The sequence below is a fragment of the Porites lutea genome, chromosome 4 (genome assembly GCF_958299795.1).
Source record: "Porites lutea chromosome 4, jaPorLute2.1, whole genome shotgun sequence".
NCBI lineage: Eukaryota > Metazoa > Cnidaria > Anthozoa > Scleractinia > Poritidae > Porites > Porites lutea.
In genome coordinates this window covers 49,686,161-49,818,171 of record NC_133204.1, presented here as the reverse complement: position 1 = coordinate 49,818,171, position 132,011 = coordinate 49,686,161, and the positions used below count along the sequence as shown (strand labels likewise).

The 132,011-nt window shown below is 38.0% G+C and overlaps 10 protein-coding genes across 13 annotated transcripts in view; 3 read left to right on the top strand and 7 right to left on the bottom strand.

Annotated features, from left to right (window-relative positions):
- The window catches only part of LOC140933966 (major vault protein-like), a 26,247-nt gene extending 10,272 nt beyond the window's left edge, over window positions 1-15,975 (top strand). Inside the window, exons 11-29 of the mRNA XM_073383647.1 lie at window positions 73-163; window positions 2,758-2,818; window positions 2,955-3,049; window positions 4,027-4,111; window positions 4,206-4,262; window positions 4,555-4,605; window positions 5,607-5,652; window positions 6,615-6,694; window positions 7,459-7,518; window positions 8,304-8,382; window positions 9,214-9,356; window positions 9,935-10,035; window positions 11,123-11,213; window positions 11,989-12,078; window positions 12,541-12,586; window positions 12,821-12,885; window positions 13,027-13,107; window positions 13,875-13,955; window positions 14,882-15,975. Of these exons, the coding sequence (XP_073239748.1) occupies window positions 73-163; window positions 2,758-2,818; window positions 2,955-3,049; window positions 4,027-4,111; window positions 4,206-4,262; window positions 4,555-4,605; window positions 5,607-5,652; window positions 6,615-6,694; window positions 7,459-7,518; window positions 8,304-8,382; window positions 9,214-9,356; window positions 9,935-10,035; window positions 11,123-11,213; window positions 11,989-12,078; window positions 12,541-12,586; window positions 12,821-12,885; window positions 13,027-13,107; window positions 13,875-13,955; window positions 14,882-14,995 (1,517 nt within the window). The 3' untranslated portion in view covers window positions 14,996-15,975. The remainder of the gene's footprint in view (window positions 1-72; window positions 164-2,757; window positions 2,819-2,954; window positions 3,050-4,026; window positions 4,112-4,205; window positions 4,263-4,554; window positions 4,606-5,606; window positions 5,653-6,614; window positions 6,695-7,458; window positions 7,519-8,303; window positions 8,383-9,213; window positions 9,357-9,934; window positions 10,036-11,122; window positions 11,214-11,988; window positions 12,079-12,540; window positions 12,587-12,820; window positions 12,886-13,026; window positions 13,108-13,874; window positions 13,956-14,881) is intronic.
- Window positions 15,976-18,396: 2,421 nt separating this feature from the next.
- Window positions 18,397-24,141, top strand: LOC140933965 (uncharacterized). Its single transcript, XM_073383646.1, has one exon. It carries the CDS (start codon window positions 18,710-18,712, stop codon window positions 20,051-20,053), a length of 1,344 nt encoding a protein of 447 aa, XP_073239747.1. The 5' UTR covers window positions 18,397-18,709; the 3' UTR covers window positions 20,054-24,141.
- Window positions 24,142-27,885: 3,744 nt separating this feature from the next.
- Window positions 27,886-46,899, bottom strand: LOC140933964 (uncharacterized). Of its 2 annotated transcripts, XM_073383644.1 has the most exons (7): window positions 45,091-46,899; window positions 37,104-37,190; window positions 35,052-35,530; window positions 34,453-34,567; window positions 33,996-34,173; window positions 32,473-32,857; window positions 27,886-28,024 (listed from the first exon to the last, which is right to left on the bottom strand). In XM_073383644.1, the coding sequence occupies exons 1-7, from the start codon at window positions 46,676-46,678 to the stop codon at window positions 27,980-27,982; spliced, it is 2,877 nt and encodes a 958-aa protein (XP_073239745.1). In that variant the 5' UTR covers window positions 46,679-46,899; the 3' UTR covers window positions 27,886-27,979. The 2 variants fall into 2 exon arrangements, with proteins under 2 accessions (XP_073239745.1, XP_073239746.1); XM_073383645.1 differs by lacking the exon at window positions 27,886-28,024 and having other exon boundaries at window positions 30,085-32,857; window positions 45,091-46,896.
- A 6,695-nt stretch (window positions 46,900-53,594) lies between these two features.
- Window positions 53,595-56,792, bottom strand: LOC140936043 (reactive oxygen species modulator 1-like). Its single transcript, XM_073385619.1, has 2 exons — window positions 56,555-56,792; window positions 53,595-54,143 (listed from the first exon to the last, which is right to left on the bottom strand). Exons 1-2 carry the CDS (start codon window positions 56,668-56,670, stop codon window positions 54,035-54,037), a joined length of 225 nt encoding a protein of 74 aa, XP_073241720.1. The 5' UTR covers window positions 56,671-56,792; the 3' UTR covers window positions 53,595-54,034.
- A 95-nt stretch (window positions 56,793-56,887) lies between these two features.
- On the top strand, window positions 56,888-65,122 carry LOC140933962 (uncharacterized). The gene is made up of 10 exons (XM_073383643.1): window positions 56,888-57,016; window positions 59,033-59,108; window positions 59,436-59,485; window positions 60,184-60,283; window positions 60,696-60,775; window positions 61,346-61,389; window positions 61,773-61,833; window positions 62,457-62,503; window positions 63,412-63,487; window positions 64,482-65,122. The coding sequence occupies exons 1-10, from the start codon at window positions 56,892-56,894 to the stop codon at window positions 64,984-64,986; spliced, it is 1,164 nt and encodes a 387-aa protein (XP_073239744.1). The 5' UTR covers window positions 56,888-56,891; the 3' UTR covers window positions 64,987-65,122.
- Window positions 65,123-67,853: 2,731 nt separating this feature from the next.
- Window positions 67,854-70,777, bottom strand: LOC140934827 (ATP-binding cassette sub-family C member 4-like). Its single transcript, XM_073384386.1, has 3 exons — window positions 70,431-70,777; window positions 69,703-69,836; window positions 67,854-68,761 (listed from the first exon to the last, which is right to left on the bottom strand). The coding sequence occupies exons 1-3, from the start codon at window positions 70,775-70,777 to the stop codon at window positions 67,854-67,856; spliced, it is 1,389 nt and encodes a 462-aa protein (XP_073240487.1).
- A 1,584-nt stretch (window positions 70,778-72,361) lies between these two features.
- On the bottom strand, window positions 72,362-74,902 carry LOC140934825 (ATP-binding cassette sub-family C member 4-like). The gene is made up of 4 exons (XM_073384385.1): window positions 74,363-74,902; window positions 73,704-74,083; window positions 72,448-73,462; window positions 72,362-72,382 (listed from the first exon to the last, which is right to left on the bottom strand). The coding sequence occupies exons 1-4, from the start codon at window positions 74,900-74,902 to the stop codon at window positions 72,362-72,364; spliced, it is 1,956 nt and encodes a 651-aa protein (XP_073240486.1).
- A 7,578-nt stretch (window positions 74,903-82,480) lies between these two features.
- LOC140933961 (TBC1 domain family member 24-like) lies at window positions 82,481-95,320 on the bottom strand. Its single transcript, XM_073383642.1, has 10 exons — window positions 94,610-95,320; window positions 93,500-93,813; window positions 92,995-93,114; window positions 92,609-92,708; window positions 91,756-91,841; window positions 90,685-90,855; window positions 89,625-89,710; window positions 88,862-88,934; window positions 84,257-84,462; window positions 82,481-82,716 (listed from the first exon to the last, which is right to left on the bottom strand). The coding sequence occupies exons 1-10, from the start codon at window positions 94,977-94,979 to the stop codon at window positions 82,569-82,571; spliced, it is 1,674 nt and encodes a 557-aa protein (XP_073239743.1). The 5' UTR covers window positions 94,980-95,320; the 3' UTR covers window positions 82,481-82,568.
- Window positions 95,321-97,943: 2,623 nt separating this feature from the next.
- On the bottom strand, window positions 97,944-117,467 carry LOC140933960 (ciliary-associated calcium-binding coiled-coil protein 1-like). 3 transcript variants are annotated; one of them, XM_073383640.1, is made up of 11 exons: window positions 117,328-117,467; window positions 107,390-107,576; window positions 103,175-103,266; window positions 102,493-102,579; window positions 102,021-102,103; window positions 101,152-101,296; window positions 100,844-100,916; window positions 100,200-100,331; window positions 99,550-99,574; window positions 99,284-99,408; window positions 97,944-98,487 (listed from the first exon to the last, which is right to left on the bottom strand). In XM_073383640.1, the coding sequence occupies exons 2-11, from the start codon at window positions 107,504-107,506 to the stop codon at window positions 98,413-98,415; spliced, it is 954 nt and encodes a 317-aa protein (XP_073239741.1). In that variant the 5' UTR covers window positions 107,507-107,576; window positions 117,328-117,467; the 3' UTR covers window positions 97,944-98,412. The 3 variants fall into 3 exon arrangements, 2 of the variants coding, with proteins under 2 accessions (XP_073239741.1, XP_073239742.1); XM_073383641.1 differs by lacking the exons at window positions 107,390-107,576; window positions 117,328-117,467 and adding an exon at window positions 103,726-103,879 and having other exon boundaries at window positions 97,951-98,487; XR_012165094.1 differs by lacking the exon at window positions 99,550-99,574 and having other exon boundaries at window positions 98,329-98,487.
- On the bottom strand, window positions 113,054-125,083 carry LOC140933959 (E3 ubiquitin-protein ligase Mdm2-like). The gene is made up of 7 exons (XM_073383639.1): window positions 124,778-125,083; window positions 121,685-121,731; window positions 120,427-120,486; window positions 120,061-120,252; window positions 119,219-119,293; window positions 118,542-118,740; window positions 113,054-118,123 (listed from the first exon to the last, which is right to left on the bottom strand). The coding sequence occupies exons 1-7, from the start codon at window positions 124,810-124,812 to the stop codon at window positions 117,664-117,666; spliced, it is 1,068 nt and encodes a 355-aa protein (XP_073239740.1). The 5' UTR covers window positions 124,813-125,083; the 3' UTR covers window positions 113,054-117,663.
- Window positions 125,084-132,011: the final 6,928 nt, after the last annotated feature.

Sequence of the window (132,011 nt, the reverse complement as noted above, 5' to 3'; positions counted from 1 at the left end):
CTATTTTTCCCTTCCTCCTTATCCCCCACGCAGGCTAATATTAATTATTGTTTGTACCGTTATCTTGTTCAGAGAAGTGTCATCGATCTCCTGGTGATCGGTGGATGATCTTTGGTCCAACTGAGTACATTCCTCCAATAGAGGTCACTGTTAAATCAAGAAGGTTTGCAAACTCATGCGTTTTATGACCTTAAAAGAACCTCAAGCAACTACAACAGCAGCACCTTAAAAACGTCACTTCAAGCTTTGCATAGCTTCCTGGCTGTAACCTGTCAGTTACTAAGGACATTGAAACAACTTGAACCTCGACAGAAGATTAATTTGATCAACCGACGAGTAAAGCATCTTGTACTTGATATAAGATCGGTTTTATACGGAGATCACAAAATGGTTAAGATCCTGATCACCAAAAAAGTAAACGATGAAAGGGTTTTAAATGTTACTGCCTTGGCAAATGTTTCACTGTAGTAAACCAGTGAACGTTGACGCGTGCTAGTAGTATAGGGTTCACCGAATTAACCATTTTTTTGCACGTAAGGTGGCTCGATACAGTTTTCCAGGGCCAATACCTCCCAAGTTTGAGCATAAACTACGTCGCCACAAACAAAGTTTTGAAATAATTGTCACCACAGTTGTATTAGATAAAGATGAAAATTTGTTATGATCAGGGTTGCAACGTCATCGGAGTTGTCATAGCAACGAAATGACGCTATTACCTATTTTACTTGCAGCAGTATATCTCGGCACTAGGAACTGTTTTTCCAAAATCGTTCACGGGAGCTTTTTCCTCCAATAGCAGCCTCGATGTTCGTGAAGTTTAAGCGAAATCTGTAAGAGCGTTATCGAGATATTTTGGGATGAAGTTTTTATGGTTAGAAACACAGTAAAAAATGGACAATATTTCACCTCATAGTAGTTTCAATCGTTTTAAAAACGTGTGTGAAAGATCATTTAGATAGCTCCAACCGATTGCTAGAAAGAAGGGTTTGATTAGTATGTATCGAAGCGCTCTTGCTAGCGGTTTTGTAAACATTTTGGTCTTCTTTATCAAATTAGCGAATAATTTTTAAACCGCTCGATAGATTTTTAAAAAAATTTAAGGTTCTTGAGATTAACCTTCCTTTTATATGACCTTTTAGTTTCAAGATTATTGATATATTGTAAGGCAGTAAAATAAGGGCTACAATTCGCTAATATTTTGGCTGAAATTTTGTGTTGACAAGTGTGAGCCTCTCATTATTCAGGGTATTGTCTCCAAGTTTCATATTTTCGTGCACAACAATAGCTAGCAATTTTGCATATGTCAAATGCATTGTTAGTTACTGCTGTTCACGTGAAGATGAAACTTGGAGACAATGCCTTGAATAGTGAGAGGCTTTCTCTTGTAATGACGAGACTTCCAATAAAAAAGCAGCGAATTGTAGCCGTTATTTTACTGCCTTACAATGTATCAATAATCTTGAAACTAATAGGTCATATAAAAGGAAGGTTAATCTCAAGAATCTCAAATTTTTTAAAAAATCTATCGAGCGGTTTAAAAGTTATTCGCTAATTTGATAAAGAAGACCAAAATGTTTACAAAACCGCTAACAAGAGCGCTTCGATACATACTAAGCAAACCCTTCTTTCTAGCAATCGGTTGGAGCTATCTAAATGATCTTTCACACACGTTTTTAAAAAGATTGAAACTACTATGAGGTGAAATTGCATGTCAAAAGCTCTTCATTTTTTACAGATAACGGCCAAACAACAATATTGTCCATTTTTTACTGTGTTTCTAACCATAAAAACTTCATCCCAAAATATCTCGATAACGCTCTTACAGATTTCGCTTAAACTTCACGAACATCGAGGCTGCTATTGGAGGAAAAAGCTCCCGTGAACGATTTTGGAAAAACAGTTCCTAGTGCCGAGATATACTGCTGCAAGTAAAATAGGTAATAGCGTCATTTCGTTGCTATGACAACTCCGATGACGTTGCAACCCTGATCATAACAAATTTTCATCTTTATCTAATACAACTGTGGTGGCAATTTTTTCAAAACTTTGTTTGTGGCGACGTAGTTTATGCTCAAACTTGGGAGGTATTAACCCTGAAAAACTGTATCGAGCCACCTTAAATTTCATGAACGTGCGTAGGAAGACATACCTTGTTTGCTCTGTAATAGCGTTCTTTCTTTTGCTCATGAATCTTTTCTAGCCGGGAATCCTACTAACGGGTCATGAACGCGGGTGGATAACACACTGTAAAATCAGTAAAATGCGGACTAATTCTGTTAGTAAAAAAGGCCTCCTATATTCTTTTGTCGCACGGTGGCCAGCTCTAGTCAGGTCGTTTCGCTGTTTCATGAAGCCGATTCACTTCAAAGCAGTTTTTGTATTGACGTAGATTTCGACATATGGGAAGGGTGTAGAAATGGGAATTGCAGCGCAAGTAGATCGGTTGCATACACCATTGCACTCCTGAGAAAACCTGTGGTCTCGGACCTGAGAAGTTCGATGTCGCGTACATAACGTAGAAAACAATAAGAGCCTCCAAATGTGTGTTTATTTTCTTCTTTTGTGTAGGTGAAACATTCCTCGTAAGGAAGATTCCTGTGCAAAAATAATTCAGTGCACCCCTTACTGCTCTCTCTCTTCAAAGATTTCTCTTGTAAGGATTTCGGCAAACACCACAGTGATCGTCAACTATTATACACTACTTAAACTCATATTTGTTTGTGAGCCGTTTTATGGATTATCTTAATTATTTTACAGGAAAGCGATGCCTCTTTGTGAAAACGAAGGAATTTATGTCAGGGATACACAAAGTGGAGCTGTACGTACTTGGCTACTTTGTCTGTGAAGAACCTTATAGAAGATTGTTTGCAGTGGTTCCCTTTAAAAACGTCTTTTAAATCAATTGTACTCATCAATTCACGATATTTGCTTCGTCTCTGCTTATTATTTTCAAGGTGCGGGCCGTGATGGGACCTCAGTCTTATCTGCTAAAGGCATATGAAGAACTTTGGGTAAAAGAACTTAGTGAAGATGTGGAAAATATTCTCAAGTGAGCATTGGGCATTTGTTCATTGACATTGCATTAGTTAAAATGTTGCAAGCTTGTTTTAAAATCTAATGATTTATATATAAAATATCTAATAATTAATACAGATATGCGGTCCTCCAAAAAATTCAAAGGTACTAAGCAAGCACAGCCCCTAATGGATTTGGGAAACTCGTTCCATAGTTTCGGCGCCGCAACGCTAAACACCCGTCTCCTGATGTTAATAGCGATTTACCTTTGAGAGGTACTGACATAAACTGTGGTTTGAACGTAAACTATGGACATCTTATGGCTTTTTGTATCCGAGATTATCAGATCACTATTGTGTTACGGGCTATAGATAGCTTAAAAAATAGTTAATAATATATCTTAACATAAACGCGTTGTGTAACTAGCAGCCAGTGTAGAAAATGTAATGATGGAGTTATGTGGGAGCATTTACTCTCTTGAAATTTTAGGCGTGCGAGATTAAAAGCGATGATTCTGGTGAACAAGCAAGTGCGCCCATTGCATTTTCTTGCGTGAGGAGATTAACCCAGTTTTTCCTTTATGCCATTTTACCACGTAGACTAAAGAAAATGCAAGAAAGACCACTCTCACTGACTTTGTCCTATTTTGAGTGCCTCAGGGCTCTTTCAAAAAGCCACAACTTGCTGGCCGAAATGGGCTTTGTCCGAGAAATTTCCACTATAAAGAAGATAGTTTGAGAATAGATTGATCCTGCTTGAGGTTTCTGATTGTTAGTGAAATTATCTTTACGACTGGACTGGTCCCGCGGCCGGTCAGTTCTGACTAGTGGTAAGCGCATCCAGTCTTGGTATCAGATTTAGCTGATGCGGGGGGTAAATTTGCCCCTACTCCCTCGAAATCAGCTTTTTTTCTAATGTCGAGGCAAGGAAGGGCCTTAGTCGAGTTCATTTTATCTCAGGTTTGCTTAAGAAACTGGTGAGTCTTTAATTCTTCTTTACTTGGTAACTTAGGAGTGGAGGAGGTATCGGTAGTGGGGACATCCGCAAAATGGCGTACTTTGAGTCATCCATGGATCCAACAGTCGCAAGGAAAGGGGTGAGTAGTGCTGTGTAAAGGACTGAGCGAGTCTCCAAAGCTTCTTTCTAATTCTCAAGCTGAATTCCTCTTTGTTTTTTTCGTTTCTGGAAAGGGTCGCGACAAGACGCGTGTAATTGTGTACCGCTGTCCAGGAAACACTGCCGTACAGGTAACTTGTAATCAGTTATTGATCAAACGCGTTTTCCTTCACCAAAATGTGAGAATTAATTTCGATGTGGTATGTGAAAAGTTCATTCTAATGCTTGCTAAAATATCGCGGACAAAGTTAGTCATACGTACTGCGCGTTAGAAGGGTTCGCTTGCATCCTTGCATACAACATTGATAGAAGGGAGTTGAGGAGAGTAAGATAATATAAGGTGAAAAGTGCTATCCTTCATCCTTCATAGTACGTGACGTACCGCTGACCCACCTGATCGCATGTTTTCTTGTTTCCTCTTAGGTCTATGATTACCTCAGGAAAACAGCGAGGGTTATTTTTGGTCCAGACCTTGTAAGTAAACAATTAAACAATTGTTTATTTAAGTAGTGACTTTCAAATGCTTTCAGAGTCTTCGTCTTAACGATAAGGTTCCTTTTCCGTCGACTATAAAAAGTAGTATAGTCAAGGATGTTTTAGGCCGTTTTTTGTTGTCCATGTAGGGTCGATGTGAGGTCGTCTGCTGTGTGGATCGATGCTTATTTGCGGAAGAGGAGCCTTAGTAATCGCGCTGCCTTTTCTTTGGCTAAAATTCGAGAGTTAATTTTGAAAAACAGCGCAACCTAATCTGTTGCTAATCTGTTGGTTGCGCACAATGCATGATTTCTAAGAGCAGTGTCAAACTGAGTTCCGTGCGACGGTGGTTTATCGTTATTTTCTTTAAAGCAAGTATAATAAGACAATGATTGGATTCGGTTTTTGTAATATCCGGAATAATCAGGGTCGCGTTAAGTGTTAGATAACTAAAGATTACCTCGACCTTGGTTTTTCCGGATATCACAAAAACCACGTCTAAAACTTGTTCAAAATTCTACCTGCCGTCGGACGTGATGACCGGACAGATCAAAATACCATATACTATCATTTTAAGGCAATATTATGCGTTTCCGAAAAAGTTTCTGGTTTGTGCGACGAATTGTGCGTCTGACTGTGTAACTGTGCTGTGGTTTTGCCAAAGGGCAAGTGCGACGGCTAATCTTGTCAGTCAAGATGTAATGTGTTGTTTTTAGAAAGATCCAATTCACGCAGAAAATACTTTTAAACTTACTTTACTGTCTTTTTCGGCAAATTATTACCAGTTAACATCTTAACTTTCCTAACACAGACTTTTCTCGCTCATTAAACTTTATAAAAGTGTTATACTTTGCACTGATTGCTCCTGCCGCGCGATGTACGGTCGGAGGAAGATTTTGGATGAGACGACAAAAACTCCTGCCTCTTCCTCTTGACAACAACAATAACCAGGCTAGAATGTACTTCTTTAAAATAATTTTATGTCTGTCATACTTTTTTAGGTTGTCCTTGGGCCACATGAGAATTTCAATGTGCTGAGCTTGAGTGGTAAGTCTGTTTGGTTATTGCTTCGTGTTTTTAATAATAATGAACTTACCAACTGCAAACTTAAGTTGATGTCACTTTGATAATAAAATGTTCTCTACGGTCATCGAATTGTCTCGTTTTCAAACAAGGCCAGTAAGCCATTTTCGAGATCCTAAAGCTCTCACTTTCAAAACGAGGCTAAGTGCAAAACCTTTCTTGTGAAAACGAGTTATATTTGCATGAGAATAAAAAATTATTTGTAATCCATGGGTTTGTACCTAGCCTCACTTTGAAACAGAGGCTTGGGACAACTCGGATATGGAAAGTTTGTGATCATAATCTATAATTACTTACACCACAGGACCACAGGATTCTATCCTGGTTATTTTTGTTCCTTTTCATGAATTCTACATTATAATTCTACTGTGTCGTCAGTTTGACATGCATTACGGGCGCAAACCTTTGGTTTTCATTTCTCCTGAGTATTACGCTCGAGTCGTCCCAAGAAATTTTAAGACAATCCTTATAATGCAAAAAAATTTTTTTTTTTTGGGGGGGGGGGGGGGGGGAGGAGGTGCAAACAAGATATTTTGTGGTAGATGCGTAAAAAATAAAAATGGCTAGTCCCAAAATAATGCGCCAAAGGCATAGCAAATGAAACCGAAACAGCCTGCAAGGGCAGCGCAGAACCCAAGCACAAGAGCCTGATCGAAGGCTAAACTGACGTTTGTTTGGTTTTTTTTTCTGTGAGTACTTTTGAGTATTTTTTCACATTAAAAAGTTACGCGTCGTCGTCTTTCGTTAACACATGAAGGATGATGAAGAGATATTTTTGTAGACAGTCTCAGTCACCCCATTGGACCAGTTTGTAAATGGGGAAGTATTGTATCGTCTACAAAAGTTTGTCTGCGTTTACAAACCTTAACGATATTGTGTGGACGGAAGATGAATTTGGCGTGGTAAACTTGTCTTATCTCTTATAGCTGGGAAGCCTAAAAAGCCAAATGCTTTAAAGACAATATGCCTGATGCTTGGACCGGACTTTATCACGGATATTATAGAGGTGAGGAGAGAAATGAAGATTATGAAGCTGAAGGAAAGAAAGGACGCTAGAGTTTAAAATAGACGCCTCAAGAGGTCATTTTTACGATGATAATCCTTTTAATTAATTTTCCTCTTTTCCTGTTTTAAAGTTCTGTCGGTGAGGTCGGTTAAGGCCTAATTGCAGCAAAGAAGAAAAAAAGCAAATTCTGCCAGCAAATTCAAATCTTCAATTTAAAAAAAAAGTTGGAATTAATGAATCGTTCCTGGATTACTGAATGATCTCGGCATTGCCAAAAAAGAAAAGAACTTGGAACGAAATTGGAACGTCTGGTTGAAATTTGCTTTTGGCTAAATTGGCAGTGAAAGGGTTAATCATAACTATAACAAAATTCTCAAATCTGATTGGCTATCAACTGTCCTGATTTCAGCACCGATAGAACAGCGTAATAGGACAGTAAGCGTCATGCCTGTAATTTTTGGACACTACGCGCCATCGTGCGCTCACTTAAATCGCTTTTTTCACTGCTTGCAAAAAAGCCCTCGGAATTTTTTGTGTTTTAATTAGAAAAAAGCCTAAAATATCACAAATTCTGTTATAGTTATAATTGATTGGTAACAGAACTTCGTGTTTTCTAATTCGTTCTGTAATCTTACTCGTGATTAAACAATTTTGTTAATCACTCGTTTGATTAAAGACCGAATTGGACTCCACTCAGTCTTATTAGCATTATTAATCACATAATAATATAGTATTTTATCTTTTTTTTTCTCTTTGCATTTCAGGTAGAAACGAGTGACCACGCTCGACTGAAGATAAAGATCGCAATGAACAACTTCTTTGAGGTATACCATCAACATCATCAAGCAATGGCTCAGTAATGAATCTATCAGGTTTCTTGTCATTTGTAGACAATATTATCTCATCATCTCCTTCATAGTTAACTATTACCGATTTGCTGTTTTTCTGTTTACCAGACTAACATTTCAAGGTGTCTTTTGATTTCAAGGTACCTTATTCTTGCTAATTTTCGCGCTTACTTAATTTCGCGAACATTCGTTAGCCGGATTCCGCGAGTCCTAATTTTCGCGTTTGCGAACAAAACTAGAGAAAAAGCGTTCTAAATTTCGCGATTTTCTCTTTGTTTTTATTTTCGTAAATCCTGAACAGAGGGCACTTGTCACAAATCAATAAAACTACATATTTCAAACACGTCAAAGCAAGATAATTATTATTGTAAACTTACAACTGCCCTACATATAACCTTATGGACAAGACAAAATATGACTTTGCTGCGTATGTTGTCTATTCAATGTACGCTTCAGAACTTAAAACGCAACTTTAGATGTTAAGTAAGTGTGCACAGTTCAAAAAACACCGAGACTCAGAACATTTTAAGAATTGTTATTGTTTTGTTTTCGAAAATGGTCATTAAATTTCGCGCAATCTTTTGTTTGCGCGTATTGAATTTCTCGAATTTTTTAAAATCGCGAAAATCGCGAAATTTAATACTCGTGAAAATTAGAAAGAATAAGGTAATTTTGCACGTTGCAAAATAATGATCCAGAATATCTTGACAGAGCCCCTTTAGGACTGGAAGAATAATAGCCATTTCTTGTCCTTTTTGTAGGTTGAAAGGGGAAATGAAGATTCTGAACAAGCCATTTTTTCTGTACCAGATTACATTGGACACGCCTGCAAAAGTGTTGGTACAAAATTATCCCTTTTTTTCTTGTACTCAGTCGCCTTGTACTTCGCCCCAGGCTCCCAGGACAGGAGGCCTCCGGTCCCGGCCTTTATTAAGGGATTAAGGGAAGGCTAGAACAGTAAAATTCAAATATGTTGTAAAGTTAAAAAGGTACTTTGTAAACATTTATTTTATCATACAAATATAACTCTTGGCGAGAGACAACACGCCGTCGATTCATAGCAAGTTATTGAAACCAGCCAGCATCTGCTTGAGCCTCGTTATGTAACTGTATTGTGGAACACAGTCGCGAACAAATGAAAAACAACAACCGTTTTGTATCATCGTAGGTTACCGGGGGAACATTGTTCACCCGACACTGAGGGTCTCCGTCACTAATCATCAATACATAGTTCGGCTCAAATGAAGATTAGTTTTTCTGTGGAGTGCTGGCCCCAGTTATTCAAAAGGTAGATAGCACTATTCAGTGGATAAATCACTATCCAGTGAATAACGCAATTAGTTTTCGTAATACTCATCCTTTGGAAAGCGCTATCCAACTTTTGAACAACCGGGGCCTGGAATACATTGGAATATAAAAAGTAAATAGAAAATATTAAAATTCATACTTGGCTCCGAGGCCTTAGGGGAATGAAACAAAAGAAAAGTGTTATTCATTGCTGTAGCCTCTACACAGATGTTGTTTTATTTTTAATTTCTTTTCGTCCTTCGTTCTTTTCGAAAACATTGGTGAGCACGCGATTGAAGCGAGCGCGCGAGAACTCGCAGCCAGGAATGAATTTTAATATATCGAAATTGGTCTAAATTGATGTAAGTTCTGGTCTCTCTGTAGCGAGCAGGATCCGTGGTATGGTCGCACAAGTGCCTTTTGATGAATTTCACCGCTATTCTACATCTGTGATCAAGAAAGCTGTTTTTGGTGTGGATAAAGATGGAAAAATCAAACAAAGACTGCGATTTGATGCTAACCAACTTGTGAGTTAATAAAAATCTCTGTTATTTCGGTCTCCAAATCTTTGGACCTGATCCTCAGAAGACGAGGAAAAGTTGAACCCGGAATTAAAAAAATTAGAGGATTTTGTTTTTCCCATTTTTTGTCCATTTTCTATCCACGCCTTCACTGTTCTCATTCTTCATTCTCTCTCTTAGTGGAAGGGTACTTTCTGGTCATTATTAACTGCTAAAGACGTTCTCGTTTCTATCTGAAAGACCGAGTTGTTTTTGCGATTATAACTTAAGTTCTTGTTATAAAAAGAGCACGTAGTGATGAGAGATACAGTGTGATATGTTTTCCAAAGGATGTAAATTTGAAGCGGGAGTTTTCAAACGTCAGGAGGGATCCTTAACTCGCTCACAGTTGAGAAACACGCGCTACACAGGCCCTAGCTTCCAGGAAACCAGTTGAAGGTCACAAGAGAATTTAAGTTGCTTTTAGAAAGACTATTCTCCAATTATTCTGTAAACGTTTTGAAATTACTTTTTCTAGTATTGACAGTATTACTTCGCAAGCTATGGGAGTCGACTTAATGTAAAGTGCATGTGTTTTTTTTAAGGTGGTGACTAATATTGACATCCAGAGCATAGAGCCTGTGGATCTGCACATGAGTGAAAGCCTCAGTAAATCTGTGCAAATGGCCATCGAAATTTCCACCAAGTAAGTATAGGTAATGTCCTTACAGAGAGGCCTTGGAAGCCATCTCTTGTATACTAAATATCGCGTGTAAGAAACTGGTATAAATTCAATGAGCTCTGCAACTTTGAATACGCTGATTGGTCCTGACTGTTCATAGCTTCTGCTGCCCTTTCGTAAAAGGATCCTTCTTCCCATAATGCCTTTTGCATTGCTCGTTCCTAGTCCCTCGCGGTGTCAATTGCGATCTCGCAAAAAACTTGTAGAGGAGGTTGCATTCTCATCGAAATCTTGCACTTATGACCTCAGAATTGAAGAATTCTTTCGTCATCTGAGAACTAGATCACCCTACAGAAAGATAGACGAAGGGTAGTCTCCTTGCGATAATATTGCAATTACTTGCTAACCCTTTAAATATACACATACAAATTCACCAAACTGATCTCTATACATTTGATAAAAGATCAAGGCATTTTCTCTTAGGTGATCATTTTATTAATTTTCACAACCTAATCTCGTAACAATGTATGGATATTACTAGGAGAAAATTGATGTTGGTCACCATTGGGACTTAAAGGGTTAAACTAGTTTATTTTTTCGTCCACATTTTTCCAACTCATTCTCATGATAATGTCTGTTTGTAACCGAGTGGGTTGCCTTTGCCCGTGCTCGATCGTCTTCCTATTAGCTCTTTCTTAAATGCACAGTTCACATGCGCACCTTGAGAGGTGTCTGTTCTGAACTTAAACCAGTTTTCATGTGGGCAAAAAAGTGAACTTCGGTACCATGCAGCCAGGCATGCTGGCACTGACGCCATACATTACACTGGTTAATTGGCTATATCTGTTGGATTCACTAAACTCCAGTCTAGCAATTTTAGTTCTGGTACGCGATTTTCTAAACTGGGCGTGAACCACATTTTTTAGTATGAATCACTTGAATTGAGCATTAGTGCATACTAGAAAGAGGACAAAAGTCAGAGAAAGTGGTCCTTTGTCCTGTTTATAAAGTTCCTCCCTTTTCCAAACCAACTGATTGAAGCTAAACCAGTTATTGTAAATGCATGCAATGGAAGGCGTTTTATCTCCTTTGCGTGCTTTTTTCATCCGAGGTCCATTGAGCGAGCAGCAGAACACGAAGCGAAGAGAACAGAACAGATGGCCAAAGGAATGTTAGAAAGACAGAAACTCACCAACGAGAAGGTCAGTTGCGTCTCCTGATAATCAAAAACATTCTGAAGCCGATCGGAAACGTGTTTATCACCAGCTCTTAATTCAGTGAACACCCCATGATTTTCTTCTATGGATCTGCTTGATTCAAGCCAGTTCATAATTTATGAAGTGACGCAATAAAGCTCCTCTTCCTGTCTTTTAGAGGCAGTGGCATGCAGCACCACAGATCCCAGAATTCCGATGTACATCACACTCCCTTCACGTGCCAGGGCCAGAGAGCGCCTGCCTTATAATTGTGTTCACTAAGAAGCCCGCGGTTTATCTACGTAATATGAGGGTTTTAAAAATTCGTCGTATTTGTAGGACGCTGTTATCTCAGCCGTGCCCTATATTTATTATCATTTATAATTTGATATTGGTTGGACGAGTTTTACACCTCTCAGGTACTCTCTTGTTGAAAAAGAACAAGAGAATAGGCGCTGAACTGTTGGCTCGCAATCATATGTACAATAGCCGACTGCGAGCAGTCTCCCTTTTTCTTCAGATTTAGTAACCGGAGTGCATTTGCGCGAAAGCCTCTCCCGTCTCGCGCCTTTCATCACGCACGTGGTCGTTTTCATGTCTCGCGCGTTTCGCTCGACGCACTAAGAAAAAACAGGGAATGCTCGTGGTCTCTATGTACAATGTCTTTCCCTTGTTTCATTTTACTTGCGTGTTCTCTTGGTTCAGGTAGTTTGCTGCTCTTTATTTAAGTTAGTGTTAATCTAGATTTTAAGTATATATAATTTTTGTTTTAATTTGCAAGGAAGCTGAAAATGCGCGGGTGAGTTTATTTGAACTAAGAGCTATCACCGCTGCTGTCGAATCTTCCGGACAGAAGAAAGCTGAAGCGCAGGTCAGCAGAGTGATTTTTTCTTCCATTGTTAGCAGTCAATATATTTGTGAGTACACTGAGCGTCTGTGGCTCAGAAGGGGATATACCTCTGAAAAACAAATGCCCGACAATCTCATAAAAGTGTTTGCCTCGAACTCTTGATGTCGCCAGTTGAGAAATAATTGATACTCTTATGCACTACGTATCTTAGACAGTCAGTGCTCGCGTTTAAACTTAGTTTCAAGGTTTCATTTAAAGCTATGTTCTTCACGTTTAGCAGTTTGTTTACAGGTTGTTATTTTAACTTATTTAGATAGATAGATAGATAGATAGATAGACAGACAGACAGACAGACAGACAGACAGACAGACAGACAGACAGATAGACAGATAGATAGACAGAACCAGAACTACGTATTATTAGGGAGTAACTTGTACTCTGTTACTTTGTTTTCTTAAAAACAAAACCTGTATACTTCGATAGGCTCAAGCCGAGCGGTTACTGATCGAAGGAGAAAGTGCGATCGAAGGTATGAAATTGTGTTTCCAACAACTTTAAACCTTGTTACCGCTTTTTATTGCAAAAATACAGGTTAGATTTTTTCGATACAGATAGGGCGATTTCTCTTATTTTTGCTTTTAATATGATTAGGATGCTTTCAGATTGGGTCAAAAAGTTAGAGCAATCGCGGTTCTCTTGGGCGAGACTACTAAACCAGGTCAATATAGCTGGTAGTTATTTCTAAAACTTTTGCGCTTCTTAGTTGCCAAACTGAACGCGGAAGCTGCCGAGATAGAGTTGAACGCCGAATTACAGTCTCAAGAAATGGTGAGTTAATCTGTACAACAACCTAAATACATATCCATTCCCACGTCAGTTTGATGTCATAGATGAACTTTAACTTAAAGTGTGTGTACTAATTTAATTTTAGCTCGTTTAGTAATGATACTTCTGTTTGCCGATTTATAGGAGAAACACGGTGAACTTGAACATCAAAAACAACTCAATGAACTGGAATTACAGAAGGCCAAGGAATTAGCGGAGATTGAGGTTTGAAGCATTCTGCTTAGTGTAGTGTAGAGAATTTATTGCCTCTTCTAACATGAAACATGAAGTGTCTAACCACTGTGAACAGAGTTTTTAAGAAATCGAGATGGATTGTTCCATGGTACCCGGCCTGAAAATGCTTTCAGGAAAGCTCAGGGACCTTGAATTCACGATCCTGACTTCTTTAGTTACTCAGTACATGATACCTTTGAATGCAAAGACCCGCCTCCCTTTAAGACTGTTGAAAATGTACCCATACCCGTCCGTGTCTTCTATTGTGTGATTTTTGTATTTATTTATTTTTCTGGTTAATTAAGGTATTCTTACATCTTGTTACTCTATTATTCATACTTGGCCCTGCTGTAACAAACTGGCTGCTCCGTTGTTTCAGTTTCCTTATTACTCTAGTTACGTCTTTTGTCTACTTGTTTTATTCCCTTCTGGCCCAGCTAATAAATAAAATAAAATAAACTGAAAAGCTCAACTGAGGTAGCCTGTTTCAGACTTTCTGATTCTCGAGGCATCGGAGTAGCGCGCGAGAGAGACAAGCAGCCTCGCTGCTGTTTTTTTCGCCCTCGCATTTTATTCCTCAAAAATAGGCTAGCGTAAGGTCGCTAGTGATTTTGCTTTGTAAAAAAACGTGGGGTACTGATTTATATTGCACATAACTCGATATAATGATACCAGACACTTCGTCAATAAACTTTTACCTTTGTCTCTTGGTAAAATAGATCCAAAGCGGCGGTTTAAATGTTGTTTTCTTATCATAGGCTAATAAATTTGCGGCAATGGTCAAAGCTGTTGGCCCAAAGACTATCAGCAAAATTGCTCGTTCTGGTCCCGAGTCGCAGGTAAGACCCTTCTTGATCTCTGCTCTCAGAGTTTTAAGAGAATAGACGCGAACCCGCAATCTCCTTCGGTACGGGAGCAGAGAGAGCATACACTCGCCACTCGCCTCTCACCAATGTGGCCCGGGTTCGAATCCCGTGGTGGACGCCTTATGTGAGTTGAGTTTGTTGTTGGTCCTCTCCTTTGCTTCGAGAGGTTTTTCTCCGGGTACTCCGGTTTTCCCCTCTCCTACACTTTTAAATTCCAGTTCGGTCTGGAACGCACGGACACGTTGAAACGAGTTGTAAAGAACTCCTAAGTACTTAGTGGGCAAACAAATTACAACAAATTACAAATACGTTGAGAGGTGTATCTCGCTTTAAATGGCTCTAAGTACAGTCAGCTTCAGAGTTTTGTTGAACAGATAGTTATGATGGAGGTCTCCGAGGTATACTGCTTACTTAAACTTCATATCTCAGGATAAACTTGTAGCTGTTCAAAAAGCCTCTTGACCACGACTGTGGACTTCGTCACTTTGCGCGAGTTGAGAATGTACGTTGACAGACTAACGGTGAAATTTGTCTGACCCAGACTTCTTTTGATTCGGGTCTCGAGCAAGTTCGTTCATACGCGTGGTAACTTTTGCCTCGGTTCGGTCACTTGAGTGACCCGATTTATATGGCTCTTTTCACTACCTTTCCCAATTTAACGGGGTTAAATCTAGGTTCGATTACCCGCCGCTGTTCGGGAAAATGAGCCCGCACTCATCCCCCTTCGGGGAGGATAAAAGAGCGGACCCGGGAGACGGCGGAAATCGAGCCTAGGTTAAATCCAGCTGAGAATCTTGGTCTGACAACTGATCTTCCCCGATGAGCAGGAAGAAATTAAGCTTCAACAGTAATTTATTTCTATGTTACTCATATGACTGATACCATTCCTTCCCCGACAGGCTGGCCTTCTCAAGGGACTGGGAATACAGAATGTGTTGATCACTGATGGAACTACTCCACTGAATTTGTACCAGTCTCCTGGCGGATTCATGCAGTCCGGAATGACAAACTAGAAAATTATAACCATTTAAATGATATATTATATGCATTTTTTTCGCACAGGAAGGGTCCTTGTTCGGCGGCGGATTTACGGTTCCATAAGAGATATACCCATTCGTTTAAACTACAATCTGTTTAGCCTGGAAGGTGAAATCGTAACTGGATTGTGGAGAATTTAGGAGATCATAAACTCCGTTAGATTCTTCCCATTCCGTTTCACGTTAAAAACCCCCAAGAATTATTTGTTAGCAATTAGAACATTTTTCTATGATTGAACCCACTCTTAGACTCTGTTGAATCGTACTGCACTCAAAAGAGTTGAAGTAAAGAAAATGTAAGGAAACTCGGGTGCATATGAATTTAATAACTTCCGAGTAAATCTCTAGACTCTATTTTTGTGCTTGTTAGTTTAATATAAGGTCTGTTTAGTAATGCTATATGTGAAAGTATACCTTACTCACTTGTCTTATTATTCATTCAAAATATTTGTCCGTTTCTCTATTAAACGATCACTTTGACAAGATGTACCATCCTAATGTAGCAGATAAACAACTGTGTATATAGCCAGGTGTTTCGGGGTTTTTTACTTCCTCTCCTTTGACACAAGAAAAGGTAGAGACAATGTTGAGGTCGATCTGTCCGATCTCTTGTCGTAGGACAGATATTTCGCTGTTTCATGATCCTGAGCAATTGTTAAGTTTGTCAATCCTGTATTAAACGATCAACCTTGACTGTAACTACCGGGTATTTTGAAGATTTTGTCAAATGCATTTTAATGATTTTGTTAATATCGTGAAAAAATAATTTTCCTCGCGTTAGTAAACATCGGCATGCTAACTTTCGTCGCTTTTGTAGTGCTTGTTGGTACAGCTGCATCATTTAACGCCTTAACTTTGTCTTCAGTCACCAGACGCCATTTTGACTTCAAATCCAAAACAGTGAATACCCTAGTTATGGGAGCCAATTAATAATTGAACTGACCAAATTTTTAGAGAGGTAATAATAACCTTTACCTGGCTCGAAATACATGATCCAGTAAGTCCATATCAGCCTAGTCCCCAGGCTTTTTCGGCTCGGTCGTTCCTGGACTCTACCATGAGCTGTGACGTCACCGACAGATACTCGCCCGCTCTCTCCCAGACTTGGCGCGGACAACGGATTAAGAGAGAACGCTTAGGGACTAGGCTGAGTCCATACAATGCGATGCGACAGGGGCCGCAGAGCAGTATTTAACTGAGCCGTCCCTCGATTAATCGCTTCACAACCCCTCTCGCAATCTTCTCTTTTCTTTATCCCCTCCCTGTCAAGTTAAAAATTGACAACTTGGATAACAAACATAGCTGAAGTGGAGTCTGATGCAGCAAAACTGATCAGTGATGATTCAAGCTCTGATGTTGAGTACTGAAATTTATCAAGGAACCAAATTTGGAACACTTAAAAAGCCCATGTTCAGTTTATTTAATGTGATTGTTTTTTAACATTTAATGGAATAATAAAACAGAATATATAGGGCATGACTTCCAGTGAGCAATATTTGAAATAAACGCCGTCCCTCAAATAATCGCCCCTTTTTGGTGCGAAAAAAAGGAATAATCGCGCCCGTCTATTGTCGAGGAAATACTGTATGGAAATACGAAAAAGAACCTCGATATAAGTTAACGAACCTCGTTATAACGAAAATATATCGAGGTTCCATGGTACTTAATTTTATTTATTTATTTTTCAAAAAGTGGGGGGAGCTCCTCCCCCCAAACTCCCCAGCCCCTCCCCCTGCGCGGGCCCTTTGCGACTGTTACACTGTTACGTAACCGGCAAGCCGTTTTGAGATTGGGATGGCTGTGATCTTGACTCGAACTCTTCCCGGTATATTTGTCAATGAAAGTAACATTTTTAATCGTAAAATCAGTGCTGTTTGTACGTCTTTGATCGCCTCATAAATGCTCATGTTTTTGGTCGGAATGAAAACATCTGTAGTAAATATGTCTCGCATCCGCTTTCCGCATTATTATTTTTTTTCACATTTTCCTGATAAAAAAACAGGGACACCCAACGAGAATATAGTTCAAAACCACTTAAACATAGTAGTGTTAAACGTATTTTAGTATTTAAACATATTTTTATCCCCTAAAAAATTTTCCTTCTGTTCGGATTTCCTAGCTGAAAGTCTATTGATCCGAAAATTTTAGGGATCAAAACTTACCTTTTTGAAAATTTCAGCCAGAAAAAAGCTCCCGCGATTCTAGGTGACCTTTTAAGGGTAAAAATTCGTTAAAAATGGTCACTTATATCATTTTTTAGATGGTAGAAAGTCCTAGCAGAGGCAGGGAAGCAAGAAATGTTACAACAAATGTTCCGAAAATTCTAGATCTCAAATCGTCTTCGGAACAGTTATTTTCGGAAAAATTGACCGCGTTGTGCCAGTTGTATCGTTGTCTCTCCCTGCTATTTACTTCAGTGAAGATGATACTTTAGACATCAAGTGTACTTACAACGTCCTTTTTTATACGTCGAATTTAAAGCAGCTTACTAGTCCAGTCTTGAGCAAACAAAACCCTTTTTGTTAATGAGAATTTGGTTAACACTGAATACCTGCAACTCTAACGCGAAACGGAAGAGGAAAGACAGTATTAAAAGCTGGAACACGATATTGCCGGACGTGAAAAACAGTAAAGCAAGTTCAATTACAACAAAACCGCAATATGAAAAAATATTTTTAACCACTGAAATTCAATTTCACCTGCGTTTCTAACGGAGCAGCAACCAAATGCAAATTTCGGTCATTGTTGCCTTGTGTTTTTGTGGTAGATATCCCATTGTGTAGATAAAAGTATGGAAATCACCCACAAAATATATAGTTCCTACAATTTAGAAATATTCATATGTAGCGTTACGTTCTTCATATAAAAAATACATATTATTCGCATCTCATTCAGTGTCACATTAGCAGAATTTACAAGCCATTACCAAACTTTCGTGCTTGAAGTTGGAAAAAATTATGCTCATTAGCAAGCTGTTTTTCATCTGTCCTTATTTGATCTTGGGTGGTAGAACATCTGCCTGCACGGGAAATTTGCCATGCCACTGAACCAATTACCATAGAAAATCTTTTGCAAAACAAACTTGTGTTCTCCTTTTTTCGGGCATTTTTCAGTCGACAGCAACAGGAAAAAAAAAGTCAAAATGTATTCTTAAGCGATTTCTTTCGATTTTCACACAAGCAATATTTATCGCGTTCTTTGTTCAATGTCCGCCAATCATGGAATATTGAATTACAATAGGGCTTTGTTCAATTATTTGCCTTGACAACTGTCCCCGCATAATTGAGATCAAATGTGTGGCGCTTGTCTGCGATAACAATGGTCGACGCAGGCAACCTTTGTTTGACACTTCCGCCATTCGGCGTGCTTTCAATTCCTCGCATTCTATTGGCTTACTAGAGAACAATGCGGCCCACACAGTGAATAACCTAAAGGAAAACAGATATTGTTCCTTTCGGCATTGTTCAAAGACAGTTTGGATTTTCGCCATTTGTTTTCGCTTTGGCGTTGAAAATCCGTCTCTAAACCACCAACGATTGTTAAGATTTGAAGATTTTCGTCCGAAATTGGAGCTCACATTTCGTAAAACTCGCGCGTTTTCCGCCTTATCACGTGTTTCCTACTCGTCACGTGATAAGAAGAGATGTCATTTCTCTACCAGTGATATTGAAGTTGTGATCAAACTCGACAATGGCTGCGGTAGCGACAGGAGTGAATAACGCGATCTCCAACGGGCCTGAACTCGGTGAAGTGAAAATTGAAAAAGTAGAACAGATCAACACGAGTGATCAGAACTTTAACTGGAAAATTGCGACGACGGCGCCGACCTTTGTCGACGCCAACACGTTAAATGCGACGACAAACGTAACAGAAAATAACACAGCATCGGAGAACAGTGTGGTAGTCTCTAATACTCAAATCGATGGTTCAACTTTGAAGCTCGTTGGTTTGCCATTGAAGACGCAAATTATGCCTGGACCCTACTCCGAAGTGCAACTGCCGAAAAAGGAGAATCATGTTAAACGGCCGATGAATTCATTCATGGTTTGGGCACAGTCTGCGAGGAGAAAACTAGCCGAGCAGTATCCTCATGTACACAACGCTGAGCTGAGTAAAATGCTGGGAAAACTATGGCGAATGCTTCCTGCGGCTGAAAAACAACCCTACGTTGACGAAGCGGCGAGATTAGATAAAAGGCACAAAGAGGAATTCCCCGACTATAAATATCGACCGAGAAGAAGGCAAAAATCGATGAAACGACCGTACGTTCAGGCACGAGTGGCAGTGACTCCGGGCTGGGCTACAAGCGGTCAAGCGCAAACTCCGATTGCAATGAATGGGACGGCAACAATCGCTACCCAGAACGGCACGTTTCCACAAGCAGTTTTACCGCAAAATTCCCAAGTAGCTCAAGTTTTTCAGCAAGGAATACAGCCAGTTCAAGCGGTGAATACCGCTGGCACTGTAACTTACGCCCCAATCGGGAGCGTGGGCTATGTACCAACGACTCCTATCCCGGGAGGTAGTATGATTTTACGACCGACTTTTGTTACTACGGCTGTAACGAACCCTACATCCATCCAGTCAGCAGCTACTGTAGCAGTACAGGCGGTGAGAAGTACTGTGGCAACAACATTTCCTACCCCAAGTTATGCCATCCCTCTCACCCAGTACGCGGGTGCTCCAATCATTGTTTCGAGCGGTGTCAATAATTTGGTTAACGCCGCTGAAAACACAAACAATACATCAGAGAAAAGTTCTGAAACTGCAGCTCTAACTACTATCACTATCCCTGCCTCCATAGCTGGCTCTGTGGGTACTAATTTGGCGACTATCGCTGCTGCTGGACTTGTGGCCGCTAACCCGGATGGCTCATCACAACAACCCAAGAACAATGAAAGCCAACCCGATGTGCAAAACAGTTCCGCTTTAACCGTAGCTGTCTCAGAAACCGCAGAGACACAAACTGAACGTTCAACTGCAGATCGTACGCAGAGTATTGAAGTGAAAACCGCTGAAGGCTGCCGTATTTAATTGGGGAATACAATAATATCTATCGTGGAAGTCTTGGTAGGCTATATACAGCATTTCTAAACTAGCGCATCCAAATTTTTGTTTATTTATTTACTTTTTAAAATTTGTAACATGGTATTCGAGTTGGCCACTGCTAGCTCTGCTCGCAATTCGTATTTTCCAATTGTCTCGGTTTTGTCCTCGAAGTTTAGATTTTGTACACGTGCGATTATACTTCCATTGTGTACTCACATGTTGCACAATTACATAAATGGACTGCAATTTTCAGACATGAGCAATTGTCTGTACAGAATACCTTGATTATGTTTTGCCCAATGTTCCTCACGTCATCGAGTTGTCTTTTGTTCAAGGCCATTCTTAATAATGTACTCGTGTTTTTTATTGTTTGCCGTTTCTAAGCGGTATTTCACAATTCAAAGCATTTTTAATTGCTTAGAAGATTAACAATTTTTGCCGTGCTTTTTTCGCTCGGTCACTCAACGGTTATTCGTTCGCTTGGTTTTTCTTCGACTATTCAAATTATGCCTGCGATTTCACACGCCTTTTCAAAACAAGGTGTGTCTTACGTTTCGAGTAAATTCGACTCTCCAAATTTCTGTGCAAACGTTGAGTAACAGTCCAGATCACACAATCGTTCAGTAGGTTTTGTTTATGTACACAACCACCGTTCTAGCGCGATCAGTTTTGAGGTATTTATTGCCAGACGAGCATTCATTATTTATTTTACTTTACAAGCGGGACTGATTTTCTCTGTCAAGGACGTAAATGAACCAGCCCCAATTGAAAGTGGTGTTGACGGCCGTCAGCGAATGAATATTGTATATTAAATTGTTTCCCGGCCATTGTCCCTGGAGCACCGAAAAGATTTGATTGTTTTAGTTGACACAATGCCTTGTACATTTCAATGGTTTGAACTCGTGCAAATATCTATTTCAGAAATGTAGTCTATTTCAGGCTTGTATCAAGGCGAAGTTTCTTGATTTAGACTTTCACCTCATTTGTACCGTATATAACCTCTCTTTCTCAGTCTTTTTTTTCTCAAAGTTAACCAAAGTTAAGGCTCAAGATTATGTTTTGTGAGGGTATTTCTCCCAGCTTGAACAAATTTTTAAAAGCACTTGTGACTGCTGAAGTTTCATGTCAGATACTGATTACATGGGGTGCATTGGGCAAAAATGATCTGTTCTTTGTAACATTGTATTTGAAACATTTTGTAGTGACAACAAAGTGTGCTGGGTAGCCTAATTTTGAACCTAAAATATGTCTGAATATAAATTTCCTGTGAACGATACATCCTACATGAACCTCTAGTACATCTGCCACAAGAAACAAAATGGATTCACCTTGCAGAATTAGAGTGCAGTTTTATCATCAATTTCTTCTGCTGCTTTAACGTGAGGTAACGGCTGTGTTCAGTTTTCAATATCTGAAATGTCTAACCTTCTCATTAAACAGCTAATGTTGCCAAGTATATGCTCCAAACATTCAAAGCAGATAAATGCAACTACATCAGAAACAAAGTTAAAATAATATTATAATCAAAACGTCTCATACTCAGAGCTGTATGTAGGCAGGTTACAAGTGGAGTTTTTTTAACCCATGCATGACAAAGCTTTAAGGTAGAATAATTATTACTTCTCAATCAAGCCAAGTTTTTTCTTATTTTGTCTTTATTAATTTTAAAATTGGTACTTGTGGTATTTAAGTCTAGAGTTGGTGGTTTCATTTGGCTCTTAAGTTGACAATTATCCTGCATGTGGATATTCTACTTTTATTCAAGTAGTTATAGTATCTAATTTTTGTGGTTATGAAAGGTGGGACAAGTGAATTATTGTTAACTTTTATCTTTGTGATCCTATACCAAAGTAAACTATAACAATGTTCTTTGACACTTAAAAAAATTTGATGAAAGTTTCAGGTGTAAGTCCTTCAAGGTCACATTCATGTGTAGGTTAAGCAAGAAATTTTCATTCATATCTTCTAAGGGGTTCCTAGAGAAGCCATTTTAATAATAATTATTCTATTAATTGACTTAAATGGTGGTAGTTGGTTTTAAGCTTATTTAACAACTAAAGATACATTAATTATCATATAGTTTAGAATATAAAGTTTATAATAGTTAATTTCAGCATACAGTATATATATACAATTTGACATTCTGAGGTTGAAATTCACCTTCGTTTTACAGTAATTGATTTTAAACAGACATACAAGACCATAAACATTCTCAGAGTAACTGTTCATATAGTAAATAATATAAATATGGTGTCTGATTCAAGGTCGTAGGAAAATTTTTACTATTTGTAACATATATTATGCATATAGTTACCATGTAACTAACAGAGTAATCATGAACTTTGTGTTATTGTAAAGCATCATATATTTGATTGCATGCATGAGATAAAAAGACCAATTTTATCAATGAAATTTAAAGGACATTAATGTTATTATTTTCTTAGTCAACTTCCACACCTCTCCTCCCGGCTCCACCCCTGACAAAGACACTTGTGACTGTAGCACCTTGAAGAGCTGGGTGTCTAAGCTACAAAAGTGTCTACTAAATAGGCGGGAGTCTGTCTGGTTATCCATTATTAGAGACCTTATGAAACTACGATGGCGACAGCAATGGGAACATCTAAAACACAATTAGTTTTATGAGCAAAACAACAACTCTGCACATGCATCACACTTTTTTGCACATTTCTTTGCCATCCCCGCACAGCTACAACGTAAAATGAACAAATTTTGAGTTTACTTGAGAACAGAAACAGCAACGCAATAAACTTTGCTGTTGCTCTCTCTAAACTCAGATGTAGTCCCCTCTCTTCAGTTCGAACATAACTTCTGTACTTACAGGTAACTGGGTGACTTAGTATAAGGTCAAAAAAGTTTCAAAGGACCCGAAGTCTGTTTGCAGCAACATTTTCATTGGTGTCGCCATTGTGGGATTGTAATGCCCCTATTGTTGGTCTTGGAGACACAAGTCAGTAAAGTAGTAATGACACTCCTGCACTTGAAAAAACAATTCAACAAATATTTCAAGACTAAGTCCACCAGGAGAAATTTGGTGAAAACAGTTTACTGCATTGCAGTTATACATATGGAAAACCTAACAGTTGGAAGCACTTGTTGTGTGTGAGTAAGATTTTAGTATTTGTTTGGTTACCATTAGTAAGATGTTAATGTCTGTCGTGAGGGTGTTAATTAAGTACATGGACCCATGCACATGACATGTGCATTAGCTTATTTAAAACTGCAACCCAAGTATTGCCACACTGTTACGTAAATAATTCACTATAATTGTCGTCTATGGCAGCTTAGTTTTAAGGCTTGTCTGTATTCTTAAACAAGTGACAAAAGGCATTTTGAAACAGTGATTTTCCTAGATGCAAGCAATTGAATCAAACTTTTAGTAGCCAGATTAATGAGCCCCTTAAGTCTGTTTACTGATCAGTACCTAACTTCTCCTTGTAATATGAGTATGAGTGAAGTCAGGTTGTGGAAAGTTGCGATGTACCTAACCTCCCACGCAGACATTCTTAGGGGTTTGTCACGCGTTACTGCCCCACAAACCAGGACCGCCTGATGAACCCCTTAAGAATGTCTGCATGGGAGGCTACGATGTACCTGGTGCCTTGATGTTTAAAGGGGTTACCTAATCAGATTTTTTTTGTATTTATCCCAAAGTTTAATCAAAAGCGATAAAATATTCTTCATTCATTGCTTCTCTTGATGTTATCCAGGGTTTTTTTGTGATCAGAAAACTAGGTACAACAGTTTCGTGAATTTTGGGATTGTTGTAGCCTCTTTAAATATCTACCCACCAGTTACAAAATATCCTTGGAGACTGGTGAAAAACTGTCTTTTATGCTGACATAACATTTGGGTAAAACCATTAAGCAATAATGTGGTATTTCACCTAAAGATGTTCATAAAATGAAAAAAAGGTGCTAAATACATTCTTTTCTTTCTTAGCCATGTTGTGTGGTATATATTGTAAAGGAAGCTGGTTCTGCATCCATGTTAGTCAATGATAATTATTTAATGTCAGTGTTTTTACCAAGAATAAACTTGAAGAACGCCATAAACGTGTGTTGGGTTGTCTTTGAGTTAAATGAAAAAATTTGCTGTTGTACAGTTTGTTTGAATAATGTAAGGAGAGGAAATGCTTCTATCCTGAAGATGCTTAATAAATAATTTTTAAATTCTGGTTTTGAAAATTCCCTTTTTCTTTATTTCTAACTTTTGGGGTTATTGATAATTTTCACAAAGTTTAAAGGTTTCTGGTGAAACAAAGCAATCATTGCGGGCGTCAAGAGGAGCTCGCAATCCATTCTCGTCCCCAGAGCCCGTCGTTTCTTGGTCACGTGGTTGGGAAACGAGGGGCCGAGTGGCTCTGGGGACGAGAATGCTCGCAATCGTAATCTCCAGGTTGTTATTACGCATGCGTCGCATGTATGTACCCAGCATTCGTTCATTCTCGTCCACAGAGCCACTCGGCTTAATTTGTAACGAACCAGTGATCAAGAAATGACGGGCTCTGGGGACAAGGATGGCGTTCGTTTGGACTTCCACTAAGAATGATGGCATGCATAGAACGCAATTTGATCACGTGCGTTTGGACCTTCTATCACTCGAAATCTGATCACGTACGGTTTTGACCATCTGTCACGTGAAACTTACGCAAAGCACAGCGTTGGAGCAAAAGCGTTTTGACCTTCGATCGTTGTCGCCCGCACTCTGTAACCTTTGCTTTTTACTAGTTTATTAATACTAGAAGTAACCAGGGATTAATAAATGCGTTCGAACATTGGTCATGGGAATTGAGGTTGGTGCAGGGTGTCTCTTTGAAGATACTTGGCGCAGAGACTAAAGGGAATAATACAAAAGAAATGAATTATTCTTTCCTTGGATCCAAGGATGAGTTTTATTAAAATTCGAAACTGTGTGTGGTATTTATACGTACGAAATTTTCAAAAAACATAACATTTACTTCCAAAAAGGATTGAGTTTAAACTTACCGAGTACAACAGACCTGACGAGCAGTTGACTTATGAAGAAGATGAACAGCACAGACGAAGAATATACTTAGAATTTGTGATGTAAATGCTAATTTTTAATTACTTGTTTTAATTTAATTACTTTTAGTGGGTAAGAAATTAGTTACTATACAATGATAATACTAGTAGTTTTGTATTTCTTCTTTTTTTTTTGGCACGGCCTTATAAGCTTTTCAGCTTTAATTACTACCGTGGATAAGTTAAGTTTGTTGATAGATTGATCGATAGAAAACGAGCAAAGCGGCACGTGGAAGAAAAACATTCGGGCGCATTCTGATGCTTTTAGATGCGCGCCGTGGAGTCTATGACATACTTCCGGTAGTTGAACCAACCTAAAAATCGAGATTCTTTCTGCTAAATGCTTGTGCCTAGGCTTCTCGCGTTCAGTTTAGGTTGCGTCCTCCTGACTTCGAACGCAATAAACAGACTACCGTATAGAGGAGTTCACGATCATAGTTGCATCATGGATAATCAGGGCAAGAACGCAGCTAATTCTTCTTAAATTCGTATATTTGATGCTTTCTCCTTGAAAAGAGTAACTTAGGAGGTCAAAGAAACTATACCTTAAATCTGCAGTGCAACGAAGTCCGTGATCAGTTTCTAGAAAACCTTTACAAAAATTGAGGTTTTCTAAAAACTGATCACGGACTTCTCCTAAGTTACTCTTTTCAAAGAGAAAGCATCAAATATGTGAATTCAGGAAGAATTAGCTGCATGGCTTTGAATTCCAATACAAATCTTTGAATTTCCCGCCATCTTTGCCCTGATTACCCATGATGCAATAATGAGCGTGAACTCCTCTATTCACTCGAATAAGCGCCACACTTGGGACAAAAAAACCTACAGCGGTTACCACTAACACGCTCCCTCGAATGGTTTTTTCGTCTGTTGAAACCATTCTCGTCCCTAGAGCCACTCGGCTAAATTTTTAACGAACCAGTGGAACCTGAGTTTTCGTGGACGTCAATCAACGATTTCCATGGTTTTCTCACGTGCTCTGACAAAGAAGGTTCCCTCGTCGCTGAATGAAGGGCGAAGGCTTATCAGACCACAACGGCGAGCTGAGTGAAATAGCCGAAATACACTCTATAGTTAACGTAAAGGTTTTCAGGTTGTTTATTTATTTGATTGTATTAAAACACGGGAGCCGTGGTCGAATTGCCAAGGAGCATAAATTCAAAGAAGCGAAAGATATCACCGACAAGGGACAAAGGTTTCCCCTGAAATTTGAATTTGAATTTTGTAACCTGTAGATCTACTTATCATTCTTCACGTTATCGAATAGAATCCTGAACTGGCAAGAACTCAGACGCTTATAGTTGCATTATGGGTAATCAGGGCAAGATGGCGGGAAATTAGAAGACTTGTATTTTTAATAGAATTCAAAGCCAGCTAATTCTTCTGAATTCATATATTTGATGCTTTCTGTTTGAAAAGAGTAACTTACGACTTCAAAACAACAATACACTAAATATGGAGTGCAAAGAAATCCGCGATCAGTTTTTAGAAAAGCTCAATTTTTCCATACATTTTCTGTAATTTTGATATTGTCCATTTACCGTGAAAATGTATGGAAAACCAAGGTTTAACTGATCACGGACTTCTTTGCACTCCAAATTGAGTGTATTGTTTCTTTGAACTCGTAAGTTACTCTTTTCAACGAAAATACATCAAATATATGAATTCAGGAAGAAATAGCTGGTTTGAATTCTAATACAAATCTTCTGATTTCCCTCCATCTTGCCCTGATTACCCATGACGCAACTATGAGCGTGAACTCCTCTATTGAGAGAGCTTATGTGTTTGTAACTTACAAAGAAGTTACAATGTTTAAATAAGTCGACAATTTGAGCTTTCTCCAACAACACTCAACAAATTCGTACTCCACATAATCTTGACATGAAGCGGTGTCATATCCTGTTGAAAAATATTGCAAAAACGGCTTAAACGCCGACATTTTCGGAAAAGGGGAAAGAATCTTCTCTTGGCCAACGCGTGAAAACCATGGTAACGGTTGATTGACGTCCACCAAACCGCTGGTTTGATCTTTGAGGGCGAGTGTTAGTGGTAATCGCCGTAATATTAAAGCACCGGCCCCCAAATAAGTGCTGCAGCCTCGATATTATAATCAAAATCCAAAGACGTTAATTCTGTTGGTTATAATGATTTCGTAGTTGAAACAATAATTATTCTTTCTTACATGATCCAATTTTCAAAATAAAAAGATAATCGCCACCCTCGAATAACCACCACATTTAAGGCATGAAAAAACTAAGAAGCGCTATGGTGCTTATTCGAGTAAATACGGTTAACTTGAACAAGGATCATTTTCCAGAAGCCGGGTCATATTATGGTTCTGGCTTATCCTATCCACCAGTTTGTGTTAGTTTGACTCAAACTTTGACCAACTGAAATACGAGATTTTCCATCTATACCCGCTAGCCGTTAGCCACCCACACCAAGAAGAAAAACTATTATTCAAATGGTAAGAAAATGTAGAAACATTCAGCCAGAAACCATGAAAAATCCGAAAACCTAATTTTAAGAACCTTGGGATCAAAATGTCGGGAGATTAATCAATCTATTAAGGAAAAAGAATAGCAATCTATGCCCTGGAAACTCAAGGATACAATCGAGGTCCTGGATGAGGAGAAGAAGGGTATTTGGCATAATAAAAATTAATAATAAAAATCAGTAAACTTTTGATGTTTTACTGCAAGTCATCACTGTCATTTGCTGTTACCACCAAGGGTCTTCTTATTTCTACATCATTCTGTCATCGGTTAACAAAATCCATTAGGGATCAATTGAAGGGATTTTCACACATTAGTATACTGTTTTTCGTTCTTGGCTTGAGTTGAAGACTTCATTGGGCTCGTTGTCGCCAATAATTTCCTCCACAGCAACCATCCTGAGGAATGACCACACAAGCAAAAGTAAGGGCTGCGCAGTCATACGGGAAAATAACGTAAACATTTACTGCAGCACGGGTAAATAGGTAAGCAAGCGGGATACAAAAATATTATTTATTAGTACGGATTTTTGAACTCTTCATTTAGAAATGAATATTGGTTTAGCTCTTTCACTTGTATTTTATGAGTTATGTTACGTCATTCTAATTTTCAATTTTCACTTAAAATTTCTCTCCAGAGTTAATTCTCTGTGTATGATAGTTCTATATTGCTACCCGCCACAACATTATGTATGATAGTGTCACCATATAAATCTACAAAACTATAACAACACTTTATTCTGTTTTTAAAACAACAATATTACAAACATTGAGAAACCGCGTTCTTGAATATGAACACAGCAAGTGCTTTTTGGGCGTTGCAATTATTGGGTACGTACCATGCACAATGAAAACTGCTTCCAGGTATGAACGCCTTTTTGTCAAATATGCCCAAAAGGGTATTGAGACCTTTTCAGTATAATTTTGCCCTACTGATTGCAGTGTACCAGAAAACATTAGATGGTGAAGGACACATTTAGTACCAACTCCTCCTTACTCAAACTCTTCTTTGGCCCATTCTCTACTAGTATCTGCTACATGAACTTTGCATTCCAAATCTGATCCAACATGATTATTTGATGCAGTAAATCCACTTTCAATTAATATTTATCAAATGACCATTATTGAAGCAAAGAAGGTTAGTTTGTTTGCTGTCAATGTATGCTTCAGGCATGCAATCACAGTACTCGTACCATTCAATGAGGGGGGGGGGGGGGGGTAGGGGTTTCACCACTTGAAATATATGAAAGGGTAGGAAAATCTGTCGTTGCATTCTCGGAAGGGTTTCATGATTTACTCATATTTAAAAGACAGTGCATTTAATACAGTTAATAGGGATACAGCGTTCTACACAAGAAGGTGAAAGGGGTACCATTTGTCAATAAAAGGTGTACGAAAGGGGTCCCTTTTCTGTCCAAAATGGTTTATAAAAGGGTAAGGGGTTGGACCTCGGGTGGAGCCTCCCTGTATAAAACTTTGTTGAGTATCCTCCTTCCCCGGGATCCAACAAACCCACCCTAACGAAACATGTTGGGAATTACACACTTGCATGTTCACTGGAATCCCATGTGCGGCTGGGAAAAACCAAACAAATGGGTCCAATTGTTTAAACATTAGGTGGCGCCATGAGAAAAATCACTATCCAGTGGATAAAAGTTAGCGAAACCGATTGCCTTATCTGGTGGGTAGTGATTTATCCAGTGTATAGCTTTATCCAACTTATGAACAACTGGCGCCAGGCATTTATCTAGTAGCAAACCCAGGAAGAACAACACAACACACACTGTCAGTAGCACAAGTCAGTCTGGAACTCTCTCTCTTAAGGACAGATACTGTTGGCCAGCAGGTACTTAGTGTCCACCCTAGAGTGCAGACTGTCTGCCTTACCAAAGGCTACCTTATTAGTACTTAATTTCGCGGTTTTGACGAGATAGTTTTTCGCGGGATTTTATTTTCGCAATTTTAGCAGGCAAATATGAAAAAAGGGCATAAAAATTCGCGATTAAAGCGTTTTCAACTTCATTTTAGTTTTTTGGTCTTTTTTTAGACTGAAGATACATATCGGAGCATACCAGTGCCAGTTAGCAATTGGTGTTTGTTCATACATATCCTGTTTATGTTGTTGCAAGCTAATTCTGTTTTGAATTTTCTATACGGGGATTAAATTTCGCGAGGATTTATTTTCGCGGGTCTTTAATTTGGCGATTTTTCCACAACTACGAAAAACGCGAAATTAAGCACCAACAAGGTATGAATCAAACATGGCAAAGACCAACTCTAGAAAGAGACTGAAAGACAGCGGCAGCAGCAGCTGACTGTAGGTGTCTGTTTCCCTCAGCTGGGCCAAAAGAATGTTATAATAGTAAGGTGGTTAGGGTTAGAAAAAGAAAATTAACAAGCCAAGCAAAGAAACACCACACAGTCATACAATACGGTAATCAATCAGAACTACATGCACATTGAAATTACAATACTTGAATTTAATAACTATTTTATCTTAGTTACAATTTTATTACTAATATTTTAAAATAACAAGCACTTTACCTTTCTCCATATATTGAAAGCTTACAGTAATTTTAGTCCTAGAATATTGAGACGTATATCAAATACTTGTACTATTCATTTTATTTTCAATAAATATTTAATTTTATCATGAACAAGAAAAGTGAAACCACCATTAGAGAAAAATCTTATAGTAAAGGACAAAGTTGTTACAGTTTGTTGAAAGTCTTCAAGTCTATAACCATTAAGCTAGACTTTAAGATCCTCATACCCATTACACTAATAATATTATTTTAATGTGGCAAACAATTTTACCACATGCTATTAGGATATGAACAGGGAACAAATGTACCCTCTCAACATTAATAGTCTAACCTATCAACCAGTTAATATCTAAGTGTTTTTAAACGACGAAATGTTCTATTTTCATGCTCAAAAATTATCATGAAAAAAAAATAACAGGTTTAATGAAGAATGTAAGAATTTCCCCTTGGATATTTTTAGTAATTCCTTTAATTTATCACCACTGTTGATCTTGAATGGTTTTCTAATATATTTTAATTTATTTTAATACAGACTGCCAGACGGAATTTAAACACTAGGCTTCTAAAACCCCATTATCAAGACAGAAGCCAGTGTCCTTAGACTCAAAATGCTAGCTCTAATTAGGTCCATTAAGGCATCTAATTTACAGATGCCAGTGTCTGGATATTATCAAAAATTATCCACGTCAATAAATTTTATGAAATTTTTTGGTATTAATCAAATTCCTGAAGACTTCCAAAGATGAGTCAACCTTTTCAAGAAAGATATGGCAAGGTTTCGATTACAGAACAAAATACCTTTTAGTTTGCTCAATTGTTGACTTGAAAGTTTTAAGAGTAATAATTATCTTGAACTGTGTCACAGTATACATACAGATGGGTACTCTTATGCATTAGTAAGCAAGAAAACTAAGCAAAGCTTTAAATAACTAAAATCATACTTTGTACAATTTAGAACTTTCCTTTATTTAGTATGTTCATTAACTAATAATATTTGGCTGAGCCTGAAAAGTTGTATCAGAATTTTTTTATCACTGATAGTTAAATACTCCATAAATTACTTTCTTGTTACGCTGCTTGATGTCTTGGTAAAAGAATACCTTTGAAGCTGTCTAATGTTATACAAGGAACCAAGCAACATTGCTTACACTCAGCTAGGAAACTAATAAATACAACAAAATAATAATTTAAGATGACTGAAAAATATATTACATCCCTACATGTCGAAATGCAGCAAAATAAACTACTTGAATGTTTGCTGTTTTTCTTTCAAAAAAGGTAGATCATAAATTACTATGGGGGTAAATAAGATTTTTAGCACTCTTTTAAATAAATTTGCTTTGCCAAAAACTTTTAAAATTAGAAAGCTCTGTACATGCAATAATTGTAGAATAATTGGTAGAATACAAATTGTCACAGTTTACCAAATCCGAAAGGACTTAAATATGACAAAAGTCTAGAAGATTTAAGAAGTTTGTTGCACTGTAACTACAGATATCCATTTAATTAATATCAGGCAAAGTAATAGACTGTTTTGCGAAATTTGCCATGTAACAGGCAGGCAGGCAAATATACAACAGTCACATTCTGAAAATTTGGAAGGAAAAGTGTGATTTTTATTTTTTAAGATGACGTCACTATTGCCAATTTTTCTATTGCAGTTTTGTTTCTTGAAAGGTATGTGTTCATTTGTAACCTATCCTTATGATGTACAGCCAGGACAAAGAATCGATGAAGTACCTATCTAAAATGGTCTGGGTAAACTATGGACCAGGACACAACAATAACTTACCATGACCATAGAACCACTTAATTCAAGTACTGTTTATAAACAATTTGTTATTGATTGGCTGTGTCTAAGAATGGCTACAGAGCATGAAAAAAAAAACCTACATGGACATCAAAGTTGATTTGGTTGGTCTACAAACACAATAATTTATTAGTTTTATGAACTTTATAGACTGTTATAAAATTGAATGAAAATGGCTGACAAAATAAATTCCAGATTGCCATATACAATGAAGGTTATTAATTTAACAAGCCCAGATGCAGTCTGGATGCACATTAACAAGAAATTACTTAGAGGAACTTAATTTTTGACCAAAATTATTAGTATGATGAGCTGTCAAATACAACAATTATGAATCATTAGTCATCAGTCAAGCCATGCTCAATGCAGGTTAACAGGATCATATTTTCCTCCTCACATTGCCATGCTAAGATTAAGCCAAACAATAATCATGGTTCAGAATAATTCTGACTAACTACATCAATGACTAAATATCACTTCATTTCTTGCACCTTAAGGCAGAATGGAAGCAAGCCCTTCTTTGATTTGCCTCCACGTAGACGCAGATCCAGCCACTTTTGACTGTTGGGAATTGTCTTGTCATTCAGGACATCAATGTCATATGCATCAATATCCACACCAGATAATGATGACAACACAGAACTGCTACTCATAGTGCTGACGTTTGACTCAAGTTCTGGATCATCAGAGCTGTTTGGAGATTGTTTCTTTTTCCTTGGCTGCAGCATCAATAACCTGATAGCACCATCCAAATGCCGAAAAACATCCAAGTTCAAGAGGTGTGACTGGATCTCAGATGAGAGGTTACTTGAGTCTGAGGCTATCCAAACTTTGACATAACCAAAATCTAGGCTTAGCTGCTGGGCACCATAAAAGCTGTTGAGATTTTAAAAAAATACCAAACTAAGATGTGTAATATTGATAGAGCTAGGAAAGTGAGTTAGAGCTAAGAACATCAAGTGTTTACTTTAAAAATGAATGCATTAAGGTCATTCCTCTGAAATAGAACCTGCACTGAGATTTTTGTCAAACATTGTGTACTGCTTTTTTGGGTTGTACAAACTTAAATTATTTTGGAATAAAATCTTGGGTACCCATACTCGTTTAGGAGCAGGAACAACTTGTATTTACACCAGTGATTCATTAAAACACCCAGTCAAGTCAAGGTACAAAAAAAAACATAAACTGCAAAGTAAAAGACTTAGTTTTCCTCATTCTTGCATCTGGCCCTGGTTGTTCAAACGTTGGATATCGCTATCCACCGGATAAATCACTATCCAGTGGATAAGTATTTGGGAAACCAATTACGTTATCCACTGAACAGATTTTTATCCGGTGGATAGCGCTATCCAACGTTTGAACAACTGGGGCCTGGCCATTAGATTAGAAGAGCAAAAGTATCAACCATCAAATGCTTCAAACTTTTTAAAGCTTCTGGACAATAAGGACTTCATAAATTCTGAGCTTTAATACTGTACTATATATTATAATTATTTTATTTTTTTATTTGGTGTCAACTAGGGGGTTAAAAATCGAACATTTTTTTTCGACCCATGAGGGTATTGCTTTGATTACACTCAAAGAAATAAAAGAAAAAGAAAGAGAGAAAGCCTTCACTTACTGTACTTCACCATAATTAAAATCACTATACACCACCATGTAGGGGTGATCACAACGCCAGAGCCAGCTCAGATTGGAATCCTTTCAATTTTATGAACAGCATCAACTACCCTTTTATATGGGATAACTACTGCTTGAGAGTTTTTTATTTCACTGCCTCTTCTCCTATTTAGCTTTTCAGTCATAACACAAAATGGGTCCCAGATTAGTGTTTACAACACTTCTGTAATTGGCAGCAAACAAAATCTAATGTACAAATGTACACATGTTGTAGTTTTTAAAGGAATGTTCATGAATTAAAACAGAATGCATATTGCTGTCTATGTTAAAAGCAGGCAAAATAAAATTAATAATTCAAATAGATGAAACCAAAGGCAACCCATCTCTAAGTCACCTGAAAACAATCTCCTGCTTGAGTATCCAATCACTCCATGACTCCATCATGCTATTCACAGTAAGTGTCAGCACATTCAGTCTACCATCCAGTGGAAATCCTTCTGTGCTTTCCACAACTGGTTCCAAAATCTGACGAATGGCATACTCTACATATGTGCTACGCTGATATGGAACACCTATAATGTTTAACAAAATAAGGTTGAGTATAATGGTTTCAATAGGCGAATGTTCTTTCACAGTTCTCGCTCCATATTACACACTTATTAGCTTATTCTCTGATCAAGCTATTAAAATAACAACTTTGGATTATTTAAAGATTATAACCATACTAGTCAGAGTCTATGCAAAGTCCAGATATATTCTGAATGTACATTATTGATAAACCAATTAATTGTACACTGAGGCAAACTGAAGAGCACTTTAAAGAGAAATTCACATTAAAGAATTTAGTGTACCTGAATGTCGGCTCTTTTTCCAGCTCTTTCCAACTGGCATGGCCTCTTGAAAGAACCCACTTGACATCTTTGTCAAATTGTTTGAAAACAGCATCCAAAACTTTTTTACCAGTCCCTAAAAGATGATAACACCATCTTAAGTTTCGGCAGATGATGTAGGAAAAAGGGGGGCTTCCAGCTCGTGTTCCTCTTGTAACAAACATAGCTGGTCATGCAGGGTACTACCTCAGAGCCATTATACACCTTACACGGTAAGCAAAATGGTAGCCTGCAAATACAGCAGTCTCTCCGTGCTCCTCACAGCTACAGGGAAAGACTCTCACTCTCACAGGACAGACGTCTGCGATTTAGCCCCAACAATTCCATATTGATCCTGCAGATTTGTCTGGAATCTGGCCAATGAGCACCAATTAGTTAACGTAGTAATAAACATATTTTGCTATTGTTTTCAATTGAAAGACAAAAGGACCCAAAGATCTAATATAAATGTAGTCTGTTAAAAAACAATCATTAATTGTGGATTATATAACACTAGCTGTTGACACTGGTACATAATAAGTATTTAATTTTATTTTAGTCATTAAAACCAACACACAAACCTCCAACTTGCTTTTCTGCTCTTGTAAACGATGATAGTGCAAGGAGAGGGAATTCCAGTTATTGTTGTGATCATGAACAACACACAATAATTGAATGAAGCTAAAAGTCTTCTTGAATGACTCTAAAATAATTGGCAGGTCCCATTGCACAAGCAACAGAAACTGTTCCAAAGACCAAGAGGTTAAAAACTGGTGCATCTTTGTGTCAAGCCAGTTCAAAGTGAAAGATAGCAGGGCATGCAGGCGACAAAGGCTTGGTGTAAGTGATAGTGCTAATACTCTTGGAACTCTGCTGGACAAAGGATCTGGCTGGTTGGAAGAACGTTTCCAATAACTTGTCATTTCTAAAATACTGTCCAGGGGATCAAAAAGCCTGATCATGGCACACACTGTCCGTGTGGCTGGAACTCCATCTGTAAGCTGGTCACCATCCATACGGCATCTGTCAGTCCCTGCTGTCACAAGAAGACTGCAAAAAGCTGAAGACAAAATTGTGGAGTTCATTAAGTTTACACAATTTAGTTCCCACTTAAGGGCAGGCTAAACTAGGAAAATGACCTGACTTTGCATCCAAAAATAAAAATCTGTGTCCGCACTCTTTTTTCCTCACAAAGTTAAGCTGGGAACATTGTATGTCCCCAACAATGTTTTATACTTCAGCCAGGTACTACTGATGGCAAATCATCAGAATGCACCAATGACTCTTCAGCAAAAAGTGACTAGTGTCACTTAGAAAACAATAATTATTTAGTTCGAGTTTGCTCGAAATAAGCAAGCATTAATTATTGTGATGGTTCATATCACCTTATGGTTATGGGATAACTTAAGGGGGTCAGGGTACATACAAAAAATTGCAACCATTTTCAAGGACTTTTCAAGGACCACCTATTAGGAATATAATATCACAGATTGTACAAAAATGCACATCCCCAGACTATTATAATAAAGCCTTTAGGCTTTAACTGTTTGCTTCACCAACCTCTCTATATTTTTCAGTTCACTTGTCTTAAATTGTTAATTACTGCATAAAACATTGAGTACTTTGGGTAAACTTAATAACCGTTAAATTCTCTGAGTTATGATTCATATTCTGTCTTGGACAACCAAAAAGCAAAGAACACTTTCCAAGCTACTACATTCAAAGTTGAAGAAAATTCAACGACTTTTCAAGATTGTGTGAACCCTGTGTCTCATGTGCAAGTGATGTAGTGTGTTCTGATTAAACAACAGATTCCCTAACACCACATATCAAGCCTCAATTTGAATTTCCAATTCTTCAACTGAAGAACGTGATATTGAAACCAATAAATAAATGAACTCAATATTAAAAATAATCAATTTGAACTTTTATTACTAATATAAATACTTGACAGGGTTTTACTGTAAAGCGCTGAACAAAAAAACTGTTAGGCAGGGTTAGGATTATCATCCAGAATAATTTCAAATAATCTAATGGAGAGCCACATATTCTACAATAACCAGTTGGGCTTATTTGCTTTGGCTTCAGACCTCTTTTAGCTGGCTTTTTTTTAACACTCTGTGTTGACATTCTTCAACAAACACGCAACTTTGGCTGCCATTCTTTTGCATTTTTTATATTTAACCAAGTGTTGTAAAGTAACTCTTTAATGCTTAAAAGCCAATTACATGAGAATATTAATATCTTCAAATGTTACCAAACATTATACCAACTATGTGTATTCTCACTGGCTACAGCAGTAAGAGCAGTTAATTTTGGAAATCGGCGCAACCTATAAAGATGATTAATTAGTTGTGTGCTGGCGCCAAGTGCATGATCTCCAAGAGCAATGACAAAGTTTGTTCCATGAGACAGTGTGTTTGTCATTATTTTCTCCATGACCGTGTATAATAAAACAACAATTACATGACGCATTTCTGTTATCCAGAATAATCAAAGTCTGGGTAAGTGCTATCAGCCTTAGTCTTCACCTATGGCTCGTAACACTTACCCTGACCTTGGACCAATATAATCAGTGAGGCAGAAAACATTGCAGTTACTATTAGTAGTATTTTCACATAACTCTTTGTTACCTGAATCCCAGTTTGATGCTGAGGCCAGACAGTGAATGTAACAGCTGACAGCTTGTAGAGAACTTGCGCCAGCAGGTGGTAAACAGCCTGTAAAAAAAATTTACTTTTTAATACACTTTGCAACAATAATGTTTTTAAATAGATTTCTTTAGCTTGTTAATATTCTGCTGTGCCAATGTAGGTTATGTGATGCTTTCAAGTGAATTGGCTCTTGTCTTAATTAATATTTTTATAAATTATGCATAGATAAGCACATAAATATGATGAAAATTGGAAGAAACAGTTCCCAAACTAATACAGCATCACATCACGAACTGTATTTGGAAATAAAACATATATCAAGCTAAATTACAGAGCTCTAATATCACCAGTAGTTGTAGAGGCCTAGAGTACCAGTCATAAGGCGTTTTGAGTCCAACCATTAAGGCAGTTACTTCAATGAGTAATAAATTTATGTCTTGGTAAAAAGCTGTGGTGTAATTTGTCTTGTTACAAGAAATTTTCCCACCTAGGATTGTTTGGTTATGACACAAAAGCATAATTTTTCACCATTACTGTATAAAAGCAATTTTACTATCACACCAGTAAAATGTAGTTAATGGAACGGGACGCTAGTTATCAGTAACCCATTCATGGCGGTTCTTTTTCAACAAAGCAATTGTGTAGTCAGGTTGTCAAGGTCAGCAAGCTCTAAGATGCACTGTATTCTAGCGTAGAACTTTATGGCCTTATTGTCTTAAGCAGACTAGTACAAGCCCCAGCGTTGGCCAATATTCTCAAAGCACTATTCATGGCTAAGAGTTTGCACATGCAATGCTGAGCTGTCTTGTAGTACAGCCTTTTCTACTGGCTATGCCAGCAGACATTGGTCTACCTATAAAAGCCTAGAACAACTGTTCAGAGTTCACTTGGGTTCCAGTGTTCAGCAAGGTTTAAGCGCTCAGTATACTATTCTTGTAAAACTTTTTCCCTCCCTCCCTCCCTTTGGAGACGAGGTTTGGGCTTTGTTTTGTGCTATGCCATCAAATAAACTAGGGACACTCCTCGCAGTGCGGTTAAGTCTGCCCAGAGACTTCCCCCAAGCTTGTTGGCCGCATTGCCATTTAATATCACCCGCAAAGCGATACTCTTGTCCGATCCAGCACGTGCTGTATTGCATTCAGCTTGTAATGCTGGGGAGATAAGTGAGGTTCTTTGGCCATGCCATTGTCGGAAGTCACACAGGCTAACCTAGTGCAAGGCAGTGCTCCCCCATTATCGCCAACTTATATTATTTGTTTTATAATTAAGTCACTTCACTTTTAACATGCATCATAAAGGAGCAGAGACATTAACTGTCTTGTTTTATGTGGTTAATTGTAATTAAAGCTAACTTAAATGCAAAACAATGCTGGTCAGCAACCTTCCCCTGTTGTGGTTATGCAGAGTGGTTGGTGGAGGTGGGGGGGGGGGGGGGGGGGGTTGCAGGGGCTTGTGTGGTTTTACAGCTTGGCTGTTGAGATCAACTCATGCTCTTTGCCTGTTTCATTGTGTGCCCAGCGACTTCACTTCCTGCCCTCCCTCCCTCTCTGTGGTAAGCATGAGGTAAGTATCATTGTTTCACTGTTTTTTCAGTGTGACAGTGCCTGGTGGTTGCTGCTCACAGGGTTGTCATGGTTACCCCACACGCTCGGCTCTTGTGCTTGTCGTTCCAACATCTTCCCAGTCACCTTCCCTAAGCTCATCTATTGTTGATGAATTTAATAAAAGGATAAACAAACATTTAAAAAAGGAGACTCTTTTATATTGGATGTTACTGGACAAGGCCGTGTACATACAAAGACTTTTACCTCAGCATCTCAAAAGGAGTTAGACAGGGTAAGCATTCTCACTACGTTTATTTTTTTCTAACTTTAAATGTTATGGATATACAAGTACTTTGTGAATATGTACATATTCTTAACTATTTACTATTAATTATTTGAGTAATCATGAATCTTTGTAAAATTCCACATCAGCCTAGTGCTGCCTTTTATTTCTGACCTTTCCAAATATTAATGAACAGATGTTTGTATGTGCATATGAGATCATAAACTGAAAATGGCAGCCAGTGGTGCCCTTCTATGCTAATGTTGAGCTTACAGTGCTGAAAAAATTTTCAGTTGTCCTCTAATCTGCAACATTACATAACATTACCATTACCATGTATATTTAAGTTAACATGACGTTGTTATATAATAATATTATAACATGCCTTGGTCACTCGCTACCAACACTTAACTGCTAAACTTACATGAGTTGGATATACTAGATAAATTCATTACATTTGCTCTGCTATAACTGAGATCGTGAGCCAAATGAGGCAAGTGGAAGGTCTTTCAAGAGCCAATTAGCTAAGCAAGTCAAATACACCATTTCTGTTTTTAGTCAAAACCTGCATGCACTTTCACAAAATTAAGGATCAACTCCGACCAAAGATTAAAACAACCTGTTTTTAAAAGGATCAGCAAGGTCAAACTTTTAGCCATTACATTGTTAAAATACTGCCCGTTAAAAAAACCTTCAGATTCTATTATTTAAAAGAAAAACCTTATAACTGGATAACTTTCTTCACAGTGTCCTAGTTTGAGTGTTTCCACTCTGTCAATGATAATTTTTTACTTCCATGATAAACTTATTTAAATTATGTACCTGAAATATCTGGCTTCCTGGCCTTTTTTAAATTTTTAGTTATTCAGGAAGTCAGTACCCTCTTATTTAATTAATTATTTTCATCTAATATCTTGTGAAATAATTGTAATATCTTGCTTTGGGTACAATGAGTTGTTGTTGTTGTTGTGTACTAGAGACCTTTAGATTTTAAGACGAGTACAACTACCAAATCGAGTACAAGACGAGTACAACTACGAAATCGAGTACAAGATTTTCTCAATACTAGGTAGTGCATTTGCATGAACCAGTGTCATTTTGGTGATTGTGATTCTACTATGAGTTTCAACTTCAACTTCAACTTTATTTAAATTTGGAAATATATTACAAAAATACATTGGGACTGGCCTGCAGTTAGCAAGGCTATTTGAGGCAGGCCAGGCTACATAATTTACTACAAACTCGATAAATACAAAGAAATTAAACGTTACACAAGTAAATATATTTTACAGTAGATACATACTATTTTACTCAAATACAAGAAAAATATTGGAGTGAATTTTAAAAATAGAATAAAATGAAAATAAAGGACAAGAGAATTGCTTTTTCATTTTCACTTTAATTGTATCTACATCAATATAGGAGTCTTCAGTTTGAAGGATACCGAGAAGTGTTGCTTTTAGTGCTCTTTTAAAAGCTTTTTTCGGTCTTTCTTTAAGAATTTGAGGTATCCCATTCCAAATTCTCACCCCAACATGCGAGAAAGCATGTGTTTGACATTGAGTCAAGATTCTTTAGTATAAAAATGTTCAGAGGTTGAGGCACGTGTACTGTAAGTATGAACACTAGAAATTCGAGAGAAGAGTTTCAAAATATTATCCAGAGCAATGTTTTTATTTACATCATACACAAGACTACAAACGGATTCATAATATAGAGACTGTAAAGGAAGAATTTTTGCATTGACAAAAAAAGGTATTACGTGGTCGTTTGTTTCAACTAAATATATTAAATGCAGTGCGCGATTTTGAAGGACAAGAATTTGGTCAAGGAAAGTTTTACACGTTGCCCCAAGAGATAAGACAGTAAGTTAGATAAGGTGTAATTAGTGACTGACAAATATTTAGGACGAACTTCCTTCAATAAAGGTAACTGTGCTAATTTCTTTCATGAAAAAGAGTACAATGGAGCTTTCTGGGGTGCTTTTTTTTATGAGAATATATGTGAAAAAAACTTTATGTCAAAATTCATACTTGTAGTCATTCTCATCCTTGAATCTAAAGGTCTCTATTTACTAAAGAGAACACAACATCAGGCAAAGAAAAACTATATGTACTTCTGCCAAGTGGGGTAAACATAACCTATTATACCTTAAATATAACTACTCTTCCACTGGGTCAAGTCTTAACTAAGATCCCTTTCAATGTTTTTTCTTCAAGAAAGAAATAATCAAAATGAAGAACAAAATGGTTACAACTGTTTAACTATTTTGAATATTATTCAAATCAGATTTTTTTTTTATTTAAAACTTCAGTGCAGTCAGAAAATGGCAGTTTGTCATTAAATGAAATTACCATTTAGCTTCACAAAACAAATGGAAATTAACAGAAATGCTTTCATATCTCTAAGTCCCCATTAATCATGTTTAGTTCCTTGGTTTTTAATCAATTGCATATTAAATGACAAAGATAAATTCACACCCATTTCACCAATAAAAATGTTGCGACATTAAATATGTGTAGAGAAATACAATTGACATTAATTTTCCACATACTTGCATGCTTTGTTAAAAACATTGTTTTCTGTTGTTTTTTTACAAAAAGCACAACCTCAAGATCAGATAGTTCAAAATGGGTTTCCTTGCATAATTTTCACCTGACCTGGCCTCAGGGGATTAATCAGAGAAGCGAAAGAATATTAACTTTACTAGTAAATGATTCCTTGAGGCCTTGTTTTGTGGGAAAAATGTATCCTAGAAAATGATAAATAAAAACAGTAGCCATTCCAGGTTTACAATATTATTAAAAAGACATCAGAATTTCACATAAAGAATATTCACCTGCTAGGTTTCCTTCTTATATGTAATGCATCATATCGTACATGATAAGAGTACACAGTGCAAAATTGATAAAGGAAAACATTCTGTGGAACTGGCCATTCGTAATATTTTTTTCTATCATTCAAATGAATTCTCCTGTTTTCTTAAGCAAATAATAGACTGACTGCAAAATGAACCCTATGCAACACGCCTATAATTCTGTTTTAAAAAGCACTCTTTAAATGACCACCAAAGGGAAAAATAGATGATAAAAATTGCTCTTAGAATAGAAACAACTGAACATTGGAGGAACTGAGCTGTTTATGGTAAAAATTCTTTAACTTAAACATTTTTGCTATTGATATTTCTAACAAATTGTACAATAAAAGAGGTGGTCTTCACATCTCATAGCTTTTTATATATTTTGTGATGACAAAGAGGCAGCTGTAAATGTACATTCAAAATGTGAAAATGAGAAACGTTTCAAGTGCACTTTGCGTGGTGCACACAAACAAAAATTTATGGCATTAATGTTTCACACAAAATTGATATGAACATATTTAATAAGGATGTAAAAGTGATGGAATAAACAAGGTCTCCCAGGATTTTGTGCCAGAGATATGGGTTGACTAACTTTGCAAAAGGTTGTTGAAGGCATTCTATTCAAAATGTAATACCATTCACCTCTACAGATCTCCCCCCCCGCCCCCCCCCCCCCGACTCCCTCCACCCCCACACAGACAAGTTCATATACACAGGCTTCCATTTTACCTTACTTCAACCTTTGTTTTCCTTTGTGTTTGGGCACATGATAATATATTGTCTTGAGCATAAAGCAAATAATTTGAACCAAGGGTTAAATTGAAAGACAAAACATCGCTAAATAAACAGCAATTTGTGAATGATGATAATGCAGAGTCCCCAGAATGTTCCATCTGCTAGAATTAAGAACAGTAATGAGAGATTACCAGTCCAGACAATAAGATGGCTCCATTGAGCATCAGTACTATTTCTTTTTGTTCAAGATGGATGCAACTTATATATTTGTTGGGTGCCATTTTTCCGTCACAGCAACATTGCATCTACACAGACAGATGATCATTGTGCTATTTTCTGTCTTAATCCATTACTTCTTTGACTTTTATTTCATGAAGTGCTTTAACTTTGCCACAAAAACAAATAGTGCATTATTTGCTATTTTTACGGATAAAGCTGCAAAAAAAATTACACAAAGGAACACAAGAAAATTCATGGGTAATTGTTTTTGCTTTGCTGGCATCATTACAAACACACATGGATTAGGGTTTGCTATATATATGGTCATATATAGCTCTACACAATCACTATACATCCAAACCATTCAAATTGGTCAGTAGGTTCCAAACCACTAAAACACACAATATTGTGTGTTTTAGATCGTCACAATATTAGTTATGAGCTTTACAATCACTACAATATTATTAACAAACTGTGATGCTGCATATTGTGAAAGCTTTTATTGACTTTTTGTCGACTAAGATTTCGGTTGCATTCCTCTGAGATGATCCAGATTAGGATTTATGGTATGTTGGAAGATCACTCAGATCAGGGCGCATCAAAGGTTCTGATGAATCTTTGGGATTTAACAGTTCCTTTGATGCACAAAAGGATGTGAACGATCTTAGACGATTAGTCCTTCTACAGATCATCTGAAAGGAATCATTGCAACCTTTGTTGGAGAATGAGACCACTGCACAGTTTTATTATGCAGCTAGAACTTTACCTCAACAGAACAACATTGCAAAATCTTTATGCTACTTTGTTTTAATATTAGATCTACTTAATATGTGCCATATACCAAATCTACTGAATCTCTGAGCAGTCAGCATAATTGCAAAAACAATATAGAAGATATATAACACAAAAACAACCTTTTTAGATTAAACTTAAAAGTAAAACATTAAATTAGAAGGGAAAAAAGTGATCAAATATCCAATGGTATGAAAAAAATCTTTAAGAAATCTGATATTAGGCAGATGAGTCAGCATTCTACTTGCTTTTTATTTCCTTTTCTTAATATTTCCCAAAAGCCTTGCTCAACCAATCTCACCTTTTAGTTAAATATTTTTGGTAATGTAAAAGAGTAAAAAATAGACTTTATTTGAAGCTGCTCCTATTAGGAATATACCGTATATTTTCAGATATCTTAAACCCATATTTTTTTGAGCCTCCTGATAAATTCAACCAACCATTACTTTCCTTCCCCAGTCTAACACTGTAATACCTCAAAATATTGTAAAAACTCCTAATAATCTTATCATCGGGAGGTTTAAAAAAAATTGCGGTGTACTCAAAGCAGAAAAGATAAGCCTTGTTATAATAATAGACACTATACTGTAAGACATACCTTATTACCTCATACCTTATTATCACTTATTTTTGAGCGCCTTTAATTTTGTGAATTTGGAATAGAAATATTTTGCGGGCCTTAAAATTCGCAATTTTGAAGAATCACCGTTTTTCAAGGTAATTAAATTTTGCGAACCAAGTACACTAGCGCTTGTTTTTAAAACTTCCATTTCTGCATTTTATTTAACTACAACGGAATAGAAACGCAACAAGCAACTGGTTGAAACATTCAACAAAGTCAGCAACATGACATCTTTTAAAAGGACACTGACATAAGCAATCGAGGCACTATTTAGTTTGATGGCACTGCCAATAAGCTTTAAGATAAGGATCGCCTCAATGTTTTCAAATGGATCTTATGCGATAAGGTTGTCTTCCCTTGAACAAGTTAGGATATTCCCACTTTGCTCCATCCTTTCGCAAAGTGCCGCTTTCCGCACTGCCTGTCAAGGGGCTGTTAAGAACATTTTTAAAAGGATAATCCAGCAAGCAGCTCTTCTGCAAACTTCTTGAGTTGTAAAATTTTTTTATTGTCTCCTAAGCATTTCGTGTGACTAGTGCACACTTAATAAGGGAGTTTTACAAAACAAATAAGAGCACCTGTATATATACCTAAAAACAAACTGAATTTTACATTGAACAAAAAACATCTATGTATTTGAAACTGGGAAACAGGCAGAGAAATATTTTGCAAGGTGTGACATATCTGTAATGTTTTGGGACCTACAGTTTTAGTTACATGCTCCTAGCAGACGGAAAATTTAAATAAAGGTTTTTATTAAGGTTACTCAATTTTGCTTCTTCAAATGAAGTCAATTTTTCACCCTTTTCAATCTTTTTTTTTTTGCAGGACTTTAATTTCACGAAATGTTTTAAATTGCGAAAATTGCGAAATTTAAGTCTCACAAAAATAAGTGATGATAAAGCACTTACCAGAAAGCCGCAAAGACTCCAACATCCTCACAATAACCATCTGAAGGAGGTCCGACCACAGAAACAATGGTCCCAGGGTACTTTCTGTTACACTTGTAAAACCAGGAATGTCTGAAATTTCATCTATTAATTCTTCTCCAAAACTGGTCCAAAGCATTGCACTGTACTGAGATTGTATCTGCTTCATGGTTTCCACATCCAGTGGCTCATTCCACTGTACACGCTTGTTAAGTCTTGGCGACCCATGTCCAGGTGAATGTCTAAGAATACCATGTCCTTCTGGATGCATTGCCAAACTACTACCCACCCCTCCCTCATCAGCCCCAGTTCCAGCAGCAGCTGTTACAACTTTCGTCTTAGGGGTTTGTAGAGGGGGAAGAACAACAGATTTTTTTTCACTGCTCATGTGCCGTCCCAAAATTAGTGTGGTGGATGTAGCAAGTTTTGATATCAAATTACTAAAAAATGACTGTTCCTGTGAATCAAACATTAACAAGGGCGACTCAGGGTCAAGTTTCAAGAGAGGGATTTGGTTTCGACCCAAAACTGACAATACCCCATTTGGGGCGCCTCCTTCGGTTCTCGTGTTGCCGCCGATTGAGACAACCCCGAAATCTTTCCACTCAAAGTAAGAAGCGAAGTCGTATTTCAGTACTCGTGAAACTTCTTGGTGTTCGCTTACAAATTTACGAACATACCCGGCCAATATTTTCGAGCGTGCAAAAGCGATGCCAGTCAAAAGTTTGCTCAGGGTTAATAAACAAACATGATCAGCAGAGGTAGAAACAGCTGGAAATAACAACAAGCCTCCTAACCTTGCCTGAGTAGAGTTCGACAGCGCAAAACGACTTTCCTCACTTAAACTCGGCATTTTATGTTCATCGTTTTTAAAGCTTTTACAGTATTCAACAAGTCGATTGAAATCTTCGATTCCTTGGCAAACGCAGTTTAACTCTTGCCGACTCAAACCCCATTTGCATTTTTCAGCAATTCGCAGTACACAAAGCAAAATATTCCCGATAAGCGAAAAAGCCCTTTCTGCGTGTTGATGAAGCGTTTTGTAAACCATCGACAAATCATCGTGCATATCAGGCAAAGAACTTCGAAGCCAAGGGTCCGTAGATACCATTTTTGTCAACGATACACGGTACATGTACTGAGTCTTAGCCTTTTGGCAAATGTTATGAAATCCCTCAACTTTGAATGGAAAGTCGCGTGAAATTTTCCTCCCGTTCTCCATGTAAGAAGTGTAGTTTTCAAAGGTTTCCTCCAGTTCTCCAATAAACTCGGCGGACGCTTGAAGCCGAACAAGACATTCTCTCGCCAACACAATCTTTGAGCGATCGCCAAATTTTCGACCGATATCAGTGTAAATCTCATTGAGGCGAACACCCTGTTCAAAATGGCCAAAACTCACCGAGTCATGTTGAGGTCTCAAGCAGGCATTTTTAGCCGGATTCACGCTATTGAACACTTTCTGAAGAGTTGTGAAGTTCTTGTCCAAATCTTTTGGCGAGATTTGAGTAACCGAAAGTCGTTGAAACGCGTTGTCGCTGCCATGGTTGCTGCTTTCCGAGCCGAAATTCATGGCACTTTTCCCAGCGCTTTCCTAACTCTTGTTGTCCTTTCATAGGTACAATAGCACAGCAACAAGGGCATGCTGCTATTACTGTCTCTTCTTAACCAGCATTTATGTAGAAATGTGTCGTCGTTAATTCAAACCAAAGCCGGTCAAGACAGCACTCACACTTAGACCATCTTTGTTGATAAAAAAGAGAACCTCTTCCCCAGTTCACTAGCGCGGCTAAACCGGAAAGACCTTGGCAAAGGGACTCTGACCATTTTTTGCAATACTGTAAATGGCCTGGTTTGAAGTAAAATGATATATTATTGTAACAGAATACTACAGTGTATTGTGGCTACGTTTTCAAGTTTTGTTTTACCTCGAAGTGACAACAACACAAAATGCAAATTAATTTTGGGTAGGATTTTTTTAACTCTTCATTTTAACTTCAAAAGAAAGAAACATACGAAAAGAGAAGAGAAAACGTTGTACCCAAAATATGAAACATTTAAAAAGATATAGAAAAAGGAACGCTTAAGACCATAGCAGGGGGAAAATGGAAGAAAAATACACCATTAAACAAAAGGACTGATATTGGTAAAGGAAAATATTTCATGCTTAAAATAGTTTCCACTCAGAAAACTTGACAACATTAGAAATGAATTGAAATGAATTCAGGTGATAGAGCTTTCTTTAAACATTTAATATTTCAAGCGTAGAATGAATTTTTTTTCTCTAGTACCTTCTGAAGAAAGAACAAATTACGCCCTGACCTTACAGAATTAATATACAGTAAGGAGTCGAGCAGATGGTCAACATAAATCTTTCGCAAGTTTTTCCATTGTATTTAATGCATATTTTTATAGAATGAAAAATCCTGGAAAACAAGTTCTTTTTGTTTTGATGGGCATAATATTTCAAAAGCAAAGAAAGTAAAACTAAGGAGATTGTCTCTGTTTCGCTGACAGATATGAAATGAAGGATATTTAAAGAACAAACACACTAAAAATAGCTCAGTGCCATAAGCCTTCTTCCAGGTGGTCTTTCACATCAGCATATATTGTTCAATGTTTTCTTTTTCATCGATTTTATGGACCTAGCCGTCATAAATTTGTAAGACGCAAGAACAGTATTTGTTGTTGTGCAGATACAAGCGAACAAGATACTTAATTGTACTGAAAACTGAAGGGTCACCAAAGGCAAGTGATCGCTGGATTTACGTTGCGCCCCTCATTCTGAGGTAAAATGCACCAAGCGTTTGCAGTCACTTTACAAGATCGCGAAAAGAAACACGGCAAGACGTTTCTACATCATATGATATTATTATACATTTTTCTTTTTCCAAACCACAGTTCAGGAAACTCTAGCATTCAAAGGACCGCGTAGAGAACCAATCAAATTATGTGGAGCGGTCGAACGATATATATGACAAATGGTCAGGCCTATCCACTTGGTTATGCATAGTGAACGCAATGAATTAAACACATTCACTCTAAAATATGTAATGATCTAATGGCGCATTTGTCTTTAATTTACCTTCAGTTTTTATCAGTTTCCGTTCCCATCACCTAACAATCAAAAGCTAATTTAACCGCTTTTTAATTTCATCCCTCAGTTGTCACAGTTATATGAAAAGTACGTTTAATTTTGTTGCATGTCGCTAATACTATGACAACGCAAATCAGTTATTTTGAGTCTCCCATTGCTAAATATTTGCTGACAAAGAAAATGTTTATAATTTTGAATTCTTCAGTTTATTATTTATATCAATTGTCCTTGTGTGTGGTCGGGTTTTGACCGCCCCCCGTAATGAACTATTATTTTCTTTAATGAATAAAATGTCGAAAATTAATTGAAGAAGAATAAATGCCTTTTTTGCCTTAGGCCAGGCTGTATCGTACAGTTAAATTAATAAGATAAAACCCGGAGGGGTACCCCTTATAAAAGCGACGGGGTGTTCGTCAGAAAATGTCAATCAAGAACACCCCTAAAAAGTACCAGAATCTTGTTTTATGGGCGTCTCCCAAGTTCATTTCGACCCCTAAGAGGTAACAAATTATATAACTGGCAATGCAAATTTTAACAGTAATAAAAATAACTTTTGAACACTTTCTTCTCGAGGACTTTTTGAAAGTATTGTCATAAATCTTTATCCTTATCAGTCATTTTAGGTTTTAGCTCCCTAAGCGGTACCAATCCACAAATTTAAACCCCTAAAAGGTACGACGAGCACCCCCGTCACTTTTATAGGGGAGTACCCCCCGGAGATGAAATGGAATCGTCGACCACTTTCTTACCTTAAACAAGACGCTGTGGGAGCGTATATTTAGGCGTCGATGTACCGCGAGCTTAAACGCAACAAAAATCAACTTTGCGATTACATGACAACCGAGCCAGCCCGGTTGGCTGGGATCCCAGTATAGTGATGCCGGGATCCCGGGTGGAAATTTTCCAAGTAATCACGCTTGCCGGGCGGCCCGGCAAATGAACCAAGTGAGAAACAGGACCGTGAGTAACACACTGCTCATGCGCATTGCTTCCCCGGCTCATGTGATCAGGCCCTTACGGTGAGTTGTATTGTCACGCAGTTTGCACGTGAAAGCTTTGGAATTTGCGGCTTGTCGTGTTTCGTGAATGAGAGAATACGACTGAGGAAGGAATCTGGGCCTCCATCTCTGCTTTCGCGTAAGCCAGGTTTTTAACCAGTGTCTTGCCTGTCCATCGACCAGTGTTGCACCAAGTTTCCCATCATTCGCCTCTTCTAGCTTGTCAGCCAGCCCAGTTCTCCACTTCAAGTCAGCAGGGCCCACATCCCGTTTAAGGTGTCAACAAGAAAAGGGACGTCAACAATGCCTTTGTTTGTTGAGGGGCTCCCAGATAGCAAGTCCCCTGCGGGCAGGTCTGTGACCTGTGGGAGCCAGTCTCCGCCGGACCACTTTGTTGGAGAGTCTGTGATGGGTTCCATAACGGAATTCATTGGTCAGATGACAGCTCTACCAGTTGGTGTTCAGGACTGCCTGCTTGAAGCATCCTACTATAAGTGCTGTTGAGTGACAGTCAGTGCATGCTCAGGACTCACAACCACACATACCATGTGGTAAGAAATTTTTGCGGGTTCTAATTTTTGCGATTTTTCCCGCAAAAATTTACTCCAGAGTAGATATATATTCTCTAACTTAAATTCGCTACACCAAAATACAGTACCTGAGAAATCGTGTCTGTTCAATCACAACTTGTCTGTTTCATTAAGAAACAAAACGAAAGATCACGAAATACTGGTTTATTGTTTGAAAATATGTATTTCTATTGCAAGTACTCAATAAAGACGAAATTATTATCAATACTGGGTACTTTCTGAAAATCGCAAAAAATTAGTTCCCGCAAAACACAAAAAATCGCCAATCTGCAAAATTAAACTCCCGCAAAAATTTCATGCCACACGGTAGGTACCTACCGTCTACCGTGTTGTCGAACAAACACTAAGAAGTTCTCGCCTTTTTTTCAAGGACCTAAGTTTTTAATTCACTTTCCCTCCTTTAAGAAAATACCGAAGATTAAATAATTTAGTAAATACGAAAAGCGATCATAAATCTTGCCTCTTCGATTTTTCGCCATCTTTTCTTCAACTGATGTTAAACAGCTCCAGCCCGTAGTTCGAGGAGGCCTAACGTCTCATAAGTTCCCATAGTTTCTGTTACCCTGCGAGCAGAGGCTACATTTTCGCGGTATGAGATGGCGTGCGAAAAGTAGCTACTTTCCGCACGCCAGCTCATACCGCAAAAATGTAGCCTCTGCTCGCCGGGTAAGTTTCTGTTAGGTCTCTTCGACACTTCTTTTTTCTACTTTTCCTATATTATTTGTAATTCATTTTCTACTATTATGTGGCAAATAAAATAAATTAATAGTAAGTAAAATAATGGCAACTAAAATCCTGACAACAGTGGAAAACTTACAGTAGTCCCAGCCGGTTTGTCTGAGGCATTGGCTATAGATGGATCCTTGAGAAAGCCAACCCGACTTTTTTTAAGCTGGCAAGCATTTCTATCATGGCTTTCCTCAGTCTCCACTCCAAAACAAATGTAAATAGCTTTTTTCGCAATCTGGTCACCTCGCCACCAACTAATCACCCTTAAACAACTGACACGCTAACCAAGGATTAAAGCTGCTACAAAACGAAATCTATACAATTGGTTTCCATTTAATAACATTTCATTTTTCTTCTCTGTTAAGCTAAGTCGAATGTGAAGTCGACCCAAACACAAATTTAGCTAAATCTGTTGATCCTAGATGAAACATACGTCGAACTTCCCATGTCCTTTATAGTTACATTTCATGCTGTGCATGTTAAGTCCGGCGTGAAATGTATCAAAAAGGCGTGATACAAAACTTGTGCATGTGTCAGGGTTCATCAAGGAGACAAAAAACAACCACCACTGACCACTGAGTGGTTATACAAAACAGCTCTAGAAAAAGAAGAAACATTATTTTGAACAAGGAGGCAATATTGCAGAGTGGTTTAGAGTGCTGGATTTCAACTTGGTCACCCCTAGGTTCCATAAACGTTTTTTCGGCCGGTTGCAACTGGTATCTTTAGAGACTCCATTGATTAAATTATTGAAGTGTCATATGGATTTACAGTGAATGTAAGTCCTGTCCTGTCCGAACCTCTCGGTACGGACACCTCTCTATTACGGACAGTTTCCAAAGTCCTCACAAAATTCTCACATATTTTCTTGAAAAAAAAAACCTCTATAATATGGACTCTCTCTAATACGGACAACGGGACACTAAATCTCGGCCCCAGAGAGTAAATTCATTTAAACTTAACCTCTTAATTTCGGACACTGCGGTAATCAGGTGAATCCCGAATCCCGGTCAGGTGAATCTGCACAGGGTAAATGCTGTCTGGCTGATGAGCTATGCAAGGTGATTTCAAAAACCCAGTCGCTATATATGAAACAACGATTTGGTAAAGGTGTACTGAGGAACATAACCGACTTTTTTAAGGCTTGAATAACTGCAGATAGCATAAAGATCTTTTCTATTACATTTTGTGTTCTAGTTATTGTTAACTGCACTTGCAAACGCTTTCAGAATTGTGCTATACGTTACAACTTGTTACTTGAAGCATTGCGCGGTAGCTTGTTGCTGCGGAGCGACCGAAGGGAGCGAGCAGCAACATAATCAGGATTTAAAGGAAATATATAAGGGGCGACGAATTCTCGAATTCATCACTTTTTACCACAATGCATTGCATTTAACCACACTTTTTACCACAATGCATTGCATTTAACCAGAGTGCATTGCGCCACGAACAACTCAAATAAAAACACGGGGAAGTTCTGTTGGTAAGAGAGTGCATCGTTCGCTGCTCAGACTTAGAGTTTTCTTTGTGGCAAATTTTCTACAGCACGGTTAGAGGTCTTACCAAATTTTAAGACACGCAGGAGTCTTTCAGATGAGTACGATGGTTAACTTGGGGATTGGATTTCAATTCAAGAGCCTTTGACTCGTCCAGGTGTTAAACCTGACGAGAAGATGAGCATTTGCTCTTGGACTCCGCAACACGGGGGATATACAAATTCCAGCTTGCTAGAGGGTGATGTGAAAGTGAGAAAATGTCATGCAATGCTATTCTTAAGAAACTGTATGAGCCGAAAATGGATGTGATTTTGACCATTCGCTTCAAAATAACAGCGGAAATCGAGATAACAAAACATATGTTTTGTGTCCTACTTTGTAGACGAGGACGTGTATCGGCGTTTTGAAAAGCATAATTATGTTCTTTCATTCATTCATTGCCGTGGAATATGCGTTTACATTGTTTTTTCACTGTTAATAGCTCGGTTAATGCGGCTGGCGATCATCTTGCCGGCGGAAGTTTCATGGAAAAGGAACAAAACTAAAGGCTTTTACTAGAGATTACGTAAGCAGCCTCTGTGGTGTAGTGGTTAAGTGTAGTCGCGTCAATTCGAAGGTGCCGGGTTCGAGTCCTATCGAATTAGTTATTCCTACTTTCTTTTTTTTTTCGTTTTTTCTGTTGTTGTTTTCTATAAATATATAGCTAAATAACTGTTACTTAATAAAGTGCAACAAACAGCGAGAAAAGTATTGTGTTTCCAGAGAAAATATCGTGCACCGTATATTAAATATATGGATAAACAATCTGAATTTCTATTATTTCCTACAATTTACTGTGGGAAAACCAGAGTTGGTAACCACTTGATCATTTTCTAAACAACGTTCCCACGAGTTCTTTCTATAGACTGATAGTAATTATTCTAGTACTTTCCAAAATAAATAGTAAATAGGACATTCAATGTCATTTTTGATTCTTTTAAGTCTCACTGCGTAACTAATGCCAGTATCAACAGAATGTGCCGCAGCATTACTATCATTTAGATACCCTAGTTTTATGTTAAAACAGTGATTTGTCTACTACTGAACTTAATTTGTGGCTGAGATCTACAATGTTGTATGCTACTGAATGACAGTTTCTTTGTTCTGTGAATTAATAAATTTAAATGCAGTTTAAAGACGAGTGTGAGCCTGCTTTTAGCTACTGAACACTTAAAAAGGGGACGCATCGTAGTGACCTCTTCGATACGGGCACCTCTCTAATACGGACACTTTGATATGTCCCTTCAGTGTCCGTATTAGAGAGGTTCGACTGTTTTCTCATTCGCCAACAACTCTGAAAACTAATCCTTTCTTCTAATAAAGGCTAATAAGCCCTGACAGATGAACAGAATGTAACAAGATCATGGTCATTTCTGTTATGGAGTCACTTTATGCTCTGATTGGCCACTGACTTTGCACAGCTGTTTGGTGACACAGTTGTCCTATTGTGAGCAGCTACTCAAAATGCTAAAAGAGAGTCCAAATGGTTGGACTTGAAGGTCCAACTGCATTTTATAATCAATATCTCACTCAGGCCCCATCCACATCACACCAGATTACTTTATTCTTACACTTAGCTATACCTTACAGAGTAATCTGGTTAAATTGTCCACCAAAAACTGAACTTTGCAACACTTTTTAAAGTGGATAAATTAGAAAATGACAGCCTTGCATTTCAGTGTGACTTCTCTGGCAGAGTTGCATTTTCAAATGCCATTATAATTACCGAAAAAAATTAAACTTTGCAATACCAAGATAAGATTCCACTAGTACATTAAAAATTACTATTTTAATTGTCCCTTTTGAGGAGTAGGATTTCCTATTTAAATCAGCTGCATTCAACATGGTTTTATCAGCCAAACAAAATAACTTTAACCACTGTTGCTCTGATGTTTCTTCAGTCTACTGGAGAAAGAACACTCTTTTAAATACAGTTTTTTGCATCATCTTCAGGTTCTGTCAAAGTTTGTGACCTTAAAGTCAACATCTGATAGCAGTGCCAACAGACATAAATACTCCAAATGTTCCACCTCCTTGAAGCATGATTTTTCCTATACTGCTGACCAGCTCTCTTCCTCTCAGTCCATATCTGAAATCAATTAACACCATTATTATTTTCAATATGACAAATGTCAAAAGCGATCGTGTCATAACTTCTATTAAATATTCTTGGTGACTAACATTTTGCACTACAATGATTAAAATTGTAATGGTTGAACCACTACTAACGTTAGCCTCCCCGCAGACGTCCTTTGGGGTTCGTTTGTCACGCATTCATTTCTCCCCACGGACGTCTGCTAAACACAGCCGACATTTATGTTCACCAATCACAGGCCGTTTACGGATTTTTGTAAAACGTAACCCGAGCCGCTTCTTACGATTCGCACGATCAGTGAGGCTTTTGATCGAGTGTGAGAGAAATTTGTAATTAATACAGAGTTAAACAAGTATCAGAGAGAAGCTATCCTGCAAATTTTATAACGAAGACCGAATTGTGTTCATAAATTTGCCGACGGGATTTGGCAAATCCCTTATCTATCAAGCTTTGCTGCTTGTTTGCGACACAGTGCGTGGAACTACTGGACATCATAAGATTGTTGTTGTTGTTTCTCCCCTGGTAAATCTTGAAAGATCAATCTACAAAGCTAGAAAATATTGGTATTCCTGCTGTAACGCTCAGTGATTTTAGCAAAGAGAATATGAGGGTTGTCGAGAGAGGGACTTTCTCTGTTGTTTACGGAAGCCCAGAAGCTTGGTTGAAGATCGATCGGTGGAGGAAATGTTAGCGAGTGACTTGTACAGTTAGTATGTGGTCCTTGGTCGGCGACTTTCCCGAGCATGATTAAATATTTCGTCGAGAAATAAAATACAATGAACAATGAAAGGTTCAATGATTTATTGATTATAAGCATTTCTTCTTTCTTTGAAGGAGTGAGATTAAAGTTTGTTGACGGGTAGGTTAATTTGTCTTTCTAGGTTAAAGTTTGGACTTCGGCCGCACGGTGGTCATGTTTACTTAGTTTGTGACTAAATAACCGCAACGGGAAGACGTGCCTTTTTGCAGAACAAGTTTTCAGATTAACCTTTTTCTGCTGTTGGAAGCACATTGCTGTAGACGAAGAAGAATGCTTTGAATATCTTCCCTATACACGTTTACAAGTTCTCTTTTCTTAATACTTCGAATATATACAGAGTTAATAGAAATTATTGTTTTCGGCCGCGCCGAAAACCGCTCCGCGCTCGTATGGGAGACTGTTGTCTGAAGTCTTTCAAAGAAAAGCAACTTATTTTATAGTCACAACTTCCGAAAAAACTATACATCTGACTGCAGCTTTATTGCATCGTTTCTGTGAAAAACGTTTGAGTCGTCTCAGGTAGAAGATAGCGGTGCATATAAATAATTCACTTGAGAATACAAAGACACATCAACGTCCAGAGCACGTTTGATGAGCCTTGCGATGTCGACTGCGCTATTTCTAAACACACGAACTTGGTCCTTTCCTAAATTAGAGCTGGAAAGAAAACAAAAAAAATTCGCTTCTTATAACTTTCTTCGGAGTCTCATCCATGCATAGGTATGGAATAAATATTCCTCTAAAAAAGCGAGAAATAATTTGTAGGGTGCCGTTTCACTTATATCACAGCGCGTGATTGGCTGATCGTGACACAATAACTAACCGCTTATTGGCTTATTCAAACAATCCAGAACGTAAATGTCGGCTGTGTTTAGCAGACGTCCGTGGGGAGAAATGAATGCGTGACAAACGAACCCCAAAGGACGTCTGCTGGGAGGCTACTACTAACGTCAGTCCGTCAGGGAAAATGAAAAAGTCATTTTTTTTTCAAATTGGACTCCTCCTACGTGGTCATCCGATTTTGTTAATCACTTGTATGATTACAGGCCTAATTATAACTGTAACAAAATTCTCAAATCTGATTGGCTATCAACTGTCCTGATTTCAGCCTTAATGGGACAGTTTAATGGGACAGTACGCATCATGCCTTAGTAATTGGACAGTATGCGCCATTTGCGCACGCTAAAATGGCTTTTTTTTCACTGCCAGCAAAAAAACTTGGAATTTCTTGTGTGCTGATTAAAAAAAGGGCCTTTTATTCACAAATTTTGTTAAAGTTATGATTAATTGGTAACGAAACTTCGTGTCGTCCAATTCGGTCTGTAATCATACTCGTGATTAAACAAATCGGACTCCCACTACGCGGTCGTCTGATTTTGTTAATCACTCGTATGATTACAAACCGAATTGGACTCCACTCAGTCCGGCTACCATTACAAATTGGACTCCACTCAGTGCTGTTACAATTACTAATTTGCATCAGTGGAATGAAATGTCACTCTTCGACACCTGGTGATCTCCAATGAATCGCCAAACTATCCGCCACCCCTCCCCTTCAATGTCATATATTAAAAAAACAGATTCATCCAAGGTTCATTTAATGAATTAAGCTATGACTAGGAAAGGTCCGTATGATTTGTCTTACTTTAGAGCGGAGTAGGTTCCAAACAGTGCCGCCGAGCTCATTCCAATTGCAAACCCCATCATAAATCCAACCTTAACGCGGTCAAAACAGCTTGGTTGAGGTGCTCGTTGCATCATATCCTTCTTGTGTTATTTCTGTAGGCAAACCCAGTCCTGAAAAGGCAAAAATTCGTGCTTACTTTTGCAGTTCTTTTCCACAGAATTTAACATCAGATTTCACATGGAAGACGAGCGACCGTGACCAAAGATCGACAAGGGAGCTTGGACGCTAGCTACGGTAAGCATGAGTAAAGTTGTGAGTCTGCTGGTTAGATGTACTGTGTGTTCACGTGCCTGGTATGTTTGGCTTTTCGTTTTCGCTTCCGGGTAGAGTTGTGTTTATCGCCGGTTTACGTTTAGATCTTTCGCGTTTTAGCAGTAACATGACTTCAGAAGAGTTTATCGATAAAAAGATCCCAGATAAGTAAGTGTGGTTATTGGTAAGGCTTTTTTGCGTAGTTGTAAAAACTAAGATATTGCATGAGGGTCCACACATTAGCAACAAAGAAAAGCTTTCGCAAGCAAAATCGCACCCACCATAAAATTTATACGATAGTGTCTCAAGGAGTTTAGAAGCACAGTATATCTTCTATGTAGTTTCATCTGAAAGCCGCCTTCTGCTTTGCTCTCTACTATACCTGTATTGTGATATGATGGAAAATCCAGCTGGATTGAAATATGATAGCTGATAACTAACCATCACAATTAAGTAATAACTTTTACTTGATACAGTATGATACATTATGACCTGGAAATGGTTTCCCCCATGCAGCCCCAAAATACAATGTATCCGGTAATCATCCAAATTTCACTCCTGGATACGAAGTAACTGGTAAGTTTTCTCAAGGCAGGAGCTAGATCACTGCTCGACACTAACTTTTCTGGACACTTTAAGCTACTGGTACAAAAAAAGAAAAAGTGGGGTACAGAACTTTCATAACTTCTTATTGCATCCAAACAGAAATTGTCTGTTCCTGTGGCAAATGAGTTCAAATTTGCTAATCTCTGATCGCTACTGTATCAGGGGCACCCAACAACAATTTTCGTAAAATATCTGTTCGGAAGATGATTTGAGATCTAGAATTTTCGGAACATTTGTTGTAAAATTTCTTGCTTGCCTTTTCCAAAATTTCCTGCTTGTCTGCCTCCCCTAGGATTTTCGAAAATCTTAAAAATGGTATAATTGCCCATTTTTAATGGATTTTTACCCTAAAAAGATCACCTAGAATTTTCAGGACCCTTTTTTCTGGCTGAAATTTTCAAAAAGGTAAGTTTTGATCCCTATAATTTTCGCATCACTTCAGAGCACATTTTTCCTTCAATGAATTGCAGCTTAGGATATGTTTTCTTCCAACTTGGTTGAAAACTTCTTGGCCACTCATCGCACTTCTTTTCCTCTTCATGCCATGTGTTGTCCTCAGGTAAACGATGAAAATCTGTCTAGGAATGATTGGCTGTTGAAGGACTCTATGTTGAGGATAAGTTGTCACAAAAGCTTGTAAATATCTTCATTCCTTCAGTGAACTTACATGAAAAAATTGAAGATGGCGGACCTATGCTTTCTCTCACCCAAGCTCCTACTTTATTGGGTATTTTGTCCACATAACTAACTAAGTTTCACTAGTCCTGGGCAAGTGGACCAAGAAAAATAGCCTCAGCAGACACTTTGGTATTCAGTGCAACATGGTGGGTAATCTGAAGGTTGTCTCTGAACAGATAAATTGTGGACTTTCTCATTGAAAAGTGTAACATGTGAAATATGCTACCAAATTATGTTGGAGAATGTTGCTGTTATAATATATGGAGTATATCAAATTTTCCAAAAACTACCCCTCACTTTCAGATAACCCATAATACACGTTGTTTTTTCCTGCCAAATTTTCCAGGCACATTGTCTTCAATTTCTCCTGGGTATTGGAAACAATGCTTATGCAAATTTTTGGGAGGGAAACAAGTTTAATTATGGGCAAAGTGAAAGTAGTTATTTTAAGTAATCTTCTACTTTCCAGCTTCATTGTGTTGCAATTTTGTAGTCACGTGTTGGAGTTTTCAAAAAAAAGTCCCAAATACATCAATTCAGCCAGAAGAGTTTACTTACTTTGAATTCCCAAGTTTCCCACTGTTTCCCTGATTATCCATCATACACTGAGAGCATGTGCTGGTCTGTTACTTTACTGAAACAGAAACGTTACTTTGGGGCGTTAATAATTATTATTAATTATTATTTGACATGGATTCATTTAAAGGGCTCAAATTTCTTTGGGTGTACCCTCCCCCACCCTCCTGCCTTGCCACCCTGGGGTTTAGCAATGGTATGTACATAATTTACAAAATGGAAATGGCTTTCACTAGTGTGTGGTGGTAAGTAAACAATTTATATTGTAAAACTGTGAATTGTGTTGGTAACAATTTAGGTTGATCCTCTACTCTTTTGATTTAGGTGGAGAGATTATGATTCATGTGGAGTTCCAATCAGTGGCGAAAGGATCATTGCTTTCAAGACACCTCTCTCGAGTGTAAGGACTTATAAACTACTTTTCCGAACAAATTTTTGACCAGACATTTACCGCAAACCAGCCTTTATTTTAAGCCCTGCAGTGCAGTATCATCATCATCATCATCATCATCATCATCATCACACTTGCCACTGTATTGCAGGCTTTCACTGTAACTCTTCCCAGAATGGTGGGTGGGTCTTGCTGATCAGACTAACAATCTATTGAAGACACTGGTTTTACATTTGCCATGTAGGGTGCAAAAAAGCATACTTAAGGCTTGCTATATGTGCAACCTCCTTAAGCTGATCAAAGAACAATCTTAGAAAATTTTGTTCTTCTTAACAGAAATATGACAATGAAAGTGACATTGACAATGGAATAAAACCATTTGAAAGGTACATTGATCAATATTTATAATATAAGATGTAGTAATAATACTTTAATTATCCTCTCCCCTTATGGGGCTTTTCAGGGGTAACAAACAAATGATTTAAATGGAACATAACATGGATAAAAATCCCAACCAGTTGACTATTTTTCAACAGTGGCTGAGGATTTGAACTCAGGACTACAGAGAACAAATCCAGCTAGCGGTCAGAGCAGGACTTGAACTCGGGGTCTTTAAATTACAAGTCCAGCGCTCTAACTGCTCAGCCATGATTCTTCCAGGTCAATCAATATTAATAACTTTGTGAAAGGTTGAACCCAGGAGTCATTTCAGAAGTAGGTTGAGTTTGATCATCCAGGTGATCATAGTCCTGAATAGGACTGTTGTTTTTGAAAGTGACTGACGTTTCAACAACCTGTGCAATAGTCATCTTCAGAGTCAAAGTAAGTTGTATCACATCAGTTGATGGTATCATACTGTGGTTGTTGATCAGAGTGGTCAATTACGTCGCGATGTTATTGGTCGTCTGTCAGTTAAGCCGTGATCTTATTGGCTATGAAGACTCATAATCATGAAACCTCTTTCAGAAGCAAGCTGTTAGAGTGCCAAAAAAACTCATAAGTTAACCATACTCACCTCTTTTATTCTTGCACCTTTCTAGTGCAACAGTGACTAAACAACTGTGTGTCAACTTTCTCCTTTAAGATTCACCCCTATGGATCTTTTGAACCATCTTAAACGAAAAAAACTGAAACTGGGGATGGTGATAGACTTTACCAATACCTTCAGATATTACAACGGAAAGGTAAAATTACAGAAAAAAATAAACAATCCAGCTTTTGACTCACTGAGATGTACTTTACCTGTTACATTTTTGCAATGTTATTATTTTCAGACCTCCTTATAATGTCATTTTAAAAGCTTTTAAAAGCAAATCAGAAGTAGTTATCGTTAGGCTTGGCCAAATGAACAGAGATGAAAAATGCTAAGTAGCTTACTGAATTGTACCTCCTCTGCAGTGTTGTAGAGGTGTGAGGTGTTTAAAGTTGTTGTGATAGCATTATAGTGTCATTGACAGCTCTAGTCATACATATGTAGCTCCTAAAATTACATGTCGATGAGTTAAGATTTATAACATAAATAATGTAGGTAATACCATGTACCCGCGTGGGAATTCTGAAATAAAGTTGTTGTTGTTGTTGATGTTGCTTTCTTAGGAGTTCTATGATCATGGGATTGAATATCGTAAGATAAAATGTATTGGAAAAGAAATACCAAATGAGGATGTAGTGAGAAGGTAATATCTAAATTTTGTTAAGCCTTGAGCTCCTTCAAACTAACTGTTTACTCAATACAATACACTTTTAAAATTTTACACATAAACTTCAAAATACTTCCACAAAAGATTAACATAAAATGGAAAATTGTCAACTGGTCAGCTGACAAGTTAAAAAACTCATGGCCTCGATGGGTTGCTGCACCTCTTGAGCCTGTAATGAGAGTCCCCTATACTTTTTTCATGAAACGTAACTGGGGCTTTATTTTTCTTGGAAAACATGATTTAAATTTTTATATACCGTATTTTCTCAATTAAACGCTGGACCCCGATTAAACGCCAGCCTAAAAAAAACACCGGGTCAAAACTGCTGATTTTTAAATAACCGCCGTGGGCATTTAATCGTGAAAATACGTTATTTGTGTTTGCCCATTCCAAGACAATTAACATACTGGTAAAAGTGGTTTTGAAATTAAGAATGACATAATATTCTTACTGACTGTGCTCAATCCATGTTTCTGGTAAAACACTAAACTGATTTTGAAAGTAAAACGTAGGTAAATTTTATGTTGTTTTTAATTGCTTGCACAGATTCAAGACTGAAGTTTGTTCGTTCATGGCCAATAATACTAAAGGTAACAATATTATGTTAGCATAAAATTATATCTTCACAGGGCTGTCATTAAGAAGGAGGGACCCAAGATTTCCCCCGGCTACTAAGAACTTGGCCCCGGGCTCCTTTCATAGGAAGATAGAAGAAAAATAGAACCAAAAGAAATCCCTAGCTGCTTGATTCCCAGCCTACTTGTTGTATTTACCCGGAAACTTGAAATCTTAGTGACAGCCCTGCTTCATCTCTTTAGTATCTGTTAATATTTCTCCTGTGAGCTTTTCACTTCATTTTTTCACCTGCGACTTATAGTGAAGTACTAGTAGTAAATTGATCTGTAAAATTGCAAATCAATACAAAATAGCAAAGATGTTTTAATAAGACTCAGTTTGTTTGCCATTTCTTCAGGCGATCTTGTTGGAGTACACTGTACTCATGGACTCAACAGAGCTGGCTACATTGTTTGCAGGTGAGATAAGTGAGAAATAATTATTTCTCTTCACACTTAAAAAAAAGAGTACTTACAATTGTTACAGTATATTTGCAGGAACTTAATTTTGCGATATGGGGACATGGGTGTATTTCGCAAGACTTCTAAAAAACCTGCCCACTGTTTTCTTCTGATAGAAGGGGTATTTATGGATACAAAGCACCGAAGATCATCTGTTTGAGATGGGCACTGCAAACTCCAGTCGCTTTTTGTTTAGTCGCTTTTTGTGTACAGATTCCCCCCTCCCCCCCCCCCCCCCCACCTCACAGGCTAGTTTTTGTTCCACAACAAGGAGCAGAGAAAAATAACAAGTATAAGCTTGTTGTGACGAGTTACAACAAGTCAGAAAGAAATAGATTGTGTGATAACTGTGTACACACAATTATATAGTAGGGTATTAACAAATTCCTGTCATTTAATTTTGTTAAAACCATTTTTCGCGGGTCTTCAATTTCACGAATTTCAAAACATCACAAACATTGCAAACGTTATTAAGTCCCGTGAAAATTATTAACCATAAGGCAAGGTTTGTACATATCATATAAGTGTCACTTATTGTTAATCAGCAATTCAGTATTCCGCTTGGTATTTTCTCAACTTAGATATCTTATTGAATGCAGAGGATACACGCCTGAAAAAGCCATCAAAGGTTAGAGGTAGTCATGCTCCTTTAGTCTGTGCAGTAATCACACTTTCTTGAGGGTCTTGTGGTTGCTTGAGTTTGTTTCCTGCTTCATGCACGGCTATGTAGGCTATCTTATCTTATCTTGTTCCAAAGCAAGCTTGATAAGAAGACCCCCACCCGAATAGGTTTTCTGAATCCCAGTAATCCCATCAGAAATTTTCCCAGTCCCGCAATCCCGACACGTTATCCCGATTCCGTATATACGGTTTATAGTAAGTGGTTTATGGAGGGTACAGCCTGATTCCTTCATGTTCAGAGAGCCAATGACAGATGGTCGGAAAGAAAAGTGACACGGTAATCGCCCCTTATCCACCTGACAGGCTCGGTGTGGATAAAATGCATCCCGGTTCTCCCGATTGCCCGGTTCACACAAGCGCGAAAAAAAAAACAAAAAATGTAAATTGCAATTTGTTCACCCACGAAGCACTCAGGAGTTCTTAAGAACTCGTTTAAACGTGTCTGTGCGTACCAGATTGAATTCGAATTTGTAAAAAAAATGGTTTTCGAGGAGAGGAAAAGACCGGAGTACCTGGAAAAAAAACCTCTCGGAGCAAAGGAGAGAACCAACAACAAACTGATGTGGCGTTGACGCTGGGATTGGAACCCAGGTCACATCGGTGGGAGGTGAGTTTGGTTCTCAACACTGCGCCACTGTTGTTCTCCGAAATCCCGTGTTCCGTTTGCCGCTAAATAATCCCAGATTTAATAATTAAGATGTACTACTCCCGAGTGTCACTCCTCTTCTTTCCGGGCCATCGAATCAGAGAAATCCAGGAACCCCAAAAAGCTAATGGGGATCTTCGTATGTAAGATTTATTTGTTTTATGATCTTAAAACAAATTTATAAATAGAACTTATTCTTTCCTTTTTAGCATTTAATGATGCCAGAGGTTATCAGATGGAAAGAGAAAATTACCTGGATGACCTTAAGACAAAGACTCCTAAAAAGTGAGTGTTCCTCAAAATTCTGAAATATTCTCATCTTCATTAGATGACAGTTTTTAGAAACTCCCCCCTGCTCAGGCACTTCTTTTTTCGCACAGAGGCGAGGGCGAAATGCGAGTGACATGCGAGTGACTGATGATGAAGCGCAAGGGGCCATGGGAAGAATACAAATGATAGGCGAAGCCCGTTTTCTGCTTCCCTCCCTCTTTTGGGCACAAATTTTATCGAAATACAGACGTCTGGTTCCTAGGGAGTGAATGTTAATCATTACGTGAAACTTTTAACTTTAATGACAGGTGATGTGCATCATCGTCTCGCTGTTCTCCACTCGGGAACGCCTGTGAATTTGTTATGTTATCTACATGTATAAAGTGAATTTGTTTATGTCTGTTTATGGAATGTCATATATTTACTGGTGCACCACGAGGGACAACATAAATTCCGCTGTGAAGAACAATCAACACCAACGGAAATTGCTGTGTTACAGTGTATAGTCATTGGCTAATCAGCACAATACCACCCGAATACACTGTTCTTTGGTTTTTGTGAACAGCTATTTCTAGAAAGGTTGTCGGAAAAAGTGCACGCGACAATCCCGAAAGGTATTGTACGTGGTTTTGTGTTCACTGTTTGCAAAGAAAGTTGAAAGAATGTCACGAGAGGCCATGGAGGTATGTTTGCGAGTGCTAAAGGAAAGCAACAAAAGTAGCTTTGACATCTTCATTGTCAGAAAGTACTGATCATATCCCATATTACCTTTTGGGTTGTCACGTTCACATTTTTTTCCGACAACGTTTCTCGAAATAACTGTATATGGTCAAGCATCGGTATCAGTATTTGATCCACGGACTTCAGAGTTAGAACAATTTTGAACAGCGACGTTATAAACAGTATCACTGTGAGGTAGTGCTTGGTGTGCGTGTGTGTGTGTTTTTTTGATAATATGACCAAAAGGTTTAAGAAGTAGTTAACTTAAGCTCTTCTTGTTTTTATCCAGCGAGGACTTCTCTCGTATTGGAAATCGAGACACGCGGAAAAGACGGGACACTTCATCTGCAAGCAGACCGAGGTATATTCACAGTGACACAGAATCGAGGCAAGTCGCACATGGTAAGAACACAGGCAGAATCGATCAAGTTACACCGTATTACATCCAAAGACGAGGTAATGAATATGAAGACTTTGAATCAAACTATCGACACCAAGATCGAAATCGTTTTACAGAATACCACAGTCAGACGAGGAACTACACAACAAGGATGTATTCAAGGAGAGAGCGCAGAGATGTTAATTGTCATGATTATGGTAACACATATGATAATTACGATAATTCATATCATAATTATAATGATCGGTACAATAATCATGCAAACTATGGTCATCAAGAATATAGACCGACTAGGAGCCGAGAAAGATCTTACAGAAGTGACCATGTAAAGAGAGGTAGGTCCTATAAGGACCGTTCCGAACCATACTCGCATCAGCGTAGTAGATATTATTAGTCAGCTTCCTCCATGTTGGAGGAATTTTACCATACGCAGTATACACCCAAGATGGCAGGTGGCAAACAAACCATTCTCCAACATCGTTAACGTTGAGCTTTTGGAAGCAAGAACGACGGCGACAGTAAGGAGAACGCAGAGAAAGTAATAAGTTTAAAGTAGCAAAAGAACATTTTTACACGTGTGTCGCAGATTTTTGTACATTTCTCTAGATGCCGTTATTTGGCGACTACCAGGCACGTCAAACTTCGTAATTTCACGTTTTATGGTGGACATGAACACAAGACAACGATTTTCTTTTCCTTGTCCTAAACTTGGATGCAGTCCCTCCTTTATAATTCAACTCCTAAAAAAGTCTAGAACATGGCAAATTGAACGAGATGAAATACTGATGGGATGAAGTTTCTTAAGAGTTCGAATTCACTTTTCTGAGAGACTTTTTTCACAGCTGTCACCGTCGTTTTTGCTTAACGTCCGTAGTCATATGATTTCCAACTTTTAGCTGCTACGTTGCCTTCTTGGTAATAAAGAGCTTTAGATTCCAGGACGAGGACGGCTACGAGGACGACATTTAATTTTAAGTTGAAGGAGGTAAAGTCCTGTCCCGATCGCCAAATGATAAAATTTCTAATGACATTTGATAACTTTTTTTGGCCACTACGACATTCTCTCGAAAACTCGTAGTAGAATGACGAGGGCCATTACATTTTCCCACCAAAATGACGTTGGTTCGCATGCGCGCACTACTTAGTATTGGGAAAATCTTGTAGTCGTTCTCATCTTAGAATCTAATAAAAGTTCTCTAATTTCAAGGAATCAACTCAATTGGGAGCCTGCTATCGTTACATTGGGGACATTCCGCTACTTTCGCAATTTAGTGTACGTTGAAACTACGACGTTGTGTTTCGATTTTAGGAGTCGTCGCTTTTTAAAACTTTACTTTCCGGTTTTAAGTAGCAGAAATCCTTACAAGTAGGCTCAGTATCATTTTATGTGGTGTATTAAGGAATACCGGTTTGTTTTTAGTGAAGCCACTCGCGACATTTTTATTGCCATATCTCACTCGTACGTATATCCGGTAAACAAGTGAAATGAAACTTAAGATAGTGGAACATACATTAATGGGAATTCTTACTCTTTTTATATCATATTCAGCAGAGCTGCAAATAAAAGCGGTTGTTGGACCATTTGTCTGATTGGCCAGTCTTAACTGGTGGTCGCACATGTCGTCTGGACAAAATTAATACCGGACTATAACTTTACAAATCGATAAAATCTACCTCCTTAAGCACATGTGAATAACCTTCCAGTGAATATATGGTAGTAAGGGTCTGCCATGCACAAATTTCTTTGAAGACACTTAGTGTGTCCTTGATTGAGTCACACCAAACTGTTTTTTGTCTTACCAAAATACTGACTCAGTGGCCGGTCATACGTGTTATGAAGAAAGAAAAAATATTTGCAGCTTAAATTTTATTTTAGATCATAACCAAGGTCACTGTTGAACGAAGAAAGTACACGGAGGCGTATAGATCGTTTTCACGTGACGTCACGGCGGCCATATTTGTGTACAAAACAATGAATCGGCGGCCATCTTTGTGTACAAAAAAAATCTTGTGGGATTTGAACTCTATTCACATGTTAAAACTTTCTTTTATTCCAAGCAATTTGCAAAACTGCTGACCAAGTGACTGAAAACGATCTATTTTAATGGCAGTGTGTTTAAACTAATCAAGTTTCCTACTGAAGTACAAACGTGTGAATAGAAAAATATGCAGATATATGCATAAAGGGACATCAACATGTGAGAATCTATTATAATAATTACAATAGGATGCAATCATCACAGTCACCGAAAACAGGATTATTTAGAATCAATATTTGAGGTTTTTCTTTTCTTTTATTCCTTAATTCATTTTGAAGCATGAATTCAGTTTTTTGATACCCGTTCCTGTTTCTAGCAATGGCTGTTAGTGCCGGGATTACCTTGGTCTCACTTTGCTGCGTCTTGTGATTTGCCAAGATATTGGCGCCAGTTTGTTCAACCAATCATAAATAAAACTTAAACCAGCCGTGACTTGCTTCCTTTTGTTTTCCCGCCCTTAGCGACAGATATTTACTTTGAACTCTCATTGGTTCATTTGATTTTGTTGACTTTCTCCCAGGTAGGCTACTTTGGTTAAGGGTTGGGTTACGTTGCTTACAGAACACCACTCTGAGAACAAACAAATATTTAAAATATCGCAGATCCTCTGTTTAAAAGTTTTTCGGTCCTTATCAGAAACACACTGCAGTTTCACTGAACCTGACCAGAGAAAACCACTGCACTGATTTTATTTGGCATCTGTAAATGGAAGCTCGAACACTTGTTAGTCATGCAAGTAGATGTTGGTTACGAATCAGGGAATGACTCGATGTCTATGGTGTGGTTCGGTGTTTTCTTGGATGATTTTTAAATCTCTGTCAGTCTGTGAGTAGTCTCTTTTAGTGGAAGCAAGTGGCGTTAAACGCGATAGTTAATCCCAAGTGAGAAGAGCCGGCCGGGAGAAGACCCGGTGGGGACTGGAGAGACCGTCTCGTTTTTAATCCCCCCTCCGGATGGTAACTCCTCACGTAAAAGCCCACGAAAATTCGTCGGCTTGAATCCTGCCCGCAGGCTGTATTCTTTTCTGTTTTATGATCATTGTTGTACATTGGGACTACCACGTAAGTTAAATAAATTTCAGTTTTTCCTTTTTACTGAAATTGTGAAGGTTTATTTGACAAAGACCATCTTGTGAGATATCGTATTTTGACGCTTGTGCAGAGCTTATTTTACCTGGATCGACCTGGCTCTCTTAGCAGCAATGGGAGGAGAATGGTGTTCATTAGCTTTGTATCAGAAACGCCGACAGCAGACTATCTTGTCGCTCAAGCAGAGCTCGCGGATCATCCATTTCAACAATTCTTCCTCCCTCCATAACAACTACACGGTCGTGACATAAAACTGTTTCAAGACTGATAGGTTTATATTCAACAGTGATCACCGTGCAATAACCTAGCTGCTTCTTCAAGACATTGCGTATCATTCGTAACGTGCTTAAGTTGACATTTGACATGATTTCGTCAAAAATAACGATACGCCTCATCTGCAGAAGAACGCGGGCAATGGCCGAGAGCACCAGTTGAGAATATGTAAAGAACGATGGCTGAGTCATGATGTAATCTAACTGCCTGGGGAGTTGCTGTACATAATCTTTCATCTGCACAGCTTCCAGAGCACTCCATAGCTTTTTATCCTCATGGATTCCTTCTGGGTCTAGGTTGGTTCTAAGAGAGGCCGTGAATACGAATGGTTCTCGCTGAACCACGCTGAAGACACGCCTCGCTTTTTGAAGGTTGACTAATTTTAATGCTATTTCATCCACTAGCACTTCTTGGCGTGATTCGTTTAAAAGCAGCATATTATCCACAAGATAAATTTTGTTGGCATTTCTTTCACCTATGACAAGGATCTTTTCACCTGGTGCCATGTACAGAGTCAATGTTTGGAAAGACATTCGCCGACCAGGGGTGTACGCCATTATACCATCACTGACGCTCACAGAACCTTTACTCGGCCAGTCTTCGGGAGTGTTCGTGATATTATCGTAACCGACTTCGGGATGGAGGTCAAAGTAACTGAAGAGTCTTGCCGTTGACGCCATGCCCTGCTCAATATCAGTAAAGAGGATCGGAATCAAAGCGATTCCTACAACCAGCTGTCTATCGTACGTTAATGATAGTGCTACAAGAGCTAAAAAAGGAGAAGCAAAACATAAAATAGCTTTAGTTCCTGCAAAAAGATTAAATTCGAGGTGTATGCAGGCCTCTCAATTTCTGTGGGGCAAACATATTGCTATGAATAGTCTCTCGGAATTGCCGAATGTACATTCAAGCCTAGCCATGAAACACTGTTTTTAAAAGGGACTATAATAATTTGATAGCAGAGGTCACTGAATACAACTCTATCGTGGACTTGGCGTTTGTAGTATTACTTCGCGCCATACTCGACCACACTGCTTACGCTCCTGACACTGTTTTAACTGACACTGCTTATCTCCCTGGTGGTCATGCGCAGAAGTGAGAGCCCTAGCTTGGGTGAAGATTGTTTAACTACATAGTATGGCGAACAAAAGTACCGCCCCCCATCTATGTACTAGAGAACGCGCCGTGATTGGCCGGCTGAAAAACCATTGTCAATTTGCCATTCAGGTTGAAGGAAAATTTCGAAACGCATTTCCGGTAATTCATAGTGTCCGTTGGGAGCCCAGAACAAGGATGTTGGCGCTGCTTCGCAAACGTTACTAACCGGGGTTAGATTACGTAGTCTTCAACGCAGGCTACTTGAGGGCGGGCACTGGGCACTCACGTATGTTTTGTTTGCGCATGATCTTAACACTAGCTAAGTAAGGTAGGTCATATGATGTTCTCGAGGAAACTCTTCGCCTTTTCATAAATTGTGCGTACATGTGCACGTGAATGAGACGAAATTTGAAAGAAACATTTCTTCGGGATAATATCACATGATCTGTGTTGGGAAAACAAAACAAACATGCCCCGGGGTGCACGCCAGTCCCTGGTACTCATGTATACACTCACTGGTACTCATGTGTACACTTTGGGTGAGAGAAAGAGTTGAGTTGTCTCGGGAAAGAACACATCCTTCAGTCCACTTACTGACCTAGATTTACTTACTTATGTCGCTGGTGGAGATAACGATGACGGTAGCTAAGCACATAAATAGTGACGTCACTAACAAGTGTCTCAGTGCTAACCACTGCTCAGCCGCTGACCTCATACATACTGCAGTCGTGTACTGATCATATAACCTAAAAAATATACATTATGTAATATAATTATATAAAGTATTTTTTGGTCCACATATTTTGAGTTGCGGGTTTTATAGACGTGCTGCAGTTCATTATCATCAGGTGTTTACGAAGAGTTAGGGAGAACGAATTCGACTAAAAACAGTGGAAAAAGCATACTGCAGATACTGTCGGTTTTTTTACTTTTGTTAAGTTATCACTGCGCATAAGAATGGACCTTTTTACTAATAAGGCGGCCATATTGAACAAGTTAGATTTAAGGAGTATCATGGGATGCCCAGGGAGGCATGAGCGCATTCCGTTTAGTATTTACGAGCGCCTTTCGGGGGATTTTACCTTAAAGTTTTCTTTCAGAATAAAATTCTAATGGAAAAAAAGATCGTTGTGCCGTGTTAGGATGAAATAATGATCGCCTTTTTCCCGAGAAATATACAGTAAAAAACCATATTTCTAATACTAAGCGAGTACAACGGATCTTGTTCATGCCCCCCTGGGCATCCGATAATACTCTTTAAATCGAATTAATTTAATATGGCCACCGTATCGGTAAAAAGGTCTATTATGAAAAATCATGGAAAAGGGGGGTGATCTAACCTGTAAAACTCATTTTCGAAGTTTATTTCCTTCTGGTAAGCCCTGATCGTGACCGCTCCGGCAATTGTATCAGAAAAATGGGTCAGGAAAAGGTTTAAACTTCTGCTCTCAAGGTTTCTTGCTCTTCGCTCTAAGCAGAGATAATACCTGCCCAACAGCAACAGAATGATTGCAGCGGGAACAGCGGCAAGTATCGCCCATGGAGTGGTGATCTTGATGATTATAACAGCTGCAATGTGTTCAATAACCGAATGGAGAAACCGTAGGAGGTCAAGAGGGAGCTTCTCATCCAGACATTCCACGTCTTTGGAAAACGTCTTTAGCAATTTTCCCTGTGTTAAAAGCATGACACATCGACGGTATTACATTGAGCTGTACACTCTATGACGGTTACTTTGTGTTGACACACTGTCAGACAGAATTGGTAAAATACCTCACGATTGATCAGTTGCAATTGAAACTAGAATGCGTACTATTTATGCATCTCGCTTACCCAAACCAAATACCCACTTCTGTAGTAGTTTGTCCGTCTTTTTTGCAAAGCATGAACGCTGATGACGTCATGACTAAAATGGGCAGGGATCAGGTGATTTACGCCTCGGGGTTTGACAAATTATGGGCTTTTTACAAAGGCAGGTGAATAAGAGTTAAACTCGAGAATGCTGGAAAGATTTTCAGCTAGTGACATGTAGCACCAAAATCCACACGGCCATGCTGCTTTCTCGATGTTTTAGTTGTAGAAATTCTTCAAATTTTTGGCACAAAAAGATTATAACCACAGAAACCTTGTTGCACCTAAGGGTGGGTATGACGCTAAAGAGCTTTTAAGCCAATTATCTGAATCGTTGATATGCTGAGTGAAACTCAAAATATACAAACTTTGTTATCGTGTAAGTTCGTATTTCAAATTTGTCAATCTTTCTCGAGCCATACCTGCTTGTCTGCCTCAAAGAGTTGAACAGGTGCCTTCAGTAGCGACGATATCGCTTTCTTATGTATTCTCTTAGAGGATCTGAGCCCACACAGAAATAGAAAAGAAGCTCTTATAAGCAGCAACAGCAGAAACGCTCCTACAAGGACTGTCGCCGTGTGAAAGTGAACAAGATCTTGCTGGTTTTCCAGTGATAGGCCCGCAATTCGTGCAAACCAAAGCCCGAGGGCCGCGAGGATGGCTGAAAGAGAAAAGAGAGAGGAACAATAAATACACCAAAAAAAAAATGGTCAAGTCAATTTCCAAGTGACGAACAATTTTTTCATGCGGTAGTGATGTACGAGGTGGTTCTAACTTTTCAGTTGCACAACTATTCGTATCAAAAGTATTTTGCAGTGATTTGTAGTTAAGCTTCGATTTATGGGTGCTACTCAAATTTTGAGCTGACTGCTTTTCAGTGGTGCTGATAAAAGCGTTTGAGGCCCAGACTCTTCCATCTGGACAGCCCACTTCCTAGCCTCACTCAAACCAGTAATTTTCGGCCAGTGAGGTGTGTGTGTGTGTACGCTATAGCATAACACGAACCTAGAAAGCCTTTATTAATTATCACCACATTGCTGGAACTGTCTGAAACTTTTAAAACCAAATTTCTAAGGGGCGAGAACTCCTCCTGGCGTTGCGCAAACATAACGCTTGTATCCAATAACTCTTTAATCAACCAACCAATCAATCAATCAATCATTTTACCCTCTGGTGTGACGCAAATGATGTGCACAGGCAACAGCTCCCCCAACCCCCTACCCTCAGGGTAGAGTGATACATACCTCCAGGTGCAGGCACCAATATTAATCCAATAACTAACAGCAGTGGGAAGAATCCTGCTTGCTTAGCATATGTTAAGTAAACAGTAAATCCTTCGTTTTCATTAGTTTCATCACTGTCTGGGTCCTTGTCAACTGACTGGGTTCTTTTAGACTGTGGTTCGTTAAATGCCTTCTCCTCACTTTCTTTCTCGTTGTCGCTGTTTGTTAGCCAAGAGAGATCATCACCTGCCTCTTTAATCTTAGCAAAAGATCCTTCTCTTACAATAATCCCATTTGTCATGAATAACACGCGAGGAGATCGAGCAAGGAAAAGTTCTCGACGTGTGACCAATAGTTTTAAGCGAGGTGCTAGAAAACCTTCGATGCAATCATCAAATATTTGATTTTCTAGTAAAGTGCCAACGTGACTGACTGGATCGTCCAATAAGATTATTGAAGCAGTCGAGTAGGCCGCGCGTGCTAGATTTATACGTTGCCGCTGTCCGAGAGTCAATTCACTTCCGCCTTCACCAATGTACGTGTTTTCTGCACTGGGCAAGACTGCTATATCTTCCTTTAGTTTGCATGCTGTTATTACGGCCAAGAAACGTTCCTCGTTATATGGATCTCCAAAAAGGATATTTTCGCGAAGAGTTCCAGAAAATATCCAAGGCTTCTGCCCAGCGTACACTATCTTTCCATCGTGAACTACACTGCCTTGAATCAGTGGTACTTCCTTAAGTATGGCTCCAAGTAACAAGGACGTACCAGCCCCTGCCTTAGGGGGCCCTGTGATGGTCACAAGTTGAGGGCCTTCAAAACTGCAGGTTATATAATTGAGTTCGATATCAGTAAGCCCATATTCACCCTCGCAGCAAACACTGCGTAATGAAAGATAAGGTGATTTATCTGAGGGACTGATTCCACTATGATGAGTCACGTTATCGGAGTGTGAATGTGATCTACCTCTCCTGTTTAATCTATGCTCCGGACGACGAGTAGTGTTTTCCACGAATGAGTTAACTGGGAAGTCCAAAAGCAGAAACTGTTCTATTCTCCTGAGGCGAGCGAGGGTCCTTACAAGTGCCTCTACTCCTTTGACAAATGATTCACCACAGGAGGAATCAAGAATATACATCGTTAAGATAATCAAAAACATATTAATGGCGTTGAGGTCTTTTCCACGCAGTGACAGCGTTGCTATGGAAACAAGCGAGCTGATGATCGGAACAGCATGTTGAACGGATAACAGGGAGCCAAGAACCAAAGCTTTTCTTTTGATGTGATGCAGCTCTTTCCTTCAAAGAAAAATAGGTTGTGAATACATGAACAATCATTTGCTAAAAAAAAGTGCTTGCTTACAGCTTTCTAATATGGGAAAAATACAATAATAATATGTTGAGTCACGTGCATTTTTCCGCTTGGGACCGGGAAAATATCATTTTACTGTCCAATTTTACTTTTCAGCTGGTTTTCACGAATCAGAGAATTTATTTTTGAGTAAACAGCGGTAAAAGGTACCGAGTATTAAATACCAACCTTCGAATATCCTTGATAAGTCGCTTAAAAACTCCTTCCCAGGCGTTTATTTTGATAGCTCGAATGCCAGAAAGTATTTCACTGAGGAGGCGAAGCCGATGGTCCATGAAAAACACGGTATGTTGTCGAAGTTTTCTATAAACTCTGCCGATGCCACAGCGTAGGAGAGTGCACACTAACATATAAACGATCCCCATAACTGATTCCCAGCCAATCAGCGCACTCAACAGTATAGAGAATACTACGAGCTCCACAGGGGCGGTGAGGAGGAATGGCACGAGTTGTGAACACTGATCAATCGGTTCCAAATCTTTTGATATCAAGTTGATGAGGTGACTTGTCGTGTAATCTGCTAAGTCGGTCTCTTTGAGTCGCAACACCTATCAAACATATCAGTGTCACGGAGCAATGAATATTCATGAAGAAAATCATACCATACAGAAATTAACAGAAAAGAAAATCTTCCATTACATGAATGAAATCATACTTCCAAAAAATTTTCTGGGCTTGCTTTCTTTGCTTCTAGCTTATCAAAGGGAAAAAAGTATTTAAGACAACGAAAAAAGATGGAATTAACAACGAAAATCCTGAGTGCCCGTTTCCGTTTCGGATCATAGTCGTAATAAGAGGCGGTGGCATGAAGGGGCGTTTCACTATACCTTTTCATACAGCAAACCACTCAGACCGGATTTAACCGATGTACTTGTAAGATGCGTAAAGAAGGAATAATGACTCCGTGCAAGACCTTCGGATGAGACTGCAAGCCAATATCCAGCGGTAACGGCACAAATCCACGGTAGAGGTGAGCCATACAGCATAACAGGCTCAGAACTAAGGACAGCGGCAAACATGGTGGGCTGAAGAATGCGGGCGCTCGCAATGATAACAAGCAACAAAAACTCACGCATGTACTCTTCACCAGAAATAAACGATAAAACAGCTTTCCACAACTGAGGGTCAGTTTCGCGGGAAAAAGCCTCTCGCTCGCGTTTAATCCACGCGCGACGCATATTTTCCGAGTTCTGACAGGTTGAATGTTGCCCTGGAACAAATTCATCACATGACTTCTGATTAAGACCCAGTCTACTGGTAACCCAGCCAAATGTACATGTTGTACGTAAGGGTACATCCTGAACTTTATTTCCTGTTTCTTCCTCTAGAATCCTGCTATAGATGTTTCTACCCCCGTTACGAGACATGACGTTTTATCGTTGAATCTGCAATGAAAACAATCAAAATATTACAGTCGCATTCTCAGGATTGAGTGAAATTTGCGCGTGCATTCCAAGATGTCACTAGGCCATTTCCGAGTTGAAAAACCATCACTTTCAAAATGAGGCCAAGTGTAAAATATTTGATGTGAAAATGAGCTTTATTTGCATAAGAGGATGAACGCACTAAGGATTTGAATAAAACCTCAAGCGTATAACGGCTCAAATTGTATTTCAATGGCTTTAGGAGGTATAATTTTTTGGGAGCTTTTTGATGAATTTTTTAAAAATGCGCTCGCCAAGATAGGTTAGAAGACAAGGTCAAACCAAGATGTTCATGAACTGTCACATCCTCAGTAACACTATTGTTAAAAATCAAAGAGGGGTGTAAAGGCTTATTTCTTTTTGCCGAAAAAAACAATAATAATCAACAACCACCGTTCAGCCCAATCAGATATTGATGTCAAGTCATGATTAAGCTTAGAAGCACAATCACTGGGAGACTGAACTTATTCCAGCAAAAAGCAATCATCGACAAATAAAAAACAGCGAGAAGAGATTGTGGCCGGTAGATCATTAATGTAAATGAGAAACCGTATTAATGGACCTAGGTTCGATCCCTGGGGGACACCAGCCTCGATATTACGCCAATCAGAATGCACTTCTTCGATTATCACTCTTTGTTTACGACAAAAAGGTAACTTATAAACCAATTTAACAAATTCCCCTCAACTCCAATGCTTCTTAACTTGGCTATCAGACCGCGATGCCACACTTTATCAAAAGCTTTGGTTATATCAAGGAAAACTGCCCTCATCTCGCTGCCTTCCTCAAGGGCCTCACAAATTTCGTGAACAATATATACAAGTTGCATTATAGTGGAATCCCCTGGACGAAAACCACTTTGAAACTTATAAAAGAAACCAATCACACTAAGAAAATAAAAAACTAAGATGAAAAAAGGCTACTTTCTCACAGATCTTAGATAAACATGGCAAAAGTGAACCAGGGCGATAATTAATCTTCATTTTTTTAATAACGCTAAAGCATTTGAAAGTTTCCAAGCACTTGGATATTGACCAAGACGAAATGAAGTGTTGATTAAACTTGTGAATGGTTTAATTATATAGACCCTCACTACATACAATAGTCTTTTTATCTTATTACTTATGCCGTCGTAACTAGTAGCTTTTGAAATGTTAACAGATGACATAAGGTTACGAACCATTTCTTCAGTAGATAACAGACAAGGAGTCTGATGACCACCGTGGGAGAAAAGGAATTTCAGCAGAGTCACTCTTTGGTACAGTAGCTTGACTCGCGAAATAATCATTGAAAACGTTAACTTTTTGTTATAAAAAAAAAAGGTATAAAAAAATCTCTCTCAGAGAAGGCCAGGATAGCTGAGTAACACTTATTACCATGCATTGTTTTTACAATACGCCACCATTTTTTGGAATGATTGCTGGATCACTAAGAGCTTGGTTAGTCTTTGTATTATAATTAATCTTCGCTTTCCTGACAAGACTAACTACTAAGTTCCTCTGAACACTATAACGATGCCAGGATGTAGGTGATTTGTATTTGGAATAAGTTTTTAAAAGACGATCACGCTTTTGAACAGCTTTACAGATATGACCAGTCATCCATGGTTTGTCGCGAGGTCGAATAATCACTTTCTCATGGTATGAAAGACTCAACTGTATTTAACGATATAGAAGAAAAAAATTAAAATTTGCATAGATAATGCAGTGATCACAGTTAGCTGGCGGACTGAGAGTACCAGAAGAAACAAAAAAGCCAGGCGAGTCTGATATGATAAGGTCACGAATGGACTCACCAGACCGAGTAATTCGCGTTGGATTATCTACAAGTTGATATAAATTGTTGCTTACCAAAAACGGTTGAAAACTCTGATGCTAACATCGATCTTTGGCGGTAAAGTGTCACCATAATAAAAGTGAGCATTGAAATCGCCTAAAAGAACAAGTCGAACAATAGCAGAGAAAATTTGGCCGCAAGTTGTAATTTTATCAAAGCTCATTTCTACTGAAAGACTCATTCGCGGATTGATTAGGTGGACGATAACAAACTCCGCAAAGAAAAACAAAATTATTAAGACTGCACTGAACCCAAAGGAGTTCTAACCCAGCAGAGTATCCAAGTCTTTTAGCTGCAATGTGATCTTTGGCATAAATTGCCACACCTCCCCACGCTTCCCGACCCTATCTTTCCCCAAGGGTAAACTATAACCAGGAATGAGAATAGAGTCATATTAGATACGCTAGAATTCAACCACGTTTCAGAAAACGCAAAAACATCAAATCCATACGAATAAGCCAAAACAGAAATTTCGCTCAGCTTATCATTAACATTTGGGCTTCTAACATTGAAATGAGTGATTGAAAAAGTTAATACTGTTGGGCCCAGGATTAGGATGAACTGAACCTGACATCGATAATAAAAAACTAAGGCTCGGTATTAAAACCAAAAGAATAACAAGAAAGAATAAAATTGGGAGCAAAATAACAATACTACACGAAGTAAACTTAAAACGATTAAAATGGCCCAATTGCTGCTCTGTATTCATGTAGACTAACCTCCATCAATCAAAATAACAAATTTTTAAAGAGCTTATTTCCCGCAGCCGGACAAAACACATAGCAACCCAAGGACTGAATATACTGTACGTAATAAACATGTACTAAAACATGAATTAACAGCAGAGACAATAACAGTTCGAGGAGCCGGCACACGAAGGAAAATGAGCGGTGGCAGCATCCTGGACTGTGTTGAGAGCTTTTTTGTTCAAACTATAACGTTTGAGGTCATCACTCTTCACAAATTCATGGCATAAACTGACCCAAATTACTCACAAATTACTCCACTCCACACACACCGGATGCCAAAAAACTTAAAAAGATTTCATAACAAACGACGAACAAACGAAATAAATTGTAACAAATACACAGAGCTCACAGAACTCCAAAACACACGTCCGATCACGACGTTCAGGTGTGAAGGAATTGGATAATTCCGTTCAAATCATCAAGATTACTAGTCACGCATGACGGAGGAAAGACTAGGAAAGTTGTCCCGGGTAGGCGAGTTATCCCTAGCGGAGCGTTTACAAGGCAGCTAGAGTAACCCTCTTGCACTAGGATTACCCTCCCTCCTTGTAAACAGGGCCAAGTAATCGGTGTGCATAATAAAACATTCAACACTGGGATTATTTTGTTCAAGTTGCATAATGTTTATGCTCATGTCCACAACCATTTTTCAAAGCAGCTCGTCTTGAGCTAATAAGAACATCTTCTCATTTTCATTGTTGAATTGTGCTATCACAACAACGGTGAACCAAACTGGGAGATTGCGGGGTCCTTAAGGGTGCAACGAACTGTTTAAAGTTCATTTTCCTTTAGCTTAGAATAATTGACCACTCCAGAAAATACCATAACATACCAAAATGCTCTTTGTTTGTCACCCAAATTTTGTAGAAGCATTGTTTTTAGTTTCTCTTGGGGCCATTTTAATTTCCAAGAGGTTTAACTGAAGACAATGCTTATGCAAAATTTTGGAGTGACAAACAAAGAGCATATGGTATGTTAAGGTATTTCAGGAGTGGTCAAGAAGAGTGGTTAAAATTTCCTACTCCGTCTCGTCCTATTTACAAACATTTCAAACATGACTTCGAAGAAGTCTGAGGTGACACGAAGACTGAAAAGTTTAGGGAATGACTGAAAAAAAGGAAGCATTTTTGAATAAATGGACCATTCTTCTTCGAAGGATATAAAAATAAGTTAGGCAGGTATTCGGTGAGAAACATCTTTCAGTCGATTTCGACTGTCTGATGGAAAGATTGAAGTATGGAAAATCATTCAGTTAAGCATATGAATGTCATCTTTAAACTCGCGCGCACATGAGGATTTCTGGAACGAAGCGTATGATGACAGGAAAACATAGTCAAAGAAATTGCACTCACCAAAGTAGTAGAGATCCTGTTTCAGTAAGTAACAGATTTCCACGCACGTCGTTTCGAAAGAAGAAACTAACAATGCGTTCTACCCATTCTAGTAATTCTTGGAAAGTAAATTCTCTACTGTTTAACTTCGGTTGCGAGGGAACAGTGGTGTTCCTGAAAAGAATACTGCGAGCTGGAGGGCGCGAGAGAATTAGAAATACCTCAAAAGCTGGCAGTATTTTGGTTTATTTTTTCAGGGATGAGAATAAGTTTCTGCCTGCATTCATGGATTAGGCGCGTTCTGATGGGAAAGATAACTGCTTGTGTACCAGTCTGAAAATATGCTGAAAGAAGGTTGAATTCTTAGCATCCGATTTGTAGTTGTTAGATTTTCAAGGTGTAGCGCGTGCAAAGGAACCAAAGCTAAAAAGAAGGCAAGTTTAACAAAATGCATCGAACTGACTGTCGTTGGTTTCCAGCGATTTTAATGCCACAAGACACGCATGACTGGGAAAACTGTTTCGCGAAACTAATGTTTAGCCAGGAAAACGAGTCCTTGCAATGGGCTGTAACCGATAAGACAGTCCAGCTACAGGTAATGACCGAGTCAAACTTTCTTGTAGTATGTGGCTTGTATGCGTTTTTCTCGATATCTACTATTCGCAGCGCATACCCAATTACCTCAAGTTCCCCAGAGTAAACTCTTCAAGTAGTCTATCGATCTGGGGAACCGGTTGATAGAGCAAAAACATTAACAAGTTCTGCTGAAAAGAAACAAAAAGGTTTACCTGGAGTTTTAAAAATCGAAGCAGTCGAGCAGGGGGCAGCATTTTCTTTTGAAACAGTTATAGCAGCACAGAGTTGACAAATGTCTACATAACTCGCAGATCAGCTCGGCTCCACCTCGAGACAAGTTCAATTGATTTGGCTTCAGAATGGTGACACAAAGAACATGAATACATTCAGGAAATCCCTTGAGCAAGAACACCCAAGAGCTTTAATAAACAATGAATCTCCTTTCAGAACTAAGAACCTCTACGAACACAAAACGAGAATGAAACGAACAAAAAAGTTAACCGAACAAAAAGAATTCTTAATACCCTTTATTCAGAGACTTAATGGGAAACAAAGTTGAAAAGCCCCGTACATTTCATTTAAATGAAAATTCCAGAGAACAAACAGGGAGAAAGTTTTAACTTAAACCAATATTTATCAGTCAATGAACAGTATTCGCTCGCGCTGCAGAATCGCGTCGACGAAAATACAAAATACACTCCCCCACCTGGTGATCGACGAAGTACCTGCACATATTCTTTTCAACTCAGTGACCCCTTCATTCAGGCATTCTCTTGGGTAAGCTGGGTTTTCTCTAACAAAAGAAACTTGCATACTAACAATTAAAATTGTGAATGATAAAAAGTAATTACTCAGTATTGGCTCTTTCAACGGTTTAGCCTGATTAATCAGGCTTTTCTCTTGGTGACCACGGAGGAAGGGTAAAAACAGCGAAAAACTCTACACCACAGCCTTCGGCGGCCAACAGGACACATTCCTATTTCATACACATCTTCACCAGGCAATTACACCGCCTCTCTCAAATTCAGACTTTCGCCTTTGGTCAACCTTGAAGAGCCGATCTTAATGCGGGCGTCGTTGATTTTATAAGCTTGGAACCTAGACTTTTACAATCCTAAAGTTTTTCTTACAGGAAAACCTTTTGTATTTGTTCCCACGGGAACTGAACTGACGGGAGGTTATTGAGAGTATAAGATGAACGTTGTCCTCTTTTTGAAAAAATAAACTCTTTTAATTAACAATTATTCCACGAGTGCGCGTTGGATATGAGTTGGCTATAATCATCTCATATCCAACAAGCGCGAGTGGAAAAATTGTTTTATTAAAAACGTCCACTTCTTCCCGACTTTATTTAATTTGCACAGTTACCATATTTGCAGAGCATTGGCTCATATACCATGATGGCTAATCTAATCAGAGCTCTAGAATTGCATTATCCAATGATTCAGTTTTTAATGATAGCGTTTATTTAAAATCCTTTAGAAACTAGTGCAAATAGACTAATTCTTCATTTATCCTAGAAGTATTTATTTAAGACAAATATTGTAAGATTTGTGTACTCAACAAATTGATACATATAATTAAGTAAATGAAATAAATGAACTATTCATCATTTTCTGGCAACTGCTCCGAACTTTATCGCAAAACAAAACATAAAAGTTAAAGGTACTAATTGCATTTAAAATGAAACAATTAATTATTTCATTGATATTACTTAAAATGATATTGTAACAATATTAAATGATGATCAAGACGTTTTTGCCTTCACAAATTCTCAAACTCATGTTAAAAGAACTTTACAGACATGAGGAGCAAGCATTCTTTATTTGATAAAGGTTAAGAATTTGAGCTCTTTTTAGGTATATTTGCAGTAGAGAGATTAAGAGTCACGTTTACGGCAAACGTCAGTTTCAAGTTGCGAATTTCTCAGAACAGAACATAAGCAGAAAAAAACAATACAAACCGAAGTAATAAACAATAAACGACAGTTAAAGGGAAAACTTGGTCACGTGGTAAAAATTCACGATTGCCGTTTGCCCTAACCGCGACTTTAAAACTCTTTTGCTCATGAGGAGTTCTTGACTATACAGTCACTTGAACAAAAGCTTCTATTTCAACACACTAAAATAGTATGAAGCAAAGCAGAGGAAAAACTAAGAACAGTAAGTGGTTGAAAAAAGCAAGGATTTAAAGGAACTGAATGATCGGTCGGTATGCTCCCTCTCAGCAGTTTTTGCCACTCTTTTTGCTCTATCCTCTATCAATGCCTGAATTTTTTAAGCAAAATATTCAGTTTCTGCAGAATCTGCAAATTCGTACAGTACAAATTCTTAGCGTTTTATTTATATTAATTTCATGATAATCGATTAATATATTAATGGCTTTCATCAATGCTGCATATCTAGTAAGATATATTATTTCTTTTTTATACAAGTTTGTCTAAATTGATAGATAGTTTTATTCAACATTTCGGATTAATTGAAAATTTTTGAATTTCTTGGTGTAGTCATATTCACTTTTGTTAAACTGTTCTGCAACGACAACCACAACAATAATTACAGAAACATGAGGTCATTGCTTGATATTGTCAACAGAAACGTTTTCAAGAAGAGTGCTAACTTTGACATAAAACTTAAAAATGTAGGGCAAGCAACCTTATTACACTTGCTTCAGATTCTATTAAACAGCAAAAATAAGCTAAAAATGTACCTGGTGTAATGTTCCACTAGATTTAAACTTTCATTGGAAGACCAATTGATAGTATAAAAAATGCCACTACTCCATTTCTAAAATATTTAAAAACAAATTGCACAATTCAAAAAATAAGCTATTAAAAAGAATTTTGTCCGCAGACACAAAAGCTCAAACTCGTAAATGTAGAAAGTGAAATGGTTCAGTCAATCAAGGTACAAATTGTGCTTTAGCAGAATCTCTGACAACGCAAATTTGATACTATTACTAATAATATTATTGATCTTGAATAAAAGTTATTGCCCATGGAAGTATGCCAACATGGTTCAATCGAGCATCCACCAGGCCAATGGTAGGGTGGTCTGTGCACTGTTTATCCAGGCACGCCAATGTTAACTCTGTATATTGTGTCTCCTTTGCCTTCAGTCAGCTTTCTGCAACAAACCCTAATACCTCCACTCTGGTGCACAGGAAATCTGAGGTCTCCGTGAGCTGCTCATTTCTAAATGTCTGACTGGGACCACTGTGTCCTCGACAGAGTTCATTGTCCAGCCAAATGGCATGATCACCCCCACTGAAAACAATAATGATGGTGATAATTACTTCAATGAACCGTTCCTCACACTTTCTTTATTCATAGCATTATTGCCTTGCATTGTGTGTTTGCATTCTACGTAGGTATGTTCACAATATTTTATATTATGTAAAGTTTTACCAGGGGCGGATCCAGGATTTTTCTTAGGAGGGGGTGCACCACTAACTGACCGATGACGTAAAAAATTTTAAAAGCGAATACGAAGAAGAGGGCTTTTGACTAGGAAATAACATTATGTGAACTGCTGAGAATACATATCAAACGATAGAGCAGATTTTGTATGTCTGTCAAGCGACTGCACAGTGTTAATTAGAAAGCGGCCGCAGGTCATCCGGGGGGGGGGGGTGCGCACCCCGTGCACCCTCCCCCTGGATCCGCCCCTGTTTACACCAAAATGTTATGCATTCAAGTTATTTAAATTTTTACTACAATGATTGGTAAAGTTACACATGCCGGTAACTCTGGTGACTTGTAAGGGGAGAGGGGAAATAGAAACTGACAAAAACAGAAAACTGCATACTGCACAATGATAAAAAAGGTGTACCTCTGTGAATAGACCAACACAGCAATACTAGAAACCGACTGAAGAAACAAATATGACACTCCTCAAAGCACTTTTAGTTTTAAAACAACAAACACCAAACCCTAACAAAAACAAAACCCAATGACTGCTAAGGAACGTAAAACCATCCCATCTTTCCTGGCTGCAATGCAGAGATGGTTGGTACTCTTTAAACTATTTTTCAGATCAAGAGAAGTGTTTTTATTGGTGCTGATTAACCCATTCGCCCCTGAACCGCCCGTAACCGCCCGTGCCGATCCAGGTCCTTTCTACCCTTTGTGACGTCATCAGTTTTAACGGTCAAGGACAACTTTCTTCGCTGACTTGTGCAGAGTAAAGAGATCTTTCAAACCATACCAGAATGAGCACAATTCAGTCAAGGACACCGGAGAAAGAAGCAAAAAACCACGTGACATTGACCTGAAAATCTCCATGAAAATCTTGTTCCATTACCCACCTACCTTTCCTTTCACCTAATCCTAAGATCCTAAAAGCTTTCCTAAAAACTCTTCACACCAAATTGAAGCCTACTAAATGCCCAGCAAGAGAAAAAAAAAATGAGGCAAGAAAAGCGAAAAAAGAAGGGAGGAGAGAAAGCGAAAAGTAAAAGTCAAGACTGCTGTGTCACTTTTAAACCCAAAAACTGTCGAAATTTTGCTTTCTGCGCATGCCCGAACTTCGCAACTGATATTTTGCATCTGGATCAGAAGGCCGCGAAGTGTACGACCTGTAAACCGGTTTGTGGTAAGTTTTAGCTCTTTATAGCACGACAGTGACCAGAAAACCACTCGACTAGCTTCAAAACGCGTTTTTCGGCAAAATCTCCAGGAGCGAATGGGTTAATTTTACAGACTTAATAGGTACTGATGACAACGTTATCTCAGGTTACAGCAGACTGATCAGTCTAACACCAGGACAGTCAATTGGTCTGGTCAAGTTTAGGTTTTTTTTACATACCCTCCTCCAACCATGAGGCTTTTATCATCTCCAGCCATAAACAGATCTGTTGTTTTGGATCCATCCTTCAGTAGTCCACTCCACAAATACCTGATAGGTCTGGGACTCAGTCGGAAAACAAAGCTTTCTCCAGTTCCAAAATAGGTCAGTGTCTTGGGTCCACTGTTTCGCTCACTCCAGCTCATGGTCACAAAGGTACCAATGATCTGTTGTCAGGAAAGATGCAAATTTGTAATACCTTGTAGAAAGCCTTCAATGTTCTGTAAATTATGTAGCTAGAGATAAATGAAAATTTAATATGCCACGTTGTTTGGTAACCTATAGTGCGGATAATAAGGCTTAATGACCGGCACCTCAGGGGAGGGGCACCGGTACACAGAACCCTTATAGTCCGGTGGCTTAGTGCAAAATTTTGGCGAGATCTATACAGAGCGGACAAAAGCACCAAACTTTGCATGGTTGTAGCTTAGGGCATGTTAGTCAATATTAGGATCGGTGCCCACAGCTACCTCTTCAGGATTTGCAGCAACTGCTCGCTGAAGTTCTTCAACAACCTTCCATGATGGGTGTCCTGTGCTGAAAATTGCAATCCTTTTTTTCCCCATTTTTTGATGAAAATCACATGAAAAAGGAAGTAGATGGATAAAGAAACTGTATTAATACTATTATTATTGAAACCAATGACTAAAACAAGTCAACATAATGATATAGCAACTATGATGTACCATGGTGGGTGCCCTGTGCTAAAAAAAACAATACCAATTCCTTTTTTTTTACCATTATTTTGATGAAAATCACATGAAGGACATGGAAATAAGAAAGAAATTGTATTATTATTGGAACCAATGAAAAAAACATGCCAACTAAATGGAAAATCCAAGGAAGATGTTTTCGGACGCGTACTCAGTCCCAAATAGCCTTTCAAGGTGGCGGCTGTGTCTTTTCATGGACTGTAAGTATCTACTAGAATAAATTGCCGTTTTTTAGGGGAAATTGTGTACAATTTGAATCACGACAGGTTTAAGTGAATTTTAAGTTCTTCTTGGTGATAAATTTGTTATCGAAAGCCACATTTTCTCTTCACATTTTGTGCCGATTATGAATGACTATACTGAGTCTATTTTCGTACTGGTTAAAATTAATAATAGTAAAAACAGCTTCTTTCTATAGCGCTCACATCCTGAGCACATGGTGCTTTACAATGTTAAAGAGGAAAAAAAATTATATCTCGAGCATGAAATAACATATATCAAAATCTATTTGCAATTCACAAAGAACAAGAGAAGGAAACAAACTAAGAATTCATCTGTTTTAAAATTATTTTGGCTTTAAAGTTTATATATAATGATAATAAGTCATGCAAAAAACTAAATATTCATTCTATAAGTATAGGTATATGATCTGCAGATATTAAAGACGTTTTACAAAAGTGTTGACTTACTCTCTAAAAATTGGGTAAAAAGGTATGTTCTCAGTCCTTTCTTTCAACTGGCTAAAGATGGGGACTTGCGCAAATCTAGCTAATGGTAGTGAGTTCCACAGTTTAGGGGGGCACACTGAAAAAGTCTTTTCCCCGTGAGTTTTCGAGGTTGTTCTAAGACCTGCTGAGATGCGGACCCGACAAGTTCCTGGAAGGCCTTCGATAACTGTCCGCTAGATAGCTATGTGGAAGGTTATTAAGTGATTTGAAAACTGACAAAATAAGTTTAAAAACAACATGATACCTAACAGGAAGCCAGTGAAAGTTAAATAAATGATGTGTTCGCAAAGTTTACGAGTCCGAGTAACGATCCTGGGGGCAGTGTTCTGAACATATTATTAAAAGTTCCTTCAAGTGCATTTTCCTACAACCATAGAGCAAGGAATTGCAATTAATAGTCTGTTTTAGATGTAATAACAGCATGCACTGCAATTTCGCTAGACTCCCGTGTGAGACACTTTCTTATCTTTGATAAGTTCCTGAGTTGGTGAAACGATGTTGTGCAAAAAAATGTAGAGACGTGTGCGTCAAACAGCACGTTGTCATCAAATACTACTCCCAGGCTTTGTTGGTGGTGGTTCTTAGCCTTGCATTACCCATAATGACGTCGCTAAAGGGTGGACGAGTACGGTACATCGACAAGATAAGCATGATTTCAGTCTTATCATGATTGAGTTTAAACTCGTTTCTACACACCAAGATTGAAATCAGTTGGGATCGTTGTCATATTTACCTAGGGTGAGAATCGAAAAGAGAGGATCTGAGAAACCCATTAATTTAACGGATCAATTATTTATGGAACGCTCCTTGACAATTTGCTAGAATTCAAGAAGGAGGACTGTGCCGTCTTGTTGCAATTAAGTTTCATATTGAAATCACTACAGTAGGAAACACGTTACTGAAGTGCAAAGTGGCATCAATCATGTCACCTTACGTCCAAGTAAGAAAAAGCAAACTAGAAAAGAGAAAAAAGAATATTGAAGCAGATCAGAAACAGCAAGTTGGAGATCGTGGCACCAAACGAGCTTGTAAGACTGACACTATAGTGGAACTGCAAAGTGCGTGCCTTTGTTTGTAACGAATACAGCTTAATATGAAGTTCAGCAAGTATAAAGAAATGTGTATCATTCTCCACTTCATTTGCTATGTACTCAGTGAGTTCAACAAATGCTCTTGATTTATTTAATTTCTCGTCTTCCTCGGCCTTCCAAGCTGCTCCACTTTTCTTCTTGCGTTCCTCTGACATGTATGCCTATTTCGCATGTCAGCCTTTTTAGTACATTTTCAAGGAGCGTTCTATAAATTAATGCTTGTACCGTTAAACCAGTGGGCTTCTCAAATCTTCTTTTGTTGATTCTTGGCAAATACAACAACGATCCCAGTTAATATCCATCCTGGTGTGTAGAAAACATCTCAGCTTCAGAAACCTTTAACTAACCAGTAAGTTAATAAACTCGGTATAGTCATTCACAATCGGCACAAAATATGAAGCGAAAATGTGGCTTTCGATAACAAATTTATCACCAAGAAGAGCTTAAAACTTCACTTAAACCTGTCGTGATTCAAATTTTGCACAATTTCCCCTAAAAAACGGAAATTTATTCTAGCAGATACCTACAGTCCATGAAAAGACACCTTCAAGCCGCCATCTTAAAAGGCTATTTGAGACTGGGTACGCGTCTGAAAACATTTTCCTTGGATTTTCCATTTAGTTGACTTGTTTTTGTCATTGGTTTCAATAATAATACAATTTCTTTTTTTATTTTCTTGTCTTTCATGTGATTTTCATCAAAATAATGGCAAAAAAAGGAATTGATATCTTTAGCACAGGATACCCACCATGGTATATCATAATTGCTATATCATTAAGTTGACTTGTTTTAGTCATTGGTTTCAATAATAATAGTATTAATACAGTTTCTTTTTTCATCTACTTCCCTTTTTACGTGATTTTCATCAAAAATTGGCAAAAAACAAGTGATTGCAATTTTTAGCACAGGGAACCCATCATGGAAGGTTGTTGAAGAACTTCAGCGAGCAGTTGCTGCAAATCCTGAAGAGGTAGCTGTGGGCACCGATCCTAATATTGACTAACATGCCCTAAGCTACAACCATGCAAAGTTTGGTGCTTTTGTCCGCTCTGTATAGATCTGAGCCTTTAGCCACCTGACTATTACTAAAAAGAATCTCTTCAAAATAATACCCCAAATTTTAATATCTTTTCTTGACGTTTACTTTTTGGGAAGGGACTGATGGAAATTTTTGACATCTAACAATATTATATTTTTCACATCCTATTCAAAACAGAACACTCTTATGAGCCACCTTAATAATTACTGTAGGTCTGAGGAAAAAATAATAAATGGCCCTTCTTGACAAACAACCCAAAATGAACCCTGAACCCTTACTAACATGAAACTCTTTAAAATAATACCCCATTCTAGAAATACCCCAATTTTAATATTTTTTTCTTGATGGGAAGGTTTGAGGAAAAAAAAAATGGCCCTTCTTGACAAACAACCCAAAATGTGATTATGGTTTCAATGTTATTGATAGGAGAGATTTAGAAAATGATTTGATCAAAAAGTTAAAAGGTAAAAGATTTTTAAGATACATTAAAAAAAAACATTTAAAAAGTGAACGACGTTTTGGTGCTACATTACGCCGTTATCAAGTTGAAAAGTCAAAAAGTATAAGGTGTGAAAGGAATATATAAAATTTGAAACAATACATAAAATATTTGCGGGTCCAATGGGTATCATTCCCAAGGTAAGAAACACAATAAGAGAAAAAAAAATTATGAAAGTGTCACATAAAATTGGTGCAAATGGAGTTGGCTTGCGTGTTAAGAGAAGGCTTGATGTCCTTTATGTCCTTTATGTATAACATCTCGTAGACTAAGCAATCAAACTTGCTGTTACATTTTCTCAGAACTTTGAAAAGATGGTCAGTATTTGTTCTGTTGTTGCCATGCTGTGTTTCAAGGTGTTTCCAGATGGCTGAATAAAATAAAACTCTTTTAGCCTTTAACTTTTTGATCAAATAATGTTATCAATCTTCTGTTAAATAAAAACTTAACAAGAGGCTGTTTTTTAGTACAGAACAGAAGCAAGACATTTGCTCACCTCACCAACAGAGGACTTGACTAAAAGTATTGTTTCATCATCAGCCTCACATTTGTTATATAGAGTTCGAATACTGATACATAAAAGAAAATGTTTATGTTTCACTAAAGTGAAATAAAGGGTTAATGACAACACATTAACTGTACTGTTAAGCTGTATAAACAAAAGTAATATTAAAGCTTGGAGTTTTATAATAAATTGTTACATTTTGACCCACTTCAGTTGTTGGGCATTTTAGTTTCTAATACCAACAGACTTTTATCACATTCCTGTAAAAAAGCACCAACTTGAAGTTAGGATTGATGAAAAGCAGTAAAACAGTTTTAAAAACTTATTTGCATGAAACTGACAATGAACCCAAGCCTCTATCTTGTTTCATTGTGGGTGCTCACTGGAGCTGAATGAAGGAAAAGACTAAAATAATAGTTTGACCTATCATCCCATAAAGTGAATAATGGTTAACCAATCAATCAATCAATCAATCAATCAGTTTATTATTTATTTGTTATTTTTATCTGAGACAGAAGTTTATGTTAAAAATGTACAACAGAAGGATAAGTCTGGTATAGTTAGCATATAAAGGGGATAGACAGCAATTTGCTAATTGAAGGAGAAGCATAAACAATGTTAAGAGGAATCTACAACATCCAGGGAGAGAGAGAGTCAGGCAGTACTTCCCTTGCGCATTTTGAGGAATCATAAAAAATTATAAATGAATTTTTTCCAAGATAAAAGTAAGAATTGGTTTGAAAAAAATAAATACCTGCATCCATCACTGTCTGTTGTAAACAAGCAAACAGGTTTTTTGATGCGAAGTCTGTCAGGTAACCATGAACATAATAACTCCCACTAAAAATTGAAAGTATTGGATAAAAACACTCACACACATGTATAACCAGTCAGATCTCCCTAGGAAAGTGCCTCCTAAATCAAACACAGTGCTGGCCAACTTAAACACAAAACTGCAATTTTATCAGCTGAGTTTGCCAAGGTGCTTTAGATGCCATAAAGGATTAAAAAGCTGATATTTTGTCCCACATCTGAAAGCAACTTGTTTATGACACTTGACACAAGCTGCACTCACATAGCTTTAAGTTCTGACTGGATCTTCGATCGACAGAGTTTCAGCATCTTCTGTGGCAATATAGTCAACTGTCACTGAATACCCAACTATAAGATGGACACCTCCATAAAATGGAAACATAGAGATGGTCTTTGCTGGCCTGAAGGACAAACACTTTTTAGAGGTGATCTCAACAGAGTTCCCTGGTAGGGTTCTACAGTCTCATCATCCCAACCAAAATTAATTTTCCCTCAATCCTGTTATTCCAGCAGTTTTTATTGGCTAATACTGGTCCGGAACATACGTTCAAAGGGCCTTACAGAGCTTCCAGATTCCCTCATCTAAGGATAGCCAGCGACAGACAGTGGGATAAAAAAGGTGGTAAAACAGGCTCTTTACAGGTTGTTATGGGCATTTTTGAGTGAAAATGCACAGATTTCTGCAGCATAAAAGAAAATATAACTCACTTTCCTATGTGGATATTACCCTTAACTGCATTTATTTCCTGAATCCAGCATCATAAAATCACTAAATCCCACATCCTGTTCATAGTTAAAGTCCTGAATGTTGCTTACTTTTCCTTTAAAACCAAGAGTCCTTGCCCCTGCCCTCAACAAAACCAAATCCTGGATCCCAAAGAACCAGTTTCACAGGGGACACTCTTAATAGACAAAGTATACATCTTAGCCAAGAAACTAGACAAGAAGGAAATAATATTTTCATGATTCCTACTGATGCTAAAAGGTTTTAAATTACGAACCTCTTGCTTTGTCAGCAAGTTGGAACCTTTGACAGTAAACAGGGTGAGCAGGTGCAGAGAATTCCATCCTTGTTGTGGAATGTTCAACATTCCATTTTCTAGTAAAGAAATATTGTTACTCTTAAGTTTTTCCAGTCGCTTCCTTGAAAGGCCTCTAATCCTAAAAGCTGTCTAAAAATAAAAGAAAAGAAAAAAATTAACAAGCGATCAAGAGATTTTTCTCTACCTCATGAAAATTTTTTAGTACTCTTATTAAATGCATGGTTTTTACTTTTGACTTACAAAATTTTCTTTGAATGTGAATACTGTTTGGACATTATTTTTGGAAAAACCTGTTTGGCTTTTCACTGGTATTTGAATGACTGGTCACATGAAGGGTTACTTTAAACTTAAATCCCTGGTACATTTTGTATCAAAATACATACTGTTCTATATTGATTTCTTTTGCAACAAACACGGAGAATCTGTTTTGGATGTTTTATCTTTGGTGATCATAACTTTTGTGTTTGATTAAGCAGTCATAAAATAAGGAGAAATTATGTAGATGCTGACAGGTCATTCTTTGATAAAGGTTAAAAGGTGAAACCATGCCAGGATTCACATTCTGGTTTACAGACTTGAAAGTGACCAATTTTCCTTTACTCCTTGCATGTTTGATGTCATGCAGTTAGAAGTAAATCCATCAGAGGGGTTTCAAAAATATGTAGATTGAACTTGTCAAAAACTTTGACACCTTTTATAAATTAATATGGCAAAAAACAAAACGCTATAATTTCATTGACAATTATTTACGATTGTAAACAAACAAACAAAACTAAAATTTACAAAAACTTAGTAACACATAGACTCATTAATAATATTAATGGTCCAATTTCAACACACAAAATTCATTTTTGGCTCCAAAGCTTCAGGGAAATAAAACAAAAGATATGTACTATTAATCTAAACCTCAGTGAGATTTCTTTTGTTTTGTTCCCCCAAGCGCTCAAGCCAATTGAGAATTCTAAATATGGAAATTGATCTATAAACCAAAAAAAGTTACAAATGCTAGGACACAATGGTGTGATTTACCTGAAGAAGCTTGTAGCCCCTCAGGGGCATTAGTGCAGCAAACTCTTTGAATAGATCCTCTAAATTGTTGTTCTCAGATGTTTCCGCTGCAAAAAAAAGTTATCCTTTATTGAACTAGGAATCTAACTTAAGATTAACAGCTTAGAGGATTTTATTATGGCCACGTATCCTTAAGGTTGACTCTTTCGCAAAGTCTTATTACTTAGGCTGCATTTTTTGTCACATTTAAGATCTTACACATGATTCAGTGAATTTAGGAAAAAAGTGGGGTGAGGAGGAAAGGGTGGGGTTAGATGAATTCCAAAGAAAACTATGGACACCTTGCTTAATCTCTGATGATCATAATTTCCACTAATATATTTGGACAGTAGCTGAATCACCAGCAAAAATTTCAGATGTTTAACTAAAGTAAGCCCCTGCAAGTACCATCTCTCAATATTATGCACTAGTGAACACTTTCTAGGTTATAAATTCAATGTTCTAACTCTTGTTCTAACAGACAAAAAGCAGCATCTTCAGACAGACTTTCATCTGCAGTTTCGCTGTTATCTTTTTTAGTTAAATTATTTATTCTGTTGTACGTCATCCAAAATTGATAATGAGATCAGTTCATGTTATCTCTACAATGCCAATATATTAAATATTTTCTACAGATTTTTTCCTCTTTACAGTTATACTGTATTATGGGTCTCGATATTAAGAACACTAAATTTTCATCCCCTGGCAGGCTGTCTGCTGTAATAGAAGTTGACTGTATTGCTGTTTCTCAGAAAGTTTCAACCTTTTTGCAAAAAATTGAGAACTAGACCATAGAAATGCTAAATGATTTAACTCTAGCTGTGACATCCAATACCTTCTTTGTCAATGAACTTTGCAAACTGGCTGAAGACAATCAACCCAACACGTATAAGAACTTTAGGACCTTGAACAAGAAAGCTGTCTACAACATACACCTGAAAAATAATACAAAGTAATAATTATTATTTAAAGGAACAATGAATAAATTCAGCTAAAGCCAAGTACAATCAGTATTATTTAGTTGTAGTAATTTAAGCTACGTAGCTGTCTGAAGGGACAGGACTAAGCAGAATCTAAAACTTGAACAGTTATATATGGAAACAAGAAATCAACGATCCACCCACACAAGATTAAGACTACATTCACCCAAATAACTCTAAACCTTGTCTGCTAATGACATTAACCATTGACTGTATAAGAGCCTCGTTCACTCATACTCACCAAAGTCCAAAAATCAATGTAATGAAACATCCAGATTAGCCAGTCAGGAATGAGAATGGTATTTTTAGGAATTTTCTCCTCTGTCTCACTGAACTCTTTAAGCTGTTTGTAAGATGCCATCTGCAATTAAAAGTTAAACACACACACACCTTGGTTTCAACATTGGCTCTTAATATATTAAACCAACTTCTTTAAAATGACAACATTTTAACTAAAAATTCAGAAACACCTCGCACATCCACATCTTAAGAAACTGAGTTTATTACAGGAAAGTTAATCATTTGATTATTTTTACATGTAATATTTATTGGTAAATATTTTCTAATACTAGTTTATAATCATACAATATTTTGTTCAACTTTACGTTACATGTTATAAGAGTATCACATAATATTAATTTTCAGTTTGCTCTACAAATTTCCAATGTTTGACATTGAAAGTGAAAAGGTAAAACTTTCCAAACAGTAGAAAACTAAAGTAAAAGGAGAAAGACAATTTAACTTACAAAATAGGACTTCAAGGAGTCTTGGAATGTCTTAGCCATCACTGCATATGCCCTTTGGCTTTGATCCAACATAGATCTCCTGGAATTCACCAGGGCAGACATGCATGCATAACACAGATTTTCATCCATGAAATGAAGAAAAAGTGATGTCAGAGGAGGTACTAAAGGAGCAAACTGGACATCAGGGTGCATGTGAGACAAAATATACAGGATTTTTAAACAGGTTTTTTCCCCATCTGACGACAAATGGTAAGTTGGGACATTTCTTTTGCCATTGAAAATTGTTGAAGGTATACTGGATGGTACTTGAATACCTAAGGAGAAATTGTAACAAACTTCATGTTATTATGGAAAAGATGCCCATCTTCTAATGAATGCCTCTCTCCAATTATTGCCACTCTGTAATTAACCCGCCTTTTGCTCTTTAGTTTTTTAAAAAAAATAGCCAAAGTATCTGTTAGAACAACTTTGTGAATATTTCAAAATATACTTTTTCCTTATAGGCAAACTTGTTTGGCTTGATTACAGCTCAGTCAATTCCAAAATAATTGTCCATTCCCTTAGACATTTGCTAAGTTGAGATTTCTTATGGTGAAAAATGGTTTTTATTTTAAAGTTCATAGTATGGTCTCTGGTGGCATAATTGCACATATTTCATCACTGACGAAAAAAACAACAGAACAGCTGTTGATGATCTGTAATTCAAGTAAGACTACTTATAATGTCCTGAGCCATACCCACTTGGTTGATATTTGTGTGTGTGGAATGGGGTGGTTTAATATTGGCAGGGGGGTACTATGGCAAAAGAAACAAACTTCAGATTTAGATTTCCCAAGGTTGGCATCAGAAAACATAATATTATCAAATCGACAAAAATTTTCCATTGCATGGTCCATCATCTTATCAGTCATAGAAATGACCTCAAAATGTTCAAAATGCAAGTGGAACTAGGAACCACAGGTGAGTGATTTTACTGCAGAGTTTTGAACATTTTGATGCAGATGGCGATAATATGGCTTGGATAGTAGCTTCACCATGCACAAGAAGAAGATTTAAGAAGGCTAACATACACCCAGGATGGGTTATTTACAGAAATAATGTCAATCTTACCCATATCATCAATCATTTCTTCATAATAGTGAGGAGAGTTTAGAATTATATCTGCTCCGCCACTTGCATCTTTCCAAAGTTGAGACCTAAGTTGCAGTAGAACACCTTGTCTTATTAGCTTCTTCAATTTGTCAGTCTCATCATGCTCTGGATATTCTAGCCATTTCTGCAGGGTTTCCTTAAACTGATCTTCTGAATATTTGCCCTTATTATAGTATGGACCAATAGAAGAAGTGGAAGATCGAGAAGTCCTTGAGGCCTTTCTTGATGTTTTTGACGTTCTAGAGTCCTCTCTGTATAATTTTCTGCTCTCTAGTGAACTTTGAACCCACTGAGAGAAGTAAGGAGCACTAACCTCACATAATTCCATAGCGATGAATTTAAAATTAAAACGGTAACAGACGTCGATGGTATATAAAACCGGTAAAAACAATAAATATTAGGTTTATACAACACTTGTCGACTATTAATATTTTGGCAGCAATTTCATCTTCTCGCGTTAGCTTGCGTGACAACACCGAATTTTGTGAAAACAACGTTCCTCATTCCGTGCTGTTAGAGAGATGCTGTTGGTCTAGTTTACTCACGTGAATCCGCACATACAGACCGCTTATGCTGCATCATGAACCAACCACCTTTTTAACCCAACAAAGACGTTTGTATCGTCCATGTTGACAAGTTCAGTCCCCCGTTGGCCAAGAGCCTGGGTTCCACAAGAAGGTTTCAGGAACAAATCACGAGCATCAATCACGAGAGATCACGAGCAAATCACGAGCACGAGTTAATGTCCCTGTTGACCTGAGCATGTACCTTCGCCCCAGGCCCCTAGGCCTTTCTTCGTTTTTATCATAAAAGATAAAGATTACATTGTCAATTTCTCCGAAAATAAGCCCCGGGGCTTATATTTTTCAAAGGCCCTTTTTGAGGGGCTTATATTCGGAGGGGCTTATGTACGGAGGGAAATTTGCGTTTCAAAATCGATTGGGCTAGCTTGTAGTGGGAAGGAAATTTACCATTTTTGCTTTGTTTTACTTTGTATTCGAGAGCAAATTCCATGTACAAGTCCCCCGGGGGGCTTATATTTGGAGGGTTATACATGGAGGGGCTTATTATGCTTATTATCGGAATTTTACGGTACTTTCTTGGACTGAACAAAAGGAAGTCCAATGTATTCGCTCGAAACGAAGTTGGGCAAACATCTTTAAAACCCACAATTTACTTGAATATCCTCAAGTTCTGGCAACATGTAGAAGAACTACCCGGGAAAAGCATTGTAGCCTGCGTCGCAATCGTTTGCGTTTGGTTTCGGAGGAAAGAAAGACCGAGGAACGGGATTCTCGGCTTTGGCCGCTCTTTTGCTTGGGCCATTTTGACTTTTGTTCCCCGTTCTTTGCTCCTAAACCGCAAGGAAACGCTTGCTACGCAGGCTAAAAGCATTACGAAGCAGTGCCTCATGTATATATATTTTTGAAATATCAGGAGCCTTTAACATACTCGTAAATGCATTTTTCGCTAAAAAGTCATTTCCTTTTTTACCTTTTTTTCCATTTATTTGTATATATATATTGTTTACATACTAATAAATGCATTTTCCCGCTAAAAAGTCATTTTCTTTTTTGACCATTTTTCAGTTTATTAGTGTTAGTATTATAATAGTTTAAATAGTTATGTTTAACTTTCACTGTCAAAGTTTTTGCTAAAAATATTTTTACTAGTACTAGTAAAGTTTTAAATACGCTCACAGTTTTGCAAAGAAGGAACAAACGCAACAGGACTTGATGATATTCAACAAACAAATAAATTAGAGCTATCTAAATTAACACAAAATATTCTTAAGATAGCTAAAAACTGAAATAAATAAGAAACTAAAATTTTACTCTTTTTTCAAACAAGACAACAAGAAATCTGAAGGCAACAATTTATTATTAAGTATTAAAGTTACTGGCGGTTTTATAACCGGCAAGAAGAAGTCCACAACCAAAAATCGCCAAAAGTTATAAGTCGCTTCTTCTTCAATTATCTTGCTGTTGATAACGCGGGTCAAACAGCAGATAAAAAGCACACAGGCAGCACGATTTTTCCTTTCCTTCTTCTGGCGCGCAAAACCGGAAAGACGTTGGGAGATGATATTTTTCTGAACCAGCCAGAAAAACTCATCTGCTGACAGGCCTTTTCCTTCATACGATTCTTTAACTGCTTTTTTCTATTCTCCTTTTAAGCTGAAATTGATGCCTTCTAACGATGAATTCCCGTAGAGAAATCTCATCACGCTTCCAACGACATAAGTTTAGTTACTCAAATGGCGTGATGCGGAGGACAGGGTAGCTTCTCTTCAGTCAGGGATTCTTCTGTTCTCTGAACCTGTTTTCAAGGGCCAAAATTTTGGTTTGGATGTACAGTCGACTCCCTAACCCTGCTGCACTTGCTAGCTCGAACCCTGCGCTAACTCCAACTTAATTTCCTTAATTATAAGTAGATAGCCGTTGTTCTCCCTAAATTTTAGCTCAGCAGGTAAGGGACCATTCACAGCCGGTAGGGCAAAAAATATGCACCACAGAGGTGTACGTTTTCGGGGACAGGCGGGTAGTGCAGTGCGGGAAATGGCCCCGATCTTGCTGGGAAATTTAGGAGCTGAGTTCTCTGAAATGTCATACAATCAATTTAAGAACTACTTCACGCAAATCGGCCGTTGTTAACCTTACACAACAAATTAAACGATCACAACTTGCGTATTTTTTAAAAGTACTTCTTTAATTTTAGTAAACTTTCAGGTCATTGCACTAGGCGGTAAGAAGTGTTGCTTCAGGCGGTAAATTTTACCGATTACTGCCTGACATAAAGAACACCGTGTGAACCCTCAATAACTCGAGCCTCCCACTAACTCGTAATTTTGGTTTCCCTTAAGATCATTTCTGTATAATCTTACCCTCGATAACTCAATCTATGTTTTAAGCGCTTTCTTAATCAAAACAAACAAACAAACAAACAAAGCATTGCAGTCCAAAGCATTGAATTTACTTAAAAACTTCTGTGCCAACCGTGTATTGTAAATTCTTTTTCTTTTATGCCTTTTTTAAAGTCCAGTTCAGATCCCGGTTCAGATACAGTACGTGTCCAGTCCTGTATAATGATCAAGCTTTATTGTTGTGTAATTCCTGTTTCAAAATATCTTTATCAAATATCTCTTAATTTTCTGGTTCTGCCCTGCTCACTGTTGGTAGAATTAGCAACACAGTGAAATATAACAGTCTCTGTGGACAGTGCTTTACTACAATTCAGGGTCGGCCGGGGGTGGGGGGGGGGGGGGGGGTAGTGGTATACCAGTATACCCGAAAAAAATTCGCCAAAATACCCCACAATACCCAAAATTCATCCAAATATACCCAAAATTAATCGAAGGTATACTTTATACCTGAAATTCAAAGAAAGTGATATACCGAATACCCGTATTTAAGCTGCAATATACCGTATACCCGATTTAAAAAGCCCCTGTATACCGTATACCCAAAAACCCTGGCCGACCCTGACAATTTATTCAGTACATGAGTTCTTGATTGTTATTTATAAGGTCAACATGGGGGAACACAAAATTCCCTAAATTTACAGAAAACTATCCTACATTTTTATTAGTACAGTTAAATAATCATGTAAGAATTCTTATTGATTAACGGATGTCCATAAAGTTGGGATTTGGAATATGTTCACTAGTTTCAAGCTGTGATAGACTTAAGTGATGGGAGTATACAAGTGCACAATATTTACATCTTCAATTTATTAAAAATATATACTTTAGTAATTCAACGCTATCTCGTTTGTAGTTTTCCTATTTTTGAAGTCAACAATGTTTCTCTTTCCTTGAGCTTTGCTTCAACTTCAGCCTGAAGATTATAAGAAAAAATCATGACATTTTATAGACTTAATGGTTATAGATTATCAAACAAGCTTCTCCAGCACAGTTTAAATTAGCTCCACCTTAATTCAAACCATTTTTGACACTTCAATTAATAATTACTTTTAAACTCATTGGAAACATTTACCTTTGTAACTGCATATCTTGCTATTATAACAAGCCTGAGCTAACATATCTCAATATATAAATACCTGTAATTCAAATTTTGATCATGTGTATTAAGCCCAGTGCAACGGTTAAAATTAGGACTGCAATCAAAACATATTTCTGCAGTCACGTATTGTTCAGGGTTTTCAACTGCCGAGCATTTCCTTGAACAAGTACCCACAATCCACTGAGCACTCTCTCCAGATATATGATTCATGACTAAACCTAAATCAGCCATACAACCAGAGTCCCCTCCCTCCCCTCGACACTTTTCTATCCAGTTTAGGTTACCACAAGGAAAACAGTCTACCTCTTTCAGTTCTTCCAGTGCAAAGTTATCTTCATCCCCGTAAACTTAAGACAGCCAAAATGGTTGACGCAAGAACCACAGATTTTTGAATTCTATGTACAGTATCTAATAATACTGTGTTCTTTGTAAATAATGAACAATTCTCTACTTATTAAAAATTGATGAGCATTAAATCCTTAATATTTAAGTGCCCAAGTTGTTTGACTTAGCACTCACCCTATTGAAGTAATATCTTTTTTTCCTATTCAAGGAATATGGGATCATTAAAATACTTTAATGCAGGGCAACAGAACAACTCACAGCATACCTTAAAATTTCCTAACACCTCATCTGCCACCTTGTTAACAATACTCTTGACCTGGTCCGGTTTCACAGATGCCAAAATATCTTCTGCAGTTTGATTCTCAGCAAGGTTAAGTGCAGCTGACTGGGCTGTAAACAAAATTACCCAACAGAATTACTGAAATGACTTAAGTGCCCAATATTCCACACCAACTTGGTCAGATTATGTATCACACTTATTGTTTCACAGTTAACAGTTTAGGCTAACAAGGAATTCATGAAGAAAAATACCTTCTCCTCTTGAATCTACATCACCCTGTGAATGTGGAATATTGTAAAGAATAAAATTAATTCAAACTTCTTTTCGTACCAATACTCTTATTTATTTAATTTTTTTCCATTTTTTTTGGGGGGGGGGGGTGGGGTGGGGTGGGGGGAGAAGTAGGGTACACATTGCATAAATCTTCTGTGTTAATCTACCCTCTATAAATTTGTGACAGTGCTATTATGAATTGTTATGAACCCTAAATTTTAATTTTAGCACACCTATGTCAGACATTTTGCCTAAATGTGACCCTTTCAAGTCTTTAACTTCTAGAACCTGATTACTTCTGAAGATGAGGGAAGACTTCCAAACTCAATCTGAAACTTTGCACTTAAGATTTCCAACCTTCTCAGCTCCTGCTTGCCATTTTAAATCAGAGATTTCAGGGGAAATGTGATCTTACTTTCCATGTTGGTTTGATTTTATAGCTATAATAGCTGAGATTTTTCCACAAGACATGAGAAACTGGTCTGCAGACCTGAGAAAGTGTGAGATCAAAGTTTGTAATCCACAGAATTGATGACAGTCATGTCCTTGAAGGTATGAGAACAGCTGGCAGTATAGTATCTCTGAACTATGTTAGCTTAAGTCAGTTAATCAATGATAAAATTCTTACATCTTTTTGTTCCATTAGTTGAGGTGATTGTGGTGGTGTCATCACGTGTTCTCTCCACACATCTTCTGTCATACCCTCATCAAGCGGAGGTGGGAATGGAACACTGGCCAGAGGTGGTACTTCAACAGCAAGCTGTGTCAAAGAAGAAAGACAAACTAATAGTGAACTAAACTGAAGGGGAAAACACCCCAACTTTAACAATGCTGTATCAAAAACTAATTTTCAAAATAAAAAATCAGATATAAATTGAAAGTTGCTATCCAATAGAGGGGTGAATAATTATTAAGAAGAGGTTGGTAAAGAGGTGCATGGTCTTATTAGAGACCATTAGAAGTGGGTGCAACTGTAAAATTTTACAAGCTCTGTTCACTTTAGGTCAGGTCATCGCAAAAAGTTATGTTTCCATGCATAAAGATGTTTGAAGGGCTGAGTGGAACAATTGCCTTAAGTAACTCTAAACAAAATGTCAAAGTATTCTTCTTTTCTGTCAATGAAAAGCAAACACAGGACAATTTGGAAGGTAAATGCAGCAGTTTATCAAAAGTTACTTTAAAGCTTTTAATATTATGTATGCTCTACAAGGCTCCGCCGACAAGCCAGTCCAAGATGACTTTCTTACTCTTCACATGACAACAAATGCATACCTCTGATATAACAACTTCCTCTTGGGGCTCTTGAGTAAATAGAAACTGGTACAATCTGTAGTGTTGAAATAAGCTGTGAAAAAGGAACATCACAATGGTCAATACCTTGGCTTTTTGTATTTACTCAAATATATCCTGCAGTTGAAGAGTAGCAAAACACCCTCTCATCTTGGAAAGAATGGTTAGAAATTCTGATCTAAGACCCTTTGAATTAAAAGGAGGGGACTCATCAAGTAATATGTACTTGATGCCCCTGGATGAACCTATATCATTATGATACAACAATTATTGTAACAGTTGTTCTTTACCTGTCAGTAAAGTAGTCTGTGATGACTTTAGCCTGATTAACATCAAAACATTCAAGCCCTCCATTTTGGGGGCAGTTTTCTACTCCAATGCCTGCCAGCAGTGTCTTAAACTTTTGAATGCTCTCAATCAGGGAGGAATGGTGTTCTGAAAAAAACAACAAACAAACAAATATAAGAAAAAAGAGAAAGGATTTAAGCATAAAGTATGATAAGTTTATTGTCCCATATCATGATACTTCCAATTTTTATTTCAATTTGAAACATGAATAGTATAATGTATGTTAGTAAATCATTAAAATAAGTATTAACAACACAGTTATTGATGACAAACTGAAAGTATAGAAATAAAAATTAGTAACTTTATTAAAAAATATAACTATCTAGAGAAACACAACCATTTCCCCAGGTCTCAGGGCTGCAATATTTTTTTCTCTTGAAAGGACATATGTCCTACTGAGACACCATCTTGGTCAGACATTTCCTGGCTCTCCAGGAATTCCTGGAATAGCCCAGAAATCCATGAGAAAATTTTCAACACTTAGCGGGCTTTTCCTTATGTGCAAAAAAGACCAGAGCTTCTGACTAGAATGATTTCTGGCACTCCCTAGCTCTTCCATGATTCCGTTCCGGGGTTTCCCGGAGACCTTTTTCCTGCCTTTTCGGCATGTGCAAAAAAGCCTGGAAAGCCAGGAATTTTACCCCAGAATTCCCTGGAATTTCGGGCTCCTTTTTGCAGGTGTATGACTTCAGGTGTGGGATTATCTGAATGCAAATTACCTTCTTGCATAATCATTTATTATTATTATTATTATTATTATTATTATTATTTTTATAATTTAGGAACATCTCCCATACTGCGATATAGATACCTTTTATATTGTCTAGCATCACTTTTAGAAGGGTAAAAAATGCTGAAATCTGCTGAAGTGTAAAATTTTGTTCCTTTGCAAACCTTAAAAGGAAGTCTCTGTCAAGGAAAAAACTTTCTTGCATCATAATTAAAATTAACACCAGCCTAAAATGACAATCTTCCTGCCTGCTGTACCCATAGAGATTATTATAAAACATGTTGGTGTAAAGGATAAACCACTCATCACAGTCTAACAAGATGAGCCCGATAATTTACCACTTACTCCTAATCAGTAATCGGGTATTAGCAAATTCTAGAAAAAATAACATAGGTTAATTCCACCTGCATTTACATGTAATTGATGATGAGGTACATATCTGAAATATGTTCTTTTCCAAACTCAAAGAGTGAATCATTTCTTTTAAGTGTCTCATATTTAATTTTACTGCAAAAGAATTTGGTAACTGTTAGCTGTATGATGAAAAGGATACCAAAACCCAGCAACATAGTAGTCCAACACACAAGCTTCAGGAAGAGAATTGTGAAAACTTTCAATGGTCAGAACTTCACCCACCTTCCTAAAAAAAGAATTACATCAAATCTTTATATCAACTAAACAAGCCTATGTAGGGTTTGTAAGGATCACTTTGCTTTTTGCTAACATTCATCTGTTAAGTTAATACTGTTTCATTTATTTAGTTATGGCATGGCTCTCTTATTTGTCCACTGGGTGGGAAATTAGCACACTGCACACTATTTTATTGAAGCCCCACAGTGGAGTCTTTGCGTGAATCTGTTCACATGGGGGCTGCATTTGTAGCTTTCCAAAGGAAATATTAGAAATGCCTGACAAACACCCACCTGCAGAGTGCTGGGAGATGGGCATGCTCTGTTTCTGCCGTGGCAGGTGTCGAATCGAAAGAGGTGGGGAATCTGGAGGAAGGGAATAGGGGGGCAAAAGAGATGCCACACTTCTTTTCCCAGCTATTCCCCTTTTTGCCCCTGCCACGCAGGCTGCATGCTTTGTTGTGGCTGTGATTCTGACCTCATCTCAGTTCAGGTGATTGACCTCTGCATTTTTTGTAGGACCAGCAGAGGTCAAGTTGGGACCAAAATATCAAACAACAAATTGTTTCTCTAATAGTAAGCTTATAATGAACTTGTTGAACGTACACTTCCAGCTCACGTGCTGTAAGTTCCTTGAGTGCTTGAGTTTGTTCTTCAGACAAAACTTTCCAGGCTAATGATTCTTTCTCCTCCTCTTCCTGTAAATCATAAAGTTATGGATGAAAAGTTGACATCATGTAACATAGGTACAATGTTCTCCATGTTAAAGTACATTTTTGCAACACACTTATTGATCAGCCCAAATTTGCATGAAACTGTTAAATAAAAAAAATCATGTTTAGAGTGATTTTACTTGACCCGTGAAACAGATAACTACTACTGCAAAGTTTCTACAAGTAAACAAAAGAAGACAACGGAATTAGTGCATAGCGCGTAGTATCCTACTACCTACTTCACGGGTTAAGTGAAATCCCTTCATAACTCTTGTTATTTATCTGTACAATACAAAGTGGAACAACTAGGCTTAGAGACATCGATTCAAAGAAATCATGGAAAACGTAACAGAAATATTTGAATTCAAACTTTAAAAAGTAGACGTTTTTACGGTATTTCCGAACGACCTTAAAAGTAAAAGTCGAAAAAGGTAGGTTACTAACGGATTGATTTTTGTTTCTTGTTGTCGCGGAGTCCCGTTTGGATGCAGATCTTTTTCTTTCCGAAGATTTGATCCGAATAGCTGATCGAGACTTCTTCGTGTCCGCCATCTTGAATATGCTTTGCAGATACTTGTTGCTATGCAACGCCACGGCTTGCAAAAATCTATTTTCCAGCGGGGAGGGGTGTTGTTAATCGACTAGTATTTCGTAGTTCATGAGGTCTTTCAACATACACAGAAAAACCAGCAGGCAAAATTAAGGTTACTTGGAATCGGTGTCTATTTAAGTAAAACCTTTCAACAGTTTGTCCGTCATCCTTTTACAAGGTAATTAGACTGACCTTTCGAGACGTTTCAATTTTCTTTTGCCGCGAGCTTTTGCCACGCTTTGAACGATTTGGAAGCTCGAGACTTTCCATAAAAGATTCAAACGTGTTCAAAGTTAATCGCCTATCCTTGACCACAAAACCAAAAGCTATTTCGCGATATAATTCCAGTGTATTAAACTAAGCAACAATGAGCCCCCGCGCCGCAGTGTCTTCTATGAAATTAGATTGTTTTTGTGAGTTAGTTAATTAGTTCTGTAATAGCAAAGAATAACAGGTCTAAGATTTCGGCTCTTTTATTAATCTTGTTTGCATTGTTCCGGCAAACAATATCAAATCGGATTATTCTTTAATTACTGTAAATGCCTTATTAAGGCGGCTCTGTAGCCCCTCTGTGGCTATTTTAATAAACCCCCTCAAAATTATACTGGAGGGAGTATTTGCTTCCGTTAATGCGACCACCGTTGGGGGCCATAAATCCTGGTCGTGATAACGAGATGGTCGTATTAACGGAATGTTCAAATTAATAAAGTGACCAGTTTGGTCGAAAGATTGTGGTCGTAATAACGAGGCGGTCTAATTATCGGGTTTGTCGTAAGGCGGGGTTTCACTGTCTCTCAAATGCTGGATATAAAAAGTATCTTTATAATACAGTAAAAACCCACGAGTAAGAACCTAAGATTTAAGAACCTGTTAGGCTAAAATTTGCAATTTAGACCCCCTCTATATAAGAACCTCTTTAGCCTAAAATTTGGAGAAAGGTTCTTATTGTCAAAAATCATTTAAAAATATTTACTAATTGCAATTGCAAAAGGCAAGTTAGTACATATATAAATGTTGTTCTATTGAGGTCATTGAGAAAATGTTTATAATATTGTGTTTTACAGCACAATCATGTATATAAAGTTGTTTTGACTCAAGAAATTAAAATTCATGTGAGAATAGATCCCTATTATGGTCATATTAAAAATATAAGCAATCGTTACATATGCAAATTTAAGGGTGCTGATCACTAAAATCTTCTTAGCAACGACATAATTTTTAAGAACCTAGATAGCCTAAATTTATGTTAACCACCATTTATGTAAGAACCTGTTTAGCCTAACCCTGGAAAACGTAGGTTCTTACTCGTGGGTTTTTTACTGTACGGGGCGGACTATCAAAACTTTATGAGGAAAGTGGAGAAACATCATGCAAGGAAAAGCTATTGATCAGGCATTCGTGATTTTTTTTTTCGGGGAAGAGCGACGGGCAAAGGGAAAAAAAAAGGAGAAGGCATACAGTACCGCATGATCTCAGGTTAAAAAAATCATGCAGCTTGAAAATCCCTCCCCCTCCTCCTCATTGTAGCTCAAAAGGCCGGAGATTCTTGGCCTGTTAACTAATAAGACAGCAAAGACGTCTTACAGAGTAAAAAGCAAGGCTGACTGTACAGCTATGAGATTATATCAATATAATCTTTATCAGGTTTTAATATAATCTCGTAGCTGTACAGTCAAGTTGTAAGTCGAGCTTAAGTTTAAGTCCAGTTGTTTGTCGAGTTGCGGATCTTACTTAATCTCGTACCCAGATCTCCCACGGCCAAGGGAAAAACAGAGTGAGATCTGGGTACGAGATTCGAATCTTACTGTTACGCATGCGTGATAGATAAATTTCCTGGCTGGACCACAGGGCACCCAGACTCACAACAGCCAACTGGAAATTAAATTATAAGGCTCGGCTGTCCTCTTGAGGCCGTGGATCATTCATTGTATGGAATCGAACTAAATTGACATTTTCAAGGAAAGAAAATCTTTGGTCTATGCTCAAGCAAAGATTGGGAGCGATGGGAGTGGAATAAGGGTACTTTTTGGAGGTTTTTCTTCTGTTAGCGGAGGACAGCCGAGTTTTCCCCCGTCTTCTTCTTAAGTGGTGAGAAACCATAACATCAAAACTTGCTGGTTTATATGGCCGGAAACAGTAAAAAAACAACACAGACACAACTCTTTATGAGGTAAGTTAACTTTGATGGCTGTTTATGTGTATTTTTTCCGTTTAATGGATCTTACGATAAGTTCCCATGTAAATCCCTATTATATAATTTGGCTTCCAGTACCAGTAGACTGTTGTAAGTCTGGGCGCCCTGTGGACGGACCAACAAAAGCTTGTCCTTTGCCCAAGTTGTCATGTCAGGTCATGTATTTCTTTGTGTTTTAACACTAAAAACTGTTTTTAGATAGAGAGAAGTCGATCGCCATTCACCTGAAGAGTGAAACATACAACGGAGTTAAAGAAAAAAAAGACCCAAACTCACTTTTTTGACAACGATCACGATTATGTCGGCGGTTACTGGTGAAGGTACACGCTTCTTAGGAATTCCAGTTGAAGCTTTTTTCGCCTTTTTGGCTTTTCTATACCGTTCCATTTTCCACGGCCGTAGTGATGTCGCCTTATTGAGATGAATGTCCGTGGATACTGGTCAGTTAGAAGACCATCGAAGCGCTGACGGCTTTCAAAGACTGATTACTTTAACTAAGCACTGCACTGCATTGTGTTTTAAACAAACTGTTTTGCAACTTGAATGATTTTAATAAGTACTTGGTTGATAATTGTACAAGCTTGTGCAAACATAGCAACATTTCTTTTAAATTTTTCATTTGAGCACAAATCGCCTCCTCTTTGATCATTTAATTTGTGAGCGTCGACGGTGGAGATTACAAACTTTAATATTCCCATAGGCACCGTTTGAAAGTTTTATCATTATTTCTCAGCCGTTACGGTCACGTGTCAAGATTCATAGACATACAAAAATTATATTTTGGTTCTTATAAACAGCCGCCACTGGTACAGGACGCCAATACATCTGTAATGAACTTTCATTTGAATGCTCACACTTCGGGACTTCTGTTATAAACTCAGAAGTGAGTAAACACCTTGTATCTGACAAATCATACACCTTAAAATCTGGTCAGCGATGTGAATCAGCTAAAAAACAAAAGGCTGGAAGAAACTGATACAACTGCTATGAGGGAGGGAATTAAATGCGTTAGGAAATGATTTAACTATGATAACCTGTCGGCGCACCAGTCATGTGTTGTTCCCATCCTCTGATTGGCCAGAGAACTGTTCTCCATTTGTTTTCCTTGAGTCAGTTAATTTCAAACCTTGTCAATGTTTTAATTAAAAAGGCCAAACATATTGTTGAATGAAATACAAACCAATAAAAGTGACAACTTTACTCTAAACAGCTGGATTATTTTTTGTGCGTTACGGTTATGCATTTAACAATTAACATAGAGACGTAGAAAGGACGTCTGCTTACTCAAAAAAAACTGCGTTTTACTCAGGCAAAAGTATTACCTTCTTTGCACGTTCCTCTTTGTCTCGATTCTTTCTTGCGCTTCTCTGTAGTTTTCGTTTGGCCATCCTTCTTGCGTTTAAAACAGTCGCCATATTTGGGGACTTGGATCTATCCATTCTTTGAGGTATCGGCGTTTATGTGTAGGGGGGAAAAAGCCAATGGTCGCGTCACCAGAGCAACTCGTGGCTACACACACACACACACACAAAAAAAAAAAAACAAACAGTTTGAAAGGCAATTCTCTTGCGATCACTGTAATAGCTCATGTCCAGATAGAGAAAATACACACAACATGTTGCAAAACCTCTATAAATTATAGCAAGAAAATTCCGCAAACTGAACCCAACGAAATTGTGTCCACCTGCCTTGTTCTCATGGAAGGACCTAGACTGATGTGAAAATACAAAGTCAACTCGTTAAAGAGTAGGTCAGGGTGAATAGTAAGCGATAAAAAATTAACAGTGTTTATTGTTCGACAAGATCTGTCGCTATATAAATGAGTTATTTATGGCTTTGGCTTAACAACCATAATTTCCCTCTCACCTAGAAAATAATGAAGTAGATTGCTATCCAATCAGCGTGAGTTTCTTTCGCAACTGTCATGCGGGGCGCCAAGGGACGAGTTAAGGATAATTTTAGCTTTTCTGCATTTCAAATGCCTGTCAAATGATTATCCCTTGAACACACGCTCGTAGTTATATTAAAGGAAGGCAAGATTATTGACGTAGGTCTCGAAAGTTTGTATGGTACTTAATAAGCCTATAGCTATCTGTTCAGTAAATTCTAAGTTTGATTCTTAGTGAAGTCAAGATAAACGTAAGAAAATATTTAAACCAAATAAAAAATATCTGAATCTACTGCCAATTTATTAGCAACGAGGAGCCAATAAGTTCATTTCGTCGAGCCTTGTTTGTAAACAGAGATAAAACAACGCATTTCATTGAACAGATTGTTCGACCCTTTATCGTTCAATTCAAAGTTTTACTTTTAAGATCTTAAAGTCGGCCGCTTTTGAAAACAAGCTCCATGAATAAATCAACATAACATTTTCTTAAACAGTGATAAACACATATATATGTTTTTGGAATAAACAAAATGTGGAAACTGACCAATTCACTTACTAGCGCAGTCTCTATACTGATGATCACTTTCGGCGACGATATGACCGCAGGTGTTTTAGCTTTATCGATCCTTTGTCTTGAAAGGACTTCAAATAAAAGATATTCCAGATCTCAGATACGGGTATGTCATAATTTTAAAGAGTCTTACCTTGCAGTCTGGGTAAAAATACGAAAGATAAACTAAACACCCAGGAGGAAAACTAAATATTGCCTAATCTTATATAGGAAACAAAAAAGAAAAAGAAGAAAAACGCACTCAGTCGCAGCAATCTGAGGCTAGTTTTTGCGATAGAATACTTTTAAACTAAAGGCACTGATTAGTATTGTTATCGTGCCTTGTACAGCGCAGTGATTTCAGTTGTGTCGCATAAAGTACAAAACACGTCCACTATTAACAAGATAGCTTGCCCTCTACTCCGGCAAAGAGCAGGTTTGGGGAGGGGTACTCTCCATTTGAAGTAATATGCAACTATTTTAAAAACCGATATTCAAGCCTTTCATTCACTGATATAACTTATGCTAATAATAAAAGAGTAAACGAGAAAAAAAAAAACAACAACAAAATTGGTGGGCGCTTAAGAACATCTGAAAGCCCTTGGTGCCGGCCATGCCGTGGGCTGCCGTTTTCTATCATTAACGACATCAGGCTTGTGTCTTTGCAATGGCACCATTTTCTTAAAATCAAGCTCACTTCATTTTTGATTTTGACTGTGATATCAGGTTGGGCTTCAAGTTTTTCCATGAATCTCTTTGAAAGAGAGCCTGACGGGAGGTTAATCTTTTCCCTGGACGGAAAACAGAGTGAACAACAAAATTCGGAAACAGCAGAATGTTTAAAAAGTTCATCCTCACGGGACAAGCTGTCAAGATTCCATTTAAGATCTTTAGCAAGGCAAATGAGTAAATTTAAGTGAATAATTTTAAGTGTAGGTTGCTTACCTTCCAGGAGGTTCGCAAACTACAACCTTATGACGGATAAAAAGACAGCTAAAAAGATTACAAACCTTCCAGAATCTAACCTTCAGTCGCGAAAACTAACCGTATTCAACCGTGAAGCCGTTATTACCTTTGTATCTATACCCTGCTTTCATTGGTTTCTTTTCAGTTAATGTCGTTATTGTTCCTTTACGTTTTCCGGCTTTTTATAATTATCATACTTTTGAAATTACGAGATTTCAAATGCTTCTATCTGCCAAATTGGCGTCAGTTAATTAACAGATAATTCTCACCTCTTTTATACCCGTGATATATATATATATTTTTGTAGAAGCTTGACTATAAAAATTTTGAGAATCATACCGTATTTCTCTCCCATATGATGAACGCTATTGATTTCTACCTGGCGATTAAAAAAGGGCGATATGCAGTTTTTATTGCCACTACTAGGGGTGGGCAGGGGGTGGGAGGAAACTGCAGTACTGCCCTGGCAATAGGCAATCCGGAAAAGGGGGAGGGGGGGAATTGGGGTAGGCAACAGAAACGAGTCAACAAAATGATTTAGAACGTATTTTCTTTCTTTTCATAAATTCTCTTATAACGGCTTGTAGAATTCAAATTCTAACACAAACTCCCGTATAGAGTCTGCGCCACCTGTGCTTCCACGCTCTTCCGATGAACTGATCAGGCCCTACACGACGGATTATTCTCAGCTAGTGAGAATAGTGAGACCACTGAAATAGACGAAGCCGAAAAATACCCGTTTTATGCACATCATCTTACACCAAGAGACTATAAAGGGGACAGAGAGGGCATCCCCCATATACACCCTATTCCATAGGTAATTCGTCTCGAGTTATTTTTAACACCACAGATCTCAAGGGGGATTAGACAACAGCCAATCACATAGCGTGAATGTGTTCCGCGTGGATGACCCACGCTGAGAGCCACGCGTCCTTCACGAAATGACGCAGAACAAAATGGGGGAAGACGCGGAGAGCGATTTTGCTATTCCTTTTGTCGACGAAAACGACAACAGCGAGATTTCTGCGAAAGCTGTGTCAGCGAAACCGAAATTAAAAAAGAATCGCCCTTCCTCTCTTGTATAGGGCTAACAGTAGAGCAGGGAAATCCTTAACACACTGAATATTCTCTCAGGATCATTTATAATTTACAGTTTGAAGAGAGCAATTTCTGGTTGGATGTTTATTTTTTTCAGTCTTTATAGCGATTATTCCTACCCACTTACTTTGTCAATTGTAGGCGAACCTCCCAAAGCTGAATTTCAAGGGACCATATTCAAGCTCAGAAAGAGAAATAAAATTTCGTCGTTGCTTATTTACGTCCTCCATAAAACGCGAAATTAGGCATTGTCACGTCGTAGTCGTGCAAAAACGGGAAAGAAATGAACAAAAAAAGTGTGTTGCACGTGCGAAGTTGTTATTTTGCTAATTAAACCTATTGTTTTTTGACGTTCTAGTTGTCGTCCGCGTCGTTGGATCTTAAACTCCCTAAATTGTACAAACGACCGGTTTCAATTGACCGGCGAAATTTCTCATTTTATTAAAGCACTGAGGTTACGACAACTTCGAGTTAAACTGATTTCACGGGTTGTCAAAGAGTCCAGCGATTCCTTTTTCCCAGGTGAGCACCGACTCATTTCACTTCAATATTCAGGAATGCTCCCGATCTTTTTACGCTTTCATTGCCTCTCGCCCGACATGTTTTGCACGGCGTTTGGTCATGCGAAACCTCCACGCCTCGAGGTAACTTTATCCCAATTCTAAAAATAACTCGAGACGAATTACCTATGGAATAGGGTGTATATGGGGGATGCCCTCTCTGTCCCCTTTATAGTCTCTTGTCTTACACTTATTAAAATCTTCCCTTTAGTAAAAACGAGAGAGTTTATGAACGGGTATGCAAACGAATATAGTAGAACCTTGATAACTCGAACTCGGATAACTCGAACTACGCCCTATTTCCTTAGATTTTACCCCACATTTGAGTCATTTTTACTCAGATAACTCGAATTCCTCGCTATCTCGAACTAAATTTCCTTTCCCTTTATCAAAATTTCACTGAAATTTATCCCGATGACTCGAATCCTTGTTCTTGTTACCCAACTCGGATGTAATCCCGTTAGCTCTTCTTGTTATTTAATCGGCAAAAACTCTCAAACTAACGGCCTACGGCAATTTGATTTTCATTGGTGCAACGAAGAGATCACGCTTTATCATAGAAATGTATCATCATGTCACCGTCTTTGATGAAATTAGTAAATCTGCACCAAAAACTGTTTTTCTTTGTGAACAGAAGCCGGCCCAAAAGTTTTCTGGTATGGCATGAACACCAATCTCATATATGACTCTACCAATCACTGTTTTTGGGTGTGAACAGAGGCCGGCGCAAAAGCTATTCAGTATAGCATCAACACCAATCTCATATGTGACTCTACCAATCACTGTTTTAATATGTGAACAGAGGCCGACGCAAATGGCTATTCCGTATAGCATCAACACCAATCTCATATGTGACTCTACCAATCACTGTTTTTGGGTGTGAACAGAGGCCGGCGCAAAAGCTATTCAGTATAGCATCAACACCACTCTCATATTTGACTCTACCAATCACTGTTTTTATATGTGAACAGAGGCCGACGCAAATGGCTATTCCGTATAGCATCAACACCAATCTCATATGTGACTCTACCAATCACTGTTTTTGGGTGTGAACAGAGGCCGGCGCAAAAGCTATTCAGTATAGCATCAACACCAATCTCATATGTGACTCTACCAATCACTGTTTTTATATGTGAACAGAGGCCGACGCAAATGGCTATTCCGTATAGCATCAACACCAATCTCATATGTGACTGTACCAATCACTGTTTTTATATGTGAACAGAGGCCGACGCAAATGGCTATTCCGTATAGCATCAACACCAATCTCATATGTGACTCTACCAATCACTGTTTTTGGGTGTGAACAGAGGCCGGCGCAAAAGCTATTCAGTATAGCATCAACACCAATCTCATATGTGACTCTACCAATCACTGTTTTTATATGTGAACAGAGGCCGACGCAAATGGCTTTTCCGTATAGCATCAACACCAATCTCATATGTGACTCTACCAATCACTGTTTATATATGTGAACAGAGGCCGACGCAAATGGCTATTCCGTATAGCATCAACACCAATCTCATATGTGACTCTACCAATCACTGTTTTTATATGTGAACAGAGGCCGACGCAAATGGCTATTCAGTATAGCATCAACACCAATCTCATATGTGACTCTACCAATCACTGTTTTTGGGTGTGAACAGAGGCCGGCGCAAAAGCTATTCAGTATAGCATCAACACCAATCTCATATGTGACTCTACCAATCACCGTTTTTTTTTGTGTGTGAACATGTTAGACCTAAATTGTCAGAAACAAACCCTTAAATTTTCTATTAAAATAAAAGGCACTGGGACTAACATTGAGCTGAAAGCAACCGTTCATTATTTTTTCTAAATTAAAAAAAATGCACGAGGAAAAAATTATGAAAAAAATCAATGCACAATTAAACATCAAGTGAGCAACAAACAGCCGTTACAATCTGTGTTTAGTGGCATTTTTTATTCATAGTTCACACATAACACAATGCATGATATTAGCAGGCAGGAATGAGTTTATTAACCGTACGTTACTGTATAACTTGTATCATTGCCCGAACAAGTCCAAAGCCTCAAAAGTGGGCTATAAAAGCTTGGTATGTAACAGGAATGGAAGAAACTTAGTCAATAAGCTTCCTATCTATGAACGGAGATAAGTGGCAAAGGTTTATACCTAGAAGCTTTCGATAGGATTGCTGGGATTCGACAAAAACTAAAAACGCTGTCATGCTGTCATGTTACACTCACATTACTAACAAAATGAAAGGCACTTTTTGAATATTTTCCCTTAGTATGAACTGATCAGCAAGGCAGGTTACCATGGTAACTTGGCAGTTCTCACATAAGCCTGATTCCCATATGAAAGGGGGTTGTCACCGACCACCATCCGGTCGTTGAAAGTGCTTAGTTTTCACTGCTAACGCTTTTTCACCCGCACAATGAAAGCAAGCTTTTTCTGGTTCAAACGTTTATCTAATACCCACGAAGTTACTTTAACTTTCTATAAATTTAAAAATCAAAAATAAGTTTTGTACATAAACATTACTCACTACAAGATAAACCTACGATTTGCTTCATACGCGTAATAAGCAAACCAAAAAAATTAAGAAAATTTCGCTAGTTTTATGGTCGAAGAAAGTGAGTGACTAAACAACTTTCTTCGCTTTAACCACTCGCTATGATAAATGCTACTTCTTCGCTTGTCATGTCATGGTAATTACAAAGTAAAACAGCTAGAAAAAGTCAAAAGAAATACAACTCTAAATTTACAGTTATTCTTTCCATAGACTATAATTTGTCTAAATGTCTGTAATGGTAATTTTCCCGTAGGGCATGTGTTGTCCCACTGAATTCCCCCGATTTTTGTTCAGCAAGATAGTACGACTGAAGTGTTAGATCTTTTGTCCTCTTATCTTTGCTTCTTTGCTTCACGAGGAAAGCAAACAGAAATGAGAGATGTCTGTGGGCTTCACCAATACCGCAGACAGTTAGAATTGCGAGACAGTGCCGTCGCATCATCAAAATTAAGCGTCAGTTGCTGTCTCCTTCAAGGGGGATGCTGCAAGGCTTATTTTACTCACTACACTTCATTTTTATCATGTTTTGCTCTAGTAGGTAAATAACTTAAAACTAAAAATTCGCCTTAGAGCAGGTTTACACTATCATTTCGTTTTGCCGTTTACACGCAGATGCGTGAAACTGAAATAAAAACGCCCCTGTTTGGTCGCGTGTCCGGACGTTTGAATCAAGAATCTAGAGTGAATACTTTAACTGGGAATGAAATGTTATCCTTCTTTGTGATGTGTGTAAGAAACATTCATGAATCTTACGGTCCTCTAGTGTACACCTGGCCTAATTCTAAAATAAATACCGGTAGTCACTTCTACGAATGGCAAACGTACATCAATGCACGTTTCTTGTCTAATTAGCACAGTAACCTGAAACCAACGAGTACCTAGTTTGTATTAAATTGTATCACAAACTTGATTTTAAGAAAACTAAACTCTAATTTTATATAACATAGGCACGGCCATTCGCGGATACATTAGTTTGTCACAAATGTGGTATACAAATTTACCTTACAAAGGTATTTTTATGAGTAACACATAGGGAGGTAAGAATAGTATCTATACGCTATTACTGTCAGTTACTGTAATAACTGTATAACTTTAAAATTCAATAAAATTCTATTTTAAACGAGCTGGATTTAGAGGCTCTGACACATTTTACGACTCTGCTATGTAAGGTAGTATCTTTGTTTATAGTGGAAATGCTCTCAGCTTCTCTAGCCAGTTAACAGGCAATCCAATCAAGTAATCAAAAACAATAATCTAACTGAAATATAGATATAATTAAAATCCCAACTGGCAGGTGGCAACCAGTTGGGTCTTTTCAAGTGTGATCGGTGAGTCAAAAAAAACTGGTGACTGCCAAATAACCACTCCAACTAAATAGTTTGAGCGGGACTCGAAAAGGACCAACGGAATACGGGTCCGACGGTTGTCCGACGCGCTGACCACTCGGTCAAGCTGCCTCCGGTCAAAAACAACAAAACCCGTCAAATATTGTCAGCATCAGTCCTATTTAGGACTGTAGACTCACTCAACCTACTCATTATGATATAACAGTTACGATAGACACTATATAGACTTCTTATTGGGCAACAGCAGAGCCTTCACTATATGGAGTTTTGTCCTTCTGCATCAAAACTATTACAGATTTAAGGGCAGTGTCATTTTGTTTTTTTTAATGGAACACTGAGAATCCAAACGACAAGTTTTTCAACACTGTCAAGAGAAAAATAATGATCTCATTTCATTTTGAATCGGCTATATTGATGAACAAGTGAAAAGAAATTCTTTCCAAATGTCATGGCCGGATAAGAACAATTAAAAAGGAAATGACATCTTAAACGTATTATATGTCCCTAGTTCTTCTCGTAACACTTACATGAAACTAAAACAATTATTCTGCCTCATTCCTTTCATTGAAAGTTTCCTGGATTTTCTCTCGATGGTGATAAAAATCAATAAACGTATGAGAAAGTTGCTCTCGGTCTTTACCATCATAAAATCACAAACTTAAATCGAAACCATGAATTTCTCAAGCCAAGAATTCGAGACGTAAAACACCATCAGCAAAATTAACAGTCTCCGAAGGTCTGGGGGGTTTCCCGTTGTTGAATTATTTGTCATTTGTTATTTGTTTTTAGGGATCAGTACTATATTTGTGTTCTTCGAAGGGAAAAATGGCGGCCGCCAGCATAGTCTGCTGTAGCCCGGCCACGCCCGTTTATTCCTATCCGTACGGTCTTTGGCGGCCGCAATAAAGCGATTAGTCATCCACTTGGAATAAGCAATTTTCACCTTAATATTTTTTAATAATTGGACTGTTCAGAGGGAAAGCGTGACCCGCCATTTTTTTTTACATTAGTAGCGACTCTCTTGGCACCAATTTCAAGTCTCGTGACAAGAAATCGAGCAACTACCTGTATCAGTATGTATTGTCCTGAAAACGGACAGTCCCATCGAAAACGGTTACTTTTTAAGGCTATGTTCATACTATTATCTAATATATGTGACGCTCCACTTTAGAGATCGGAGCGGCGCGGGTTCGCTCCGTTACGTACAGAAATCGCGCCAAAATCACCGTTGGTATGTGTGAACAGAAGCCCCGCTATTTGTTATGGTTTTTGTGTCGGCGCAAAAGCTATCTAGTATAGCATGGTGTGAACACAACCTTAGAATTTGACGCAGTCCCGAAAAAACCGGCTTTGACCTATGCAATAAAACTGTTTCAACACAGCTGGGGACCGAAATTGTCGGATTATTCTTCATGACACTGCCCTTTGAACTAGATCTACACTAGAAATGTCAAGTTAACCCTCAAATCACAAATAACGATTACAGGGGTTTTCAGTGCAGTTGAGTGAATTTTAAAACTTGTCTTAAATAATTACTTTATCATTTTGTCCTATTGATGTAAATACTAAAATACGTTTCTTTGAGTTAAAAACTGCATACGCAAGCAAAAGCTATAAAAGCTAAGGATCATAACTAAATATAACACCAGATGATGATGACCTTGTGTAAACAACTATACTGAATTTTAAATTACAAATTTTGAAAATAGATTCTACATAATATACTTTTAATTTTGATCTATCCCTTGAATGTACTTTTGGTTCACGAATTATTGCTTAATTTAAGCCAGGTATTCATTTTAAACTTAAACTGAAAACAAATAAAACAGTATAAACCATGTGTAATTATTTTGTTCCCACTGGAAACGTATAAACCAATAAAATATTTTGGATTTTATACAAAATGTCATATGATATATTATAACGGGCATTGCACAAACGCATGAACCTCTTGTTGGAATTACTGTCTTTACCAAATCACCACTTATATATTCCTGTGTGGGGGTATAGTTAACTCTCTTGAACCCAAACGCTGTCAGGATTGTAATAAAGTGACTTACAGAGGTACGCCATAAAGAGTGTCAGAGAAAGCAACTGAAGAATGGCACAGAAAATCTCTAGGTATCTTTTGGATTGAAGTGGTCATTAGAGAGATGACTGTATTAAGTGACTAGGCTGTTTTTTGTTTCTAGAAGGTAATCCCACTATGTTAAAATGGTGTCCTGCCTTGCTGGTTCAGTTGACATTAACCAGTTTTGAAACTAATAAACCATTAAGGATTAGAAATATTTTACCTGAAAATAAGAGTAGTACAGTATACTTGAACTCCTGCATGTTGACTTCAATCCTGACGTATGAATGATGATGATGACAAGCTAAGTCTCTGTTCAAATACAGGTTTAAAACAAAACAGAAACTGCTAATACTGTTTTTAGGATCAGAAGAAGACAGTGAAAGAGTTTGACAAGGTTAGCATCTAGAGTAAAAGAGAGCATGTGGTAATTATAAGGACTCAAAGAAAGCTACCACAGATTCTCGAATAGTTGAATGCAGCACCATAAGATAACGACTTTCTTTTGCAGCTCATGAAGAAGTAAAATAATTTTGTATCCAAAAGACCAGATCATAACCTAGAAGAAGTTTTTCACCACCAATTTAATTTTCCTCCGACAAACTGGACATTTCTTTTTATTTTCTTTCAACTTTTCAGCACAACCAATGCAGCAAACTTGATGTCCTGTTCTTCCATGTACTAAACTTGCATTTCGAGGTTGCACCAAGCAGATGACGCACAAGTCGGGAGAAAAAGCAGAGTCTTTAGTTTTGGAACTTTTATTATCTGTCTGTTGATGTGTGTGATGTGAGCTTGATTGTCCTTGGTTATTTATTTCTGCTGACGTAGAAGAGCTTGCAGCAAATGATGATGATCCAAGTAGCTGAGTAAAAGTTATTAATTGCGATGACGATGATGATGATGAAGGATTTTCTATAGTTGGTGTTACAGAAAGTGAATGACTTTTTTGCAGTGTTGGGTATGAAGCAGATTCTTCTATTGTTTTTGATGATTCCATGGGTGGTTCTGAGGACAATCTAACAAGAAAGAAAGGCATTGTAGACAAAAATTAATAACAAGTTATCCTTTCAAGACTGTTAAAACTGATGACATCACAAGCAGATCAAGGGAAGTGGATCTGGCGTCACAAGGTTTTGCATGTGGTTCAGGGGCAAATGGGTTGAGGTTCCTAGGTTACAGCAAGATGGCCAAATTATACTTAGTTTTCATTAAAGCTTAGTTCTGACACAAAAATTTGCAACTCTAAGGCAGATGTGTGTGTGTGTGGTGTGGTCCATTTTATGGAACTGCCCACATTTCAGAATGCTTGGGAAGTTATGTTTTAACATCATCTTTGAAGTGAGGGCTGGTGACATCACCATGTGGGAGGTGTATGCTTGGTCATTTCAAGTGCAACATGGTTAAGCAGTTAAATGGTGTATTAATCAAACACACCTTTTCAAATGAGGAAGCCACTCATGTCTTTCCACCCAGCAGCGTGCACACTGACGAGATAATGGATGGTTTTTGAGGTTACAATGTGGGCAAGACCACAAATCATCTTCATCAATGTCTGAATCGGACTCCTGGCCCTCTTCATACTCGTCCCCACCTTCAGCTCCGGGATCCTCATCTTCTGAGCTGATTACTATCACTACAATGGAAATAACAAACAATATAAGGGGCCAACCATTTGACTTTTGAGGGGGGGGGGGGGGGGGGCTATGGGTGATTTCAGGAAAAAAATAATCTTACTATGAAATGCCCAAGGAAAAAATATCTCTCATGGCATATTATGTGGGAAAAAAAATCCTACACCGTTGTATGTTGAGCGAAACATTTCATCTCCAGAGCTTTTGGAAAATAATTCTTATCCTTACCAAATCACCCCTTCCCCCTCAAAAGTCAAAAGGTTAGCTCCTAAATAAACATTCACACTTCCATTTTTTTCTCCTCTGGGAATAATCAATATTCACTTTATCAGATACATCATGGCAATCAAGGAAATGATCACTGGATGTAAGAAACCCCACCAGAATGTTTGTAAGAAACCAACTGCTACGATAAAGAAGACACTTTAGTGATATTGGTTCTCTGAAGGGTTAAGGAAACATTTTTTTCTAGTTTGTTACCTTCATCTTCAGATTCTTCGTCTTCCTCCTGCTCTTCTTCGCTATCAAAATCAGGCGGCTCAAATTCCACAGTTTCTATCAACAAAGTTAAAGTTACCTTAATCTTATCAGTCAATAAGCCAATGATCGATTGAAGAGTTATAACCCAATATTTATGGAATATGCAGGATTAGAAATAAGCATTTTCCGGATTGTCAAAATAAGTAAAATCCTATTCTGTGGTTACAAAAATGGAGATTATTTGACCAGACAAGTAAATACTGTTTTCAGTTTTGGCTCAAAATAAAGTAAAAGGATACTTTAAGCCAAGGAGATCTTCATGGCTTGGATTTACTCCAAGTTGAGCAGCATGAAGGTAGGCAGCAGAGATAAGTTTTTGGTCTAAGAAATATGCTGGTATGGCTAATGTGTGAAGCAGGGCATTTAGATGAAAAGATCAACATATGCTACTCTTTACAAACGATGGCTGGCTCCTCTTTGACTTGAAGGAAAGTAATTTGATCTTATTTTCTTGGACAATACAGTCATCTCCTTCAACACCAGCACTGAGCACCTGTTTTAACCATGTGTTCAAGAGATGTGTCAGTGTGTGTGTGTGAGGGTAGAGTTGTTGTTGAATGATAAATTATTGAACTTGAAGGAGAGAACATTTTAGGGAGGCATCCTTCTTATAAAGGTGCCATTAAGACAGAGAGTCCAGTTACCCAGAAGGAATTTGCTTCTGGATGAAAGGGAATTCAACTCAGTGATGGCATTCTGAAAGTTACCAGAATGGTGAAGGATCTCAGAAATAAATTTCCTTCTCTGTGAATGATTTTTAAGACATTAAAATAAACACTCACCATTTAGAAAAAATAGGTCATCTTCTGAGTCTGTTATGACTGCTGTTACAGCTGAGTCATATCCTTTGACAAAGTAAAGTGCATTGGATGGTTCAGACAGATCACTCTCACTTTCTGATAGCATCACTTTTCCTATGCACCATGGAATATGATGAGGAGGACTGTAGCTGCTGCTTTTCATACCCAAAACATCTGAAGGAATAACACATTAATTAACATCCTTCAATTACAATTTAGCTTAAAGAGTTTCTTTTGAAGGGAAAGAGCAAAAATATTGAAAGGTTTCAGTGCCACTTTTATAATCACAGGTTCATTGCTGGTAGATGAACTTTTCACCTTTCGTAAATGTTTTTTTGTAGTCCATACCTGATAGAGATTCCCTTTTCCGTTTCCTGCATGGCTTTTTAGGCGTGTTACAAAAGCTACCTAAAAGAGTGGAAGAAGTAATGATTAACAGAGTACAAAGTGCCAGAGGAAAAAGGATCGATGGATCGATGACATGATACATAACACAACCAAACCTTTAATAACAAGTTAACTCACAATTCCCAACAGGGACAAAAAAAGGGGAACAACTGAGAAAAGCCTAACGGGCGTGTGAAACATGCCTTTCACAGAAGTAGTGCTGACTCGTGCTGGCGAAGAGAGTTGTGTCCAGTAACCAGCTGGGGCTGCTAATTTTTATGGTCAGGCTGATTCATAAATTACTCTTTAGTTTAGGCATTTATTGACATTAAATATAAATCATGTTAATAAACATGTTTTAGCCAGTACAGCCTCATCACAACTTGATCCCTGAGGGTCAAGCTGAAAAATTTACTTTGTTTGTACCCTGCACTGCTTTCTGATTGACTTTAATCCATTATAACAACAAACTTATTTAAACACATTGAATAAAACACTTTGAAAAAATCTACAAAAAATTGTGAAAGTTAATCAGGAAATTATTTGCAAAATGCAATCTGGGAGAACTTCTGTACTGTGAGTCTTGTATTTTTGCCAATGGGTATCATGTGATTCAACACTGTAGAGGTTGTAATGTAACAAGTGAATCAACAAATGTGGCAACTTAAATGTTGTACTGTTGGCCCATTCGGTTCTTCAGTAATTTTCTTCCACTCTCTTCTAAGTTGGACATCCTCAGTCACGTTAATAATTAAGTATCCAACCTACAAGGAATAGCACTTTGCTAGATTTTTATTTGCTAACCTGGGTTAGTAGCCTAGCCTGAAAGCTAATTTAACTTGAGAATGGATTTAACATACATTTGTACTTAGTTACATTTCATTACAGAAAAGGATCATATAAAACAGTACAATGAGAATGTTTTTTAAATTATGACTGGAGCATGAAAATATCACAGTTCAGTCATTCTGTTGTCAGTGTTTCAAAAGCTGTCAATTTGTATCACAAGTGTGTAGGGTGTAGCTTAGATGAGTGAAAGGTTCCAAGCTAAGTGTTTTTGCAGAGCAAATTAATATCAACTATTTTAGAGACACAGGTGCAGTCGGTTGGGTTGGGAGAAAAGTCCGTGACCACTCGTGTTTGAAAACTTTTGTTGCACCTTTTCTCCTGATCACCTCTGGGTCTCCAAGGATGTAAACAACATGTACAGATACATTACCTTGCTCATTGTCTGAACTGTCACACTGTGGAGCTATCAATATCTCACTGAAAGACAAAGATAACGTTAACATGACAGTTTATCATCAGTTTTCTCTCTTAGCTGAGTCCTTTTAGTGGTATCAAAACTACAGAGCATATTAAAGTATCAAGGGGAACAACTGCTAAATATTTTTCACTTGAATGGTCAAGTCTGAGGATTTGCAAACCTGAAAGCTAGAGTTGTATAGCACTGACTTGATAAAAGAAATACAAAGCATCAGCCGGAATCACATTGCCTAAATAAGTAAGTAACTGAGAAACAAATTAATTCAAAGAAGGCAACCCACAACAACAATCACTTATCTCTTTTGCACGCATGAAGACCTAAGTTTTTATTAGTACAAAAGAAGAGAACAATGTTAAGAGAAATGAAAGGTATTGAGCTGTACAACGTACATTAATTTTCATAAGGTGGATTTTACGTTATAGATCTGTTTATACAATTGATAATTGATTTTTGAGGGATAACTAAACTGAACTACCCTTTATACAAGACATTTGATGAGCAGTTTTCTTTTCAGTGCCACTGCTGTAGACATTCCCCTAGTGACAATGAATCAAAGTATCATGATTCATGCTTGAAAATATAAAATCATTTTGTTTTATTCACTACTTGTTGTTTCATCTTCCTTGTGTGTATGTGAACTATAAACAGCTATAAACAGTTCCCTATCTGTGTAACCAGAAATGAGACCCAACAACATGAAAGAGAAGAACTACGTTAATTGATGATTTAGTTTCAACAAGTAGATCCTCAAGAAAACTATGTCAACCACAATTAAGTATGCTGGCTCTTAGCCCTGCATAGCTTAAAAGAAGAAGACTGACTTCATTAGCTTTAAGACAAGTAGTTGAAAAAAACTTCTTGGTAAGAGGTAAACCATTTTAATTGTAATAAACGTAAGAAAAGCAGATAAATTAAAGCTATGTGAAATAGGCACCAAAACTGAACATATCAGAAAGTCCACTGGAGATTACAATGGATCAGCTTTAAACTATGAGATCCAAATGATTGCATTTCAACCTAATGCAGCTAGAATCCTGCTTATGCAGCTTCATGCAGAGTCTTAACAGTTAATCTATTTATTGTCTACAAAAGGACAAGAAGTGAACCCCTGTCTATTTGCTCCACCCTCAGTGCACACCACAGGAGAAGCAAGCCTGTTCAAGTTCTCAAAACATCCTGCTTAAGGAACCCCAAAAATGCATAATATCTTCAGAGATAGGGTCCTCCTGCTACAGAAAACTCTGTAAATAACGTACAGGATAATCTTCTGAACATGACAAATATGTAAAAATTGTTTACTACTGTACATTCAACATTAAGCTATGCAAAAGACCTTGGACACTTTGGTAATTATCCAATGACTTATGCAAATGAATGGGTAAAACGTTTTTGAGCAATTTAAGTTTAAGAATTACTGTATGTTGTGCATTGACCATGTACAAGCGAGATTAGATTGACATTCTTGAAGAACCACTTTTTAATGCTAAGTTTATTTTCCAGATATTGAAATCGGGGGCGAACCTTTTTTTTAAAAGGTGCTCAACATTGTTTTCTCCCAGGCACTGATAAGCTTATATTTTATTGGGCAAATGAACTTTGTTTGGACACGTTCGAAAGACAAGCCTTGGCCTGCAACATAAACCAATACCGCAAGTTAGCAATCTTCTAGAAAAATACGATATCCAGTCGATATTCCTCGCGATCCTTTATCTAGAAGCAGTTGCTGTCCTTGGTCTTCAATTTTTGTACATAGCCTTGCAAAATGCAAATAACACGAGGTTCTGTAATCACGATGCGTGTATTTTTCAGTCTTGAAGAGAATGTCACAACTAAAGTGTTATCTCGCAAGCCAATAAGTGCCGAATGTTTCTGTCTTTTATCGTGAACAAGAATTCCAAGATCGACAAGCACAAAATCTAGCAACAGAACAATTCCACGATAGTATCGCAAAAGTTTCAGAACTCGAAACCATAGATATAGAAGAGATCGCAAGTTTACAACGAAGTGGCCTGTATGAAATCTAGACCAGGCAGCTATAGACATTCAACTCCATAATCCCTAAACAAAGTGCATTGTGATCTAATGTAAGCGAGAAGGAAGAAAAACAAGAGATATAGTGGAAATTAGATACGGGTTACAGGCGAGCGTGGGAAAGCGACCTTTAGAGCATTTGGTACTCAACAACTTCATCGGAGATTAATTCGGGCGCGTGGCGCCATCAGTAAAAAAACATCTCTTCTGATAAGTAATATAAATGTCATAGACATCTCACGATTTTTAGTAATTTTACCAAACATAAAACGCACAGAGAACGACATTTTTCTCCATGGACACTGCATATGCAAATGTACAAGCACGTTTGAATGAAGAAAAAAATTTTACAACATTAAAATCAACTTAAGCTTAAAAAGATATGGTATCTTTTGTTTCCCCAATTTCTTGTCGGAGTTCTAAGTTTCTATATATTTTAGTCTGAATTTTTTTCTACATTTTAAATAATTTTCAACCTTTTATCTGACACAGAGATATTTTTACGTGCCTGTTTACATTGATGTGTCCGTTCGCATTCGAACAAAATTACGAAACTTCAAAAATGTTTTACTGCAATGGATATAGTAATCACAAAAAAGGTGAATCAAAATCTGTCTGTTAAATACCATAAACGGAGGCACCATACAAAACCACGATTTCAAGAGAAGGTTTTAAAATCTCGAAGGAACGTAAATGTCTATCGGTGCCATAAGCTTAAATGAAAAAAAGAAATTGTAATTATCAATCGTACTCAAACATTTCTAACTTAAGAGAATCACTGCAAATAAAAAAATACCTTTAAAAGGCAAAGAAAAGGTAACAAGAATGCGGTTTTGATGATTATAACTTTGTAAAAATCCAAGGTAAGCTCTTACTATATCACAGTAACTCTGGACATTCTAAGTTATAGAAGCCCTTACGATTGTTGTTCAAAGTTCAAATAACCCGACGGTTTACGACCCAGGGAATGAACAAACCACCGACAAAACTTAATTTGTTAGCTAAACTACTTACCAAGCCTTCTTCTTCTCCACAAGGCCGCCGTCCATAGCCTTCCTGCCCTTGCCGTCCTTCAAGCAGTCCGTTCAACTCACATGTATTTTTCCCTGCCGTTCTCGTAAAGCACTAAGGAGAATTTCTTCAAGATCTAAATCCTCATTTATTGTTTGAGCAATTTTGTTGAAATAAGTTCGATAAAATCGTACAGACGTCAAGCAATCTCTAACAGTAAATCAAGGCTGGCGAGGCTGAAGTTGGATGATTGTCTGTTCCTTCAGAGTTTTGCTTGAACACGCTTAATACATAGTTCTATTTTCTCCCAAGGGTCGCAAAAGCTTTGGATCGAACCGGAAATGATCCGGTTTGTCAAAATAATAGTGAACCTCATTGAACCTTATGAACTTGTCCAAGCATGCCCTTGCAACCATTGGTTATCTAAGTTTAGCTAAAAATTGATTGGTTAACAGTTGACAAGTTCAAAGAAAGGTCAATTAATTTCATTTCACTTTCGCGCGCTTTTTAGCACGTGTTCTTCAATGAACATTTTTCGCGCTCATCAAATTTGACTTATCTTGTCGTCATGGACCAGTGAATTCAAAATTGGGTAACAATCCCGCGGCGTACTTTTGGTCCTTTTGTAGAAAATAAATTATTCGCCACTTGCACATCTCCCATAATGTAGCTTATTTGCCCCCCGAATTTTGTATAACCTTTGTTTTTCATTTTTCCTGGGTATTACAGCTGTCTAAAGAGAAATTGAAAACAATGCTTATGCAAAATTTTGCGGGACAAATAAGGTGCATTATGGGAGATGTGCAAGTGGCGAATGCACAGTCCAAAAGCAGGCTCCTGGCACAGTGAAATGGCGTCAAAAAAATGTTGTAAAGTACCTTGTTAAGTACAATATAAGCCACAAGGAAATCACAAACAAAAAACAGCAGGCCCATCCGGAAAAGAAAAACAAATCGTCAGTTAATTTCAGTACGAAATTTTCAGTTTGTTGACGGGGTGTTCCCGACAAAGGCAGTGTTGACTGTTCTTATCGTTCAAGGAGGTGAATGTAAATGGCAATGAATGTGAATGGTAATTTTAAAAAAGTCACAGTTGCAAAGTGGCCTTGATGAAGGCCCGGGTGTTGTTGGGGTGGGGGGGGGGGGGGCACTCCCTTATTTGGCCTCAGTTCTAAACGGTTATGTGCCCGGCGCTTGTTTATGCAAGGATCAGTGTTCAGGGAGTGGTTTGACCATGACAGGTCATATTCCACAGGTCATGATTACAGGACACTATTTTATTGATAGGTAAATTAAATGCCCTTGATCAAAAACAACATTTTGGATAGGGATTAGGGCTAGCACACACTTATGATCCTTTTCATTAATCTGTAGCACGGCGACCTATATTCTGACCTGTGGAATGTGACCTGTAAAATATACCTGCTGCCAGCTGTGAAGGCGGCGGCGGCTGGCGATGAGCAGTCTACATGTGTGGCACCAACCATTTTCTTTTGATGTTATGTTTAAAAAATTACTTAATTCTGTATTGAAAACAAAATGAATCAGGGCCATGAAATAGGGTCTCTTGTCTAAAAAGGGTAGGTTAGAGAAATGAAAAAGGTTCGCCTTAACCAGGGTTAGAGTTTGAAGGCCATGGTAGCACACCTCTACCCAAACTTACCTTAAGTGCCCTTCCCCCGACCCACCCTTAGGTGCTGAAGTTAATAATTGAAGACTGGAAATAAGCTACAGACAGTGTGTAAATAATGGGAATGAATTATTTTGATCACAAGGCATTATTGGCTCCTTCAATTTCCAGGGGGATCGTCCATATCATGGCCTATTCAGGGTGGGGGCTCTGCACAAAAAGGGGTACTTTTTTCAGTCAGCTTCCCAAATATACAAGGGCAGGAATTTCACGAGCAGAGAATATGAAGTGGTATAAAAATCGGTTATTTTGGTGTTTAAAAGGGACTTTAACTAAAATATTTTGAACCGATGCTGATGTATCTTATGGTTAAATCTTTTTAATGCCATGTATTATGTCAAATAAACTTACCATCAGTAAGTGTGTGAAAGGGGCACCATTTTTCATTTGAAGGCACACGGAAGGGTTAGCTTTGCTGTCAAAAGGGTGAAGGGGTTGGACTTCTGAACCCCCCCCCCCCCTTTGGGAAAAGTAGTTCATATTTGATGAAGAGGGGAGAAAGGAATGGCTGTAATGAGTCTAATGAATGCTTTTTTGGTTAGAGAGAAAAAAATAAGGAGAAATTAGAAGACTACATTTTTGCAAAGCAACATTTGGTGAAAGCAGTATTAAAAAAGATGGTGAACTATGGTTAATTTCAATGTAATCATAGTAGTGTAAATGTAACACTTTTCGGCCATTATTTAGTTTTAAGAAAACAACTTTATTAACTTTTCATGTTTTAATACAGAGGTACTAACTGAGGACACTGGGGGCTCCCATATGGGAGTCAGGCTGTTTTTTCTATGAGGTCATCCTAGCCATGTGAAGGTCAAGCCGCCGGGGGGGGGGGCACTCCTTATAATGGTATATATGGGGAAACTCTGCCCAAGAGGGGTGCCTTTTTCAGGCTTCATGTGAATGAAAGGGTAAGGATTTTTCTAGTTGAAGTATATTTAAGGGTAGGGGAATCTGTCATTTCCATCATAAGAAGGCCCAAATGGACTAACAGATGCATTTTGTGGCTGTGGAAAAGTTGAGAAAACGTTCTGGTTTTGTGAGTTATTCATATTTTTAATACAGTGCCTTTACAGTAGCTAAAAGGGATGCAAAAGTCTTAACTAGTATGTAAAAGAGGTACCATTTGTCAACAGAAGGTGTACAAAAGGGGTACCTTTCCTCTCAAAAATGGTATATAAAAGCAGCGTGCAAAGAAAGTAGTGTCCAATAGCCCGGGGCTAGTGGATTTTGCTATTGGGCTAGTGAATTCTGTTTTAAGCTTGCCCGATGGGCAAGTGATTTTTTTTTAGGAATTCGAATAACAGAAGAACTGTGAAATCAATTCTGCTCATCAAAAAGCTTTTGGGGCTAGTTGAAATGACGTCTGGGCTAGTAAATGTTAGCTTCAACTTGCCCGAATGGCAAGCTGTAAAAACGATTTTCTTTGCACCCTGTAAAGGCTAAAGGGTTGGACAAGGCAAAGTAAGCACTGAAGCCCCAGGGCAGAGCTTCACCGTATAAAACTTTGTGGAGTAACCCACCCCCCCCCCCCCCCAGGTCGGGGTCAAGCCAAGGCAGAGGCAGCAGTGGTGGATTCATTTCTTCAAGCAATGGGTGCCTGCTTATCCAGACAGTAGTAGAGATGATCTAAGTGTAAATTATGTATAAACCATGCATGGCTCTGTCAGAAATCTAAATAGACACTGTACATGGCAACTTTTTAATAAGGTTATGAGTTTAGTTGCCTTTATTATTAATACAAAATTGAAACAAGCTTTCGTTCATGTTCCCTTGAAATAATATTTTGGCATTATTATTTATTATGGTATGAAGAATGGCTTTTCTTTTGAAATATTTTCCTTCCATCCAGAAACAGTTATTCTGCCTTTTTACAGGTATTTATCAACCATAAAATGTAAGCTGGGAGGACAAGAGGCTAAGGCCAGCATCTGTTTTCTTGAACCTACAAGGAACAGTTCAAGGCACAGGATTTGTATCCTTTTGTTCTTGAAATAATTGGATAGCTTAACGTTTATTATCCATCAGGCACGTCAGTCCCATTTGCTTTTCACAGGCTTTCCATTCTGCACAGACACAGACACGGTATGTTTTTTTCCTCCAGTTAAATTCATGTATCCAAGAAAGAGAACACAGCCAACAATAGCCACCGTACCACTGATCATTACCACTTTGTTCTACAATGTACAATATTGGGTTGTGTTAGAAAACAGCAATATGAAAAGTGAAATCATGATTTCACTTAAAAGGCTTAATTTGATAGTGAAACCAGATTGCATAAATTCAAGCTGGTTTGACCCATAGTGACAAAATGAACCACAGTTTGGGTCTGGCTTTCAACAAAGGTACACTTACGAGTTTGCCCTATAGCTTCAATATGAGGTCTAACTGGAACTCAAATGTAAGTGAGAATAAGTTTAGATGGTTACAACATCAAAATTCTTTTCATCGACAGTTAGGGAAAAACTGAAAATAAATCATTCCCAAATTTTCAACAACATCTGTCTGTCTTGTTAAAAAAAAAAGTCACATTCAGTTTTGATCTACAGGGAGGAGAGGGAAGGGACTTGAGGCAGGGGTACTTTAGGAAAGTTTGGTTAGGAAGGTGTTGCTTGAACCCCAGAGTTATCAGTCCATACCAGACCTAGTTTGGCTGAATTTTGCTACCCTATACTAGACTTTACTTCCAAAATCTCTCCCTACCTTTGAGTCACTGTTTTCTGTTAATTACTAGATCAATGTCAACACTTACTTTGCTATTAAGCTGAGTTGTGGGATAATTCCTTGTTTCCCTAGTCTAGACTAAAATCTTCAACCAAGTGATCAGTTTCTTGAAAAATGATTCCATATTGAATCTAGAACCAAACTCTCTGATTTCTTTACCTTATCCCAGACTAAAAAACCATACCCTTCACAGGAGCACATACCAGTATACCTATATACAGACTTGCCAACCCCCAAAAGACAAAAAAATGCCAGATTCTGAACCTAGAGCTGGCAAAAGTACTGAGAAATGGGTAAAAAGTCGTTAGATGTTCCAAACTCCCTTGTGGAGGGACTTCCAGAGGGGATTATGGGTATTGGACGTCCCATTAAAGCTGCAGCGGTAAACATCACGATCAATTTTAGACGATTTAGTTTTGTAACATCTAAGTTTTGTTGGCGTGGAGTCTGATTTTAAAACTTCTGTAAAAATGAGAACTGTTTCTAGGTGACGTGGGTCAGCTGACCAAATCTTGCTTGGCGAAAAACCCGAAAAAAGACCCGAAAAACTGAACCCCCAACCAAAAACAAACTTATCTAAGAAACTTAAATTATAAATTTAACGTTTACTCACGGGTTTGATGAATAATTCTGGATTAATAAGCCGAAATGCAAACGTAGATTGCTGACCGGGGCCTCTGTTTCTTCCTTGAGAGGACGCCATTTTCATTTTTTCATGTGAGGGAGCTGGACACTAGTTCTTAGTTTCTTGCCGGGCGGCACGCTCAATTTGACTTAAAATTTGACTCCGTTTCTCAGAAAGGCGCGAAATCTTTCGTGGGGCTTTTGCAGGCCACAGAGCGAAATAATAGTCGTCTGGAATTTAATTTTCATGGAGGCAAGCAGGAATCCGAATCTATTACTAGAAATCAGACGTGCGCAGTGTTGAAATGTTTCCTCAAAAGAGTCTCATTTCAGACCAAGAAGCTCTACGTGCTAGAAGTGATGATGGCTTAATCTTCGAAACGAAAACTCTAAGGACCTCTAAGACGCTGAGCAAACCTGACTTGGCTATAACGACGAATTTGATACTGGAGACATTTTTACCTCAGAACAACAAGAACTTTTGAATCTTATCGAGAAGCAGGACGTGAATGAAGCAAGAGGGTTTTTTAATCGCTGTCCTATGTCCTGACCAGGAGCCCATAACCCTGCCTATGTTCGATGTTTAGACGAGTGTGTGGGCCGGCTGCAACGCAGGCTAGATGTATTAAGCCGAGCCCAGATAGGGAGAGCGTGAGCGCTTTCCATTTAGGAAAAAAACCCAGAAATTTCGGTGGTAGCAAAAGTGGAATTTCCGATTGGTAAAAAGTTGTTCCATTTGGTCGTAAATCGCGGTACGTGGCGGCAAACTACGAGAAACGTAAATGGAATACGACATTCCGTTCGGAAATTCCAACCGGGAAAACGGGACCACCTTTTTAGATTTTCCACTTTTTCTGGGAATTTTCCAGTGGGACGAACCGACGAAGCGTGTTCCATTTACCCCCGAACCGGAAATTCCGGAAATTTTGACTAAATGGAAAGCGCCCCGTCTCTTCGCTTAGCCATCTACAACGAAACATCCAATCATAAGAGACTACTGCTAGGCAAAATGGAGGAAGACGACGCGTGGTTTGCCTCGATTCTCACTGGCACTGCTTTTATTCAGTGGCGGATCCTGACCTTCAGATAAGGGGGCGGGGGGGGGGGGGGGGGGAGGGGGCAGTCATCCAAACCCTGAGATAAGGAGGGGGGCGGTCTCAAAAAAAAATTATTTCGGTCCTCAGTTTGGTCTAAAAATGTGAGGCGGGGGGGAGGGGGGCTCCTGTGGGTCGGCCACTGTTATTTTGTGTCCACACTTTTCAAGAGGTTCTTTATTTTAAGGTACTCAGGGTATAATAAAAAAAGCTTTTGTAACCACCAAATCTAACGCTTTTTAGGGTGTTGAAATGGTGAAGATAAAATAGGGTGGTATATCTCAAAGGACAAGGGTACTCAAACAAACCGTAGAGCGTTATTTACACAACAAGACTGAAGGGAAAAAGCCGCCATAGCTGGTCCCAAGCTATTTGAAATTTAACCCAAAACTCTGTAAAACACGAAAGAAACGTAGATACAATAGAGCCAAGTGACCCTTTCAAGTGTATAAACCCCAACAGTCAACTGTGTGAGTTGACAGTGAAGAAGCTGAACTACTATAGTTGAACAATTCCTTGTCAGGAGTGCATCATAATTAATTAGTGCATCATAATTATAGAGAAAACCAAATTTCTCTATCATTAATCAGTACATTACCTGTGAAACACTGCCAGTTAGTAGGGTCGGAAATTTCCGATATTTTCAACGAGGAAGGAAATGTGCGCTTTTTAGCTTCTTCGTTTTAAGTTTATGCTTAACATCGCAAGTTTCTATTTTGCTACAATGAAAAGCACAACAAAAAATTGTGCTCTAACCTGATTTTCGTTTTGTTGTGTCTTTACAGCGAGTCGACGAAACATGTCTGTGAGCAGAAGCTCGACTGCGTTTGCCACAGAACTAATGCTGATCAGTTTTCTAATTTCAGTATATAACTGGCCTGCAATGTTCGCTAAATCATATTGAGAAACCTTAAATCAATTGCTTTTGGTGATATTCTAAGTTCTGAATAAACTCTCGAGTCTGGAGTGTCTGAGTGGTAATTAAAATCTTCTCTTTGCTAATGCCTATAGCTGTAGATTTTTCTCGGGGTCCTCTGGTAACCTCTCTTTCTTTTTTTCGTCCCCTGCATGGGACGTTTCAAGAACAAAAACAGTTAAAACCCTCGAGC

Excerpts from the sequence above, each read along its gene's own strand:
- LOC140933965 (XM_073383646.1), top strand. The coding sequence starts at position 18,710 with ATGGCTGCGGTAGCGACAGGAGTGAATAACGCGATCTCCAACGGGCCT.
- LOC140933964 (XM_073383644.1), bottom strand. The coding sequence starts at position 46,678 with ATGAATTTCGGCTCGGAAAGCAGCAACCATGGCAGCGACAACGCGTTT. Across the intron at positions 35,531-37,103 it reads AGCATCAAACTGGGATTCAG|CTTTTTGCAGTCTTCTTGTG; the intron begins GTAACAAAGAGT and ends TTTTGTCTTCAG. Across the intron at positions 34,568-35,051 it reads AGCAGAAAAGCAAGTTGGAG|GGACTGGTAAAAAAGTTTTG; the intron begins GTTTGTGTGTTG and ends ATCATCTTTTAG.
- LOC140936043 (XM_073385619.1), bottom strand. The coding sequence starts at position 56,670 with ATGATGCAACGAGCACCTCAACCAAGCTGTTTTGACCGCGTTAAGGTT. Across the intron at positions 54,144-56,554 it reads GGAACCTACTCCGCTCTAAA|ATATGGACTGAGAGGAAGAG; the intron begins GTAAGACAAATC and ends AATTGATTTCAG.
- LOC140933962 (XM_073383643.1), top strand. The coding sequence starts at position 56,892 with ATGTTTGGCTTTTCGTTTTCGCTTCCGGGTAGAGTTGTGTTTATCGCC. Across the intron at positions 60,284-60,695 it reads TCAGATATTACAACGGAAAG|GAGTTCTATGATCATGGGAT; the intron begins GTAAAATTACAG and ends TTGCTTTCTTAG. Across the intron at positions 63,488-64,481 it reads AAGACAAAGACTCCTAAAAA|CGAGGACTTCTCTCGTATTG; the intron begins GTGAGTGTTCCT and ends GTTTTTATCCAG.
- LOC140934827 (XM_073384386.1), bottom strand. The coding sequence starts at position 70,777 with ATGCTTTTAACACAGGGAAAATTGCTAAAGACGTTTTCCAAAGACGTG. Across the intron at positions 69,837-70,430 it reads TTCGAAAATGAGTTTTACAG|GTTATATGATCAGTACACGA; the intron begins GTTAGATCACCC and ends TATATTTTTTAG. Across the intron at positions 68,762-69,702 it reads TATCTCCACCAGCGACATAA|CTCTTGTAGCACTATCATTA; the intron begins GTAAGTAAATCT and ends CTCCTTTTTTAG.
- LOC140934825 (XM_073384385.1), bottom strand. The coding sequence starts at position 74,902 with ATGTCTCGTAACGGGGGTAGAAACATCTATAGCAGGATTCTAGAGGAA. Across the intron at positions 73,463-73,703 it reads CTTATCAAGGATATTCGAAG|GAAAGAGCTGCATCACATCA; the intron begins GTTGGTATTTAA and ends TTTTCTTTGAAG. Across the intron at positions 72,383-72,447 it reads TCATGACAAATGGGATTATT|CGACAACGAGAAAGAAAGTG; the intron begins GTAAGAGAAGGA and ends GCTAACAAACAG.
- LOC140933961 (XM_073383642.1), bottom strand. The coding sequence starts at position 94,979 with ATGGAATTATGTGAGGTTAGTGCTCCTTACTTCTCTCAGTGGGTTCAA. Across the intron at positions 93,115-93,499 it reads ACTCCTTGAAGTCCTATTTT|ATGGCATCTTACAAACAGCT; the intron begins GTAAGTTAAATT and ends TTTTAATTGCAG. Across the intron at positions 90,856-91,755 it reads GGGGCTACAAGCTTCTTCAG|ACAGCTTTTAGGATTAGAGG; the intron begins GTAAATCACACC and ends TTTTATTTTTAG.
- LOC140933960 (XM_073383640.1), bottom strand. The coding sequence starts at position 107,506 with ATGGATAGATCCAAGTCCCCAAATATGGCGACTGTTTTAAACGCAAGA. Across the intron at positions 99,575-100,199 it reads AACTAATGGAACAAAAAGAT|GGTGATGTAGATTCAAGAGG; the intron begins GTAAGAATTTTA and ends CCACATTCACAG. Across the intron at positions 98,488-99,283 it reads AGGTGTTAGGAAATTTTAAG|GCTGAAGTTGAAGCAAAGCT; the intron begins GTATGCTGTGAG and ends TATAATCTTCAG.
- LOC140933959 (XM_073383639.1), bottom strand. The coding sequence starts at position 124,812 with ATGGACGGCGGCCTTGTGGAGAAGAAGAAGGCTTG. Across the intron at positions 120,487-121,684 it reads CAGTTCAGACAATGAGCAAG|GTAGCTTTTGTAACACGCCT; the intron begins GTAATGTATCTG and ends CCACTCTTTTAG. Across the intron at positions 118,124-118,541 it reads TGGCTTCCTCATTTGAAAAG|ATTGTCCTCAGAACCACCCA; the intron begins GTGTGTTTGATT and ends CTTTCTTGTTAG.